Consider the following 144,179-nt stretch of genomic DNA (forward strand, 5'->3'; position numbering starts at 1 on the left):
CGGCTGTGGTAATACACAAACCCCGAAAGAGTTTGAGTATGTTTATGGGTGGGAAGCCTCTCTGGGGTCCTCCGAGCACTAGGCAAGGGCAATGAGGTTTCAGTCCCATCCCTTGCCTACAGAGGAGTCAGTGGCCGCGCCGGGGGTGGATCTGACATCTGAGCACTACGCCCGTCTGCCCGCGAGCGCTTCCCTGCAAGGACTTGTCCGCCCTCCCCGGTGCGCGCGCTCTCCGCCTCTCCCTTGAAACTCGGGCGACAAGCCCTGCCGCTCGGCGCAGCTCGGCGCTCTGATCAGCCAAGCCGTGCTAATTGGCCAGCCAATGGCAAGGCGGGCTGAGAATTTCGCGTGGCCTCGGGCGCCCCGATTGGCTGGCTGGCGCGTCTGGGGGGAGGGGGGGACGAGCGTTCCGTAGCTGGACTGCAGTGCACGCCGCCAGCCGGGCTGCATTGTGAGCTGGTGGGATGGGGCGGCTGGCCGGAGGCGGGGGGCTGGCCATCGCACCGGTGAGTAGAGGCTGCGCGCGGGGCTCGGGGGCGAGCGCGACCGGGACGGAGGGTCAAGTGCAGAGGCGCGGCGCCGGCGGAGCCTCGGACGAGGCTTTGTTGCAGACGGCGTTCCGGGCTCTGTGGGCTGCAGCAGCAACAGATGAAATGTTGGGCTAGTTGATCAGCGCTCCGGAGCGCTCGCTCGCTCGCTCCCCTGGCCACGGTCTGGGGCTCGCTCCCATAGTGTCATTGTCGGGGAATGGCCAGAGGGGTTGCCCAAAAACTGGCGAGAGCTGAAGGGCAGGGAAGGATCCTCGCTCCGCTGGGGAAGTTTGAGAGAGATGCGCAGGGAAGAGCCTCATCATACCCTGGAAGACAGATTTCTCCCCACTAGCGTTTATGTAAAGTGGGCTTAAAAACAAATCCTGCGTCGAGAGGCTGCAACACGTTTCTCAGCCTGAGGGACAATGTAGTCCATTCGAAAGGCTTCCTTGCAAATATGACGGCGAATCTTTTCAGATCGTGTCAAAATGCTTTGTTTTAGTAAAGCTCCACCTGAGCTTTAAGTCCCCCTGCCCGCTGAAATCCCCCAAGTGAAGAAACCCTGAATTTCAACGATTCTATGGAAATACTCGAATCAGTCAATTTAGCCCCACAAACTTTAGAACGGTATCTTTTTTTTCATTGCTGTACACTTAACAGAGAAAGCAATCGTCATATCCATTCCTCCCACCCTGACAGGTTTTGTTGCTAGGTTTTCAGTCATTTGCCTACAATGTGAAGTTCATTAGCTTGCCTGCTTGAAATTTTGGACTGTGTAGTATATATTTTCCTTGCTAAGTTCACATGTTGCTTCCCTCAGTCCTCTCTGAAGCTTGGTTGTGATGCTGTTCTCCCTTGAAGTACAAACATACATCCCAAATTGATGTTTATAAAGGTACAAATAATGGAAGACTTATTGTTGTGTGCAAAATGTCCAGTGGGAATTGTAAATAAATCCAATAGTAGTTGGCATTAGTGCTACAGAGTCTGATTCACAATGTTTTTTAATGTACCAGCACATTCAATCTTGTCTCAAAAGGTATCTGTGGTGCATGTCCAGTAACTTAGATTTTTGTATCTATAAATCTTCCAAGAGTACTATGGATTTCCTGCATCCATTTAAATTGAACCTTGTTGCCTAAAAATGATGGTGTGTTATCAGCTCGGAGTTTGTTTATGATTAAGAACTTGGCAAGGAGAGTGCTCAATGTATTGTTTGATTTGTCCTTTTTATAGAAGGATAAATATTTATGCAGCTTTAATGGCTTCTTTAAAATAACCATTTATGCTATCCTCTCAGCGCATAGTTGGGGAATGATCCAGGCACAGATGATAATAATGATAATGATAACAACAACATTCGATTTATATACTGCCTTTCAGGATGACTTAATACCCACTCAGAGCGGTTTACAAAGTGTGTTATTATTATCCCCACAACAAATCACCCTGTGAGGTGGGTGGGGCTCAGAGAGCTAGGAGCTGTGACTGATCCAAGGTCACCCAGCTGGCTTCAAGTGGAGGAGTGAGGAGGTTTTAGTCCTAGGTGTTAGTCCCAGCTTTCAGAGGGGGAATTAAGTATGTACTTTAGTCTCCCTCTCTGAAATCAGCAGAGTTTAAAACACTCAACTCTAGCTGGATTGGATCCATATTCTATATATGCTTCTGATAAATTACAGAGGGTTTTTTGGGAGGGGGATTCATAGTCCCATTTCTTTTATTAGGACCAACACAATGACACATAATAGTGTGCCAGCTTTCAAGTTTTCTAAAAATCTTTATCAGGCCAGATGTTACAAAACAAAAAAAGGGAGAGGGAGCAGATTTTAAAGCAAGTATTTCGGGTCCTGATGTTAAGAAGACCTCTTCATGCCAGTGTATGTTGAATTTGATGACAGGCGATGAAGAACTACCTTGAAATTTTGGATTTAATAACCACGTGGAGGAGGCTCCATTAATCAAAGGAGTCCGGAAGAAGGTTCTGTTGCAGAACCAGGTGTGAGGATGACAGTCAGCTTCGTAGTCTTTCTGGCAGCATTTTATTCTTACTTTGTTGAAGAATATAGCGATGACCTGATACAGTGTAAAATGAATGAGCTGCCAACTGGAAAGTTACCGGTTTGATTCCCGACTCTACCACTAACCAGCTTTGGCTACTGCCCTCATGTATGCATAATCAGATATTGCACTATTGTTGTGTTATAGCAGTCATTTGCAACGGGGTTTTCCTGTGTGGACAAAACCATCCAAGAGATGACTTATGCCTATAGTGCAGTATTAGCACCATATATCGCAATGTTTGGATGCTGCTTCAGTTCCCAAATGACAATATTTTGGATAGCAATACTGATCTGCCTTACATGGTATTGCAAGGATTACGACAAAGTAATGAATGTGCAGTGTTTTGAAAGCGTCAAACAAATATATTGTTATTTCTGATAGAACTGGACAGTCCTTGAGAATATGCTTCATTGGCAACATTACAGTGCTGAGGGTGGGTTGTGAAAATGTATCTTCTCTTTTTATGCTACTATTTTTAACTGTTTATTTTTGTGTTTTTAAATTGATGTGATCTGTTCTGAACCTGCTTGCAAGGCCAGAACAAATCTACAAATCTAATAATAAATAAATAGATAAATAATTAAAAAAAAAAACCTCTAAGGTTTGTGGTTCCAGTAATTTGCGTTGCAGCTCATTCATATTTGATGTGTTTATGAATGAAGTCCATATTTACAAGTTTTATTCACAGTAAAACTTGTAAATAAAATGCACAATGTATCTATAAACCTGGATATGCTCTAGGTTTTATTTCTGCACCACAAAATTTGAAATCAATAAGAATTACTCCAATAACTTCAAAAAGGGCAGGAGTGGTGTGTGCGTGCAATCTACAATTCACAGTACTTATAATGATGTAAATTGGTGGTTCTCAAACTATGGGCTGGGTCATGATTCTCTCATGAGTGGGTCACAAGACTGGAAGGGAGGGGGAGAAGGAAAAACAGAATGAGCTGGGAGAAGGGGCTCTGGGTTTGCTTTGGATAATGGTTGAAATGGCCATTAAATGCAGTCTGTTGCTTAGAAATGCTATAGATTTACAAAGAATAAACATGAAAAATAAAATAGAAATTTCTTTGACGTCAGTGGATGGAAGAGCCCTGCATTTTATGTGTCTCTGTGTGTGTGTGTGGGGTGGGGGGAACCGTAGAATTACTTTTCAAATGGGCCCTGAAAAGAACAGTGAATTTAGAAGTAGGTCCCACTTCAAAAAGCCTGTAACCCACTGGTTCAGTGGTGAGGGATTCGTCTGGAATCACTGGACAATGGGTTACACACGCAGGAGTGTGCACGCGCATGTGTGTATAATTGCACAATTAGTTTAGCTAGGCATCTTCAGTAATTAAGTTTTCAAACTGGGTAACTGTAAGGGGAAATAGCCACTTAGCACATGTAACTGATGAGTACAACTAATGTGCAGTTCTTGAAGCCTTTACATTTTTTCATTAACAGATCCATAGTAATACGCTAAATGGCCCATCGGAGAAGTTTTGCTTTCAGAAATGGGAGGGGGATGGCACTCATGCAGGCTTGAGGCTTTCAGAGTTTGAAATTTTTAAAGTAAAACACCAATTATGTATATTTCTAGAGTACTAATTATGCCTTTTCTACATGTCTTACACGATACTGGTCAATTATTAATAAAAGATTCACAACCAAGAAGCAAAAAAATAAATCTGTATTGTGTATGGGTTTTTTTTCCTTTTGTAAATATTGCTTCGGTCATAGTCCCTGCACCAGCAAATGCAACCTTCATGTGAACATAATTTTACATAGGTGAGACTGCTGAATTGAGTGTCAAAAAAAGCTGGTGTGGTGTACAGTGTTGCATTAGAGCACAGGAGATCCTGTTTCAGATCCTTGCTCAGCTGTGAAGCTCAGCAGATGACCTTGGGCCAGTCGTTTAGCTTGCTTCACAAGTTTGTTGAAGATAAAAAAGAGGAGAACCAAACGATAAACACTGCCTTGAGCTCCTTAGAGGAAGGGTATGATAAAAAATGTGATAATATAAGATGACCACATTAAAAAAATGAGCTAAATCCTTTTGGCGATATCCAACTACCCCGTTTCAGGCGCCTTGTTTTTGTGGGCATAGCTGTATCTATGCTTTGTTTTGTAGCTTTTGTGGCACTTTGAATTGGGGTGAGGATTTCAAAAACAAAAGGTTAGTTTTAATCTGTGACTTCCAGCTACCTATATTTGTTAACCAGCCTCAAGTAAGAGATATGGTGTAGTGGTTAGAGCTTCAGACTGGGTTCAGAGAGCTTCAGGTCTGCCATGAAGATAGTTTCAGATGGGTAGCAGGATGTGAGGGCGATCTGGCTGCAACATCTGTCACCCCATTGATCGCCAGGGTTGATTTGGCTGATCTGGCTGGCTAGGCGGGTGTCCCCTTCCTCCCTCACCACTTCATGTGCATCCCTCCCGAAGCTGCGTGCTCGGTGGAAGAGGACGACCATCCCAGATAGAAGGAGTGTACCATTCTTCAGTCAAGGGTATACGATAGCTGCGCTCCTCAGCTAGAACCTCCAAACAAGCTCAAGTTTCAGGTGGGTAGCTATGTCAGTCTGCAGTGGAATGCAAGATTCAAGTCCAATAGCACCTTAAAGACCAACGAGATTTTCAGGGTATGAGCTCTCGAGAGTCAGAGCTCCCTTCATCAGATACAAGTAAGAATGAAGGTCCCTGAGCTTTTATATACCAGCCAGAAGGTGGGAGGGGTGTTTTAAGGATGGATGTTAGGATGCAATAGTACAGTGCATCTTGCAGCTCTTACCAAGCTGCATTGTACCTTTACATCCTGATGCCCTTCCTTGCAACAGCCCTCCCATCTTCTTAAGGGAGAGCCATGTGGTTGCTTTGGGTCTCCATGGGGTGGAAATTGAGATATAAATTATTAAACTGAATCCTAATAACCATATCAGGGTGGCTTAAAAACTGAATTTAAAGAACTGTGCTCATTATATATGAGCAGCAAATCAAGTATGATTTCCCTTGTGGTCCCAGGTTCATTGTTTGGTAAAGCATGGGGAATTTAAAGTTAATATAAGTAAATCTTGAGGGTTGTGAGGCAACTGAGGCTTTGCCTGGTTACTTGTAATTATGGATTATTACAAGAAACAGTTCAGTAGATCACATAAAGAAAATATGTAAACTGAAGATGTGGCACACCTGTGCTCTCATTCATGCAGACTTGTCTTTTTCCTCATGTGGATTTAACTGCAGAAGCACATAATGATATGTGCAGGTCTAAATAATTTTTACGTGTTGTATATACATTATGTACCTAACTGAATAACAACTTGTGCTTTCACTTTTCCCCCAGTTGGAGCTAATGATATTATCAGATCTGCTTCCTGTTCAGGAAAGATATTCAGCTGTAGAACACATATGCTGTTTTTAAAATTTTAAAGTAGAAAATCAAGGACTTTAGAACAATTAAAAATGATTTTAAAACAAATTTGTTTCTAGTCTAGGAACACTTTAACATTTTAAATCTCTATTTTTGGGGGCGCACAAATGAATTCTGAATTTTCACACCGCGGCCGTTTTCACACTACTAACCTGATTCTGTAACGTTGCAAAACGTCGCACAAAACCTGCGGAAGATAGCATCTTCTCGCGAGAGTTTTGTTCGATGACGCGCAAAACTTTCGCGAGAAGACACTATCTTCTGCGTTTTTTGAGCAACGTTTTGCAACGTTACGGAAGCAGGTTAGTAGTGTGAAAATGGCCCACTTCTGTATTTTTAGTAGAATGGAACATACTTTCTTTTTATTAGATTTGATTAGGGATTGCAAAATGGGTAGTTAACCCTTATTTTTCTTTCTTTTTAGATTCTATAATCTTTGTTTTTCGGCCTTAGGCATGGATCACACAGCACTATCCAAGGGCGGTTCTTGCAGTTTCCAAGTGTTGACCCCCTACAAACAAACATCATCTCAGTTGGAAAGGAAGAGAAGGGAGCAATAGATATGCAGCTCTTAAAGCCTCATAGTGGAAGGGCTTTAAGCAAAATGTGAAAAATAAAACACATTGGATTCTTTTGGTGGTCCACTGATGGATAAGGAAGGATGGGTCAGTCTTGTCAGTGGCATCCAGTTGAACTTTCCCCCCATTTTCTATCCATGCCTATTTTGCTTTGGTTTACTTCTGTAAACACGATTCATTTTACTTACTGGACTTATATGGGCTTCCAAACCATGCCCCATTCAGGCACTGACAAATCTGAGTCTTGCTTATCTTTTTATACAGAATAGCATCTGGATGAAATGCATCTTCTCTTGCCTTTTACCAGAGAATTAGCATCTTGAGATTAAAACTTATGAATTCTTAATAGTTCTGTGCAATAATCGATTGGTAAATCTCCACATTTCTCCCCTTTATTGGCATTTACTTTACAAAACTAACTTAGTAGTAACACTTTTTAAATTAAGGGGTTGTAATGGGTTTGTTCATAATACTGAATAAAATCCTGATAGGTTTTGAGTGTAATTAGATGTGTGTTTAACAGTAGTAGTCAAGTTTTACTATAGCTTTAAGTTGTAATAATTTCAGATCCAGGTTTCAAGTAGGCTACTTCTTCATTATCCAGATTTTTTGGGAAGTGTTATTACAAGTTTGGGAGGTTTTCTGGGTATTATTTGGGGGTTCTGAAAATTTGGGGCAGTCATCCCCATTCCCCCCGCCCCCCGCAGCAGGAATGGGAGGGGAAGATAGGAAGCCAGTCCTCAAATTACTATGCCAGTATTGTCTCCACCGGATGCTTGTCTCTGCAGCTGGCATTGGAGGCAGCAGAGCCTGGCCTTCCAGCTAGAAAATGGTAGATGGGCTGGTGGGATCCTGGACTCCCGGGAGGCTTGGCTGTTGCAGTGGCCATTTCCTCCTGTACTATGAGGGATTTCTAAAATTTGACAATTGAATAGTGTTATTGATACAACAGTATAGCAATATGTGTATTAGGTTTCCAGCTTTCATTTTTTTAAAAGTGAGTCTCCAGTTCCTTCCATTTCAGATATATAAAGAAAAAAAGCATATCTTTGCTTCCTGGAGCCAGAGGTCAGCAAAACAAGCACCATAGTTCTGCCTTCAGTGTGAACAGTTGAGTGTGAAGGCGAATGTGTGTTATCCAGTTCGGCACCTGCAACTCAATGTATTGGGAATGCGCTCTCTTACTCTGTTAGAGACTGTGAGGCAATGTTTTCCAGAGGGGCCTTAACTCCCAGCTAGCACTTTTTCAGTGTGAAATGAATCCTCTGGAAAGCAGTATTTCCCTGAAGGCAGAGAGAGGAGGTAGGGTGGAGGCAGAGTGAAAGCCATGGATTTAAAAGGGGTTTCATTGAGGAAATCCTCTTATTTGTAGGTAAGAAACCTGGGGCGTTCATGGTAGAATAGTCATGGAAATAGAAACTGACAAATACTGCCTTGGTTTCACCAGAGACATCTACATATGGCAGGAATTGTCACATGTGGAGCAGAACTCCTTCCCCCTCAAATACCTCCTGAAATACTGCTCAACAGATTGCCCTTCATGAGGTGTTCCCCATTCAATACAGTTTTCAATTAAAGTATCCTTTCTCATTCCCATAAATCTACCATTTCTCTCTTTCTTAAGTCTGTTCTATTCTCAGCTATCAGTAAAGTGTGTTTCTTCATCTTTCCCCCTCACACCATTATCCCACTTCTGGAGCCAACATCTGTAATGATTTGCTTATTTTTGATACCACCTTGTAATGATTTGCTGTTTGTTTTAACCTTAAACCTTTTGTTAAACCTTTGGATTTGGACCTTAAATTCAACTTCTCCTTACTTTACTTAAACTTATGCCTCAGGACAGGAGCCTCAGATCACAGCTAACACACTTTTAAATTCCATTCACATAGAGCCTAGATGTTCTCTACTTTACCCAAGCGTTTACCTCGAGAACACCTTCCTTTTTGTGTTTGTGTGACGTATATATTGCTGCCTCTCCAAATGGTTTTCACCGCCACCAAAGGCTTTTGCCTTAGATCTCTTCTGCTTAACTTGTACTACAGGAAGGCTTTGTTATGTAGATGGTAGTTTGATAGAACAATCAGCACCTGAGGGCGATTGTGAGATAAAAAGGGATATTTTTTCTTTAACAAAAGTAGAATTTATTTATAGGTATACCAGTGTGTTGGTTGCAGTGTTTGGATAAGCATATTGGTTTCAGAGTGTTTCTTAATTTTGGCAGTTTCAGATATCTTCTTAAAGGTATTTTCATAGTCTCAGTCACATAAAGTAATTTTCCAAACAGGTCTTCACTAACGGAATAAACTCTTTTCACACAGATTCATTCAGGCCTTTCCACACAGTCTGCCTGACCTAGATAGAATAATTACTCTCTCTGATATACACAGGCTACCCCGGGCACACACGCAGAATTTCTCAAAACATGCAGCCAATTCAGGCTTCACACAGGTTGCCTGATTTCCCTAGAATAAATATTTTCTCTCAGAAACACACAGACATGCTCAGGCTGCACACAGGTTGCCTGTTTTGACCAGAATGAACACTTTCTCTCAGCACATTCTCTCAAAACTTCTTTCCTCAGAGGCCTACATTTAAGCTCACAGCAGTAATTTTAAAAAACCCACATTAGCAAGCTGAAATAAAATCTAAACTATTTAAATGCAAAACATTACACTATGCTATAAAGATTATTAAGGCAGAGTGCAAATGTGAAAAGGACAATATAAAGCCTTGTGAAGATCTATGCTATGGTCTCGTTTGGAATTCTCTGTACAGTTCTGGTTACTTCATACCTTAAAACATAATTGTAGAGCTGTATAAAGTGCAGAAAAGAACAACCAAAATGTTCCCAGTTGAGGAAGCACTAGAGTTTGGGGCTTTTAATGAGAGAGAGAGCAAGAACAATAAGGGAAGCGGCATGATGGAAATGTATAAAATTATGCAGGGTGTTCAGAAAGTGAACAGAGAACTTTTTCTCCTTCTCTCAAAATACTGGAATTTGGAGGCATTCCATGAAGTTGAGGGCAGTGGATTTGGGGCTGCCTTAAGGAAGTGCTTCTTCATACACAGCATAATTAACTTTTATAACTCTTTGCCGTGGAATCTAGCAATGGCCGCTACTTTAGATGGTTTTAAAAATGATTAGAGAAATTCAAAAATCCATGAATGGCAATTAGCTCTGATGGTTAAATGGGACCTCCATGTTTAGGGAAGTATCTCTCTGACTACAGATCCAGAGGAGTTAGCCGTGTTAGTCTGTAGTAGCAAAATCAAAAAGAGTCCAGTAGCACCTTTAAGACTAACCAATTTTATTTTATTGTAGCATAAGCTTTCGAGAATCAAGTTCTCTTCATCAGATGCCTGATCCGAACTGGTCAAATACAGAGGAGGAGGGGAAAGAACGGGACATATATCACAAGGGGACAGAATGCAATTAGTGTGAAGGCAATCAAAACATTCCTTTGCTTGTAAATGTAAACATCTCCTTTTGGTGTGGAGTCAGTTTGCCGCAGTGAAGGTATACAATTCCTATGTAGTATAAGCCCTCGATAACCACAGCTCTCCCTGCCAGCTGCATCTGACAAAGAGAACTGTGGTCCCCGAAAGCCCACACGCACTCAGGCTGAGATAATTGACAAACAAAGCCCACACCAGGCGTCTCTGGGCTCCCCCAGACCACGCCTCTGTAAAGGAAATCTGTTACCTGTGATAATGTGATAACCATTCATAGTCTCTATTCAGTCCCAGCTTGACAGAGTCAGATTTGCATATGAATTCCAATTCAGCAGCCTCCCGTTGGATTTTGTTTTTGAAGGGTTTCTGTTGAACCACAGCGACTTTTAAGTCTTTGGTGGAATGTCCTGGTAGATTGAAGTGTTCTCCCACTGGTTTTTGGACGTTTCCATTTCTAATGTCAGATTTGTGTCCATTTATTCTTTTGCGTAGAGGTTGGCTGGTTTGTCCAATGTACAGAGCAGAAGGACATTGTTGGCACATGAGGGCATATATCAGATTGGAGGATGAGCAGCTGTAAGAGCCAGAGACAGTGTAGTTGATGCCATTGGGTCCTGTAATTGTATTCCCTGGGTAGATATAGGGGCAGAGCTGGCATCTGGGTCTGTTGCAGGGCCTGGTACCTGTGCTGGTGACCCTGCTGGCCGATTCATGATTGTAAGTGAGAAGTCGTTTAAGATTGGGGGGCTGTCTGTAGGCAAGGAAAGGTCTTCCACCCAGGACTTCTGAGAGAGAGGTATCATTTTCCAGGATGGGTTGTAGCTCCCTGATGATACGTTGGATGGGTTTGAGCTGGGAGCTATAGGTGACTCTGACTACAGTAGCTAGGATAAAACAGCAGTATTTATTTACCTCGTTTATATCCTGCCTTTCTCCCCAGTGGGAACTCATTCAACTCTTCTCAATTTTATTCTTACAAAAACCCGGTGAGATAGGTTAGGCTAAGACAGTATGTGTGGCCTAAGGTCACCTAGCAAGCTTTCTTGAAAGAGTAGGGATTCAAACTTGGGTCTCCCAGATCTTAGTTCAACATTCTATGGCCTGCACGTGGACCTTCTAGGGGTATCTGTTTGGCCGCTGAGGGTAACAGTATGAAGGAATAGATATACTTTTTGGTCTGATCAAGTGGCGTTCTTCCTGTGGTCTTTCAAATGTAGTTTTGTGTGCCATGTGGGACATAGTTCCAGAGTATCCTCCTGTATTGAAAAGTAACTTTTCAGAGGGCTATGGTTGGAGTATGGGTCCAGTAAAGACTAAATGAGTGGGTGGCTTGAATTCTCTCGGGATCCAGAGCAATGTAGCAATTCTTTCTTTAATGGTGGTGCAAGGTTTTCTATGTAAACATTAAAAACAACAATTCCAAAACATTTCAGAAATTGGATATATTTTAAAGGGCAACTAAAAATTAATGCAAAAATAGTTCCGGGTGGTTTTCTAGCTCAGGCATGTATACTTCTTTGCATAAAAAAATAATGGTTTTGTCCATGTATTGCATTATTAATGCTCTTGGTACTTTCCAGGCAAACAGAACAGTGTGTGATATGCTTGGCAATAAGCAGTTACAAGCTTTGTCAAGGATCAGGATAAATAGCACCAGAGCAGACTTGTCAATAGACCAGATGTGATTTAAATCTCATTGAAAATTGGTGGAAATCATGAACCTGAAATTTGGTGCGCAGGCTGTAGAATGATCCAGAAGTCTGATGTGGCTTGCTGCCATGGAAGTTGAGTTTAATGTTTCAGATTTGTTTTTATATTAAAGTCTTAATATGCTGCTAAACTCATCACTGTTCCATCAGATATAATTGTGTAGCCTAACCAAAGCTTCAATTAATGGAAATTGCCCCAAAGCTTTGTGAGTTAATTAGCATCGATTTAAGTGCATTGTACTTTGTGCAGTAGTTTTCTTGTTGCAAGAAAAGCGTCGATGTTTATTGTGTTGTGTGTGTGATAGAAAAACTTTTTGTACTTGCAAATATATATGCATGGTAGTATCTGTAGGGACCTTTAAGGATGGTGGAGGGTAAGACATTTAGCATTACATCTAGAGTACTCAGATGTGAACCAAAATCGTTATGTGCAGGAAGCATTCCTGGTACTATTGTTAAAATCCTTGGCGCATGTGTGAAATAAAGCTTTGATTGTGTTTAACAAGTTTATGTACGTCATTCTCTTTCATGTGGTAAGCACTTAGAATCAGTTGAATAATGTTGCTGATGTTTTAGAGCTATCCGAATATTGGCCATTAATTTTCACTAAGTTATGATTCTACCCTGCAAATACTAAGTTTGTATGCTTAGCTGGAACATTTTGCTTAGCCCAAGTAATTCAAAAATAATTTTTAGGAGACTTCGTTATTGCCCTGCACTATCTACTCTTAAGCTACACATGCTGAGTCAAGACTTATTTTAGGACAATAATAACTACTCCTTAGGCAGTATAGGGAACCTAAGCAATTAGGTATGAAGATGGTGGGTGGCCTGTATTGCTTGAAGGGGTAAAAATAAGGAGCAAACGTAGCCATCTGTCAGCAATTGATTGTGCAACTGATCCAGTTTTCTCCTCAAGAAACTGTTTACAAACACCAGTGAGTAGGCCTGGACCACCCCTGCATTAGGCCCTGTACTCGGCTGTAAAATTTCATGGTTAATAGCATGGGCAGCTTTCATCTTCAAAGTCCAGTTCATTCCAGCGTTATCTGTAAAGTGAGTAAAGGAGATCAGTGACAAAAAAACCCCAAAAAACCCAACCCCAATATTCAAGCAACGGTGTTAGGTTTTTCTCACAGGTCAAAAATTTGGTTACTACTTAATGTGACTGCTGAGCTGATCTATTAAAAGCTTTCTGAGTCTTGACTGATGAAACAACATTCTCATTTTAGCAGGTCTTTTGACAATTTTGTTTTTATTACACAAACTGTGGCTGGCAGGCATCATCTCTGGAGATGTGTATACTTGGGTGGGTGGGTGAAGGAGTATACTTCTACAGTGCACTTGTGTTGCAGTGGCTGTCATCTAATAAAGCAGATATTCAATAGTGTAGTTTTAAATGTGCATACATTTGCATATGAATTGGCTAAAACTCGTAAGATTAAACTTCCTTTCATTGGATGATAGATGTAAATTAGCTTTCTTTTGAATTCTTGTCACAAATATTTCTTGTCACAAATAATGGTATCCTGTTATCCTGTTATCTCTCTCCTTCATGTCATATCAGTAAGAAACAACTCTTTTTGCTTTTTGATGCTGCTTCTGAGATTTCCATTTAGCCTTGTGTGCACCTCTGTGGCTTTTCTGAAACATTCCAATTATCTAAAAACAACCATTATCAAGTACATAGCATTAACTGCAAGCTACACATTTAATTAGCTGAAAATGTAAAGGGCTATATTGCTTAAATGCTAAAACAGTACAGCAACTCATCCTATCGAAGATCTTGAATAACTGAAAAATCTCTCTAATTACAAGATGCATTTTATCATCTAGAGACCTTGATAAAGATGGTTCAGATAGTCACATTCTTTAAGCAAGACTTCTAAACCTTTCAATTTGTGGCAGTGCTCTTGTGAGATAAGTATATATTTGTGTCTGAGAGGGTTACAGTACACTTTATTCTAGGTGGATTTCTTGAATGGTGTGCAACTGAGTAAGTGGCTAATACTGACCTTTTAAAAATTAACTTTTGGGGATGTGCAAAGAAATGTTGCTTGGGCCATTTTAGTTTTTTTTTTAAAACCTTGTTTACCTTCTGTTTTGTTATTTTTGTTGGTTTCCATTGTAAAACACACTTCTAACTTTTTTTGGGTTAAACACAATTTGAATTAAGTTGTCAGGCGATAACTGAATGGGTTCTGTCCTAGACTTCAGGAAAACTCCCTGCTAAATTAAAATTAGACAATTAAAATTTTGTGTTTGTAAAATGGACACGGGAAAACATGTGGTGGTGTGTGTTCTCTCTCTTCTTTCCTGAGCTGAAGCAAAGGGCACAGAACACCATTTTTAATAAAAATTGAATGTATAGGCAAGGGGAATTGAACTCCCGCCACTGCCCGCCTTACTCTGTGGTGCTCAGGCTTCAGCATTCTTCTCCCATCATGACTGATTCCTGGTTTCGGACTCTGACTGGGAGTCAAAATCTTCAGGTGCTGGAGTTAAGGGCCTAATTACAGAATACCTATTATTCTCGGGTCTGCCTTGGCGACTGTCAAGCAGATGTAAAGAGGGAACTCCCAGGTGAAATTGATTCCCAGGTGCATAGGCTCCTATTTGGATTGGCCTGCAGGTGTTTGAGAATCAAGGTTCCTCCAGAATCTCCCAGTGTGCATCTGCTTGTCAATCCCTGAAGCAGACCTGGGAGTAAAGCCAGTTTGGTGTAGTGGTTTAGAGTGTGGGACTCTAATCTGGAGAACTGGGTTTGATTCATCCTCACTCCTCCACTTGAAGCCAGCTGTGTGACCTTGGGTCATTCACAGCTTCTAGGAGGTCTCTCAGCCCCTTCCATCTCACAGGGTGTTTTGTTGTGGGGATAATAATAACATACTTTGTAAACTGGGGAAGGCAATGGCAAACCACCCCGTAAAAAGTCAGCCAAGAAAATGTCGTGATGCGACATCCCCTCATGGGTCTGTAATGACTCGGTGCTTGCACAGGGGACTACCTTTACCTTTACTTTATAATGCCTTATAATGCTCACTCTGAGTGAGCATTAAGTTGTCCTGAAGGGTGGTATATAAATCAAATATTATAATATTATTATACAATTATGCTGTGAAGCACACCAGTGAGCAAAGTTTCACTTTTCTTGACCATACCCTCCAGTTTTGTTTAATGTAGGCATTCCTCCTCCAACTTTGGTTATACACATTTTTCCCCTTACAGGATCTAATAATGGTGGGAAGGGGGATGACTGTTCATCACTTTTGCATGAAATTAATGCAGTCTTTTACCATAATTGATGAATCTTTTTCCATAATTGAGAGATTTTCTCCCACAATGAGAGATGACGTCATCAATCCTTGTCACTTAAATTCCTCTTTAACCAGTTTCTCCCTGAAACTAACAATATGTTTCTTTCCTTCTTTTTAGGAATTTAGAGTCTATTTCAAATGCTGTTTTGATCAAAGAGAAGTTCAAAAAGAGGAGGGGCAAGAAGGGTCTGCAAAATTTCAAAATTTTACTCTGTAGATGCTCAGAGGTAGACAGTGTCTTCCCAAACCTTCCTATACTCCTATAGAGCACAGCCCTGTGGTGCATAATGTACAACAACTGCAAGGGCTGAAATTACAAAAGGATAAATTGATTTAAAATAAAAGAGCAACCCTTCTTTTAAAAAAGAGAAGAGAAACCAGTGACTATATTTTTAAAAAGTGAATTGCCTTTCCCCTAGCAACACCATCAGTGAGTGGTTTTACTTTTGAGGGTGGAGAAAACTTAATCTCTGCCTCTGTCTCCTGCACTTAGCAGCCCTGCCTCCTACTAGCACAAGCAAAGAATTTCTTGCTGTTATCCCTTGCTGATGTTGCCAGTTGTCCGTGGTGGATGGGGAAGCCTGAGTCTATCTTTATTCCCCCTTCCCCAATCTTTGCCTGTCTGCCAGTGGCTACAAATAACACTGTGGTTCTGCCTCACAGGTATAGCCCCAGATGATGGAACCCTTAACACAAGTAGGATCTGTGCTCATACTGAATCAGAATGCCACTGAGTGGGTCCAAAGAATGGCAAAATGTAGAAACTAATTAGGATGTTTTAGTTGGGCAGAAACATCAGGAAGCTCTTCTGGTTGAATGATGTATTGCTGTTTATTTGCCATATATACAGGGATGTTTAGGATCACATAGTGTCAGGTGCTTATTACTCCGTGGCTTTCTCTTCCATATGTAAGATTTTATTTTATGCCGGTAATGTCTATATGGCGGAACCTCGCAAACGGTTGAAGTGTACAGGTTGTGAAACTGCAAGGAGTGGCTATTTGAGTTGTTATTGAGGTGATGCTGAATTGGGGTTGGGGGTGAAGGCAGAGGGCATCTGAGCCAAGTGTTGTGCCAAAACATAGTCTGGATTTCTCTCTGTGGCCCTCTTTAAAGGTTTAACATAATTTCTAATGCTTTAGAAGACCACTTGTAACTGTATGCGGTGTGCTCCCGTGACATATTTCCTTAAGTGGCTGTCTTGAAAGTTCACTGGCTGCTCTCCAGCATCCCATTATGTTTGTCATTATCTTCCCATGTCAAGGCCATGTACTATTACTGTTATCGCACTGCAAAAAATTACTGATACATAAAGAGAAATTTCAGGAGGAGGGGCTGTGGCCCAGTAGCAGAGCATCTGCTTTGCGTGCTGAAGGTCTCAAGCTCAACCCCTGTTTTTTCTACTGAAAAGGATCTGGTAATAATGAGATCCTAGAGAGCCAGTGTCAATCAGGGTAGACAGTGCTGACCTTGGTACTACTTGGAATAAGATCGCTTCATATGTTCTAGGCTATGAGAATGCTTAGCAAATGGAATTGGCAATGATGTGGAAGCAGTTGAGGCATCACTTGGACAGTTTTGAACAGGCATTGATCTCCAGAGCAATGCTTTGGATGAAATCCTCTACTTGGAGCAGGAAGCTTATTATGACTTGAGTTTACAGTGCTGTTGAACTTGGCATAGAAGTCACATGACATCAAAGAAATGGCATGGTAGTGGCTTCAAGCTTTATGGAAACAGAACCTCATTTACAAATAATGAATATAAAGGAGCCCTTTTGAAACTAGACAACAGGTTCATATTAATTTTTATTAGCAACGGCTAGTAGGTAGGTGGCCGTCGTATGTCCTAATTAAGTGCTGTACTTTCCATTTGTCAAGCAAGACTTTTTTTTCCTCAGGGCATTCGATTTTCCAGTATGTTTTTTTCTTACATGGTTTGATTTAAAAGTAACGTGGTTACCAATGACATAAATGGAATATATTCATTTTAGGGGCTTTGTTTAGAAAAAAGTTGACTAAGGAGGGGAGATGCCAAAAGTTTGTAAAATTGTTCCAGATTAGGAGACAGTTGCTGGTGATGATGTCTTTCCCTCCCTCTTTGTCTCAAAATTTTAGAATTTGTGGTTGCCTTTTGAAATGAATAGGTAGATAGATATAAGCTGTTAGCGTGATAGCTAAGTGAACCTCCATAGACAGAGGCAATGTATCTCTGACTATCTGGAGATGAAAGAGACAGTAAGTGGGTGGTGGGGAGAGCTTTGGCCTTTGTGGCCTTGCCTATGGGAGGCCTTGTGCATCAGTCTTGCTGCTGTGCAGAACAGGATGGTGTGCTAGCTGGGTCTTTGATGTGATCCAGCCTGGCTACTCCTAGCTGCAGCCGTCTGTGCTGGCTTCCTTTCTTTGAAGTCTTAGGCTGTATCATTCAAGCACCTTATTAGAGTATCTTAGGAAATACTGTTATCTCAGTGTTTCAGATGGGAAAATGAAAGGCACATATTTCTAAACGGGATTTAATTTGAGTTTCATTCTAGTCTGGTTAATTGCAGATAGGAGAACACCAGAGCAGATAAAAATAAATGGAGCTGGTTTCTGCTCTGCATTAAAAAGTGAAATTTCTATTTGCTTTTAGAATGCAACCCCCCCCCCATTTTTTAATTATTTTTTTCTGTATTGACTTTTCCATTCTTCTAACATGGTAACATTCGGGTTTATTACAATCTAAGGCTGACCTGTATGTTGAATGATACATTAAGCCAGCCAGTGCCTTCCAGTCACGTATAATGGCCCACCAGGGTGCTCAGAAAACTTCTTGCATTTGCTGCTTGCCTGAGACAGTAAAAACAAAGGGCCTGTCCAGGATGGAGCAGTTCACACTTCATGCCCGATCAGCTGCATTCAGAATAGTGGGTCAGATGATGTGCAGACCTGATATGTGAAATGCATATCGACCACATGCCAGAGATCTGGCATTGGGAGCATCGAGAAGGATTGTGGACTCTATTCAAAGTGGGATAAAAGGGCCACATTTCTAACTAATTTGGAGGTCCTGAAACATTTTGAACTGGCTGGTTATACAGCACAGAGAGTTGTCTTTTATAGCATGGCGTAATGGTTTGGAACAAGGATTTCCTAGCTTTGTTGTGCTTGGGAGTACTTCTGGAATACTGAGGGGGAAAAGAAGGTGCTGTCACAAAATGGCAGTCGTAGGCTGTGAGGGCAGTCACAGCCATGCTGTGGCTTCAGTTTAAAAGAAAGCAGTGGAGTGTCTTTCTGTCAGGCTGCTTGGAGAGGTTGCCAAAGCCAGAGATGTAAACAAATCTGTTCTTGTCAAGTTCAGAGTATGTGCCTGTGATGCCCCTGCACATAAGCCCAGTGCTTTACTAGTTCGCCCCCTGGTGCAGGGTGTCACAACAAAGTCCCACCTTTTTTTTTGTTTCGTACATTCAAGACTCTTTGGATTTTAACTGCAAGAAACATGAAGGTGGCATGGCATGGGAACCATGTTGAAGATTGCAGGCTTAGAGCTGTCTTCTGGTTACCAGCTAAAACTTCATTCTGCTATAAACTCTCTAGGGAACCTTATGCTAACCCCCTTTTGTTTCTTATTCCCTCTTCTAAAATATGGGGGGGGGGTGTCCCGGTTTACCTTACAAGGCTTTTGTGAGGATTACTGTGGCAATTCATGTGAATCAATTTAAACACTGAAAGCCCTATAGAAGTACTTATTAATGGAAAGAAAAGGGGAAAATGTTTCTTTCCTGGCCCTGTCATCTCCACAAGTCCTCCCCCCCTGCCAATTTTGCAGTTTTTTTTTAAATTGGGGGCACACTGAAAAGAAACTCTTATGAAATACTTTTTTGTTTTGAATGAATAAAATACTTCTAAAGGGAAGGCTTCAAAGTTAAAATGTGTAGCGTGAACAAGTGCTCTGATTTTTTTTGATTTTTTCCAATTCAATTCAAATACCTTTAATGGCATACATGATTTTTACCAATGGAAAAAAAATGAGCAACTTGGTGTATCACTGAAAAAAACCCTTCCTATAAAATGTTTTCTCTTTTTGAGTAGAAAAGCCCCTTGACCTATAGAGTATTCCACTAACTCCAAATGTACACCATGAAAAAGTCTATAATGAGTTAGCTAAAGGTAAAGGTAGTCCCCTGTGTGAGCACCGAGTCATTACTGACCCATAGGGGACGTCGCATCACGACGTTTTCTTGGCAGACTTTTTTATGGGGTGGTTTGCCATTGCCTTCCCCAGTCATTTACACTTTACCCCCAGGAAACTGGGTACTCATTTTACCAACCTTGGAAGGATGGAAGGCTGAGTCAGCATTGAGCCGGCTACCTGAACCCAGCTTCTGCCAGGATCAAACTCAGGTCATGAGCAGAGGTTGGGCTGCAGTACTGCCGCTTACCACTCTGCGCCATGGGACTCTTACCCAATGAGTTTATTAATACTACATTATTAAGAGTTCATTAATACTACATTATTTTCAGTGTAATAAAGTTTAGCTTAATGTCTAAACATATTGGCAGTACTACTTATCGTTACTCCAGGAGACAGACTATGTCCAAATGTTTCTTTCATTAACTACGTAATTTTATTTTGTACTTTCACCTTATACTGTCTCCTATCTCGAAGGTGGCAAAAATTAGAGATAAATGTGCTGTGGTAGCATAGGGTGCAGTAGTTTGCAACTCTTTCTCATGTATTGGGTAAACCTGCAATTTTTCTTATAGAAGATAAGATCTTATAAGATCTTATAAGAAGATAAGATAATTCCTTAAATATACCAAGTAGTTCAATTTTAGATGCTAATTAAGTTGTAAATAATACATTTCATAATATTAAATCGGTAAAAGGAGTTTTGGTTTGGTACGAAAGCAAGTATTGCATATATTTCAGTTTTTTAAAATAATTTCTGTTTTTTGGGGGGGGGCATTTCTCCCCCTGTGACTGCAAAAATTATAGAAATATTATCTCTCTCTTTACTGATGATAGTAATGATGCAGTTGTGAGGGTTGTTTGCAGTCAATGCTGTCGTCTGGACCCCGGACTGGTTGTTATCCTATGCCACTGCAGGCTTAAAAGAATTTTTTGAACATGGCATTTCCAACTGTTTATGCAAAAGTAGGCTCAACTGATACATACTTTAAGGAATCTTTGCATTCCAAGCAAGTGGGTTCTTGAGTGCAACTTTGGTCATGTAATTCGGAGGCATTAAAAACTACCAGACCTTTTCAGTAGATCTAAATTTGTGATAAACCTCAATGATAAGTGAATTAGTTACGACCACTTCTTGTTACGACCACTTACTTCCTTGTCAACATAAAATTTGTCCTCCTTCGTCCTAAGGAAAAAGTTAAAGGTTTAGGCAGTGGATGAAGCTCTTTTCCCTTCTCTTTGAGAAAATTCTTCAATAATAGCTTGTTTTAAAGGTAGCTAAGTTCAAAGCCTGAATTTTACAGGATTTTTAATATATAACTTGAGCCTGATTCTTTAGGCTTCTGTTCTACAATACTCCTTAAAAATAAAAGGAATACTGAAATTATTTATGATATTCTTTTTTTCCTTTCTGAAGTCACAGTCTTGATTACAATTACTAAGGACGAATCAAATGGAGCTTACTTCTGAGTAAATATCCTCCTTAAGATAACTCTGTTAGCCTTAAATGACTTAAAAAAACAAACACCTTGCAACATGTAAATTTTGATTTAGGTTATATCAATTGAATTCTTTCTTACTGTTAGCTTTCTGATGTGCTTGCTGTTTCATTTTCTTGTGCCCCCCCCATTTAATTCAAGGTACTGGAAAAGATCTGTTCTACATAGTAACCTAAAACCCACTTAGATTTTTCCAGTCATTGATTCATAGCAAACAACACTATAGCGGAAACAGTGGACATAATTTACTGTTGGAATAATTGCATTGAAACCTGCTTTCTAATTAATTTTTGAGACTTTTAGCACCGCCATCTAGCTTGGTAAGGAGTTCAAAGGGATAAGGTTTACATTGTGGGCTCTCGGTTGTAACTATATAGCCTACAGATGACACCTTTTGAAGCTGATACGTTGCTTTTGCTTAAACCAAAGGGAACTCCAGAGCAAGAGGCGAGTATGTAATTTTCTTAGTATAGGAAGAGTTATACAACTTTAATATATTTTGATTCCGATCTTCAAAGAATTATATAAAATGTGGCTCACTAGAGCCTGCAGACTTGCAGAATAAAGCTTATTTCTTGGAGAGCTATCCCCTGAAGAACTTCTTTGGATTTTTCAATAAATATTGTTTTGCATAATGTTGGATTTTTCTTCTTTCTTTCTGATCCTCTTCTCTTTTGGTGCTTCTGGTGGATTTGTAAGAGATTTGATTTATCTGTTTTCTGCAAGTATGTTTTCCTCCCGACCTTAGGATGTTGCTTTTATTATGCTTGCTATTACGGAAAGGCAGTGGTGAAAACAAAATTGTGTTCTGCCTACACAAAGTTGTATAGGACTATTGGTGAAAGCAAAATGATTCAGTCCACTTGGATCCTGGGAATGAGCCTTCATGGCATTTGAGCTGCATTGGGAGGAGGGAGGGGAGAGACTCCCGTTCTACAGGTGGAAATCTTTCTTTCCATGGAAACATTCTGTTGGATACTAGCCACTCTTTTGGTTTGAAGTAATTGTGTTGGATCCGAATAGGTTCACACCTCTAATGGATGCATGAAGCTACCTTTTATATGGAATCAAACCATTGGACTATCAAGGTTTGTATTGTCTACTTTGAGTGGCAATGGCTGTCCAGCTGTTTCAGGTTGAGGTCTTTATTTATAGTCCACCTTTCTCAGTGAAACTCAAGGCAGATTACATAGTGTAAGTCAAATCAATCGACAGGATGGGACTTCCAAAAAGTAATGTAATAGGATTATGATTGCAGAAATCTGAAACAAAGTGTGAGTAATAATAATAATAGTAATAATTGCCCTTATATACCTCTCTTCTAGACAGTTTAGTGCCCCACTCAGAGCGGTGAACAAACTTATCCCCACAATATAACTGTAGAGCTGGGACTGAGAAGAGTGGTTTACCGATGGCCACCTCATGATAGGTGAGGTGATAGTAGTGGGATTTGCTCGTGATAGTAGTGGGATTTGAACCAGCAGAGTGCTAATTTGCTGCTCAACCAAAAAATATTATGAATTGTTAAATGATCCAGAAATTACATAGTAGGATATTGCATACTGCAATAAATAGTATGTACTATATGCAGTAGTATAGTCCACAGTCCATTTCCCTTCATTAAAGCATCTTTCTGAACCATTCTGTTATTGCAGGAGTCCCCTACTGTTTTGAGCATACGGGCACTTTTGGAATTCTGATACAAGGTGGTGGCTGCAACTACAAAGGAGCTGCCCTAGGATGCAGAGCCAACCACAGAATGTCAGGGAGTTAATACATAACTAATAGCAACTCTTTGATATTTCAGGAAGAAGCTTTTTTAAATAGGATGCCTTTTAAAATTCACATTGTTTAGAAATACCTTCTTGCTCACAGCTTACTTTCAGTCATTAAGTGAAGATCCTTGTGCTGTGGTGGAAGCTGCTGCCACCAGACCAAGTTATAAAAAAATATGCAAAGCCAACCAGAAGCTCCCACCTGGCCCCACCAACGTTCTAAACATACTTGGAAGGCACCAGGAAAAATGTTGACGGGTGCCACAGCACTCATGGACACCACATTGGGGACTCCAGCACTATAGCTCTATTGTGTAAAACTTCCCTCCTGAATAATTTAGTTCTGCATATTTTGCAAAATACCAGGGGAACAGGAGCCTTCCTGACCTTCTCAGGCAGACCATCTCATAAACTGGGAGTCACAACAGAGAATGCACATGTACGGGCAATTGTTGATCTTGTTCATGTACAGGGTGGCACCTGCAGAAGGTTCTGCTCAGATGAGTGAAGCTGTTGTGGCAGACCATACAGAGAGAGGCTGTTCCCTAGATATGAAAGACCAAGGCCATTAAGGGCTTTGCATGTGATAGCCAGTGTCTTGCACTGAACCCCATAATGGATAGGTAGGCAACTGAGTGACTACAGAATGTGAGTAATATGCATGTCCACCAAGCTCCTGATAACCGAGCTGTGGCATTCTGCCCAACTGGACTCTCCAGTTGATTTTGAGGGGAGCCCTGTGTATGCTTATCTAAACTCTGCAACCATCATGCTTATTTACTTATAAATAAATTCTACTTTTATTTAAGAGGAAAAGATCCCTTTTTTTACCTCATCCCCCCTCATGCTCTGACTGTTCTATCACACTACCATCTATAACAAGCCTTCCTATGTCTTACCAGTCAAACAAAGGAGGTCTAAGGTGAAAGCCTTTGATGACAGGAAAAATCTTTTGAGGCAAGCAGCAAAATATAGATCACACACAAAGGAAAGGTGTTCTCGATGTAAAAGCCTGGGTAAAGTAGAGAACATCCAAAGCTATTTGGAGGGGGAAAAAGTGTTTTTGTTGTCATCAGAGTCCTCCTGAGGTATAAGTTTAAGGTAACATAAGACAGAGCTGAATTAAAGGTACAAAGGCAAAGGTTTATAAGGTTTAAAAAGGGTTAAAAACAAAAAGCAAAACCATTACATTTAAGAATCAGGCTGGAAAAAGAATTGGACAGCACTGGTTTGATAGATTCAGAGAGTAGTCAAGCAGTGATTGCGGGGGTGGGGGCAGCAAACATGGACTTTCTGTACCTGGGCGACATTGTTTTGTGGCCTGCACTAGGGTTGCCACCTGAGGAGCACGAAGCAAGGAACACCTTTTGACATTGTAAGAAAACAATGTCAGAACAATAACAGTACTTATGCAATCCTTGTAATGTATAAAACTTGCTTTGTGTGGTTATGGCATATCTCAGCTTTTCCACAAACTACATATTAAGAAATGTAAGGTTGCATAAAGTTAATTAGCAGTAATAATTAGCAAACAACAGTATCCTCTGGGTAAATTAAAATTAGTCTGTTACCTAAAAAGATAATTAAAGCATTAAAGTTAACAAAAGAACATGTGTTGCGGGTTCTCACATTTTGAAGTGTTTAAAGGTATTCCATGTAAAACAAATCCATACTTTTACTTGGACATTATTTTTAATGTATAAACCACATTTAGGGAGCAATCTGAAGCAGGCCTGCTGCTCAGGAGTATTCAGTGGGGCTTACTTCCAGGAAATGGTTTTTAGGATTGCACAGTTCATGTGCTTTTATTGAATTTTTTTTGCCTGCTTCCCCAATATAGGTCAGTTAAACTAGTTCTGACTATCAGATAAACTGGGAGGAGTAGCAAACACCCTTGAAGACAGGGATAGAATTTAACGAGATCTGAACACACTGGAAAAGTGGGCAGATTTGAATAAGATGTAATTTAACATGGATAAGTGCCAGGTTCTCCACCTGGGTAACAAAAATGCAAAACATGGATACTGGATGAGGTGGCAGTGTGTGTAAACATGATCTTGGGATATGGGTGGATAAGAAGTTAAATAAGAGCAGTCAGTGTGATGCAGCAGCAAAAAAGGTGAACGCAATCTTGGGGTGATCAACAAAGGCATAATATCAAATCACAGGATGTAATTGTTCATCTACGGTCTTCCTGTGCAGTCCCACATGGGACTGCGCACGCGCAGGCCTGCCGATACCGGAGATTTTAATAGCTAAACACCACCAGGGGGCGCTCCCGCCTCTCAGCGCGCATGCGCGGCCGCTTTCCCGCCGAAACGGACCTTAAGAGGCGGAGCGCCCCTCACATACCCTCAGTTTCTCTTTCGCCGCCGATCGTTGAGGTTTACAGCTTTCTTCGTTCGCGATGTCTGAGAAGGCCTTGTTTAAGCGTTGCGAGACCTGCAATCGTAAGATGACAAGGTTGGATGGCCATTCCATTTGTTTATATTGCCTTGGGGAAACTCACAACACTCAGGCGTGCAAGCATTGCCGCGCGTTTACCTCCAAGGCCAGGGCGGAACGGACGGATCGTTTGCATGCCTTTCTCTGGCAGCGTGCGATGTCGGTCGAGGACCCTCCACCGAAGTCTTCGTCTGCTCCGTCTGCGTCCTCTCGTCCTCCTGTACCTTCGGGTTCCAAGACTCCTCGTTCTCAGCCGTCTCCGAGTCGCTCGGAGTCGAGGTCCGAGAGGATCCCTTCGGGTCGGAGTTTGTCGGAACCGACCGCTTCGGTTCCGAGACATCTAGCAAGTCGACCTCCTTCGATCTCGTCGGCTGTCTCGGCTTCACCTGCTCGTGGCGCCCATAGAAGTTCGACTCCGTCGGTTCCGAGGTCGACTCCGCCAACTCAGACCACCTCTACGGTTCCGATGACTTCGGATCCTTCTGTGAGACCGAAGGCCGTTCCTGAAAAGAAAAAGAAGAAGCATAAGCATTCCAGTAAGCATGATAAGGCAGTGTTGGAAGGCTTACTCACCTCTTCCCCGTCGGTTCCGGTCGACTCCGCTCCCGTCCAAGTGGAGCAGCAAGCAGAGGCGAGTGATCGTCCGCAGTCCAAGACTCCTCCGGACCGGGTGGCTCAGGAGGACGATGTCATTCTCCTCGAGAAGCCTCTTACCCCTTCCGGTCGGGCTCGATCGGCCTCGTACGAATCGGACTCTATTCAGTCGGCTCGGAGTCGACGGAGTCGGTCTGCCCGTCGCTCTAGCTGTCGGACCCCACGGTCCTATCGGAGCCGATCCAGGGAGAGTCGACGTCGAGATGATCCTGTCCCTCGTTACTTTAGTAGGGAGAGTTCATACTACTCGGACCGGCATTATAGAGGTGCTTCGTTGTCTCCCTCATTTCGAGTCGGTTCCGATGTTGGCTATGACCCGTCCCGCCTCCCGTCGGATCGGGTCTCTCCACGACCCGGGCCCGTTACAGTGTTTCTCCTCTGTCGGAGTCACCTGAAAAGGAGATTGGGCCATCTGATGAGGCCTCGCCCACTGATGATTTTCGGGCCTACAACGAGTTGCTCCAAAGAATGGCGAAAGCCCTGGACCTTGAAGTGACTTCCACTGAATCTAAATTTACTGATAAGATATTGCAACATATCTATTCAGGTTCTACTCCCTCGATTGCCTTTCCCCTTATTGAGGGGTTTGCTGATCTATGGAAGAAGCTGCAGTCTCGACCTGCGTCTGCTACCGCCACTAATCGGAAAGTGGAGAGCTTGTACAGAACCAAGGACGATGCTCATCCGTTCCTGGCCGTTCACCCTCCTCCATCCTCACTTGTCACCGAGGAGATGCAAGCTCGGCCTCGTCAGGGCTCGCTATCGGCTCCAACTGACAAGGATAGTAGAAAGATCGATGCCTTGGGTAGGAAGTTGTATACTTCGGCTACGTTTGGCATCAAAGTGGCGAATTATGCCGCAATGATGGCGGCTTATCAGCTGTTTTTATGGAAGAAGGTGGCGTCTTTTCTTCCTAAGCTTCCCGAAGATCAGCGCACTCTGCTTCGGGTCATTCAGGAGGAGGCTGTTCGTCTATCCAGACACCAAATTAATGTTGGGAGAAGTATGGCTGACACTGCGTCTCGATCACTTCTCTCCTCGGTGGTACTGCGCAGATACGCATGGCTTCGCACGACCGCCCTGCCAGTTGAGACAAGGAACAGGGTTGAGGACCTGCCGTTCGAGGGCACCACTCTGTTTTCAGAGAAAACTGACGAGTTCCTCTCTAAGAAGAGGACTGATCGTTTGACAGCCCGCTCGTATGGGGTTCTACACCAGCCGTCGCAGCAGCCTTCTCGCCCATACTATCGCTCCTTCCAGCGTGGCAGACAACACCGCTATCAGCCCTATCAAGGGTATGCTTACCAGCAGCGCAGGAGCTACCAGAGCCCACAATCTGCCTTTCCCAGACGAAGGCAGGGCCAACGTCCCAAGCCTGGTTCCCAACAGCATCAGGCCAAGGACCAGGACCAATTGCATAAGCAATTCTGACAATCACAGGGACCTGACCCCACATTTGGGGACAGGCTTAATGCTTTTTTGGATGCCTGGTGTTCAATTTGTTCCGATGTTTGGGTTTTGTCTATTATCCAGTTTGGTTATAAAGTTGAATTTCTTGGTTTACCTTACCTACGTCTCCCTGTGTTTTCTTCTGACCCCCCTCGTTCAGAGATCCTGGGAGAGCTCTCAGCCCTATTGCAGAAAGGGGCTATAGAGGAGATTCCGGTTGCTTCAGCTGGTTTGGGGTTCTATTCCAACCTGTTTTTAGTGGAGAAGAAGGATGGTGGGCTTCGGCCTATCCTGGATCTTAGGGGTTTGAATAAATTTATACGAGTTCGTAAATTCAAAATGGTTACTTTACAGATGGTTTTGACCTTGTTGCCCCAACAGTCGTGGTTTGCAGTCCTGGATCTGAAGGATGCGTATTTTCATATTTCAATTTTCCCTGAACACAGGAAGTTTTTACGTTTTGTCTATGGGCAACGTGTCTTTCAATACAATGTTTTACCCTTTGGGTTGGCCACTGCACCTAGGGTGTTCACCAAGTGTGTGGCAGTAGTGGTGGCTCATTTACGCCTCCAGGGCTGCCAGATCTTTCCTTATCTGGATGACTGGCTCTTGGTTGGTGATTCTGCTGACTCTGTGTCCAATCAGGTGTATCTCACCTTAAATTTATGTTTACGCCTGGGTCTTTTTGTTAATCAGAAGAAGTCCAAGTTGACCCCGGTGCGCTCCATCCAATTTATTGGAGTGGTTTTGGATGGTGTTCGGGATGCAGGCTTCTTGCCTTCAGAGCGTGCTGCAAAAATTAAGAGGCTTATTTCGACCCTTCAGAGGTGTCGTTTCCAATCTGTTCGCTTTATCCAGACCCTTTTGGGTTGCATGGCTTCTACTACGGCTGTGGTTCCGCTGGCCAGGTTATTTATGCGACCCTTCCAATTGTGGTTCAATTCAGTATTCTCACCGGCCCGTGATTCTCAAAATAGGAGACTTTCCGTCCCTAGGGGGGTGCTGTCCTCCCTGGAGTGGTGGCGGGATGATGCTAATTTATTTAAAGGGATGGAGTTTGGTTTTCACCAAACTCATCTGTCAGTTACTTCCGATGCTTCCCTTTTCGGTTGGGGGGCTCACTGTGCTGGCCTTTATGCCCATGGGTTATGGTCTGAATCTGAACGTGAGGAACATATTAATGTTCTTGAGTTACGGGCAATTTTATATGCATTGATCTCCTTTACAGATGTCGTGCGGAACAAGTCCGTTCAGGTCCTGACCGACAACACGACGGCGATGTTTTACATCAACAAGCAAGGTGGCACGGCGTCTGTGGCTCTCTGCACAGAGGCGATGAGACTCTGGAAGTGGGCCATAGATCATGCTGTCTGGCTGCATGCAGTTCACATCCCGGGGGTGCAGAATTCCATGGCGGACCACCTGAGCAGGCTCCACAGGGAAAACTACGAGTGGTCCCTCCAGGACAAGTATCTCGCCCCTATCTTCTCGGAATGGGGGACTCCGGAGTTGGACCTGTTTGCGACTGTGGAGAATCGCAAGGTCCTAGCTTATTGTTCCAGAGGAGGAGTAGGCCCAGAATCAAGTGGGGACGCGTTTCAGTTAAGTTGGTCAGGTCCCCTGTGTTATGCCTTCCCTCCGTTCCCGCTTCTGGCACGGGTCCTCAGCAAGATCCAGAGGGACAGAGCGTCCGTCATCCTGGTGACCCCGTATTGGCCGAGGCAACCATGGTTTCACTCCCTTCTGAGTCTACAGACTCAATCGATCCGTCTCCCGGTGGTTCCCGATCTCCTGACCTGCGGGGGGGTTCTTCACCACGACATCAGGAGACTCAAACTCACAGCGTGGTTGATCAGGCCGGGGCTGCCTTCTCCGAGGCTGTGACTAATGTTCTCTTAAATGCTAGACGTTTGTCTACCAGGCAGTCTTATGCCCTTAAGTGGGACAAATTTTCTGTGTGGTGTAGTCGCAGGGGTTTGGATCCTTTTGAGTCCACCCTTTCTGAGATTTTGGATTTTTTGTGGGAGGTAAAGCAGGAGGGTTTGGCCAACTCCTCAGTCAAGGTTTATCTGGCAGCCATCTCTGCTTTTCACCCTCCAGTGGATAGAAAGTCTGTTTTTTCCCACTATTCTGCCAAATTATTTTTGAGGGGATTGAATAATTTGTTTCCCCCTGTGCGGGCTTTGGTCCCTCAGTGGTCGTTGCCCCTGGTTCTGACTCGTTTGATGTCTAAGCCGTTTGAACCCTTGGCTTCCTGTCCGCTTCGTTTTTGTCCATGAAAGTGGCCTTTTTGGTTGCGGCTACTTCAGCCAGGAGGGTTGGGGAGCTAGCAGCGTTATCTTGCGAGCCCCCTTATTTGAAATTTCACCCTGAGAAGGTCGTTCTTCGTACAAAGGTTGAGTTTTTACCTAAAGTAGTATCCCGTTTTCATTTATCTCAGGAATTGGTTCTGCCGGTTTTCTTTCCGACTCCGGCTTCTGAGGCAGAGGCGGCCCTTCATTCTTTGGATGTTCGCAGGGCCATTTTATTTTATTTAGATAGGGTAAAACCATTTAGGATTGACTCTAATTTGTTTATTTGTTTTGCTGGACCGAAGAAGGGTAACCGGGCTTCGGCTCAGTCTATCTCTAGATGGGTGGTCCAGGCTATACTGACCTGTTATTCTGCTGCTAACTTACCTTGTCCTTTGCAAGTGCATGCCCACTCCACCAGGTCCCAGGCGTCGTCAGCGGCTCTCTTCAGAGGTGTTCCACTCCAGGACATCTGCAGGGCGGCGACGTGGGCCTCGGCGGATACCTTTGTGAAGCATTATGCGCTGGACATCCTAGATAGAAAGGAGACAGCGGTGGGCACAGCAGTTCTGCACTCCATCTTTGAGTGATGCTTTGGCGTCACCTCCACCCAGGTATTTAGCTTTGGAATCTTCCCATGTGGGACTGCACAGGAAGACCGTAGATGAAAAACAGGTTTTACTTACCATAACTGTTGTTCATCTAGGTCTTCCGTGCAGGCACACATGCCCTCCCTCCTTCCCCGCTAACTCTCTTGGTACTTACCTTGCAGGGGGCGGCGAAAGAGGAACTGAGGGTATGTGAGGGGCGCTCCGCCTCTTAAGGTCCGTTTCGGCGGGAAAGCGGCCGCGCATGCGCGCTGAGAGGCGGGAGCGCCCCCTGGTGGTGTTTAGCTATTAAAATCTCCGGTATCGGCAGGCCTGCGCGTGCGCAGTCCCATGTGTGCCTGCACGGAAGACCTAGATGAACAACAGTTATGGTAAGTAAAACCTGTTTTTCCACTATATACCCTGTTACTCAGGTCCTGGAGAATTATGTACAATTCTAGAGGCTTCACTTCAAAAAGAATGTGGGCAAATTGGAATGGGTGCAGAGGAGAGAAACCAGGATGATCAGGGGCCTGGAGACCAAGCCCTATGAGGAAAGACTGAGGGACCTGGGAATGTTCAGTCTAGAGAAGAGGAGGTTGAGGGGAGACAGGATTACTCTCCTTAAGCATTTAAAGTCTGTCACTTAGGGGAAAGCTGGAAGCTGTTCCCGTTGGCAGCAGATGACAGGACTTTAAACAATGGATTTAAACTACAGGAGGGATGGTACCAGCTGGACGTTAGGAAAAACTTCTTGTTAAGAGTAGTTTAGCAGTGGAATCGAGTGCCTAGGGATGTGGTGGGTTCTCCCTCATTGGCAGTCTTCAGGGAGCGGCTGGACGAATATTTGTCAGGAGTTGGACTCGATGGTCTGTAAGCCCCCTTCCAACTCTATGATGCTATAACTTTTTGAAATCACATCACATAAAGTTAGTGTGGCATATATGTTTTGGTGTGTTTGCTAAACAGAATTCAAACATGCTAAATCAGGTCCTAATCACATCAGGATGTTGGAAAATATTAATTCTAAAATTTCAAGAAAAGCCATATTGCCTGGATGTAATAAGGTGATGGGGTAGGGGGAAGAGCTGGTTTACTGAGTCAGATTCTTGACATGCAAGCTACAGCTCTGCAATCCTGGGCAGTATTGGGACACGAACAGTAGCAATTCCCACAATGCCATTGAGTAGTGCTCTATTGTATTTACCTCAGCCTTGGAACACTATTAGGTAAAGAAACACTTTTTTCATTATGAGGTAAAGCACACTTTTCTCACAGCTTGGGGTGCGGGGTTGTCATCAATTCACAGCCAATTTATGGTGATCCCATAGGGTTTTCAAGGCAAGAGACCTTCAGAGACGGATTGCCATTGGCTGTCTCTGCATAGCAACCCTAGACTTCCTTTGTGGTCCCCCATCCAAGTACTAATCAGGGCTGACCCTATTTGCCTTCTGAGATCTGATGAGATTGGGCTGTCCTGAGCTATTCTAGGTAAGGTCCGCAACTGAGTAACCAAAGCCAATCTTGCATACATCTGGGGCTAGGCACATGTTGCTTAGTGGCTAATAATACAGTGTAGAGCTCTGGATTTTAAGGCCTGCTTTGGCTTCTGAAGGCAAACTTTTTTAAAAAGCTTTCACACACTTCAAGAATAAAGTGCAACAACAACAACAAAAGCCTGATCAAAGCATATTTTGGAGAACCTGGATTAAGGTTTTGTTAACTGTGTGAGGACAGCAGTGAAATTTTTGTAAAAAATAGTTTGCCTTCAGAAGCAAAGTGAATTAAAGAGCCCATGTGAAAGGACCCAGCTCTTATCTTCTTAGATGCACTTTTCAGATTAAGACTAGTAGCCAGATCGGCCATCTTCCTACATGAAGCAGCAGTTGGAGAAAAATAAATCACTGCTGGGCTGTTGTTGTAATATCATTTCCAGGGAAAACCCAGAAGTGATGCCACTTATCTAGGAATCACCAGAAACTCTCTGGTTTTACTGTAGAGTTTCCTAGAGAGGTGTAATATCTCTTCTGGGTTTTCCCCAGAAGTCACATCGCTGATGACAGCCCCCTTCACATTTTTAAAAAAATTTATTTTCTTTGGATTTCTATTCCGCCCTCCCCACGAATGGCTCAGGGCAGATATTTCCACCAGTTGCCAGGCTGTGCCAATTTATTTATTTGTTTATTTGTTTATTTATCTATTTATGTCATTGATAGACCACCTTTCTCACTGAGACTCAAGGCAGATTACACAGTGTGAGATTAGTACAGTCAATTTCAGGGACATTTCCACAAACAATGCCATAGGTTAAATAAACAGAATTTTACAAAGACATGGCATTAGTAACAATCCAGTACAGAGCTGAAGAAATGCTGACATAGAACATAAGCAATTCTAGGTCTGACATTAAACCACATGGAGCACAAGTAGCTCATAGGAGCACATATTTAAGGCATCAGATTCACAAAAGGCCTAGCAGCTCTTTTGTGAACAGCAAACAAACTGAGTGTTTTGCCGGGGCTCCCCCAACAGCAGTCTGGGACTGACTTTAAGTACATTGACTGATGGACTTAAGACACATTTCTCTCTTCCATGGAACTGTAGTTCACGAAGAGAGGAAGGCGGTAGGAATCTGTACTGAAGGGAAATGTCAACACCCTTTCCAAATTTAAATCCCCCAAAGTAATCGAGGAAGATAGTGAAATTTGGATACCCCAAGAAAGCAGGCTGTAAACCAGGAAATCTCATGCCTGCCATAAACTTGTTGGATAGCCTTTGGGAACGAGAAAGGTACTAGAAGCCTATTTTACATAGTTTACTCCTGTAATTCTTGTGGAACATTTTTAACATTGGGAATGCATGCTCTTAAGTGCTAAAGGTGATAGTAGTGGTTCATTCCAGATGTGAGGATATATTTTCAAAGCAGACTTCCTTGACTCTGCTTTTTAGAAATGTATCAACCAACTGGAGCATAATTGTCTCAGGAGATCTTCACAATATGTGTTCAGATCTCATGACTAGGGCAAAAACAAATCTTGTGATCTTTCTCATTGGTTAGCCTTCCCTACTTCTTCAAAGGCTTGTATGAATGCTAATGAATAATAACAAAATCCCTGGGGAACAGGTGAGTATTTACGATTGCCACGTAACACCTGGGATTCTGAGGAGAAGACGGTGACTTGTAGTTTCTTTCTTCACTAGACCACTAATGATTGTTAGGATTAGATCTGAGATACTGATGTCTGTTAGGTTGTCTTTTTTACCCCTATAAAGGTACTAGTTTTGCTCAGTAGTAGACTCCTTCTGGATAATGGGGTTATGTCTGTCTGGATGGAGATATACAGTTGTAGTAGCTGGAACTATAAATTATCTCTTTTCTCTGGTTTACAAATTAACAGCTTGGGTACAGAACAAAGTCAAATTAAGCTGAGTCAGTCATTGGCATTGCTGGGACCCTTTTCACTTCTCTTTGCTGCTTGTGGTGCTTCTATTTTTCAACCTGTTCTTTCCATTCTTGTTGACCTGAGTGGTATGTTTTCTTTGACTCTGGAAAGCCCTAGAGTGAGCTGTATGATTTGAATGGAAAAGAAGTCTAGGATATGGCCATTCAAAATGTTGTCAGTCAAGTGATAACTAGACAGTGGTTACATAAAAAAAGGAATTGGTCATTAATTGTTCAGAAGAATCATCTTCCAAATAAAAAGATTAGGGCTTTTTGTTCTGAATGGAAAGTAGGAGGATTTCTAAACAACGGAAATATTACTGTTACATACTTGCAGCTTCTTTAGGATGTAAAGAAAGGACACAAATGTGACATTTCCAGAAAATAGTTTTTTTTTATTTTCTAGGAAAAAATGGAAATTAGGGGAATGGATTAAATAAATATGCAATATTTATCAAGTCTAAACTTATTTTACTGTTTTAACAACATAAAATACATAATGCACAACTTACTATATGAAATCATACTCTTCAACATATTTATGAAATTTAAAATTATAAATACCTTTATTTTGTACAAGCAGCATTATGAATGTACCGAATGCCAGCGAGAGACAGCTGAAAGCTGTTGCACACATCTTAGTTTTTGACACCACAGAGGTAGGAAAAAGTAGTGTAATGTTTAGACTAAAACAATTCTGTATAGTCACTGTAGGACTAGCAGAATATTTGGACATCAAGTTAAACTTATAACATGAAACTTTTCAGTAGTGTTTTATGTCATAAACATGGCAAAATAGTCATACTATATTTGCATTTTGTGTGAATAAATACAGGGTTAATATTGTATCATATTTCAAGATTAAGTTGTGGAATTGAGGGGTTCAGTAATGGAGATATTAGCAGATTAGCTTTGATGACACAGGTTTTCATTTTGCTGGGCAAAAGCCCCACCTGGCCCCGCCCACTTCCTAAAAACACTTGGCGGGCCCCAGGGAAGGGCACCACATTGGGGTTTCCTGATAAACAGCATTAGATAATAATAATTCTTATGTATACTATAGATGTATACAATATAGGTATATTGTACACATATGCGCATTCTTTAAGAGTGAATAATTTTGGCAACTATTGATATTCTGTAATGTGTTTAATGATAACATATTACTAAAGGGTTCAGAGTTTTCAGTGTTATGAAGGTTAATTTAAAATCCAAATATGCTTATATGAGACTTTCTGCCCAAATAATACACTTTCTTTTGTTTACTCCAAAATTTATTATTAAGGCATTTATACTTTTAAATTCCATTTTCTGTTGTTAAAATAAATAGTAATAACATTGCATTTTATGTTGTTAAAATAGAAAAGTAAGTATTTTTCAGCTGCCCCTTAATTTCCTCTCAGTGCAATTTTCAATTGCCCCTCAGTTTCAAATTGTTAAAGTTTGTACCTCTTACAGTGCAAAGAGTATGCTCCCTTTCTGTGGCGTATTCAAAATGTCGAGGCATTAGCTCTAATCAGTTAAAGGAAACATCTTTCCCAACTTGACTGTGTGAATCTTTAGTTACTTGAAGAATTCAAAAACCCAGGTCCCCAAAAATCTTAATATCATAAAAATCTTTTCTGAATGTAAGGTATTTCATGTATTGTAGGCAAACATTATTGCTAAAACATTTGTTCCAGACTTTAAAGCATAAATGTAGTTAAAGTGATTTTTTATTACTACCAATAGTGACTTCACAATGTGTGGTAATGGCCTCTACGGGGCTTTTTTTCTGGGAAAAGAGGTGGTGGAACTCAGTGGGTTGCCCTCGGAGAAAATAGTCACGTGGCTGGTGGCCCCTCCCCCTGATCTCCAGACAGAGGGGAGTTTAGATTGCCCTTCGAGGGCAATCTAAACTCCCCTCTGTCTGGAGATCAGGGGGCGGGGCCACCAGCCATGTGACCATTTTCAAGAGGTTCCGGAACTCTATTCCACCATGTTCCTGCTGAAAAAAAGCCTTGGGCCTCTATGTTAACTGGGTTACCACAGACGGAGTTGCCCAGTGATCCTCTGGATGACAGCTCTTCAGTTGGGCACCCTGTGGCTCTCTCCAAAAAGTATGGCTTCTTCCCAAACAGTATGATTAAGGTGTAAGCAGCAGATCCCACAAGCCTTTAATGTTATGTCTCTTTATTACAGTGCATGTAATCACTCAACTGTGTTTGAATACATCTGTTCCATAATCATCAAGTTCTTACTGATTAACATCTATAAAGTCTAATGAAATATGAAATCTAACCATTGTGGAGATGTTGGTTTGTATGGCAAATTATACTTCGGGATTACTGTAGTCTCTTACAAGCTTTGGGAAGGGGTCATGGCTGAGTGGTAGAACATCTGTTTTGCATGCAGAAGATCCCAGGGATCCCATTTAAAAGGTTCAAGTAGTTGATAATGTGAAAGACCATAACCTGAGTTGCTGGAGCTGCTGCCAGTCAGAGTAAACAATACTGACTTTGATGGACCTATGATTGGGTCAGTATAAGTAAAGAAGCGTCATAGTTCAAAGCTTATAATTCAGTATAAGCATCCTACTACCAGAGCTTTACTTTCTGGAAAACATTTCTCTCTCTAGTGGCTAGATGGTGCATTTTGGGTCCCCCTCCCCTCCCAGTGCCATTCAACCCGATTTCTCAGTGTATGGTAGAAGTGCTGTGTTCCATTTCACCAACACAATGCACCCCTGTTCTAGTGCCATGTATTACTGAGGAAGTTCCTGACAGTATAAGGACAGCATGAAGGCATAACTCCTGGGAGGAAGATGGGGAAATTGTTAGCATTCTTCAGAGGGAGACCATCTTTATACAGGGCACAGACTTTCATGTACCTTGCAGAATATCTATATTTGGCTTGTAGTGTCCATATAGACACTCTGATCTCAATTACTGGATATCTATAAATAGCTTATGTGGTGGCATAGGCCTGATGCATATTTTTCTGAGTGATTCCTAATGTTCTTTCAAAAGCACAGAAATCAATACAAAATCATAATGGAGAATGTGGGTTATTTACAAAGTGAATGAATTGCAGGTAAATATGTGGGCTAGGCAGGGCTTTTTCTCTAGGAAAAGAGGTGGTGGAACTCACTGGGTACCATACACACACACGCACTCCCAAGATGGTGTGATGACATCACTTTCAGGAAGTGAGGTCATCACGCAGGGTACAGCCACTCCTGGGAGCGTTCCTGCAAGGGGGGGAGTTTAAATTGCCCTCTGCACTGACAATTTAAACTCCTCCCTTGCTCCAGCTGACTGCCAGTCAGCTGGAGCAAAGGGGGAGTTTAGATCGCCCTCCATACCACTTGTGAGCTGACTAGCCAGTCAGCTGGAGCAGGGGGGAATTAAAGTTTAAATCACCCTCCACACTGCTTGCAAGCAGTGGGGAGAGCGATCTAAACTCTGCCCTTGCTCTAGCTGACTTGCATCAGTCAGCTGGAACCAGGGAGGATTTTAAAGTTTAAATCGCCCTCTGAATCGCTCGCAAGCGGTACGGAGGGTGATCTAAACTCCTCCCTTGCTCTAGCTGACTGGCACCAGTCAGCTGGAACAAGAGAGGGGATTTTAAAGTTTAATGGTCACTGGCCACATGACCATTTTCTAGAAGTGCCAGAACGCCATTCCACCATGTTCCAGCTGAAAAAAGCCCTGGGGCTAGGTAATATGAAATTGCATGTATTTAAACTGTTTTGCTAGTGGCAAGTCTGTATTCTGTTTGCCCAGTTAAATGTTCTGGAAATGTGTTACTAATAGTAAATTGATGTTTCCAATTTAATGGTAATGTATTATGGACCTAACGTACTTTCTGTATATGTTGATTTGTAGTACTTTAACATCGCTTTATGATAAGATGCCATTATTATTTGACCTACTTGAATTGTTTCCAACTTTCTGTGGTGAACTAAATTGCACTTCAGGACAGAATTAAATTCAACATTTTATTTTCCTTCACTTGCCAGCATAGTGTCTTAAATGTGCCAGGTCACAGTACGTATTGCAGAAATGCTTATTGGCAAAGGGTGGATTCTGTTGGCAGACAAAAAGTTCTATAAGCCCAGATTCTTTCCTGAGACTCTGAAGTCTCATAACTAGAATTTCATCTCTTTTCTTGAGGCTATAGTAAAGATTGTTTACATTGGAAAACGTAGTAGACTGTTTACATTGGAAAATGGGAGATTAGAAAATGTTTAATGTACATTTTCTTTATTAATGATAAACTTCCACTGCCAAAACCCACAAAGAACAATCTTTTTCTTAACCCCAGCAAGTGCAATTTAGTTTACCCCAGTAACTGTTTTTAGTCTTAAACTAGTTTCAGTTTACAGTGCTTATCTTTTGGTTGAAACAGATGTGAAACGATATCTGGACCCATGTTACTCCTCTCCAGTGCTATTTATCAAGTACATTTTTAAATCTGGCCTTTTAAGGAGCTCAGGGTGCTGTACATGGTACTCTCTTTTCTCCTTTCATCCTTGCTACCAGCCCAATGAGTTAGGCCAGGCTCAGAAAATGACCAACCCAATGTCACCCAGTGACCATCATGGTAACATGGGTTTTTGGTCTGCCAAATTCTAGTCCAGTGCTGGAAGCTAGTTGTAGCTTAATGGTGGTGACTTAGATCAGGGAATCACCCTCCCCCGCCTCTTACTGCTACTCCAGTCAAACTTGGAGCCCTCCACAGTTGTCTTTTAATACAATGCTGCAAGTCTCAGTCGTGAATCTCCTTTTTTTGTCTGTTGTGTCTATAAATTTAAGATGAACTGAACTATTTCAGAGAGTTGCAGTTGGATCTAGCACTCACGATTCTTAAGCTTGTCTTCAGTGTTCTCATATTAAGTAATGTTGGTCAAAATACCTCTAGAGAAACGCCATTCTGTTGGTGGAGATAACTTTCTAGGTGCTGCAGAGGGGAGGGGTCAGTTCTGAAATGGAATTTGATTGGAGGGAGAGCGAGTCAGTTGGTGAAAGGGAGTTGGAAGTTGACAGTTGGTGACTAGAGTTGAGGGAGAGATGGCTCTGAGGGGAGATGTAGATCTAAGGTAACCCCAGGTATCAAAGGATCGTGTCTGCCCTACACAACGGCCATTTCCACACACGTTGAATAATGCACTTTCAATGCACTTTCGTAATCCTTTAGAAGTGGATTTTTTGTTCCACACATGGAAAATCAGTTTCAAATGTTCACTAAAGAGTATTGGAAGTGGATTATCCAACGTGTGTGGAAGCAGCCAACATCTAATTAGGGCATGAGTATAGAGAAGCAGAGGGAGGGAGAGTAGGGGTTTCTTTTTATGTTGTATTATTCCTTCCATTCACTGTATATTTGCCTGTGTATAGTTAGAAGTTAAATAAATGATTTTCGGAATTTATGAAGGAAGAAAGATCTTCTGTTCCACATAGTCCCCCAACCGCTTGGGCCCACTAGCAGAAGAGGGAGGTTAGGAGGCTGTCCCACCTAACCAGGACCCACTACAGGGACAGTGGTGGCAGCAACTACCCGGAGACAGGAGACAGCCCCTTCAGGTGCCTGGCCAGAGGCGAAAAAGGGAGGAGTAGGCAGAGCGGGGTCTACCAGTGGGAGGAAAGGCCCCGTTTCACCACAAGCTCCGCTCAAAAGTTAGATGGCACATTTTTGTCTTGAAGAAAAGTAACCTCTGTGGTGTGAAGACTTGAAAAAGGAGTAAAAGATAGTCTAGCATTGTATAGTAGCATCTTGAAATTTGACCCTAGAATTGAATTGGCTAGCAGAATGACTGTGATCGAAGCTGACAGCTTGTAGGCCTTGACCTGTCAGGACAGGTGACCGACCACCTGGTTTTCATTTTGTCTGCACATATGTGTGACTGTTTATATGATTTGTCTGCCAATATAATGTGCAGATTTTTAAAAGACCAATAATCATCTTCAGTTTTAGCTTTGAAAATGAGTTCCACAGCGGAATCAATATTAATATTGAGGGCTAAGAACCCTTAAGATGGATCCAGACGGTGTCTTGTGCAGTAATGTTCAGTTTAGGCGGAAAGAGACACTTGGTAGAGAAATGGGTTTTCCAAACCAGGTCACTATCATACAGCTGCAGAATGCCTCAGGTAAGAGGAGGGAGTCAAAGTTTTCAAGTAATGGGACAAAGTGGATTAACTTTTCCTGTGGCTGCTCCTTTCTCTTCTACTGCTACTGCTAGCCAGTGTTCTCAAGCCGTAACAAGAAAAAGCAGCTGGATGGTAGGAGTTTTTAGCTTCCAACAATTTCTGAGCTTATGTCTTTTCCAAGAGTCTGAATTTTTCACATTTCAGAAAAAAAGGTTGTTGCACAAGAGGTATGCCTACCTGCTGTAGTTTAGATTTAACATCGTCAAGAAAGCTATATGCAAAGTATTTGAAATTGTTGGTCAAACTAAATATGGAAATCAGTTGTAGTTTTCTGACCCATTCCCAGTATACTGTTCAGTGCAAACCATGCAGTTTATCTGTCTAGTATTGCAGGAAAGGGATGGGACATCCATTCAGGAACTAGCTTGCTTTCAAGTTACTCGTGACTATTCTCAAAGAGGTGCTATCATGTTTAATATTTCAGTGCCTTGATCTAGCTTGAAGGAATGTTGGCTTACGCTCATTTTTCCAAATTTACAGATACGATGCTAGAAGATCAGTTCAGTCCAAGCTGCCATGGCTAGCTGTGCAGGGATATTTTTTCAAAGCTTTTTAAAATAGAGGGTATGGTCTCCTCCCTCCCAACCCTTTCTCCCAGGGCTGTGTTAACAAATATAAAATATTCATTTGCTTTTGGGGAATGAAGCTTGCAAATTAACTGGTGGATTGTAGAAACAGAGTTCAGTTGAGAGCTTGATTCAGTGAAGGGGAAGGGATTTGCAGGCACAATCTTGCTCTGTATAAGGCAGTTTGCTTTTGTTAAAAAACTATGTTTCTGTGATCTCTAAGGCCAGGTGCGCACGCTAAAGCTGCTGACAGAGAGATCCATTCTGCATCCCCTTCCTTTCTGGCTGTTCCCTGGTGGTGTGGGGAAAATTGCCCCATGTTATTACAAAGAGATATGCATGAGCAGCTCACCAACTGCAAACAAGGACAGGTTTAAAGAATGTAAAGTGGCCTCCAAATTATGGCTACAACATGTGTGATTGCTCTTACACGGAGAGGGACAATGGCACTGTTCTGTGAACTCTGACAGGAAATGGTTAGGATAGGATTAAAAAGATCTTTTCTATGTCCTGAGCTGTTGCAGGGCAGTCATAAATTCAGTATGTTGTTTGACACCCCCCCCCCCCCCGTTGATATCTGCAAATTGGGAATTTTTTACTTCCTGAATTTCTGACTACCAATCAGCTCTTAAAGCCACTGACAAGAGAAAAATGGAAATGTTAAACTGTACAGTAGGAGATGGGCATGAACTGCAGGACGAACTAAAGTTTGTCACGAACTGGGCCAGTTCGTGCTTTGCAAACCAGCGGTTCGTGGAAGCCCATTTTCCACGAACTTCCACAAACTGCAGACCAGTTTGTTTGGTTTGTGTAAAAGCCCAATACCCCTTTCCGTGCCACTGAGAAGCAGCAGGGAAAGGGGCATTTAAACCCCCTGATCAGCTGCTTGTTGGGGATCTCAGGTTAATCTCCCTAAACGTGGATGGGATCCTTTCTTTTTCTCATTAGATGTTTCCCTCCCTTTGATGATTAAGCTGGTGTTTTTTGGCTGGACTGCTGCTTCCCAAGTGAGTTGCCTATCTTTCCTCCCAGTGAAACGATTTGCAGTATAAAGTCCTTCTCAGTGTCTCTTCTAGTTACAAGCTAGCACCTAAGCTCTCTTTCAGCCCCAGTCTGCTTCAGATCAACCCTTAGAGTCAGCTTGAGTGTAATTTTTTCTCTTCCTATGTGATTTCCTAAATGGTTGACAAGTAGGGTTGCCACTTCCCCTGGCACTTACCTTCTCAGTCTCCTCACACGTGCGCTCCCACACGGGGTGTGATGATGTCACTTCCAGAAGTGACATCATCACACCCATGGGGAGTGCGCCTGCTGTGCATTGACCTGGGAGATATTTTTGCCTCCTGGGCCCATTCCCTGGGGCCTTTTCTCCTGCCATCCAGGTGAGTGGTGGTGGGGGACAGAGGCAGGGGGAAGGGGATCCCTCATCCCTGCTGGGGAACTAGTAGCCCTACTGACAAGCACAGAGAGTTCTGGTTCTCCATAATTCATAATATGTAATTTATAATATGAAACACCTTTGAAGTGGCAGGAGAGGAAAGAGCCACCCTAGCTAAATCCAGGCACCCAAGTCCTGTATTTTGGCCTTCATCATACTGGGGTCGAATCCACATTCACCCATTACCCGCATGTTTATCGGATATCTTCCATTTGCCTCCAATCCACGTTTTTTTCCTCTTCGTTCACATTCCTGCTTCCAATCCATCTTTCTCGCGCATCCCTCCGGTCACACGGCCGCTCAAAAACCGCTTTTTTGGGCGGGACCTTTTTTCCCGCCCATTTTTAAAAAATTTTTGAGCGCACTTTTCCGTTATTTCGATCTTGCCTTATAAAGAAACATCATTGAAGATAATGATGCCTCTCTTTCCCCCACTAACAGCACTGATGGCTCTCTTCCGTTTCTTTTTTGGAAATTTGGAAGCATGTGGGAGGCTTTCGTGGGCATTTTCTATGCAGGACAGTTCAGTGCCTGAATTTTACTGAAGTTTCACTTCCTTGGAGTGTCATTATTTTGATATTTCATAATTTCGATATTACAGTAATATAAAATAAAAAAATAAAAAACAGGTAAAAAGGAAGTTTCGCAAGTCCGTTCTGAGGATGGATTCACCCCAAAATGATTTTTCAAACTACCAGATTTGATTCAGAAACAGCATAATTAATAAATCCAATGCTATGAAGTCAAAAACAGTCTTTTGCAGACTACGGAGCACTTGCAAGTTGAATCAGCCAACAGGAACTCTCGGAATGGCCGGAGAGACAGGAAGGGGGGTGTTTTTTTAAAAAACCACGTAAATTGCGCATTGGCCCGTTCACGGCCAGTGTGAAACTCCCATTGAAAACCTGTGACCACATATTCGGGAGAAATGCGAATGAAATGCGTCTGTTTAATGAGGTAATGTGACCGGCACTCGGGATTGCGTGGGGAATGCAGGGAACATGCGACTTAGAATGAGTAATGTGGATTCGACCTGGGTCAGAATTGTAAAAGGCTTTCTTCAGAAACCTTCCCCCCACTTTGCATTTATTTATTTAGGTTTTTATATCCTGCTTTCGTCCCCAAGCAGCTTATAACATTATTCTCCTTTCCCTTATTTTATCTTCACAACAACCACCCTGTAAAGTACGTTATACTGAGAATGTGTGCCTGGCCCAAGGTCACTCAGTAAACTTTCATGGCAGAGTGGGGATTCAAACCTGGATCATCAGGATTCTAGGTAGGGGTTGCCAACTGCTTTAAAAATTATCTCCAGACAACAGAGATCACTCTCCCAGGAGAAAATGTTTGCTTTGGTGTGTGGACTCTATGACATTATACCACACTGATGTCCCTTTGCTGGGCTCCATCTCCCAAATCTCCAGGAATTTCCCAACTCTATCCTAGTCGGATATCCTCGATATCTATGAGTCAGGCACTGAGATGTGGATCAGTTCTATTTGTGCCAACAAGTTCATAGGCAAGTTGTGCAAGGAAGGTTCAGCTTGTTCTTTTGCAATATCCATCCTGCCACTATAGTAGTTCTAAATGCAGAACTAGTTACTATGCACAGATGTTGCTGTAATCAAGTTTGTGCTTTAAATGGACCCTCTAGGCTTATTTGCATGTGTCTCTTTAGACAGCTCCTGAATCTCTATTCCTTTCTGTGCATGAATTTGGGGCAAATCATTGTATTAGTCCTTTTATCAGTTTTGGATTGGGGAATTGTGCCTTGAAGGGAGGGGCTTTTGAGAAGCCAGTCTTAGAGAATGGTGGCTTTGAGGTTTGTGCTATATTTATTTAATACATTACTTATAATTCATAAATAAAATGAAAGTTTAATTTTATATATCTAGATTACAAAGAAGTTTTGAAAATTCTCATGATCTCCCATGTAGACAGCACTGAAAAATGTAAAGAAAAGGTATGCTATGAAGGATATTAAGTAGCTTGAAAGTCCTTAATACACAAAGAATTGCACATCTGGTTATTTTTAAAAACTGGTGAGATTAGAAAGCAGTCAGAGAGAGCATATTCACATGGCACTTAAAAATGTTCTGGGGTTTTAGATCAATGCACTCGACTTGTAATTAGCAGCAAGAGGACTAGATGGTACACTTTTCAGTGTGTAATTAGTACACTAATTGTGTTTGACTGTTTGACCATGCTTACTTACTGTAATTGAGGTGGGACGGTGAACTCTTTCACCGGGTCTACTCTGGGTCTTAACTAATGACAATGTGATATAATGAAGTCTGCAGAGACATCAAAACAGCTAGAATAAATTTGACCTTTCCCAAGCCTGAGAGGGGGGCGGGTGAGGGGAATTGGAAAGAGTTTAAAAATGCATGGAGGCATCAGGGAGGGGCAGCAACCTTGAATCATAAAATAAGTGTAAGCTTTTGTTTAAAATGTCACATTGCCAGCCCTGGATTACAAAAGGATAAAGACCAACAGAGAGTTGGGAAAAGATCAACAATAAAGCAGAGATTTTATTTAGAATCTGCATCACTAGTGGACTATATAATGGACAGGATTATCTCAGTAGTGATGCTAGCATAGTTATTGTGCTAAGAATAAAATTGTACTATCATCTAAACATCTGGAAAGGCTGCCTGTTCAACTTACTATCAGCTGTGCCTTCTGCATCCTTTTCCTTGCCTTTACCTGGCAGACGGGTCTTCTTAGCTTTTATGACTTTGCCACATACTTTATCACCGTTTGTTTCTGCCCAGGTTTTTTTTTAATTTCTCTGTGCTTGTTCTTACTGCACTGAAAACACAATGAAACTTTTCCTGTTACTATTATATTTGGAAAAGTCTCAGTACAGTGAAACAGCACCATGTGACAATTGCTTTGGAGCTTTATCTTCTAGTGTTTTTCCTTTTAGTTATTGCTTATGTAACAGGGTATAATGAAAGGTGAGAGGATGAGGAATGATGAGGTAAAGAAAATGACCATAGGATTAAGAGTTCGTCAGAGATTATTATCGGTTGCCTTCCACAAAATGAAAGAGTGTACATCCTTCATGAATGTGTTTGTATTGCAATGATTCATGGAGGCTATACCACCAAATTTTGCACGGGGGTGGTGTTCATTGTCTGATTCCTAAATTGAACAAGGATGGGGCTTGAGCCTTTCAACTCTGCCCCCAAATGTGGTAGGCTTCTGTGGGGGCAGACGTGGCATGTGTTGTAAGCTGTATGACAGCAGCTTATTGAGCGGTAATTATTAAAAACAAGATTTGTGGTGGATGATGAATACTCCTGGACAGAGTTCATTTTAAGTGGCAGCGGTGTTGGTACTGTAAATGAATTGGGTTTCTGATAAATCCTTTGTTGTAAATTCTTAAGGGAAATGAAACTTGGAGGGAAACCAGCAACAACCCCATAGCATTTTGCAATGTATCTCTGGCCATCTGATAATCCAAATTCATGAAGACATCTATTACTACAGACCTCAAACTAGCCCCCAGTCCTTTCTTGCTATATCTCAGACTTTGAAACCTTATTTCAGTAGTTGCAAAAAAAAAAAGCTCTACTGCAGCAGCTAATCTTCAGATGAAATACTGCCAATACAAATTTAGACCAGCTGGTGATCTGCAGGCCAAGGTTGGTGAAGTCTGTCAATCTTTCCTTACCTCACCTACCTCTCCAAGGACTCTGACATATATGCCTGTCTGCATATCTGCCATGAATGTATTCTGTGTTCTGTATTGGTCTTCTCAGGGTTTCTCAGAGAAATTTCTTATTGATGTGAAGGGCTCCATTCTCCCTCATGGGCCAGCCAGCCTCCCCTAGTTAAGGGCAAAATTTCTCATGGGAGCTTGGACAAGTCATTCAAATGTTTCATTTCTTCCAGTCCTTTGAGGTATAAAAACTTGTTGCGACTTTTACCTTGAGTAATATTACAAGACTATTGGATCAAGAAAATACTGAGATTGTGTGGATCAGTCCTTAGTTTCCATCTTCAGCCCAAGAGAATGTCCTCCTACTTTAAAAAGCATGTGGAAGTTATATGAAAAAAATGTTTTTATTGAACTTCCACCATTTCTTCCATATATAATTTCAGCTTCAATACACTGATGTTGTATCATATGGTGAAAGCTTTATTCAAGGACCTTGCTCCTGTCTGAAAATTATGAGCTGGCTGATTTGTCACATGTATGTGCTTGAGTCCTGCCACAGTGTTTAAAAAGTGAAAAATAGCTTCAGGAGAGAGAGTATATGTTTGGAGAAGTGTATGAGGGGAGTATTATAAACTCTGTAATTCCACACTGCTCCACTTCAAGTGAAGTTTCAAATGCATGTTTGCAAATAAAATTTTAAGTCACTTCTGTTGTGAGTGTATCTTCCTTTGTCTTCTTTGGTTGATTAGATAACATTGAAACCCTTTAAAAATAAATGTAATAAAACAATCTAATTAAAACCTCATAGGAATGATACAGACTTACCAAAACACTCTTAATATGTCTCCTCGAACTAGTCCAAATAACATTTTCACTATCTTCTGAAGAAGTAAGCTGTGGCTCATGAAAGCTCATACCCTACCACAAATTTTGTTAGTCTTATAGGTGCTACTGGACTCTTGCTCTGTTTCACTATCTTGATACTGATTTTAGTTTTAAAGTAATTTTTCACTTCTAAAATCATATGCGATGTACTCTCAAGTCCAGATAGTCTGCAGGTAGTCTATAATCAGTCAGTCAGTCTTTATTACAGCCCACAAGCCATATAGAAGCAGAAAAAACAGTTGTAATAATCACCAACAATATTTCCACATACATAATTGAGTTGGTATATTTGATGATCTAAGGGTCAGTTTCTGAATAAATTATGTACAGGACATCATCTCTGCTCATATTTTTATTGCAGAGTAGAGAAACTTGGCTACATATACAGTAATTCTTTGGTCAGCCCCTACTAATAAAAATTTGAGAGTCTGCTGCTTAGAAAACAGGTTTTTTAATGATTTTTTCCTGTGTAGTCTTTGTAATGACAAAAAATACTTTCAAACAAAACATTAGATTAAAAATCTACATAGTAAATTCTCTAACTATTGCTTTCAAATCTTGTGTAAGCATTTTTGGACAGATTTGAGAGAGCTTTGTTGATGGGAACATTTACTTTGTTTTACATTGACTACATTCTTATGGTTATAGGGTTGATGGGGGAAAGATACAGGGAATTCCACAAGGATATTTCTGTATACTGAATCAAAGTAAGTTTGACAAAGGACAACAGATTCAGATTTGTTCAAGTCGATGAAACCTGCCACTGAAAACCGACCAGTTGCAAGTGGTAAATCCATTAAATAAAATATGGGCTAGTATAGTTTGGATAGTTTATCCAAAGCTAACTAACTGGGATGGCGCCAACAGAATGTCGTGAGACACTCGGTCCTGTCAATCCCACCCAACATTCTAGGGGATTAAGCGTTTCATTATTGCTGCTGTACATGGAAATATCTCTGCTACTGTTTGATTACCCCTCAGCCTTCTATTGTCTGCTGGGTTGGTGATGGCAAAGACAACATGTTGCCATCTTAATCAGATCTGACAAATGAACAATTGCATTGCTTCTTGGTGAATTTCCTAGACAACTTCAGTAGCTTTGTTTTTGGAGCAAAAGGACAGGGAGGAACATTAGTGAGGATGTGTTTCTGCTTGCCAAGAAGTGGGTAAGAAGGAGAGAATTTCTGGTTAGCCTGGAATTCATGCCAGAGTGTCAGGAATACCTCACATATATAGGCTTTACAGTCTAAATACTGTAGAGCCTTTTTGTCAAAATTTTTGAAAGCAACAGGATATTACGGTCACTTTCCATTCATGTATGCTATAGCTTACTAACTGGAGCCATTTGCATTTGCTTTCAAGTAAGTGTATTTTTTGTATTGCAGATATCACTGGTTTGGCATACTTTGTGTTGACCTGCTTTTGTTAAAGTATAGGATAATCGTCATGATAGGGAATGATCTGTTGAAATGTACATGAATATAGAGTTCAGTCTCTATATAAGATGCTAAACGACTTTTCTGTAACTTCCAATTAAATAGTGTTTTTAGAGGTTCAGTAAATATACTAGTAAGGTTACAGTTGGTCACAGTCTTTTCAATAGAAAGTGTAGTCTATTCTGTTTAATAGCTAATGTACACATTAGAGCAAAAGATGAGGTCCCTGTGTCTCCTCCATGGTTTGAAAGCATGCACTTAATACCATTCGAATTGGTGGGGCGGGACATGGGTGGGATGGATGTCTGAAGACATTAACCTTGTTCACAGGTTCCAGTGAACACATGTACAATCTACATACAGCATACACATGGTCTTTCTTTATAGGTGCATTGAGTAATTCTCATGTCTTCAACACATGTACAGCTCAACATGTGATTGAAACCCCATATTTATCCAGGTACTGTTCCCCAGTTCCATTTGTAAAGTGAATGTGTATGTTGTCTCTTTCTTACAACAAATGTATGCATAATATACATGCATTCAGTGTAACTTGCAAATGTATGCATAATATACATGCATTCAGTGTAACTTGCAAACAGGGATATACTGTATTCACATCCAGGAGCCTGGATTAATCACTACTGCTGAAGGTGCTTCTTGCAGTTTTAATTTATAAAATGCCGAAAACCTCCTGGATGCTGCATGAAAATTAAAAGCAAAACAGGCTGTGCCTACAGATTTACAGTGCAATCAAAGGTAACACAAATGGGAGGGAGGGCCAGTTATTGTGAAAAAATGTTTTAATGGTTGAATGGAATTGGAGATCAAGTGATAAAGGACTATAAAGAGATGCATACAAGCAAGGAAGAGAGCCTTTGACACATTGAACAAAGGGAGTTGGGGCCTGATAGCAAGTTGACCAAATATGTATACCGAACCAAAAACAGAACATGAAATATCGTTCTCCCTCTGAGGCGGAGGACATCTTGGGTGATTCCCACCATCCAATCGGGGAGGCAGGAAATGAAACATCTTTCATCCTCTTCCCTTGTGGGTGGGATCACCCTTGGTTTCCCAGTTCTTTTCCTGCCTCAGGGGAGAGCAGTAGGGTATAGGCTAGCTCTGCTACCCTGTCCTACTATTTACTCTTTACTCTTTATTCACCTTTTGTCTTTGCCTTTTTCCCTTCCCACTTCAGCCTTAGAGTCTTACCTTTCCTTGTTCAGTCCCTTTCACTACTCTGTGCTATCTTCCTTCTTGGTCCATACCCTTATTCTTCCTTCCCTGCGGAGAGGAGTCCCCTACTCGCAGGGAGACCAGGATGGCTTCAAGGGAGTCTTCCGACTCTGAAGACTCTTTCATGGACAAAGCTGGAGACGGCTCCCTAGGACCAGTCCTTCCAGCGGCAGGGGACGATCCGGCGGGAACCGACGCACTGCGGAGGCCTGATCGGTCCCCCGGGGAAGACTCTTCGAAGAGAGAACACCCTGCAACAAAGCGCCCTCGTCTGTCTTCACCCAAGCCAGAGAGGGCAGCGCGCCATGGAAAACGAAAGCAGACCGGCGAGATGGCGCGCGACTCGATTTCGGCGGGAACGGCGGCCAGCCGCGACTTCCCGCCAAAACGTGGCAACGTGCTTCCCAACCTCCCGGCGGGAGAACTTGGGCACGGATCGGGGCCCTCGTCGCAGGATCTCAGTGCGATGCCTCCAGGAGCTCAAGTAAGTGATCCTTCTGAGGAGCTGTCGCCCCAGATCTTGGCTGCCATCAGGAGGTCCCTTAGAGAGGAGATCTGGGCCATTAGCCGGGGGCAGACTTCAGATCCTGATCGTTCTCAGCCCATACCAGACCAGCCTATTCCGGGTCCTTCTCACCAGAGAAGCACCTGGCCCACTAAGGCGGCCCACAAACAATCTCTAGGCCCGACCACTAACAAGGTCTCGGCCTGCTATGATGAAGATCTCTCCCTCAGTGACATCTCAGAGGAGGGAGAATTTCTGTCGGAGGAGGAGCAGGAGTTAGACCCCACCACTGCCCAACCATCCAATAGGTTGTTCCAGCTGGAAGATTACCAATACCTACTCTCCAAGACCCTTTCAGCCCTGGACCTCAAGGATCCATCCGAGGGAGAGGAGGAGAGAGAGGAGCCGAAGCCCTCGGGCCTCAAGGCTAGACCCAAAGGGAACAGGGAATTCTTCCCCAGGTCAGACGAGGGTCCCAAACTGTTCCCCTTCCCTGAATATTTCGAGCGCCAACTCAAGGCCGAGTGGCCCACTCCTGCAGCCACAAAACAGGTACCCAACTATATGAGAAAGTTATATGTCTTACCTAACTTTGTGGACGAGCTCTTGCAGGTGCCTGTGATTGATGCCCCGGTGGCAGCGCTACAGTCTCAAGGTCTTCTCTCCGAGGACGGCCAAGGCAACATTCGAGACGGCCTGGATAAAAAAGGGGAAGCCGTGCTGAAGAGGGCACACGAAGCAATGGCTATTTCCATCAAAGCCTCGGCCATAGCCTCTATGGTATCCAGAGCCTCGGTGGTGTGGATCAGGAGGATGATCCAGCTGCTTCCCGAGAACAACAGGAGGCTAGCAGAAGGAGCTAATAGGATCCTCAAAGCATCCACCTTCGTGGCGGATGCCACCTTGGACACCCTGTCCCTGACATCGAGGGCCATGGCATCTACCGCGGTCTCCAGACGACTACTCTGGCTTAGAACCTGGCAGGCCGACATGCAAGCCAAGATTATCCTAGCATCTTACCCTTTCCAAGGAGGGAAGCTATTTGGAGATCAGCTGGAAAAAATATTGATAGAAACCAAGGATAAGAAGAAGGCCCTCCCAAGGTCCCTAAAGTACACCTCCAGGAGACCAAGCAATTACCAACCATTTCGCTCTCATCACACGTTGGCCAGAAACAGACAGGACCACAAGAGAGCCTGGAACCCTCCCAGGGGCCATCCCAAGCGGACCGGTTTTCACTCCAAGTTCAACAGGTCTCAGGGATTCCGCGGCAACCGACAGGAATCCGACGACAAGGGTCAGAAGCCCTGAATATCACGACGCCCCGGTGGGGGGAAGACTTCTCCTGTTCCGCAAGAACTGGGAGGAATCCGAGGCGGACACATGGTCCTTAGAGATTGTGTCCAATGGTTACTTGATCGAGTTTGCCTCCCTTCCACCGGAACGTTTTATTCCTTCCCCCCTCAAGAAGAATCAGTCCAGAAACCACATAACTCTGAAAGCGATCCAACACCTTTTAGACATACAGGCCATCGAACCAGTGCCCCCTGCAGAGCAAGGGCGGGGAGTATATTCAATTTTCTTCACGGTTCCCAAGAGGAACGGGGACTGGCGTGCCATCCTCGACCTCAAATACGTCAATCGACATATCAAACGCAGGCACTTCCGAATGGAGACTCTTTGATCCATTGCCGAGGCATTGCAGGAAGGGGAGTTCCTGACCTCGATAGACCTGACAGAGGCGTATCTGCACGTTCCCATCGCCGCACCACACCGGCGGTTCCTCAGATTCTGCGTCAAGAAGGATCACTTTCAGTTCAGAGCACTTCCCTTCGGTCTGTCCACGGCCCCACGGGTATTCACCAAGCTCCTAGTGGTTCCCATTGTCAAATTACGGGAGAAGGGCATTCACGTGCACCCGTATCTGGACGACATTCTGATAAGATCCGCCTCCGAGTCCGATTCAATCAGGGAGACAATGTTCACCATTCAATTCCTACAGAGCCACGGCTTCTTGATAAATCAACACAAGTGCTCACTGCGTCCTTCACAAAGACTCGAGCATCTGGGCCTGATGATAGACACAAAGAAGGGCAGCTTCTTCCTCCCGGAGGACAAGAGAGCCAAGACCAGGAAGCTTGCGTCACAGATAATCAGGCAACAGGCGTCTCCACTCATGGAACTCTCGAAGCTAATGGGTCTGCTCGTGGCCAGTTCAGAGGCCATCTACTGGGGCAAGTTCCACGCAAAGCCACTTCAGGCCTTCCTGCGCCCCTACCAATGGCAGATCGCCCAGAGGTCGAACATCAAACTCCAGGTACCGAGCTCCGTGAAGGAAAGTCTGGGATGGTGGACAATCGACGGCAACCTTCGCCTAGGCAAGAGTTTTCTGTCACCAAAACTCACCCAACTCTTCACGGACGCCAGCCTGAAAGGCTGGGGAGCAACACTACACGACGTTCCTGCCCAAGGGGAGTGGTCAGAAACGGAACGGAACCTTCCCATCAACATCTTGGAGATGCGAGCAGTCTTCCTGGCACTGAAACACTTCCGGAGTGCGCTCGACCGCGAGCACGTCCTGGTGCGGACGGACAACGTCGCCACCAAAACATATATAAACAAGCAGGGAGGGACCAAATCGTCCCGACTCCAAAGGGAGGCCCACAAAATTATGACCTGGGCAGAACACAATCTTTCCTCCATCAGAGCGGAGCACATCCGGGGGATCCAGAATATCCACGCGGACTGGCTGAGCAGGGAGTCGCTCCAGACAGGGGAGTGGTCACTGAAGAAGGAAGTATTTGCCTTGCTGACAGAGCACTTCGGAACCCCGGCAGTGGATCTCTTTGCCTCACACAGGAACAACCAGGTCCCACGTTTTTACACCAGATATTTCCATCCACAAGCGGAGGACACGGACGCACTCACTGCGTCCTGGCCCGACTATCTGCTGTATGCCTTCCCTCCCTTACCAGTGATTCCGAAACTGTTAAGGAAGATCAGACAACTCGGAGCAACAGTCATCGTGATTGCTCCATGGTGGCCCAGGCGACCGTGGTTCTCCACTCTCCAGCTGCTGTCAGTCTCACCACCGCTGCAACTACCGGTGCATCCGGACCTCCTACAGCAGGGCCCGATCCGGCACCCTCATCCAGAATGGTGGGCGCTGACCGGATGGAAATTGAGAGGAACTTGCTCCAACGAGAAGGCCTTTCCCCGGGAGTCATCGACACATTGTTAGCGTCCCGAAAGAGCTCCACCATCCGCATATATAACTGTGCATGGAAAGCCTTCCATAGATGGTGCAGACGTAAGAAAGTGTCACCTCTGGATCCGACTGTCCACTCCATTCTGGGGTTCCTGCAGGAGGGCCTCGACAAGGGACTTAGGCCAGCCACCCTCAGGAGACAGGCTGCAGCCATAGAATCGGTCTGGACCAAAGACGGAGGAACCTCGCTAGCGTCTCACCCGCTCGTTAGGAGATTCCTCAGGAGGGCCACGCTGTTGAGACCCCCACCGGTTCATCATTTTCCTACTTGGAGACTCAACGTAGTACTCTCCGCCCTGACCAAACCACCATTCGAGCCGGTGAGAAGCGTTTCCCTCAGATGGCTGCGGATCAAGATGATCTTTCTGGTCGCCATTACTTCGGCCCGCAGGGTATCGGAGTTGAGTGCCCTCTCGGCCCGTCCAGACCTGTGTGTCTTCCACAGGGATAAGGTGGTTTTGAGGACAGACCCTATCTTTCTACCCAAGGCGTATTCCACTTTCCATCGTTCTCAAGAGATCAACTTACCATCATTCTGCCCGAATCCCAAACACCGTAGGGAGCAAGAATGGCACACTCTGGACGTGAGGAGGTCGCTCAAGGTGTACCTGATCAGAACGGAAGATATTCGACAGACGGACGCCTTGTTCATCAATATCTCACAACCAAAAAAGGGTCAACGCATGTCCGCCTCAGCGATCGCGTACAGTATTAGATCTTGTATTACGGAAGCCTACAAAGCACAGCGGATCGAAATACCAGCCGGAATAACTGCCCACTCAACCAGAAGCGCAGCCACCAACGCAGCTCAGAGAAGGAGCGCCTCTGCGGAGGATATCTGCAAGGCGGCTACGTGGGCATCTTTAACTACGTTCATCAGACACTACCACCTCCACACCCGTGCCTCGGCGGACGTGGCCTTCTGGAGAAGAGTGCTTCAACATGTGGTGGAAGACGAAGATACACTCCCACCCAGATCGTAAGGCACTGCTTTAGGAGCACCCAAGATGTCCTCCGCCTCAGAGGGAGAACGGCCCCTTGGATACTCACCGTGAAGGGTCCTTCTCCTCTGAGGACAGGAGGACATCTTGCCCGCCCACGATCTTCGTCATATTGGCACTCCTCTCCGCATTGTCGTACTCTGCTTCTGTCTGATCGCGTAGGAGCCGAAGGGACACTCTTGCTGGCTCTCACGCTCATTCTAACAATAAGTTACCTGTTAATTCTTGCATGCTGTTCGTATTTACTTATTTGATTATATTGATGTTTTCTATCTCACTCCTGTTGGGGTCTAGTTTTTTGATTTTTCCACAGTCTGTGTGGTACTGCTGGGGGGAGTCACCCGAACTGGGAAACCAAGGGTGATCCCACCCACAAGGGAAGAGGATGAAAGATGTTTCATTTCCTGCCTCCCCGATTGGACGGTGGGAATCACCCAAGATGTCCTCCTGTCCTCAGAGGAGAAGGACCCTTCACGGTGAGTATCCAAGGGGCCGTTTTTAAGATAAATAAAGCAAAACAATAGTGTGCAATTTTTTTTTAACTTAACAGATACCCTTCTGAAGAGTTCTGGAGAAACTGAAAGCTTTCATATATCGTGTTTTGCTGTTTTTGTTGGTCTTAATAAAGATATTAAATGGCTTTTCATGTTTGGATTTTGTTAGGACCAACATGCCTATCTATATTTTTTGTATGCTGAATCTGCTAGCTACAAACTTTGATAAAATAGGTCAGTATGAAACACTGGAGAGTAGACCAGTGGAAAAACGGAGACGAGAAAAGAAGCCGTGGAAGAACTCGGTTAATATAAAGGCCAAGGACTGCTAGCATGAGCAGAAAGTAGATTCAAAAGTAGTTTTGAAGTTGGAAGAGGAGACAAATATAGGAAGACAGAGAAGCCGATAAAAGAATTAGCAAGTTAGTTAGTTACCCAAATAGGAGGCTTCCTTAATTGGTTGGGGGAATTAGCTTTAAGGAGACAAGCAAGAGGAGGTAACTGGACTGCTCCACCTACGTTTACGGGTATTATTCCCTTAGAGAATTCTCAAATAAGTCTGACAGATGTTCAACCGGAAAGGTTTTTTTATTAAAGAGAAAAAGGGCAATAACACAAATACACACAGCACACATACAAGGCTGACTAAGAAAATCTAGGAGAAAAATGGGAGAAAGCAGTTTCAGGGAGGGCAATAGTTACCAGTTTCGAAGATCAGAGGTCCACAGAGCAGCAAAACAACCAGCGTTTCAAGGAGAGAAGAGGGAAGAGAAGATCCAAAAGAATTGGGGTGTGTGTGGATGGTTCTCAGAAGACACACACATGGCTGGGGAGCCCAATTATAGGGCCATATGTTTCTTGGGGCAAGCTGATGTCTTTGCCCCCAAAATAATAATGGGTTGACCAGAAGTTGGACAATAAGTTGGGAAAGGTTTGATGGTTCCTATCTGAGGTAGACTAAAGGTGAAAAAGTGTTTGACAACCCTTTAAGCACCAGATGGGAAAAGATACCATGTTTGCTGCATAGCTTTGACTAGATGGGTGCGGGGAAATGTGACCAGGCATTGACAAGATAAGTCAGGAGTTTCCTGGGAGTCTCATTGTTCTAAGTTACGCGTCTCTCTCCAGTGCATGGAGGGACATTAGTCAATCAGCCACTGTGACTCACACTCTGGTAATTTTCCAGGTTTCCACCGTCTAGGCCAAACAAGTCCAAGTCATTGTTTGGCTCTGGGCCAAACAATGACTTGGACTTAAGATATATGAGGAAGGGGTGTTTATGATATTCCATCTATAAACTGCCCTCTTAGCATGAGAAAGGGGTCTGACTGCTAACAAACTAGACATGTTTTCTACATGATTTCAGGCACACATTCTCTTATTAAAGAAAAGGTAATGTTTTGAGATAGCAGCTTGTTATTGAAGAAAAGCTGAACTACAGTATTTCATACAAATCTGGTTCAATTTCATCATCCTCCATGAGCTCTGAGAAAATATTTCTGTAATCCTACTATTTTTATTCTATTTTTCTCTCTCATTCTTGAGGTAGCATGGCCTACCAGTAACAGAAATACCTGGGGGAGATAACCCAAAGGTATTTGGGGTGTGGGAATTGCAATGGAGCAAAGCGTATTGTTCTTTGACAGAAATATGTTGGAAGGACTGCAAAGAGAGTCTTGGGGAAGGGTTTAGGAATTACATGAAATAGGCTAGGTTCGTTGGTTAACAAACAAAGAAACATAAATCGGAAAGAATTCTGAAAGATCCACACCTCTCTGGTTGTGATGAAAGCTTCATTGGCTGAACCCTTCTTCAACACAATCTAGGATTAAAATCCATTTGGAATGGGTGACACGGAGTCATAATGGACTGTGTGGAGTGGGTGACAGCTCATTCTGAGACAGGATAGAAACCATGCCTCCATTCCTGTCTCCTCTGTCCTCCTTTTTTGTTATAGCGTTGCTTCATAGAACATCATTATCCAAGAACTAGTTTGGTATTCTTCATTGCTCTGCTTTTTGTTATCCTGGCACCAAATGGAAGAATATGCATTTTCTAGAAAGCACTCTACTGTTTTAAAAATATGTGAATCCTATGGAGTGAGGAAGCATAAGCTTTAAAGAAATCTCTCTGCCCAGTCTTGCTTTGTGTTTTTACTTATGAAAAGAATGATTACAAATATGAATTGCAAATACCATAGTTAGGCATGTAAATGAGTTTTCACGATGAGAGCAGCTGTGACTAAGACCCGGGTGACTTGTCTGTGGGAGTTGGTGGTAAATATGGATGCAGTATGTTACAACGGCTTTGCCCGAGGGCACCGGTAGTATATTCTCTGCCCTCCCTTGAGATTTGGCAGCTTGTTCATTTTTTTAAGCAGCCTTTTCTGTATTTATATATTTAGGAGTGTTCTGCAACACAGCTCTCAAGAGCTATTGTTGCTATTGTTGCTAGAAATGTTGCTGCTCCTGTTTTACTCTGAGTTACAGCAGCAGCCTCAGATCGGACCAGTGTTAGGACCTTATTGGTGTCATGTCCTGGACAGTGGGCATCTGTCCAAGAAAACGGGACAAGAAGCAGAAGCTGAATCCCAGGAGGTATACTGTGGTGAAGCACCAATTTAAAGGTGTCCCATCTTTTGCCTTTGCCATCTTGCTATTCCTCTCCCACCCCCCCACCCCCACTGCCCCACTTCCTATGCATACAAAGAAAACAGCAGAAAAAGTTACTGGCATTGCAACTCATGACCTACTTGAGAGTGTCGGCCCATGGGTTGAAAATGGCTGGTTTAGAAGAATCACTGACATTTCCCATTCATTAGATGGGTCAAATAAAAGCCAGAATGGGCATTCCCTTGAACTACCCCCTCTATAACCTGGAATAATGACACTCCAACCACTATACCATGCTGACTAATTGTCTTCTCTGTCCATTTCATTATGGCTAACAAACTGCAAGCCTGGAAGAATGAGTATTGTCTCTTTTTAGTACTCTGTCCTGAAATGCTTGAAGCAACTCCTACCTCTTCAGCTGTAATTGAGTCTGCCTAAAACAAGAATTTCACAGGCACTCAATTTGGAAAGTGCAGACCATCAAGAATCACTTGTAGTGTTAAGACAAAACCATAATTTGCTGGTGCTAACCACCCTTGTCTTCTGCAGTGTTGATCCATCAATCAAGACACACCTAGTCTTGAGTTGCCTTGTAGCTGTGATGCTGATCAGTGCCTGAATAGTTTTTCTAGTCATGAATACTGAGGCTTCAAATTTTAGTCTGTGCCATTGGTATAAATTATATGTATAATATAGACTGAAAGAGAACGTTCTGACAATCATTATTCTTTCTCTGGATATCACAAAACTATGATTTAAATCCCCCATCTATCCTTGACACTACCACCTCCTCAGGGTCTCAAGACTAAACATATTAGTATTGTGATTGTATAAATCACACTGCCGTTATAACTTCTTCCAGAGCCGTTCTCCCCTTCCCCCTGGCTATTGGAGCCCTGACTTGCCTGCAGAGAGAAATTAGTACTATTGGTTGCCCCACCCCAAATGCTGAGGAAAAAAATGACTTAACATCCAATCTTGACTTAACAGCTGGGCTACTTCTTGGTATTCTCACATTGGTGTTACAATGTGAGAATGTGGTAAACAGAGAGAGTCTAGGAGGCACTATTTATTTATTTATTTAATTTATTTATTTTATCGTATTTATATTCTGCCCTCCCCGCAAGCAGGCTCAGGGTGGAATATAAGGAGGTGAGCTTAGAAGAAAAATAGGAGATCTCTGTGGCACAGGAGTGAACTAGTAAAAATAAGAGATAGGAACTTACTGTTGCTGAGAAGGGAGGAGAAGAACATAATTGCCCTCAGCAGAATGGAAGCAGTTGGCGACTGGCTCCCTGGAACATCCAACCTCTTCCAGTAAAGACAGGGTCCAACTAGATGTGCAGGTTTTTAAAGAGTTGGGTTTGGGTTTCCCACAATCACACAGCACCTGTGAGAAATGATTATTAAAAATAAAGGAGAGCCCAAATGGCCTCAGAACACCACCACAGAGGAAGGAAGAGCTTTGCCCCACGCCCCGCCATTCCTCCATATCAAAATTGCACAGGGGAAGAGTATTTCCTTGTTTTTACTGTTCCACATGCACACAATAGACCACGTGGAGCACCCCTCTTGCTATTTTGGAAAACACCTTGATGCAGGGAGACAGGAGCCTTTCCTCCCCCCTCCCCTCCCCACCACTACGGCGTTCTGAGGCTGTTTGGACTCCTTTATTTTTTAACAGCCATTTGTCACAGCTGATGTATGGATGCAGAGAACTGCATTGGGTCTGGGGAACCCGGATCCAGCTCTTTAAAAACCTGCAGGTCTCGGTTGACCGTTACTGTTGGGCTGTCATGGCTTCGGAAGCAAACCAACCTTATCTGTACAGCAGACAACCAAGCTGCCTCAGTGGTAGATAATAAGAAATCATCCAGACTATCATCTTTTGCTTTTAGCGATTAGCAATCCGTGACACTTTTCCTAGCATTGTTGACTTTTCCAGAGAATCTTGTCTGCTCATGATTTGACCAAAGTATGATAGCCTTAGTTTTGTCATTTTAGTTTTTAGGGAGAATTCAGGCTTCATTTGATCTAGAACCCACTTATTTGGCTGTCCATGGTATCCGCAAAACTCTCCTTCAGCACCACATTTGAAATGAATCAATTTTCTTCCAGATAAAAGATTTGTATGATTCTGATCGGAGGAAAGCAGGTTTTAGGACAGAAAATTCAGAGCTGGAACAGTGTTTACTTCAAGGGGGGGGAATTGGTATCTAATGTGTATAAAATTTTGTTGAAATGGTTTACAGAAGACGAGATAGTAAAGGTTCAAATGGTAAAATGGACAATAAATTGTAATAAGGATATATTGATGGAAGCTTGGGAGAAATTGTGGAAGAGCCCCTGGGGATGGGCGGTATATAAATTGAATAAATAAATAAAATAAATAAGAATACTATAAAGATAGCAACATGTACCACGATAAGAGAAAATGTTTATAAAATGATTTATAGATGGTATCTTACACCAAAAAAGTTAGCTAAGGGAAACAGTCAGATGTCAGATAAATGTTGGAAATGTGGGAAACATGAAAGTTCTTTTTACCATATGTGGTGGACGTGTGAAAAAGCTAAACAGTTCTGGGGGGAAATAGTAGACGCTATGTCAGATATATTACAGAAAAATGTTGTTAAAAACCCAGAATTGTTATTGTTATGTATGAACCTTGAAGAATTTTTTTTAAAATGTATTTATTGTAATTATAAGGAGATACAAGAACAATCAACGTCATGTATAAGGAAACAGAGAAACTAATTAATTAACATTTGTCTAGGCAATCTAAACGGTTGCAAATACAAAATTATGACTCTGTCGTCATAAAGATTATACAGTTTGAATAAAGACACTCTTACAAACTAAGTAGAACATTAAAACAATCTTTAGGTTTAACAATTTGTTTAGTATAGTTATCTGTCGACAGAAATTCCAGAACTGGAAACCAAAATTCAATAAAATGTGATTTGTAATCTGGGTTTTCATGTTGTTTGGTGTAGTCAGTCAACTTGGCTAAAATAAAGAGATCCCAGACCTTCAGCAACCAGTTGGGGTTGGGCAGTTTTCACTCTAAACCTTCAAGAATTTGATAAAATGCACAGGATAATGGTGTTTTATATGATTATGGAAGCTAGGATACTATATGCTCAGTTGTGGAAGACAAAGGAGATACCATCAGTGGAAGATTGGATCTTGAAAACATTGAATCTGGCAGAAATGGACAAACTTATGAGGAAACTACGAGAAGAAGTTGCGGAAGAATATATAAGAAGCTGGGAGAAATTTAAGAATTATATGGAAAAAAAGTGGGACATTAAAGGGAAAGTGTGGTCTTTGGATACTTTTTAAGGGGAGGATAGTGCTCTGTTACTTTAACTGAATATAGAGAAGGAAATTTTAACATTATATTGGAAAAGGATAATATAGTTTGTGATAATATACCAGGCTATAGCGATGTATTTTGCTATAATACACTAGGTAATAATAAGACGAGATTTATAGGGTATACACCAGATTATGGTATATTGTAGGACACTATATTAAACGCCTAATTTAAGTTATAAGAGGAAAAAATGAGACAATATATCTTAAAGTAATACTGAAAATAACAATAATTTTGAACGTTATAGATATGGTATAGTAGATATATATTATTTTGGATATGGAATATTATAGGTTATACTATTATAGCGTATGTTATTATAGAGAGTGTATATGTTGAGTAATAGAATATATGATTCATTGCTAGAATATACTGGATATTATATAGTATTAAATAAATGATACATATTGTTAGAATATATTATATGTTATTGGATAACTGTTATATAGGGTTTAGGATGGTTAAGGATTATATATTAAGAAATAGTAAAGTTAATTAGATGAAGGGAATGGAAAATTGTTGGAAGTCAACAGAAAAGGGGGGAAAGGGTGGGGGATATTACTATATGGGGGAGATAAAATAATGTGTTGTATATGTGAATTGATATAATGACCCATCCAATAAAAATTCTTATTAAAAAAATTAAATTTACAAGTCAGATAGGCTGTTACTTAATTCAGACTAGTTAGAAAGTCAGCTTGTGGCCTTCATTTATATGTATTTCACCTAGCAAGTTAGGGAGAAAACTTTAGTTATTGTTTACTTTGCCAGTTCATGTCTGAGTACAGGTTTTACTTGTTCACTTATACTAATTTGCAATAGTGAATACTGCTGATGAAGCAGCTAATACATTAATACTTACTGTCAACACGAGGTAAGTTGAAGAATAAGATTTTAAGCCATTTGGCACACTGCCTAAACAGTTTGTGTCAATTATGATGTGTTTTGTAATCATTTCCAAATTACCTAATAGAGGGCAAAGTATTTTATTACACCCTTTTTGAGTTATGTCTCCCTGTTTTACGGGAGGGCCATTTACTGGCTTATAACTGAGAAGGGATTTGAACCTAGGCTGCTAGAGCCAAGGGCAAAGTACACACACACTACTTTAATTGTTTCTGTGTATTAGGGTTTGGATAATATCCCTTGTCCCACATAACATTTGGTTTCACAGGAATATATTTGAAATTATTCCCGCATGCTTTTCACAATCCAGGCAGATGCAGTTAATTAGCTAGCTATATATTTTCTGTTTCAGCTGTGCTTATTTTCATGCTTATATTCTCTTAATTTAAAAATAATAGTTAGGAATTTCTGGGTTTTGATGGGAAACTTAAGAGGACCTAACTTTAATTTGTACCATTTGGTTTTGTTGGTTTAATGTATGCAGCTTGGATTGGTGTTCTGTATTCTTGTATGCCATCTTCAACATTTTTAAAGGTGAGTTTGGTTTATAAATAGCTTAAAAATAAACCAGTGGCTAGGCAGGGATTATTATTTCTCATGCTTTAGTCATGCAGATGGTATAAGGGGTTGGAAAGAAAAAAATGCATCATCTCTACTGCAGCCTTCTCAGAACTATTGGCCTTATTGGTTTTTCACGTCCTTTATCATCCTGTTGTGTGTATAGGCAGTGGTGTTGTTCCACAAAGTTTATACTGGTTCAGTTACCTTTAATGATTTATCTTGGATTTCACTAACTTGCTCAGACCTGATAGAACTAAACAAGAAGGGAACCAGGAAGGACTAGCTGGTAGCATCTCATTTTAATTGTCCCTGCTGTTTTCCCCTTCCTTGGAAGAACCTAAAGTGTCTCCCCCTTTCCTGCTTTCTTCTTTCCTTCCCACCAGGGTGGATAAAAATCAATGATTTTTTTAAAAAAATAAAAAAAATCGGATGTTTTTTATTTAAATCGGATTTTTTTGATTTAAATCGGATTTTTTTTTAAATAAAATGCTTTTTGAGGAAAATATATTACCATCCAAAGGTTATTCCATCATGAAATAAAGATTCGTTTTTAATTATGTAGAATAAGGCTGTATATGTTTAATTTTTTTGGTAAATAAATTCCATTAATCCATTCACGTCATGCTCTTCCAGAGGTTTTTGTAAGATTATTGGGCAGTTTCTCTGCCTACAAGATATTATCACAGATGCTTGGTTTTGCAGTTCTCAAAACTGAATTTGTGTCAGCTCAGCAGAGATCATATGCCTCTTCTTCACAGCAAAAATGTTATAACATGAACAGAGTTGAGAAAAAGACCTTAATCCTATTATTCTACAAACCTATGAAGACAGAATCAACCCCTTCAGTGCTAAGTTTCAAGAAGTTCAGTGAATAGAAACAATATTTTTCTGATTGTTTGGAGCGGAATAGATCTGCACAAGAAGAGACTAAGTGTGAGGAGGGAGGGGCAAGCAGTACAAAATGAAAGTGAAACTTTTTGAGCACAATACTGCACAAGTCTTTGGATCTTTTGTGTGTATGACCTGAGGTTTATCACATTCTTTCCTTGGAGGAAAAAACCTATAATGGCAGCAGGCCGTAAAAGAGACCCAGTTTGGGAATACTTTAATGAAGTTCCTTTACCTATCGGTAAGGCAGGCATCTACTTGCATATTAAAGTTATACCAGCAAGAATTAGTCTTTATGTAGAAAACTATGATTTAAATCAAGCCAATGACTAGTGATTTAAATCGTGATTTAAATCGTGATTTAAATCAGTTTGATTTAAATCAAATCCACCCTGCTTCCCACCCACTAGCCAACTGACCTTTATCTGCCACCCTCTTTTCAGCTTGCCTTCCTTCCTTCTCCCTGGCAGCCTCTCCTTGGAAAAACTCTGTGCTGTTCTGGCCACTAGGCTGGTCCAGGCCCAGTTGTATGGTGAGGAATCCTCAAAGATTTGTGAGGAATTCCCCGTGTCCCTCTCCCCACAGTACTTCTTTTCTCCCAATAGCCCCCATATCCCTGCTTCCTTCTCTCCTTCCCATTCATTCATTTTAGTGGTACCTGATTCTCAGCTATGATGATGGAAAGTGCCGTCAAGTCATAGCTGACTTATGGCAATACCTACTGGGGTTTTTCAAGGCAAGAGATTAACAGAGGTGGTTCGCCATTGCCTGCCTCTGCAACCCTGGTATTCTGTGGAGATCTCCATCCAATTACTAACCAAGGTTGCCCCTGCTTAGCTTCCATGATCTGATGAGATCAGGCTTGCCTGGGCTATCCAATTCAGATCCTCAGCTATATTTATTATTCATTAACTTATACCCCATTGTTCTACACAATAAGCGCCCAAAGCAGCTTACATCATTCTCCTGTCCTCCATTTTAATTTAATTTAATTTAATTTATTGTATTTATATTCCGCCCTCCCTGCTTTCGCAGGCTCAGGGCGGATAACAGAATACAAATATACACATCATTTTACCCTCTTAACAATCCTTGAGGTAGGTTAGATTGAGAGTGTGTGAATGGCCCAGGTCAGCCAAATTCTAATCTGAAACCTTGGGTATTACAACACACTCATTTTTATGGGATGGTTGCTGTAGAATGGTAGCAAACAGCCAGTCATGGGCAAGTCATAGAAGTTACATGATATCAAGATGCTTGGTGGTTGCTGCTGGGACTGACCCTGATGCATCCTCCCTCAGAGGCGCAAACAGCTCTGGAAAAAGGCTTGCTCCCGTTGTCTCCAAGTTATGATTGGTTTCAATATGGACAGATTAGAGATCTTTATAATTCAGACTGTGTGAAGGGAGGGATAAGAATGGAGAATTCGGAATTAGAGGAGGTAATTTTGCAAGAGGATAAAAAGGAAATCTCTAAGATTTACAAAGTGTTGTTAAAATGGTTTACAGAAGATGAGACAGTTAAAGTTCAAATGGTGAAGTGGGCAATAAATTTTAATAAAGAGATAACAATGGAGGCGTGGGAATACCTGTGGAAAAATACGTTGAAGACCACAACATGCACCAATATTAAAGAGAATGTCTATAAAATGATTTATCGTTGGTATTTGACACCAAAGAAAATTGCGCTAGGGAATTTGAATATGTCTAATAAATGCTGGAAATGTAAAAAGCATGAAGGATCTTTGTATCATATGTGGTGGACTTGCGAGGTAGCTAAGCAGTACTGGGGGGAAATAATAGAAGCAATAAGTGAGATTTTACAATTTCAAGTTAATAAGAACCCAGAACTGCTGCTACTGAACTTGGGAATGGAAGATATTCCAGCACAATATAGGACATTGTTATTTTACATGACAACAGCGGCTAGACTTTTATATGCACAAAAATGGAAAGTACAAGAAGTGCCAACTATTGAGGATTGGATATATAAATTGCTGTACATGGCGGAAATGGACAAAATGACAAGAAAATTGAGAGATCTCGATCCAGGACAGTTTAATATGGATTGGGAGAAACTGATACAGTATCTGGGGAGAAAATGGGAGGTGGGAGGAGAACTGTGGCAGTTTGAAAATTACTGAAATACAATAAAAGAAGAGAGAAGTGACTTTACTGGGGGGAGGGAATTTAAACAAGAAGTTCTAAGCAATTATTTTATTTGATTACCATATATAGTATTAAACAATAGAGGTGTTATTATAAGAATTATAAGGGTATAAGCTAACCAAATATATTTCTGGCATATAATGGTATAATAGATAAATTATATTTTAAATAGATTGAATATAAGTAATGTGGAAAAGGGAAAGAAGTATATAGTAACATATAGAATATAAGTTAAATTGATTGATTGATTTATATTGAATGTGTATAGTGTTATAGAAGCATTTAGAAATATGTGGAGTATGGGTCAAATTGGTTGACCCATATTGACAAGAATAGGGCGATTAAGTAAGAGAATAGAAAATGGATAAAATGTTATACTATTAAAGAATATATGCTAGGAATGTAATAGTTAGCCTTACAAGGTATAGGGGGAAGGGAACAAAGGTAGCATTGTGTTACAATAAAATATATAAGCTTAGAAGAGAATGAAAGTATAGATTTTATAACATAAAGTAAGTTTGAAATGAGTAAGAAAAAAGATAGACAAGGGGTTGGAAAACTGTTGGAAGTCAACAAAAGGGGGGGAAAGGAGGGGGTTAGAATTGAAATTATTTAAAGGGGAATGATTGTATTGAATATTTACATAATTTCTAATCCAATATTTTTTTTTTAAAGAAAAAGGCTTGCTCCCTCCTCCTGCATTTCACTAATAGAAACCGAGGCTTGAAGTTTGGCAGTACTGTTGTGGTTGCCTATCAATGGCCACTGAGGGCAATCCTTTGTCAACTCCCCTGCTCCCACTCTTTTCATTATATTTAGGCAGATTTACACATGACATGCAGTAGCATGACATACATTTCTCTGTCCCCACTGATTATTGTTAGGTGTTGCTAGTGGGGGGCCATAAAATATAATGATACGGCATACATAATTTGGCCCAAACTTTATGGGTTGAGGGCAGGAAGAACATGGGTCTTCTTTTTCCCGTGGAAGCCTTGTGTCAAGCATCACATCTAGTTTTGTCCCAAATCTCATGTTAGGGTTTCCTTGGATCAAGTGACCATGAGTGACACTGACATATTACTTAGCATCTGTGCTTATGACTGTAACTGTCATAGAGTGAGTGGCGTATGTGCAAAACACTTTCTTGTAGTCCATTTTTGTTCTTGGAAAATCTTGTGGGAAAATATTTTAGATTCTTGGTGGTGCCTGGTCACGAGATTTTCCCGGAAGAGAGTCTATTCTAAACTTTTGGCATGCAAATCATTCATATGGCATTCATATGGAGAATGCAGTTCCATTTGAGGAAGCCCTGAGTCTCATTGAAGTGGGGAAACCATGATAATCTGATCCTTGTCTCTGGTACGCAGGGGCAGTAGTAAGTGATAGGACAAGGCAGCCCTTCTTGTTGAGACTTAGCTATGTTGTAAATCAGATTGTGATACAGACTGAATGTGATAACATATTAAAATAGGCTTTAGATGGGGTGTGTGAATATAATTAGGAAATGGGTATATGTTTGCTTCATACGATGTCTGCATTTAAAGTTAATATGCAAGAGATTACAGAGGAAAAAACATAAATAAAACTTTGAATTTTCCCAGGAAAGAACAGCTTTATGATATTGGAGCAACACTAAAGATGGAATAATGAATAGTTTGCTTTGAAAATTGCAGGTGAAATCTACATCTATATGACTTCATTACATTTAATACATACATAAGGAGTGTGTGATGCTGGGTTGGGGGGGCGGGAAGGGGAAGAGAAGGAATTTGTGTTAATGAATGTTCAAGGATTATAATTTCAGACCAACCACTTACTTTCATTGCCTAAATATTGTTGCTTTCTTAGGGGTAGATGGGGAGGAAAAGGAGGCCCACCATGTGCAAAGCTCTTTTGCTGTGTTGTGTCTTTTGAAGAATATATGGATTAATGCATTTCTCGTTAACAAGGAACAGCTCTTTGCAATGTACTGTTTAACAATCCAGATGTGTTGCCTACTTGTGTTTGTACTTTTTGACCACATTTTCTGTGAAAATAAATAAAGTTCTAGTATGTGCAGTTGAATAATTTCTGCAGCAGTATTTGATGTGGCTTAGGGTTTTAAATGCAACTCTGGATTACTTCTGAATGTTTCTTCCTCTTTATCTCCTGTTGCTTTCAAAGTGCAACTTGCTATGGGTGACTGGAGGGTCACTCTTGCATCCTTCAGGACAATGAATGAGGCTAGCAAGACACTGCAAAGTCCCTTCGACACTTGGGAGCAGGCAGTTTTAAATGCCATCCCTCCACAGCACAGTATCTGCCCATTATGTCCCTGGACAATCCTTGTTGGATAAGTTTTTTTAAAAAACTTGCTTTTCCAATAAGCAGACCAGGCATTAGTTGTAGTTCACCTGTGTGGACAGGGATGTACATGTGATCAATCAGCTGCCAAATACATGTACATGATGGTGTGGAAGAAACTGTATGAGATACCATGTGGGTACATGAAAAGACCCACCAATACAGTGATTTCACGTCACCAATTTTTAAACAACTTTTCTCACCTAGGGTTGATCCAATAGAAGGATGTGCACCATTTGCAAAAAAATTTGGCAGCTTCAGAAGAAGCCAATGTCTTTTGCTCTGCTGCTGATTTCATTTTCCCTGACCATTGATCAGAAATGAGGCAAACGTGTTCGCCCCTACAGAGTGATAGGTTAGTGATCAATTTGGATCATACAGAAAGCATTGCCCTTATATTCAGTTCATTTCCTCATGGCACTACATAACCAGCATCCCTCCACCTTAGGCTTGCCAAGAGTCCGATGGAGGCAGGCAGACTACCAGTGGTTTGCCTCTCTGCCCACCAATCGCTAGTGATCACTGGGAGGAAGCAGGCTGCCCAGAGATCACCCGCCATCGGGTTGACTAGCTCTGGCAAATGGCTGTTCCTGCATGTACTCCTGTGGGCCATGCAAGACAGGGGTAGGGGAAGAACATGCATACCCCATCCTCCCATCCTCCTGGTGGAACCTAGCAACTCTGCTTATAGTCTCCAATTGGCTGTGGTTACTCAAGTGATTAAACAAGAAGAGTGTGCAATAATTTCATTGGGGATGGGCGGGTTGGAATGTACAACTGTACTCTTGTACAGTTGTACATGACTTGGGCAAAGTATATTGCTTAATTGGGATTTCCAACTTCTTTGAAAGAATTGTTCTTAATTCTTAATAGCATTTCCTAGTAACCTGTGCCTAAAAGAGAGTATATATATATTCAGGGATGCAGGCATTGTATATGTGATGGTTGATATCTGGATATTTCAACATAGTGTTAGTTTGTTACTTAGTCTGCCCATCCTCCAAGGAGCTCTGAGTGGTATATGTGGGCCTCTTCCCAAAAATCTTGTACAACTATCCTATGAGGGAGGCTTCCATCAAGGCTTGAAGGCTTGCAGTACTGTTGTGTTTGCCTAGCAATGGCTATTGAGGACATTTGTTTCTTTAAAGCTACAGGTGCCATTTCTATCTTGGGGAAGGGGCTTTAAACCCTCAATGTTTTTTTAAAAAATATTTCAAATTTTCCTGCATGCCTGGGACTTTTTCGAGGTTTGTAGATAGATCTTTCTTGTCTGTTCATATCTCCAGTCTCTGGTTTTACATATCCACGGATTTGGCCATGTTGAAGATTAGATATATTGATGCACATGTTGCATTATGCAGTCATGCTTTTCAGAGAACATATGTAAGATAAAAGGAACATGCCAGAGAGCCAGTTTGGCGTAGTGGTTAAGAGTGCCAGGACTCTAATCTGGAGAACCGGTTTTAATTCCCCACTCTTCCACTTGAAGCCAGCTGGCTGACCTTGGGTCAGTCTCAGCTCTTCCAATGCTCTCTCAGCTCCACCCACCTCACAGGGTGATTGTTGTGGGGATATCAACAACATATTTCGTAAACTGCTCTGAGTGGGTGTTAAGTTGTCCTGAATGTTGCTGTTATTGTTATGAGGATGATGATACATAGAAAGAGAGCAGGAACAAGTGCACTGGTCCCACCCTTCATCTGCTTGTGGTCACCAGGATGTGAGCATGCCTCTATCCATGTGATAAGGAACTTGGCTTTTTCAAATTGGGACTGAGCCAACGCATGTACACATTGTGCAAGGTTCAGCCAACTGCATGTAGCTGGTGAAAGGGCTAATACACTTTTTCCTGCTTCCTATTCAGTGTGTGTTATCACTCAGGAGAGGTCATACACATATTGGAAACTTGCTAATGGTGACCTCTTGGTGCATGGAAATGTATCGTGCATAATCATCACATGGGTGATTTTATACATAAGCTCACAGTGAAAAACCACCTTGGATATTGGCCCTGAATTAAACCAGTATTCCATAAAGTGCAACATTTTTTCTAGGCCTGTTGGTAGTTGCCCAGGATCTTTTTATGTTTTGTTCTTTTCTAAAGAGCTTTTCCAGCTTTGCTCTCAAAGTTTCTTTAATTTAAGAGATGCTAGGGACTGAATTTTGGGATCTAATACACAGTCTAATTTTGGGATCTAATACGTAATCTAATTTTGGCTGCACCACTGTATGCCAGGCTGTTCCTTTACTGTGTTGAAGACATTTGTGTATCTTCATATCGTGATCCCTTTGACCTGGCAATCAAGTTTAGAACAAGAAGGTATGACAGAGATGCCAAATCCCTTGGGCTATAGCATAGTTACTGTTCCTCTCCACGAAACTACAGTTGAGTTTCACCTCTGCCTACACAACTCAGTCATTTGAGGTGCATACAGGTATGGTATTAGATTTAGGTACTCGATTTAACTCACCTGTCTCTCTCTTTTAACTTCTGCATTCCAGGTGCATTTTTCTTCTGGACGCAAGGAGAACTTACTCCCAAGAAATCCGCATGTTTGAGGCTCCCCCTGTGCCATGGAATCCTGGCCTCTGTTGGCCTGGATCTTCCTCCTTTGTCTGCTTGCCAACCACCTGAAAGTAATGCAAGCCAGAGATTTTACAGTGAAAGACATTGTCTACCTTCACCCTTCAAGTAAGACTCGTGGAGCAGCTTAATATAATAAGATGTTATGTCCCTGTGCAAAATCTATGAACAGAGGAGACAAGCAAACTTTCCAAAAGCAGAAGCAGTGGGTGGAACAAATAGGCTAGATTTTGCAGGAAATCCAATGGCTTTCTAAAATGGCAATAGATCAAGATAGATAACCATGTTGGTCTGTCTGTAGCAGTAGAAAAGAGTGAGAGTTCAATAGCACCTATAAGACAAACAAAATTTGTGGTAGGGTATGAGCTTTCGTGAGTCACAAACTCACTTCTTCAGATATCTGGAGGGGTATATAGGTGCTACTGGACTCTTGATCTTTTTTAAAAAATGGGAAGGTTTTGTGTTATTGGAAAACTTAATGCTGTTTCAGATCTATGGGGGCAGCCAATGCCGTCCAAGCCAGCAAGCATTCAAAGCTCTTCCCTTGGCGCTGCCCATCAACAGCTGAAGAACTTTTCGGTGACAAGCATGAGAGCTCAATGGAACCTTCAGAGATAGCATACTTCTGCTTTGTTCACCCCTAGCTTATGAGTGCTGCTTGTTGGTACTGCCCCCTTTAGATAGATGGATAAATAAAATACAAACCTCTCCCTTTAAAAATGCTTCTGGAAATGTGGCACATGTTGGCCACTAAATGGGTCATATCAATGTGTGGGGTTTTTAGACTGTTGAATGTGACTTTCATACCCCCCACAAATAAATTAGACCAGAATATCCCCAAACTTCTTGAAAGATGACAATGAGCCTTCTTTTTTCTCTGCTTATATTCCCAGTTTCACTCACCACCCCCACTGCCACCCCCAACTTCTACAGTGATTCTTTCAGCATCCTATTTGAGATTTAACATGCACATTTGAAACAGGCTTTAATCTACAAAGTATTCGGGTGTTTTTAAAATGAGATAATGGTGTATGCACGATACCAAACAAAATCACTCTTTAAAACAAGTAGTGCTGCTTTTTAAAACAAAGATTCAAAAAAGAAAACCCTTCTACATGTTTCTTGTAGTTCACTGACAAAGTGAACTACTGTTGACCAAGAGAGTTAATGGCCATATATAGTTACAGGCCATTTCTGGGCATTGGTCAACTGTTTTTATTTCCTTTAGAATTGTCCTCTAGAGGGACTGTGGCCTTGTGCCCCAGACCACAGTATATCATGACTTAACTTCTCTGATCTTGAGCCAGCTGGGTCTCTCTCCCCCCCCCCCCTCTCTCTGTCAACTGAGGCAGCAACTCTTGGAAACTATAATATTTTTTCTTAAAAAAATAGAAACAATAAAGTACACAGCCCCTCAGGTACATTGTCCATCTCCCTCAGGTCTCTTTTCTTCTTGATAGACAGAATGTGTAGTACCAGGGAGTTAAAGAACAAGGGGTTTAAGAGGCAGCATTCACACACAACTAAATGGTCACTCAATTTCCGCTCACTGGAACATCCCCTTTTGCCTGGAGTGAATGGAGTTAAATTTTGCTTACTCAAAGGGCACAAAGGGCATGGATGCATTGTAGAAAGTGGAAGAAGTGCTTCCTGGAAGGGCTTAATGTCTGTGTAAAATATATACCCCCTCATTTACCTGAACAGAACATAGAGTTTTCATGTACCATTGAGAAAAAGAGGGATCCACTTTAATTCACATACACATCACATATCACAGTAAATGAACGTTTTGTATATAACCTTGCGGGGTGGGGATTGTCTTGTATTCAGGGTTATCATCCTTTGAGGTAAACATTATCATCTATTTTGGCCATTACTAATAAATGTTGATGAAGCTGGCTTTGTTGAGGGAACTGGAACTGGGGGGATAAGCTTCACGTGAAGACTCTATGTGGCTAGAATGTAGGTCCTGGGAATAGTTGCCATTCAAGTAACTTGTTCTGAACTCAGGTAAATCGGATATGTTATGAGTGCCATAACTATCTTAAATAATGTAGCACTCTTCTGAAGAGCTCAAAGCTCTTCGCTTGCTCTTATTTCAGTAATCAACTCTGTAATATAGGCCAGTATTGCTTTGTATTGCAGATGCTGAGATTTAATGTTGTTTGCCATCCAGCAGGTTCAATGGGAATCTGAAATCTGAACCAGGAGTTCTCAGCTCATGTTGTTAGGTACAAACCAGATGATTCAGTGGAAGATCTATGATCAGATCTCTAGCACATTTCCCTTGATAAATTGGCAGTGGGGAGTTGAACAACACCCCCATGCTATAGGCTTGATTTGAATTGATTCTTTCATGGCTGCTGGTCACCAATGAAAAATGCATTAGAGATCTGACCATGGTGTTCTAACAGTCTGTTGAGTTTGACCCTTATTTATACTGTGCTATACTATACTGATTCTATAGTTGCAGGTCATTTATTTTGCGAGCTGACAAAATAGTTGTATCTAAATAGTTGATAGCCATCTTTTAAATCTAGGCCGTTTCCACACTACTTACCATCATCCGGAACGCCGCGAGAAAAACACAGAAGATAACGTTTTCTCATGCGAGTTTTGTGTGATGTCACACAAGATGCTACCGTCCACATTTTTTTCGTGACATTCCGTGGCATTCTGGATGAAAGTAAGTAGTGTGGAAACAGCCCTAGTTCAGAAACCAAAATTTAAGGTTGACCTGTGAAAAATCATGACACATGGATTTGGAAACCAGACTTTTATGAGGCTCATTTCCAACATATTTGTATGTGTTTCTGCAGTTACGGGATTCTTGGCATTCCATTGCCACATCCTGGACTGAGCTACAACAGAGAGTAACGTGGTAAGCAGATGTCAATACAGAAAACAATAACTTGCCCACGTAATCTTACTAATACCTTCAAGATTTATTTAACCATATACGACACGTATAATCACCACAGTTGTATAAATAATTGCTGAAACCTCATATATCATTTAGTAGCCCTATTCACAGTCAGAAAACCATTTTCACTGGTGCCTCACAGGCTTCTATCATAATTGATAGAAGCCTGTGAGCTTAGTGCTCAAAGTGCTTCAAATATTATTATTGCACAGAATACTGAAGTGCAAATGCAGATATAGCACCATACGAACACGAGTCCTTGTAACAACATTTAAGATCCTGAACACCGTGTGTCCAACCCATAGGGTAAGATGTGGCCGCAAAATTTCACTCCAACCGACTGTATGGATCACAGTACATCAGCAGTCCTTTGGTAAGTCTTCTTATATGATGAACAATACGATGAACAATTTTTCTGTGATAACAATTCCTCTAACGGGTGGCCTAGATCATAATCAGGCCCATTTCAAAAGTATCTTTTTCAAAGAATACAGTCATTTATTTCTTCCAAATACGTCTCTTGAGTACCCAATAATGCATTCATTCCCTATTTCATCACTGTAAACAGTGATGAAAGTTTACAGTGATGAAATAGGAAATGAATGCATTATTGGGTACTCAAGAGACATATTTGGAAGAAATAAATGACTGTATTCTTTGAAAAAGATACTTTTGAAATGGGCCTGATTATGATCTAGGCCACCCGTTAGAGGAATTGTTATCACAGAAAAATTGTTCATCGTATTGTTCATCATATAAGAAGACTTACCAAAGGACTGCTGATGTACTGTGATCCATACAGTCGGTTGGAGTGAACTTTTGCGGCCACATCTCACCTTACGGGTTGGACACACGGTGCTCAGGATCTTAAATGTTATTACAAGGACTGGTTTTCGAATGGTGCTATATCTGCATTTGCACTTCAGTATTCTGTGCAATAATAATATTTGAAGCACTTTGAGCACTAAGCACTTTATCAATTATGATAGAAGCCTGTGAGGCACCAGTGAAAATGGTTTTCTGACTGTGAATAGGGTTACTAAATGATATATGTGGTTTCAGCAATTATTTATACAACTGTGGTGATTATACGTGTCGTATATGGTTAAATAAATCTTGAAGGCATTAGTAAGATTACGCGGGCAAGTTATTGTTTTTTGTATTGACATCTTGGACTGAAGCAATGGCTTGAAATCACTGCTGCCCATCCCTTCCATAATTAATCACAAAAACATAACATCAGCAGATAGGCAGGGAATGTGTTTGGTCTAAGTACCAATAAACTGCCATTGGTTACTTGTGAAGATGTTGGGTTGGATCCCATGGAAGATTTCCACATGTACAGTACAGAACCAGTGTGGTCTAGTGGTTACAGTGTCAGACTAGTATCTGGGAGTCCCAAGTTCAAATCCTCATTCTGCCATGAAAACTAACTGGGTGACTTTGGGCCAGTCACACTCTCAACCTAAACTACCTTGTTGTGAGGATAAAATGAAGGAGAGGAGAATAATGTACGCTTCTCCCCATTGAGGAGAAAGATGGGGTATAAATGAAGTAAATAAAATAAACAGTCCGAATGGAAGTACTTGAATCATTCAGTTGTATCCGTACTGTCTTTTCTGTGTGCCTAAGATACAGCACAAGCTATTGATTCTGATACAATTTCAAAACAAAATAATGCAAACCATACATTTTGTTGCTCCGTATGCCTATGGTTATTTCGTTTTAAATTATATCGAAGTGCTTTGTTGTGCTATTGCCTGTGCCAGCATAACTGCTCATGAACACGTTTTTTCTTCCTGCACATACATAGCTGGATCCAAGGTACTGGTTTGCTGACAAACAAAAGGGAGGCAGAAGTTGTACTGGGCCATATCACTGGGAGCAAGCTGAGCCCCTGCAGTTCTGAGAGTGTCTCAGGATTTTGCCTTAGACCTCTGGGCTGGCAAATAGTCCTTGTGTGCTGAACAAAACAGTCTGGTGTGCCACAGTTCAGTCTCTGTGTGTGTGTCTACCTGCAGTGGGGCATGTAAATCATCCCCATTTACCAATGCAGAATTCACTATAGCCAAACTGTCTTGTACCTTCATGCAGAAAGAAAATGGGATGATTGAGAGAACTTAATTTTATAGAGAGACATTAGGAAATAGAAGGGCTGGAAAAATGGGTTTAAAATAACTTGGAACGAGAATCGAATTCTTTTTTTTTTATAATATTTTTTATTTTTCAATGTCTAACATACAAAACTACTACATACATACATAACCTACAAGACAGTAACTACAAAAGACTACAATAAAACAAGGGATGGGAAAGAAAGGGAAAAAAAAGAGAAAGGGAAGGAGGGGTGGAAAAAGGGGGAAGGTGACCTATAAACACTAAACACTACATTTCAATGCTTTCCCTTCATACTGCCATAGTAAAAAATAGCTTAATAAAATAGTGACGGAGTGGTTGATCATACAAATTACAAATTACAGTTCAAATTAAATCTTTTTCCCTCCCCTGGGCCTCGGGCGCAATTCCCTCTGCGCAGCTACCGCCGGAGCGCTCATTGCCTCCCCCCTCCCTTCAGGCTTCGGATCCTCTTCTTTTTGCTTGGTGTCTGGTCCAAATTCTGGATTTTTATCCACAAAATCCCTTAGCTGATCTTCCGAATTAATCTTGTAAGCTTTATCTTTATAACTAAACCCGATTCCTTCCGGGAGTAGCCATTTGTACTTTATATCCCATTCCCTCTAAAGAGCTGCCAACATCTTGTACTTAAATCTTTTCTTCCGCACTAAAAATGGAACGTCCTTCAATATCTTGACTTTATTTCCCAGAAAGTCCAATTCCGCATTGTATGAATTATATAGGATACTGTCCCGGACCCTCCTAGATGAAAACTCGATAACAATCTCGCGAGGCAGCTGCCGCTTCGTTGCATATTTTGAAGATGCCCGACGGACTCCCAAAATGGCGCTTTTCACTTCTTCTTTAGTTGCCCTCGCGGGTGTCGCTAAAAGTTCCGAGGCGAGATCCCATAAATCCTCTTTTTCCTCCTCTTTAACATTCTGGAGACGCAAAATGGTTTGTGTTCGCTCCACTTGCAGTCCGATCAGCTGGTTTTCCACCAACTTTAATTCCCTGTTCGTTGCCCTCGTAAGTGACGCACTTTCCCGGGCAGACTTCTCTGCCCCCCCCGCTGCTTCTTTAATGGCTTTCACATCGCTTTCAATTAAGCCCACCCTTTGATCTGTTTCATTCAGCTTGTCAACAAAGGGTTTTATGGCTTCCATAACCGCTCTTTTAACCAGTTCCTCAAGCGTCTCGCCCCTCTGCAAGGCCGCCGTAACTGACTTGCCAAGAGAAGGACTCTGCTTTTTCGCTGCCATTTTAGGGGGGGGGGGAAACCGCCAATCTTCCGAGACTCTATGAGGGGGGAAAAATCCGAGTCTTCTAACCTTCAGACCCTACCACTCCTCGCATGCGCTTGTAGTAACAGAAGGGATTTGCTTACTTGCAGGCTTTCGCCTAATCCTGCTCCTTGCCGTTTTCCATAGCCCGGCAGCACACTGGGTGCCGTGCTCGTCTGCCGGCCTCCATAGGGACAAACGGGTGATTTACCCCCTGCCTCGATCTGTCAGAGAGCTCTTCCCGCCGCGTCCCGGACTCAGACTCCCTGCCTGAGAGTCTGGGGGCTAACCTTTGCAGATCAGCCGCCCGGCCAGGCGGCTCGGCTGCTTCCTCTCGGACCTGCCGAGAGGAGCATCCGACATGGCTGCGAAAACGAAAACGAATCGAGAATCGAATTCTTGACATTCAAAACAAATTTGTAAGTGACTGAGAACTTAGGAATCAAAGATTATTTTCCCCAGCCTTGACAGAAGACAAAAAGGTGTCATTGCATTTTACTTTGGGAAGACACTTTACTCAATCTTATAGTGTAGATCTGAACTGTAAGTGTACCAAGGCCCAAGGCACTTGAGCAAGGGTGTGGGATGGGGAGATAGAGTTTTATATGATATATGGAGCTGATGTAGGCTGCTTGCCAATGTACAATCAATATAACAGCTTTTCATCTTTCCCAGGATGAAGGCACTAATCACTCTTATGACAGCTTCTAGGGAATATTGGTTGTCAACGTCATGCTTTAAGAGCTTTCCAAAAAAGGTGTATATTAACTAGGAGCTATATAATCTGCAGTGTTCTTGGAAAGCAGATTTTAATATTAAGAATGACATTGACTGAGATGCTGATTTGCAAAATTTGCTGCTGTCCCGGTGCACAAGAAATACTTTCCCACATACCATTCCTTACATCTCTGTTCCTGCTGCAAATATGAAATATTGCCTTGTCCTTTGAATGCTATCTGTAGTAAAGGCTTTGTTAACTGGCAGCTGGTTAACTGGACAGCTTGATTAACCAGCATGCAGCCTGAGTATCTTGGGCAAGCGCTGGGTAAAAACACTGTTAACAAACAGATTTGGTTAACTGGCAGCCCCAATTCCCCATGGAGGGCAGTTAACAAAGCTTTTAGTGTATAGGCCTTTAGATAAGTTGAAGCTAGAATTGTGCTTATCGTAGCTGGTGAAATTAATGCAGAGGGATATCACTGCAGACAGGGCCTTTCCAAGGCTAAGGTTATATCTTTAAGCATATATTGTTTTTTAGTTAAAATAAATGGTCCAAAATGGGCTGATAAAATAATTTCAGTTTGAATTTGTCTTTTTTCACCCCCACCCCCAGCCACTCCATATCCTGGTGGATTCAAATGTTTCACTTGTGAAAAAGCCATAGACAACTATGAATGCAACCAGTGGGCTCCAGATATCTACTGCCCCAAAGGTAAATGAGCTGCTTGTTGCTAACTAAGGCATCTTCAGAATGCGTGTTCCAGTCTAGGGCTGACAAAATCCTGCCTGCTCACCTGAAAGCAGTTTTCCTACCCTCTCCATCATCTGTACTGCCCAGCAGCTCTGGCTGGATTTGATTGTTTATCAGGTTGCTAACAACCCTGAAAATGAGAGCCAGCATGGTGTAGTGGTTCGATTTGGATCTGGAAGGCCCACATTTGAATCCCTGCTCTGCCAGTGGGTGACCTTGGGCTAGTCACACACATGCAGCTTAATTTACCTCACAAGGTTGTTGTGAGGAAAAAAATGGCAGAGAGAATGATGTAAGCCACTTTGGGTCCTCATTGGAGAGAAAAGCAGGTATAAATGACATAAATACTAAAGAACATGGCAGTCGAGATCTTACGACATAGCATAGTGACATCTCAGCCCCCTCCTCCCGATAGGTGATATCACCTACTGCCTGGTCCTTTTAGCTGGAGATGATGCAGATTGAACCTGGGACCTTCTGCATGCAAAACAGAGGCTCTTCCACTGCGCCACAACCCCTCTCCGATAAAACTGTTGTATGTATTATATTCTACATGGTTTTTCCCTACTGCCTGCTTGCTGGCCATGACATGGGTGGCAAGAGGTTTATTCACACTGTGTAGGATGCAGCGTTTACAGATGTCTAGCAAGGGCAGAAGATGTTAGCCAGAAAAACACCTTCTGTAACATTGGGAGAACCTGCTTTCATGAATCAGATGTATCTGCTCTGAGTCACGAACACTTATGCTGTGATTACGTTTGTTAGTCTTCAAGATGCTACTGGACTTCTTTTTAATTTTGCTGCAGCAGATTCACACAGTCACCCATGTGGTATTAATATTGGGGAGAACCTATGGCAGATTCTAGAAAATTCCTTGGTAATGTGTAGTGGTTCTGCCTCAGCCTGTTTCCAGCTCTGAATTTTAACAACTCTAGATCAACGTAGATTATGTTCTGGATCAACATAAAATTTACAGTAAGAGTGGGCATTATCAGGGTGGAATTGTTGACCACAAACTTTAATAAAGTTGTATTGACTCCAATGAGAAGTAGTGTATGAAGGACCTTCCAAAATCATTTCAGTGTAAACATTTAAGGTGAACTCCCAGCTCCCAAATATTACAAAGTGCATAGCACCCAAAAAAAAAACCCAATGACCAGCCCCAACACAGCTTTGATCACCCAGAACATAGATACTGTCAGCATTCCATTTCTGAATACAGGGAACCAGTTTGGAGGAAAGGGGGGAAAGGGCACCAGCCTAGCATTGAGGGCATATAGGAAGGCAGGTAGTATGGTATTGCTTTCTTCCAATTTAGGGGAAAGCACCACAGGGCAACCATGTGCCCTGGCAGGTGGCTTCTAGATGGAGCTGCCCAACAGAAATCAGAGTGGATGTGGTAATTGCCCATCACCACCTGGCAGGGCAGAGCAAGGAGCTGATTGGCAGTGACAAAGTAAGCTAATGCTGAAATTGAGGAGGGGGCAAGGAGATGAAAAGAGAATAGGAATAACCTGGAGGGAGATGGAGAGCAGAGCTAAAGACCTTTTTCTCTCTCCTCACCCCTGGCCAATGCCCAGCCCTCATCAGCCTTTGCCTAGGAATAATAATGTCAATCAGTTCTACTCTGGGCCCAAAATAATACTTTATAGTAGACTTCACTCTTGCTAAAAGCTGCATTACAAGGGACTGTTCAGTACAACACGGTCAGGTGAGCGTTGGAGTTGACTTGTGAAAATCATTTCTAGCTTCAAAGAGGCATGAATCTGGACATTAAAGGAGTGTGACTAATTAGGCTGCAAGATGGCTTACATCTTGAACTCCTGTTTCCATTACTCCCCCTGATTCATTAGCGCATTTTCTAGCTATCTGTTGTTGATCCAACTGAGATACATTTGCCATAGTTAGGCTTATATTAAAGCTGTTTTTGTTTTATCTACTTCAAAAGGCACCAGGAGTCTCTTACATTTGGCCGCAGCAGGATCACTGTATTTTTACAAAATACGGGATTTGGAGGCTGGAACTGACCAGGTGGAAAGTCTAATCCGTGTCTTACCTTTTCAACAAAGGCTTCAAAATCAGCTCAGACCCTGCACTGTTGCAGTGTTTTATTCACCTAGCACAGCTTCTTTAGACATAAAACTATTAAGCTGCACATGATACATTCAACAAGAGCTAGATTTCCTTCCTTTTACTTAGGAGTGGACAGAAGCGTCTTGCAATTTCTTCCCCAAAGACATCTGGAAACAATGGGACGCTATTCATGAGCAAGTGATTTGCAGAATAGAAAGCTCAGATCAGTTCAGCTTATTCAAGGAAAATGTCCAAAAAGCCCATTGGCTGTTGGATTTGAGAATAGAGTGCTTGGTGGGCTCTGTGTTCTCTGACAGTGTTGATCTTTAAAATCTAGATGCATTTGTTTTCAACTGTGTTTTCATTGAGACTAAACTTTTATAGGACAGGCTCTTTAAACAGCAGCACTGTAATAATTTTTTCCCAAAGAGAGGGGAAGGAAGAAGTGCTCTAATGTACAAGCAGGTTTTCTTTTGAAAACATCCCCTGATTCCATTTAGGTACGTGAGTACTAAAGGGGAAGTGAAGGAAAAAGCAACACCTAGGGAAAAAAAAGGATATGTGGCATATGGCTTAAGCCTGACAGAAGTGTTGCTTCCTTGTGCGGCCCCAGGCGTGGCCCATAATTCCCTATATTGCATCTGCTGTGAAGTGAAGACAGTTGAGGGGGCGGGTGGTCAGTTTTGCCTGTGCACATGTTATTTGTGATCTTTGAGAATTTAGTGGACAGAATGAATGCTTTGACAATTGTAAGGTGGCACCCTAAAACTATCCAATCTTAATTTGTTGGGTTTATCTAACCCTATATTTATTTATTTGTGCCCTGCTTTTCTTGCCCGTGGGGTTCCAAATCACTTTACAACATCAGTCTTTCCTTCTCCATTTTAGCCTCACACCAACACCATGAGGTAGGTTATGGTGAGAGTGTGTCTGGCTCAAGGTCACCCAGTGAGCTTCCATGGCCAAGTGGAGACTCAAAACTGAGTCTCTCAAACCTAGCCTGACACTTTGACTGCTACACCATACTGGCTGTTTGTAAGGCAGTGCAAGTTTTTGAGAGAATGAATAGAGATAATTGGTTCTATCACACAATACTTGAACTTGGAAGCTGCCCATTAAATTAGCTGGCATCAGTCTCCTTTCCACAGCTCGTAATTTACTCAGTCTGTTGCCACAAAATATGTTGAAGACAGATAGCTTTTAGAAATATGTTGAAGACAGATTGCTTCTGGTACGCACACTGTAGTTGTAGAACGTGAAGAACCAGAAGTCACCAGATGGTCACAATAAGTTGCATATCTGATTTTACGATGTCTCCCATGTTGTTGTGTCAGATGAATTATAACTGGATGGTTAGTCCTCACTTACTGGATTCTGTTTCTTGTTAGACACAAGATACTGTTATACAGAACACATGCTGGAAGCCGGTGGAAAGAGCATATCTGTTACAAAGCGCTGTGTGCGTCTGGAGCATTGTCTATCTACTGGATGCCTCGATTTCCCAGATGGGCTTAAGGTGAGAATCCAAATTGTGTATTTGTTGGCTTGCACACTGTTCAATATGGCCTTTCTCACACAACACATGTAACTATTGCACAGAGTTACAATGCTCCCATTTAGTCACAAGGATTCAGTTTTGTGACTTTTTAATGTTATAAGCCACTCAAAATATTGATGATTAAATGAAAGGGGAACATCATGTGAGGAAAAACTGGCACCATGTATTTAAGTAGGGGCTTCTTCTATTGACAGTGGTAAGAACAGATAAGCATTCACTAAGTGAGACCAATGAGGAAATGGAAATAAGGTAAAATTCTCTCTCGTGATATACTTGTTACCCTCATGGTTGTAGTCCATACTGTCATACTTTCTGGAAATAGTCCTCTGTGGATGCATCTGCTCTTTTCACCACTTGAATCAGTTCTAATGTTAGATCAATTTTTTTCATAGTTCTTAAATGATTCTCCACTTTTCCAAAGCACACAAAATGTTTGCATACCTTTCACAAATTGACAAGTATCTTTCTCCTACACCAATTTCTTTGGGATGTATGGCGATCCTACCACTAGCCACTTCAAACAGATGCTTTTGAAGTACCAGGATAGAAAAATACTAAGAAATTGTGAAACTTGGTTATCCAGATTGATTAGGTGACCCTTGCATGCATAATTAGGGTTGAGATCTAAAGAAGCGACTTTTAGGCATAGTAGCAATTATACAACTATGCTATATCACAACTTTCAAAAGTCCACTGTATTGCAAAAGTGGTTTACTTTGTGTAGTAGTAGTAGTAGTAGTAGTAGTAGTAGTAGTAGTAGTAGTAGTAGTAGTAGTGCCTGTGCATAGCACAGCAAACTGCCTGTGAGAGCCAGTTTGGTATAGTGGTTAAGAGAGCGGGACTCTAATCTGGAGAGCTGGGTTTGATTCCCCACTCCTCCACTTGAAGCCAACTGGGTGACCTTGGGCTAGTCATGGCTCTCTGAAGCTCTCTCAGCCCCACCCACCTCACAGGGTGTTTTGTTGTGGGGATAATAATGGCATACTTTGTAAACCGCTCTGAGAGGGCATTAAGTTGTCCTGAAAGGGTGGTATATAAATCAAATGTTATTGTTGTTGTTGTTGTTATTATATATACCACTCTTCTAGACAGATTAGTGCCCCACTCAGCATTGAACAAATAAGTGTTATTATTATCACCACAATGCCGCTCAGGAGCTGGGGCTGAGAGGAGCAGCTTACTAAAGGCCGCTTGCTGAGCTCATGGCATTAGTGGGATTCAAACCACCAGCCCAACCACTTAACCAGTATGCTACAGCAGCTTTAAGGAAGTGCTGTGTATGAAGGATAAGCCCGAAACACCACCGGACACTTAGCACTAGCTACAAGTTTCTCTGAATTCCAGCCTGCATGAAAAAGGTTTCCTTTTATTTAAAATATCTCCAGAAGCTTACAAGCTTGCATGAATTCTAATTAGGATTTCATTGGAAGCTGCAAGCAGGTTAGTATGCAGCCTATTTGGTGTGATTGAGAATAAATACAGGTAAACAGGGTAGAGTGACATTGGTATTATCGGTACCAGTGCATAATCATTCTAATTCACACTTCCGGTGGAGTTCAAAGGTTTCACAAAGGCTAGGCAGAGATGGAAGAATGGGCAGTTTGGCAGGCCAGGAGCAGTGGAAAGCAAAGCAGAAGAGAGCACATAATCATCTCCACGCACCTGAAGGTATCCCATGAGAATAGGCTTGTTGAACCAGTAAAGGAGAGGCACCTTCTGGGCTATACCACTGAAACAGAGAGACGTTTATGTGATGAGTCCCTGGCTCTAAGAACTGGAATGCCCCAGGAGTAGTGGCTGGTCTGTGGTTTTGCCCTTTGGGTTCGTGGGAAATGGGATTCCAATTAGGTTTGGGGGTTTTTTGAAAAAAAAAATCAGGGAAGAGCCTTAAACAGATACTAGTATTTTTTTTTACTTCAGTAGTGAATTTCTTCACTAAATCAAAACATGATTTCCCCTCCCCTATGTCTAAAATTCAGAAATTGCTGTAATAATTATGTTGGGAACATAAAAATATGACGGGAAACAAGTACAAGGGAGAACCTCCCTGAAGAAATAGATGGCTTGTCTTTCATCTTGTATAACTATCCATGTGGCCAGACCTTTTCATGGTATGTATTTGTTGCTTTGGGGGAGAATTTCAAAGTTGTTTGATGAAAAAGGCAGAGTGCTATTACCATAATTATAAGCAAAGTTTTTAGGTATTTGTAACTCTTACGCAGAGGATGTTAAATAAGAAGGCTAACCCTTTAGCCTATGATTTATCAGAAGGAACCATAGATAAATATAGCTTAGATTGGATATAGGAACTAAGCTGATGTAAGCAAATGCAGATAGCTGAGGGGTGATATCCTGTTTTATAATGATAAGGCACTTTGGAAAGGGCAATTTAAGTCAAGGAAACAATAGGGGAGGGGCAGTTTACCCTTTCTGTACCCTATTTGAACATCTCCAAATAGTTTCAAATGTGTTTTTAGAACCCCCATAGAAGAAACGACTGCCCGAGGTGTAAATTGAGAGTATAATAAAGGTAAGTAGGTAAAGGATTAATCCTCCCTATCCTGCCATACAGCTTCCCTGCTCTGAATTCCCTCTGCCTGTAAATGTAGGTTTATACACTGAACTTGCTATTCACTGAAGGAGTCTTCAAACATGGGGGCAGTTCTCCAATGAAATGTCCTGTTTTCTTTCAGATCTGTACTTCTTGCTGCGAAGGAAACATCTGCAACTTGCCATTGCCCAGAAATGCAAGTGATGCTGTATTTGCCACAATAACCCCTATAAATCGCACACAAAGACATCAGGAAAACACACCAGTGATTATGTCATTTCTCCTGTTGGTCTTTGTTCCATGGGTGTCCTAGGATAAGTTGCTGGTTATGCAGCAAGGATGAAAATATTTATGCATAAATATTTGATCTTAATTTATATTTCAAATCTTACTTTTTAAGTCTCATTCTAAAATTTACTTCTTGACTTTGTTTTAGCCTTGAATAGTTCAAAAGCCATACTTTCTGATCTGTGTGTTTTAAAAGTGGGGGAAGTTTGTTGTCTGTTAGTTCTTTGAATGGAGGCTGAGGGATAGGACAGCCAGCAACATCCTCTGCTGCCCAGTCCTGATTGGCTGAGCTACTCTCCTCAGCTCCCACCCATCAAGCCTTGCGCCATATTCAAATGATGTGGACTGAGCCAAACTGATCCATGGCTAAAGGCCGTGAACCTCACTTCTTTGAAGGTCATATATAGAATGATATGGTCTCTCTGATATTCTATCCAAAGGGAGTGTTTTAATGTACTTCTTTTTTGTATGAGAAAAGAAATAATATCTCTGCTAGATGGAGTCCATCACTGGTAGTTTTTGTAAGCGTTTATAATAAAAAATAATTTTCCAGAAATCTCTTGTTGATAAATGGAGGCACTTTTAAAATGGATTTTAATGAACTAATAGATTAATTTGCTAATCAACCAAGGCCTCAGGTCTGTGCCTGCTTATCCCTCCTAGGTTGGATGGAAGTTTCTGCCTGAGAAAACATACTTAGAATTAGAAATGTAATATTTTTGGAAATTCTGAAGCCAAGTGAAAAATTTCATCTGTTTTTTGGAGCTGGGGGATGGAAACGCTGAAAAATATGCAATACTTTCTTATCAAAGAACCTTATTTTACTTCTTTAACAAGAAAAATGCATCATTTATAACTTAATTAACATTTAAAATTGTAGGCATATTTATGGATTTTAATATATAGTGCTTTAGTTTTCTACAAACAAAATTACAACTATACCCACCAGTTGAGAAGGAACAGCTGCACCCCATGGGAAACAAAGGAAAAGGAAGTATATTACTTGAGGATAAGTACACTTCCTGTGTTTTCTCCTGCTTTACTGTGATCTTTTCCAAACCAGCTTTGGTACCATCTTTTGGGAAAGATCACAAAGTGCCTTTGCACATTGTGTGGACAAGAAGGTTTGCATTTTTGCAGGACTTGCCGACATCTACACCATTGTCCTTACTTTGGGCCCCCGCAACTGTCGTTTCCACCCCTCTTGCATCACCAGAGGGCTTTTTCAGGTTTTAAAAATTGGTAATTGACTTGGCACTGTTGCATTAAGCTATAAAGGTATGTCAGTTACTAATTTTGTTACTATGGTGATGGGTCAGTTACTGGTCTAAATGACCCTCAAAAGCCCTGGTGGTGTTGGCGATGAGGAAGTGATGGCTGCAAGGTGCCAGATCAAGGAAAGTGCAGGGAAAACTGCAGTGTGGACAATGTGTTGCTGCGGCAGGTTCCTCTGCATTAGCAGCAGCAGTGGAAGGAACACAGAAAATCGTTGCTGTTTGGGTGTAGCCACATTCTCATATGATCACAGGATCACAAACATATATTTGGATATAAAGATAAATTTTAACATTGAAAACACTGACCTGTTTAATAATTTATTATCACCACACAGTAGCATATTAATTGTTGCCAAAAGTAACTGAATTTAAACAAACATCCTTGGAAAATATGTTGTGTATGTCTGTGGTTTCTATAGGAATCATTATAATCTAATACTGTAGATGAAAACTTCTCTGCTACTTATTTTGAGTGAGAAAAACTTGTCTTAAAAAGTATTTCAATCATTCCAAAAGAGAATATTTCATAGGAGCTTTTTCAGTGTCGCACCCCTTCTTTTAATTCTTCTGTTAGAACAATGAAACAAAAGTGTCCACCCTCCTCCCCCAATGTGGGCCTTTATGTCTCTATGTAAGACTGTGCTGAACATGTTACAGCCATACTTATGAAGGGCAAACAGAGGCTTTCCCAATAATTCAGTATCTAGGATAGTTCTGTATGCCCATCTCCATCTGCTATGCAGAGCTTCCTCTTTTGGAGTATTTGATTACCGTGATTTTCATAGGACTATTCGGAAACAAACACAAAGAAGATTTTGATTTAATTAGAACTTTGACAGGAGACAAACTTCAGCAACAAAATGCCAAAATTATAAATTTTCTTTTACTGGCACTGGTGATACTTTGTCACACAATACGGCCTTTAAGACTAACCAACTTTATTGTAGCATAAGATTTTGAGAGCCACAGCTCTCTTCATCAGATGAAAGCTGTGGCTCTCCAAAACTTATGCTACAATAAAGTTGGTTAGTCTTAAAGGTGCTACTGGACTCTTTACTATTTTGCTACTACAGACTAACATGGCTAACTCCTCTGGATCGATGACAATATGGCCTATTTTACTTGTAGATCACAATATTTATTTTTGTATGATAAGATGGATAATGGATTGTAAAATTTTCCTTTCTTAATAGTAGCATCACCTGTAGTTGCTTTAGTCCCTATGACATGTAAAATATATTTTGTGATAAATGGCCTTCCATTTTTTAGGGTTTTTTTTAAACAGTGGTGCAAAATAAAATAAAACAAATACATCGATATGGTTAAGGTGAACTCAGAGATGTGTCACTGGCTGATTTTCACATAAAAAATTTGGTGAAACTTTATATGATGTACAGGCATGTAATCATACTTTATAATGATTTTATTAGTTGTTTTTGGCCAGCATCATGATGATTTTTATCAGTGTTTTAAGCTACCGTCATTCAGTGAGGAACTTGGCACTTTATCAAGTTACAGCATAGATTCATGTGTGTGTGTTTATGAATGTGAGTCAGAAGGAAAGGCAGACAAGAATTACATTCTAATAATGAAGAAACCATTGCTAATGCCAAATGCTTGATAATTCTCTGTCTCAAGCAAATCTTCCATCCTCTTGCTGCTTACAATCATATCCTAACACTTTTAAATCAGTCCCAGCTACTTCATATGGCATCATTGGCAGTCGCACTAATTAAAATACAAGAAGCAAAAACTTGTGGCGTTCCTTCTATGGATGAATGAATATTCCATACTTCATTTCTATTTTTGTCAAGATTTCAGTTCTCCACTTTTCTGTTTTTCTACATTCATTTGTATCCCATATGCGTGTTGTATGATTTATATACATAGTGCTGACCTGACGATGTTGAAAAATGCATACACTTTGGGGGGAGGAGTTTGGTACAAGGAAACAAACATGCAAAAATAAAGAGTCTTGGGTTCAGTTTCCACATTGTAATGCTGTACATCCAATACACAGGATATGTCAGTAGCTTGATAGAGCCCTTTCTTTCCTCCTCCTCTTGGGAAACTGGGAGAAAGGGGGAATGTTAACCGGCAACTTAAGATCCATGAACCCACTTCATTCCTCACATGTAAATGGCTAAAAACACTGCCCCCTCCTCCTGCTACAGCCTACTGAATCCCCTAAAATTCTGCTTCCGTGTCAAGGGACACAGAAACAGTGCAGGGGACAAAGTGAAGACCTGCAGCACGAGGAGGGGGAAATGGTTAGAAATCACCAACCTAGCATCTCAGCACCGTGACTGTGAAGGGTATTGAAGTCCATGTTTCACTACCATCAGTTTTTGGTCAGCTGGTGCTGTCCTGAGAATAGGGTGAAATGTGATTATCTGTGGTAATGTTACAGTGGTGTCATGAAAAATTTGTCATGGGGATGCCGATCAATTGATCCCCATGCAATGCTTGTTAATGTGTAGACCAGCCCTAAGAAAATGTCTGTTCTTTACAAAGAGGTGCATGTTGCGTTGTGAATTCTCTGTAACGCTGCTGGGTTTGTTGTCGTTTGCATGATCTGGTTGTATGTAACATCCCTGATCTCCCTCCTGTTCCAACTTCATTTAATGTTGCTTGTTTACAAGCCAGAGAGCTTGAATTGTCCTGTTTGTGGCCATTAATGCAACATGTCAGCCGGGGAAGTGGTGTAATGCTTTGCAAGAGTCGAATTGTAACAGGTTTCTAAAAGTAAGCTCCTAATTTGAAAATTTACCCTCAAAGCATGACAATGTTCTGAACATCATTTTGTCATTGTAGTTTTTTTCAAGACCATGGATACTGATTTTGTGCCCCATTTCATTCCCTAAATGGACACGCAGTAAGGTTATTGGAAACCAAATTTATGCAATTCTCTGTCTCACTGTTCTCTGTCTATGCTATGTATTTCTCTGTCAGTGTATTCCTGTGTAAATAGTGCTTCGAATTGTTAATGTTGTACATTTTGTATATTGTATAAATAAATGATGTTTTAAACGTACATGCTTAAATAATTTTGTTTATCCAGTTTACCGAGGATAGGTTGAACAATGGCTCCAGGAAACAGGGAAAAGTGTAAATGTGACCCAGCAGGGTCTGTCACACCATTGTGTATGAATCAGTATTTTGGAAGATTGCTTTTCTGCCAACTCTCCCTCTTAGTTTACTTCTCGCCCCCACTGCAGCCATCTTAATTCCATCTGGCTATGTCCTCCAGTTTTTACATCTCTCTCTTTCCCATCCTTGTACTTCTGTCCTCTCTTTCCTTGTTTTCCATATTCCTTTGGCTCTCACTTCCTCCATTTTCTTCCCTTCACTGCTCTAGAATACAAACTTTGCAGTTTGTTCTCCCCTTTCCTTCTGCTTCTACACCTTCAGTGTCTCTTCTCCAAGACCTTAACAACAACAACAACAACAACAACATTTGATTTATATACCGCCCTTCAGGACAACGTAATGCCCACTCTGAGTGGTTTACAATGTTGTTATTTCCACAACAAAACACCGTGTGAGGTGGGTGGGGCTGAGAGACCTCCAGAGAACTGTGACTAACTGAAGGTCACCCACCTGGCTTCGAGTGGAGGAGTGGGGAATCAAACCCGGCTTTCCAGATTAGAGTCCCACACTCTTAACCACTACACCAAACTGTCTCCTCCACTGTTTGCTCTTCTTCCTTGTCTCTACCCTTCACTCCCTATGTCATTGCTTGGCTTGCTACTTCATCTACTCTTTTCCTGGTCAGCATTCATTATAATGCTGCCCAGCACTTCTTGGGCAGGGGCTGTGGCTCAGTGCTAGAGAATCTACATTGCATGTAGAAGGCCCTTGATTCAATCTCTGGCAATTCCAGATAACTCCAGGAAGAGGTATTGGGGGCAATACTCTGTTTGAAACCTTGGGAAGCTGTTGTCAGAGGAGAGGATAGGAAGCTAGGTAGATCGGCTCAGCAAATGGGAAGTAATAAGGCTTCATCATCATTACACACTGACTGAATGTGCAGGAAGGGAGAGTGGGCACAAGTTCGCTGGCCCCATCCCTATGTGATTGCTGGCTCAATAGCATAATGCTTACATATGAAGGAAGTGCCCTCATGTATTCTCTTTTCCCATGATTGGCAATGCTAGGAAAACAGCTTCCACTACATTGTTGCACCATGCAAACAACCCAGCAGTTTCATGGAGGTGGATGGTAGGGCCAGCATGCCCATGTCCACTGTTCCTCCGTGCACATTCAGTCAACATGCAGATCAGTCATGGATAGACAGACAGCTGCCAAATCAAATCCTTGGTCTATCAAGCTTAGTCTTGTCTACTATGAGTCTGGATGTCCAGAATGTCAAGCAAAGTTCTTTCATATATCTGATCCTTTCAACTGAAGATCTCAAGGACTGAACCTGGGAATCTGCCACTGGCCCACCTGTAATACAATGTACTGGAGATGGGCAATTGAGCAGTTTCCTTTATAATCTTTTGCTTTGGTTACATTTCTTACAACACAGTTCTAAGCAGAGCTACTTGCTTCTAAGCCCATGGCTTTAGTGGACTTAAAAGGGTATAACTCTGGGCCAAGCTACACATGACGAATGACACTTGAACAGCAAGTGTATTTCTCCCCGTTCACTTGCCCTCCACTCAATCCACTTGCCGTTCAAGTGTCATTCGTCATGTGTAGTTTGGCCCTCTGTTAAGGATTGCATTGTTAGGACCAAATAACACATTACATTTTTTAGCAAGTTAGGTCAGGTGCCTTCAGATTTGAGTTGCTTTCCATGCCATCCACACAGTAGTTGTGGGGAACCGCTTAAAGAACTGCAGGAAACCAGTTTAGCTCTGGAACACAGTGTGGGGATGGGGTGGCTTTTACCTTCCTCTCTGCACCATTTTCCTGCACCAAAATGGCCCCGGGAGCAAATTATTTGCCCAGTTTTGGAGCTGTAGAGTTCCCTGCAGCTGCTGTGTTTTCATTAAAAAACATAACATGAAGTTTGGCTCTTAGTCACCTAGCTAAGAATGGGCCTCCCCATTCACTCCTGCCATCAAAGATCTTAATGGTACACAGTGCATAAGGCTGTGACTCTGGCTCTTAATGGCACAAAGCCAAAGAGTAATGCCTTTCCAAGTTTATTCCTTCCTGTGTATTCTTTTTTTCTCCCTAAGGAGCCATGTTAAAACTGTGGGGTTTTATTATTCAAAGAGGTGTTTCTGGGCCCCTCAAATAAAATTTTAAGTGGGAATGAGCAACTTTACATGCTAGGCTGAATTTTGAGGTTGGCGTCAGGACGATCAGAAAGATAAAATGTGGAGTCTGCTGAATGCTTCTCATCTGGGGCAAAAGGGGGGCCATCTCTGTACATGCCTTACATAAGTGAATGGAAACAATGCTGGCATCTTGATGACGTCCATTCATTTCAGTAGTGAGAAAAAGGTCCTGAGGGATTGTGCCTTGAACGATTTTGTGCCAGCTTAACTTTGCTGGCTTCTCATGTTGCAAGTGATGGAGAAATAATTTCTGAAACTGGAAATGCTCCTGCTCGAAGGAATGTTTGGTAAGCGATGTTCAGCATTCTTTGTTCCCAGAAGAGATGTATTCATTTCAGTGGGGATAAATAATGGCTGAAATGGACAAGAAAGAAAATCTCACGTTTGGAAATTTGCTCTTTTTTTGTTGTTGTTGCAGTTTTTCTAAGGCAGGTAGCATGCACCTCCTTTGCCATGAGATGACAAGGAAACTGAAAACAGCAAGCAGACATCTCTGCAAGCCCCATAGTAACTCTGGAAGCCCCCATAGCACTGTGTTGCTTTGCTGAACTGAGAATTCACTGTAAATAGAACAATATTTACAGCCAGCTCTTTCACTTCTGGGTAAAGAAGATAGCTTGTTTAGTTAAATGGGTGCTTTTTGCTTTGAAGGAACAAAATGAAAGGCTGAACAGGAAGAGTTAATGAAACCTCTTCCCATTACGGCGCTTGTCCTGTTTGAAAGTTTTAAATTAATGCCTTTATATCCCCTTCACTGTCAGTAAAAATGTCTAAAATAGCTTATGGTGGAACACTCGGCAATTTGTTTGCAATAATTGTTGATAGCTGGAAAAGATGGTTTCAGTCTAGCCATTGACCTGGCTAATTGCAAGTTAGGTCTTACAAAGCAAATGTACTCCTGCAATTATGACTTTTGGTTTGAGTCAATGGCCATTTGGGGGCTGGGCCAAAGTCTCTTTCTTTGATACAAATGGGGGTCTCCAGAGAGAAAAAAATAAGACTGCTTGCAGGTGAGTTTGCTTTTGGAAGTCATCCAGAACATATGGACAATTTCTTGCAAGATCCTCTGTGAGATGCTGCAAGACACAGCTAGTAGGTTTTGGATGAGTTCCAAAAATTGCTGGCAGATAGATCAGAAAACCTCCTCGAGCAGCTTAGAATATTCAATGCCCAAGAAACATTCCCTTGATTTCAAAGTTAGGGCACAGCACTGGGAAACCTTAAAATGCCCAAAAGCAGGCCAATGGTTGGTTAATGTTTTCCCTTGGCCACCGCTCTATTTGCTTATGTATTCTTCTATTTTATTTACATTATTTATAGTTCACCTTTCTCACTGAGACTCAAGGCAGATTATACAATGCAATCAATATTTTCTTTATAAAAATTCATCCTGGGCAATTTTGTTTCACACAGCTTGTGAATTGCCAGGAGGGTGGGAGCCTTCCTGATCTTCTCAATCAGGCCATTCTAGAGGCTAAACTAAACTTCCAAGCTAAACTAAATTGGAAAAAAAGTGATTTTGCAGGTGAATTAACTTTCTTCTCCAGCAGTCATTGTGTGTCCTGTAGGCTCTTAACAGAGTCATCATGGGTCAGTGGAATCCCATCAAAAACGGAAAGCACAGTTTCATTCAAGACCTCCAGTTTCCAGCCAGCATTACCGCCATTCTGTCAGGACTCGATGTCAACTCGTTTTTCCTTAGCCATTTAATCACATTTTTAGGCAGTGGCTCAAGACCTCAACTGCATCATCAGGGAATTTGAATAGAGAGCTGGGAGTCATTTGCATATTGGTGACATCCAATTCTAAAATTATGAATGATTTCTCCTAAAGGCTTCACATAGAGGTTGAATAAAATTGGGGATAAGATTGTGCTCTTTGAAACCCCACAGGAGAATTATATCCTGATTTTCTATCCAGTAGGGACCAAAATCAGCTTACACCATTGTTACCTCCTTCATTTTCCCACCACAACAATCCCGTGAGGTAAGTTTGGCTGAGAGTGTGACTGGATTGGCTCTAAGTCACCATGTGAGCTTCCATGACAGAGTGGAAATTTGAACCCAGACCCAATATGTTTTCTGCAGTGCAGTGGGAGAATATTAAAGGAAAAGAAGGCTCTTGAGGCTGACAACTTCATGAAATAATTGTTGTAAGCAGGGTTCTTCATAGTCTTATCCTTCCTGGAACTCTCCGAAGTTGTTTTCAACTTTTCTCATCCCCTTGTATGAGTACAAGGTTACTTTCAAGTGCTTGAGGAGCATGATTTCTATATGTGGGAAGTAAAGTCTGAGTTCTCTTTCCCCAATAGCCCTGGACAGTAGCTGGGTGAAGGTCGTGATAGGGAGCTGGCTACCTGTCTGTGCAGTCTCTGGGAAGAGGAGGGAGAGGACCCAGCGTGGATTTCGGTCAGGGCTTTCTGCCTGAAAATTAGAAGCTAGACAGGTAGTGGATTGTGGCTGCCCTTAACTACCTGGGAAGCCCCAAACCTGTTCAGGATGGTTTATGTTAGGTGACAGTGTGTAAGGGGGTCATAAAGTGCTTCTGTTGAAACATGCTGTTGTGCTAACGGCCACTAAAGGCAAAAATTATTGTAGCCTTTTCTGCTTACATTTCTGCTCTAATTATGCACCTAGAGGAACATTTTGCTTTTGAAGTTTCTCGTGTTTCTGCAGAATCAGCTATATATAAAATAAGCACATTATGTTATTTCTAGCTGATTAAAATGACTAGATGATTACCGTGTGCAGTCTGTCCACAAACTCTTTCCTCTTTCAGTTCCACTTGTTTCATACTTAAGGTTTCCACTTGTATATGTTCAATTGCAACCCTGGTTTTGTTGGCTATGTAGAATTCAGTGGGTCTATAGCTCACTAAAACCAATGGAACTTAACCACATAGGTCGAATCCACATTACTCATTCTAAGTCGCATGTTCCCCGCATTCCCCACGCAATCCCAAGTGCCGGTCACATTACCTCATTAAACAGACGCATTTCATTCGCATTTCTCCCGAATATGTGGTCACAGGTTTTCAATGGGAGTTTCACGGTGGCCGTGAACGGGCCAATGCGCAATTTATGCGGTTTTTTAAAAAACCACCCCCCTTCCTGTCTCTCCGGCCGTTCTGAGAGTTCCTATTGGCTGATTCAACTTGCGAGTGCTCCGTAGTCTGCAAAAGACTGTTTTTGACTTCATAGCATTGGATTTATTGATTATGCTGTTTCTGAATCAAATCTGGTAGTTTGAAAAATCATTTTGGGGTGAATCCATCCTCAGAACGGACTCGCGAAACTTCCTTTTTAACTGTTTTTTATTTTTTTAATTTTATATTACTGTAATATCGAAATTACGAAATATCGAAATAATGACACTCCAAGGAAGTGAAACTTCAGTAAAATTCAGGCACTGAACTGTCCTGCATAGAAAATGCCCACGAAAGCTTCCCACATGCTTCCAAATTTCCAAAAAAGAAATGGGAGAGAGCCATCAATGCTGTCAGTGGGGGAAAGAGAGGCATCATTATCTTCAATGATGTTTCTTTATAAGGCAAGATAGAAATAACGGAAAAGTGCGCTCAAAATTTTTTTAAAAAAATGGGCGGGGAAAAAAAGGTCCCGCCCAAAAAAGCGGTTTTCAAGCGGCCGTGTGACCGGAGGGACGCATGAGAAAGATGGATTGGAAGCAGGAATGTGAACAAAGAGGAAAAGATCGCGGATTGGAGGCAAACGGAAAATATCCGATAAACTTGTGGGTAATGGGTGAATGTGGATTCGACCATAGTCAATTATTTCAATATCTACAGGCACTCAACTTGTTTCCAGTTTCGCCTCTAACAGCAATGTCTGGGCAATGTTATACTTATCCCAAATACTGCAAATGTTTAGCTTCGGATGCCAGAAACTTCTCTAAAAGATAAACACACACAAGCAGCTAGAAACCTTTGCTTCAGCATGCCTTGTCGCTACCCTGGGCATTTCTGCATGGATATATATTTAGTAGTAGAAGGAGCTCCGTGGCGCAGAGTGGTAAGCTGCAGTACTGCAACCCAAGATTTGCTCACGACCTGAGTTCGATCCTGGTGGAAACCGGGTTCAGGTAGCCAACTCAAGGTTGGCTCAGCCTTCTCTCATTCCGAGGTTGGTAAAATGAGTACCCAGTACACTGGGGGTAAAGTGTAGATGACTGGGGAAGGCAATGGCAAACCACACCATAACAAAAAGTCTGCCAAGAAAACGTGATGCGACGTCTCCCCATGGGTCAGTAATGACTCGGTGCTTGCGCTGGGGGACTACCTTTACCCATCTACCTTATATATTTAGTAGAAGAGCAGAAATATCCTAGCAAATGAACTTGGTGGGATATTTAATTTAATTTATTGCATTTGTAGCCCACCCTCCCTATAAGCGGGCTCAGGGCGGGTAACAACATTAATAACATTACAATGACATAAAATACAATATAAAATCAATACAAGATAAAAAAAATTAAAACCAAACCCAACTGCAATTTCATTGCAGTTGGTGTGTGTGTAAAAAAGTTTTGTTTTGATAGTCTCTGCAGAGGCAAAAAGGGATACCAGAGGTAATAATATAAAGTTACTCCAGTCAGCAGTGAGGAATTAAAATATGTATGTTTAGCGATGGGCCAATTTCTATTAATAAGTATTGCTCTGGATTTCTTCAGAGTTAATTTTAAGCAGTAGCTGTAGTAAAAGACTATTAAAACAAGACATTAAACTGGCAGGGGCAAGTTGTAACTAGAGAAAAGTCTGTTTATGAGTAAAATGCTCATTTTATATAAACTCCTACAATATGAATTGCTTAAACTCTAATGTTTGTGGTTAAGGTATATGTGTGTCTGCTTTGGGTGTGGTGCATCATGGAAGATGTAGTTTCAGTATCTTGTGTTGGCATTGCTTCTTCTATATTGATTTAGCAATATACCTAGGTACAATCTTTTCAGTGAGCTTTATATATCCATATGCAAACATACAGTAGAAACTAAGTGAAATTTGTTCCCTCAATAGAGTAATTCCAGATATAACCAGACTTCAAAGCAATCATTCAACGGCTCAAACAATCCAAAGTGAAATAGGTGAATTACTGCTTTAAAGATTGATTGTAGCTAGATTTTTCTGTTGGTTGGACATGCTTTATTCAATCTGTGGCATGTTTGTATTTGGAAATTATATTGAAGGTAGCTGATTAGACTGTATCTATGTACATTACTGGTTCAACCTTTTGTGGGTTGGGTATTATGTTTTGAGGAGGTATCTTTATTTTGCAGGATACTTCTTGGATCATAGCTTTAGCGATTCACTATGTTTTGTTTGAGTTTGTCTTTTGAATATTTGGAAAATGGAAGTATTTCCATTTGTACTTTTAAAAGTAAATAATTCAATATAATTACTAACTCTGCCATATATGTTACTGTTGGAAAGTAAACCTTTATAAGCCAAGTACGTGGCTCCAATTTCAGTTCCAAAACATGTACCACTTCTTTCATTTATTGAATGTTTGAGAATCACTGTATGAGCAGAAGAGAACAATTTGGGCTACTAAACTATGACAGGCAATACACAATGGGAGAGGGGATAGAATCAATGAGAATTGCTCAGCTCTGATGCCTCGAGTGAGAGAGACAGAGCTCATTTATAATCACAAGCATGTTCTGTTTCTCTGGAACATCTAATCTTAAACTTTGCTGGCTCTGTTCCATGCAACTTTGAATTACTGAGCATGATGATGTCTTGGGCGACAAATCACCCTACTGTCAACACTGATGAAGACAGTCTGCATACATCAACATGCACCTCCTTTGCGGATGCATGCAAGTCCACAATTCCAAACTAAAGTTTGACGTGCTTAAAACCCTCTGCTAACAGGAACTGAAGGATAGTCAAAACAACTGTCTTAAAATCCCATTGATTTTAATGGTATCTAAGCATGACTCGGTTAGATGAGGGCTCCTATCTCTTGCAATCTGAATACACACGATGGTAATGTTTTGTCTAGAATTAACTTAGCTTGTAACCTAATTAACATTTTTCTCCTTGATTCTTTTCTGCTGCCTTTAATTAAGAAGCCAGTTAATGATTTCATTTTATGTCTAGTACTTTGATACAGATATCAGTATGTCTACCCCGATGGAGCAAATAACAGTTCCCAAAATAGCAGCCATTTCAGATCATGTTGTCTGTCCTCAGTTACCCCTGCCCTAGTTCTGATCCAAATTGGAGTCCCACATACCTCTTTTTTAAAAGGAAAAGAAATACTAGGAGCTGTGTTAATGGAACTTGCAGCATTATGTCTGTCTGAGCTCATTAATAAGTGATGAGACAGAAATCAGAGGTACAGTTTCCAGTTCTCAAAGACACCACAATGTTCTGCTTCCACATGACTGCCATGTTTTTCAGCACAGATCGGAAAAGGCACTGTGCTCCGTAAAGCCTTCATTCTTTCCCTTTTGATAGGGAAGCTAACCAGCTCCAGGCCTTCTTGGATAATTCTGGTGCTTTGGACCTTTTTCAATCTGGTTTCATGAGATGGAGATAGCTCTGGTGGCTTTAGCTGATGACATCCATCTGAATGTAGACAAAGGCCACATTTCTTTATTTGCTCTTCCTGGATCTATCTGCAGCCTTTGATCATTCATAACCATCCTGTTGAGGCATTTGGAGGCAGAAGTAGCTATCAGGGGATATGGTTTGGATTGGTTTAAAGTGTTCCTCATGGTACTAACTCAAACCAGCCGTCTTTAGTGTGAAAATTATCTTGTGGGGTTCCACAGGGCGCAATCTTACCCTCCCCACCCCCATATTATTCAACCTCTATGTAAAGCCTTTAGGAGAAATCATTCATAGCTTTGGAACTGGTATCATCATTATGTGGATGACACCCATCTCTCTATCCAAATCCCTGGTGATGCAGTAGAGGTATGGTGTCAGATGTTTGACCACAGCTGTGTTCAAATGGCTGAAAGCAAACAAATTGAAACTGAACCCAGACAAGATGAAATTGATGCTGGTTGGCTGGAACATTTGAGATCTTGAAAAACATTGTGCTCCCCACTTTCAATGGGGTTCAATTGACCCTTACTGCCTCAGTTAAGAGCCTAGAGGTTATACTGGATCCAACTCTGCTGCTAAAGAAGCAAGTTAATGCAGTTGCAAAAACTCTTTTTATCAACTCAATCTAGCCTAGAAGATAGCTCCATAAGTTGGCGTAGCAGGTCTAGTCACCTAGATCCATGCCAGGGTAACATTGAGACTAGACTACTGTAACACACACTACGCACACTTGAAATCAACTCGGAGACTCCAGTGGGCGCAGAATGCCACAGCTCAGTTATCATTGGGAACTAGATGAAGCATGCATGTTACTGTCATTCTGCATTCACTGCATTCATCAACCATTGGACTCAATTAAAGGCATTGGCTACCAAATACAAAGCCCTTCATGGGCTTGTTTTCTCCTATCTATGGGGCTGCCTCTCTCCTTATCCCCTGCCATGTCACCTTCAGCCATCTGAACATGGACTTCTGCAGATACCTCACTCAAATGGGCCAAATCAACAACTGTCCACATATGCATTTTATGGAATGGCCTTCCTGATGAGGTTAGGCAGGCCCCCACTCTCCTGGCTTTCTGCAAACTACATAAAATTGAATTATTCAGGAGAGCTTTTTTAATATAGGTAAGAGGGCTGTACTCTAAGGAAATGGTACAGGGAGATGTTTGGTGAAGGGACAGGAACTGTGGACTATACAACTGTGTACCATATATTATATACTGAGCAGTTCTGTATCATTTAATATGTTAAATTGCTGATGATTTGTTGACTTTCTGCACTATGTCATGTTAAATTGCTTATGCTTTGTTTCAGCTTTGTTTTTCAGTTCTATATCAGAGTCTGGTGATGGTGGAGAATGCCCTCAAGTCAGAGTTAACTTGTGGCGACCCCTGATGGGGTTTTCATGGCAAGAGACTGACAGAGGTGGTTTGCCATTTCCTGCCTCTGCAACCCTGGTCTTTGCTGGAGGACTCCCATCCAGTTACTAAAATCAACAACAGCCTGTACACGGGCTTTCTCTATGGTGACCCTGTCTGAGGAGGTCAGGAGAGCCCCCACTCTCCTAGCTTTCTGCAAATGATGCAAAACCAAATTATTCAAAAAGGCTATTGTATTGTAGGGACGGGCTTTCAGATGCTTCGCTAATGAGTTAAGGACCATAAACTTCACCACTAAGTTGCCTTACGTACTACCTGTTGTCTTAAATATGTGCTCCTATGAGCTACTTGTGCTTCATGTGGTCTATTGTCAGCCCTAGAATTGCTTATGTTCTGTTTCAACGTTCTTTGACTCTGTATTGGATTCCTACTAATGCTATACATTTGTAAAATTGTGTTTATTTACCCTATGGCATTGTTTATGGAAATGTCTTTAAAAATGACTGTACTAATCTCACACTCTGTGATCTGCCTTGAGTCTCAGTGACAAAGGTGGACTATAAATGACACAACTAAAATAATACTAACCAAGACCAACCCTGCTTGGCTTCTGAGATTTGACAAGATCAGGCTCACCTGGACTATCCAGGTCAGGGCATATCACAGTCTGTGTGTATTCAAATTTCTGCAGTCCATACCTTTTATAGTGTCTTTAAATGTTTGTCTGTATTGACCTACACTGTATAATCTGCTTTGAGTCTCAGTGATTATAAACAAGCAAGCAAGCAAGCAAGCAAGCAATAAGAATTTAAATCAGTTGCTTGTACCAACTGCTAGTTTTTAATGACAAACATTTAAACAGGTTTTAATAGTAGAATGAAATATTCTGGGTGGTTTATTTTTGGTGGATAAAAGATCAAAGGTTACAGGAAGGGGTTGTTTTTGTCTTAGGGTTCTGATCTGAAATAATTTAATGATGTCAGCTACGGATGTTTTTACCTGTCTGTAGGAGGAAGTGACCAGTGGTTCCTATTCGGTAGAGCGGAGGAGGAGCAGTCCTGCTGGACTGCCCTATAGGGCTACAATTTTGCACCCCTGCAGAAGTCTTTGTAATGATGACCAGATATACATTTTGCTGCTGCAACAGATTGTAGGATGTGACCATAATGCATGCATCATTCTTTGCTAATACGATGGCTTGTTGAATGTTATACACTTATTGTAATATTTTCTATGTTCCATGGAACACACACAGTTTCTTATCTTGACATTTTCCATGGCTTTCCTTCTAATAATTGTGAAATTACATTAAACAATCAACCCTAAGTGCACAGTGAAGTAACAGAGATTTTGCTTTTTTGGTTGACCGGGCTCTGCAGTTTGGAGATTACCTTTTGTACAAGGCACCTGAAATTTCACTCTTTTAATCCTGTTAGCCTCTCTCTCTAAGTATTCACAGTGCTTAGAGCCTTTGTACTCAGGAGCCTCTTCACAGGTAGAATTTTAAATCTTCCTTAAACTGAGAGGCAGTTTTTGACAGGGGATAATAATTTTCTAATGGATTCTATTTCTTTATATTAATATTGGCCTGGAAAACATGATGAGAGCTAAGGCCAAACACCAGTAGCAAAATGGAGAAGAAAACTTGTGCGTCCCCTGGTCTCTGCCACTAGTTGATACCAACTCGAAATGTAATTTTCTCTGCATTTGGTTTCTGAATTAAGGAAGAACTTTGGCCAGTATTCAGCAGCTATAAATCATCCCCGCTAAGTTATCTAAAACAGATACCATATGATGCACATGACTTGGTGTTAATAGAAATTACTTCAAGTGCCTGAAGGTACAAAATGAAAAGGGGGAATCCTCCCTGACCTCACATGAAGTATATTTCCTTCTAGTGGTCCAAACATTTGCTGAGTCCTGCAGGAAAAAGTACAGGGACTTCTACCAACCCAGGACTCTCACAAGTGAAGCGATATTGAATCGGTGGCAAATGGGCAGTTATTTGAAACAGGAAACGGGGATGACCGATGTGGAGAAAGCAAGGGTATAAGACAACGTACAGAGTGAATGAGATGAAATTAAGTTGTTTATAATTTCACACTCGATTCAAAGATGTTGTGGATGCCAGAGGAGATGCCAGCAGTCTGAGGTCTTTCCCTGGTTAACAGGAGAGGCTGCACAAAAGGATATGAACACCAATGAAATCTAAAACCTCTCAGTGCAATTACCACACTGAGGAGTTAGTTAAATTTATCTTCTGGTCACTGCATTGGATCGTATGCAACTCGTGTAAAAAGAGCCTAATAACTTTGGTAGCAATCTGATTAAATAGCCAAGCTGGGCTAATCTTAAAATGACTATATCAGTGGAACACAGAGCTCGTTATTCTTTGCCTTGCTGTTTCTGGCAGCTCCTCGGTGTGAGCTTTTCATTCAACCTTCTTCCCCGCCTTTCTTGTTTTTATATCAGGGTTTTGAATTTCTACTAGGATCAGTCTGTTATAATTGTGGTTTTGTTTGCTACAAAATGGCAAGTGCAATGAGAACGTTGTGGCTAGGCTGGAAAAGTCACCCAAGTATAAATCTGTTTTTTAAAGTCTTAATCTCATCCCTCTACAGGTGTAGAGCATACTTTAACCAGACTCACACAGGGAGTCCTGGCTGAGTCAAACTGTGCAGACGTAAAAAAGCTTTGCCACCAGAGACAAGTCTATATAACCAAATGCTTAGAAGACCACAAACTACTAGGACCATTAGAAGAAAATTACATGTACAAAAGTGCTTGCCAAATTATTCTAAACTCATGAAATCCACTTTCAATATTCTAAGAGTTCTGATTTATTTTAGGATCCTATAACTAAAGACTAATCAAACAACTATTTAAATTCAGCTGAAGTTTATTTGCTGACTGAATACCCTCTATTCATTCTCTCCCATAGTGAGCTCACTTGAAATACATTTAGGCCCATTTATGACATGTTGACTCTGCTATGGGACAGATGCAGCATTAGCGGAGGAAGTCTCAATTTAAACCATGTTCAAGCAAGCCTCCTGCAGTTGAAATCAGGCTGATAGAAACTCCACAAGTACTGCAAAGGGGGAAAAAACTGACTTGGCCAGTCCAGTTCCTTGTTATCTCAGGCATGGTGCCAAGCAGCTCAGTGGAAAAGAAATGAAGCATAGCTGGGTTTAAAGGGCTCCAAGAGAAGATCTCCAGGGAACCTAAACACATACCCCCCAAATAATAGGGATTAATCCACTAGTTTCCCAAACTGGCAGTTAGCACAAGTGAGGAAGCAAATAATTGACTGGAACAGCAGAAAGGTATGTGTGTGCACACTTAACAATAGAAGGGTGTGGGTGTGTTCTACCTCTTGGTTTAATCAAGCTATACATAAAAATGTGCATCAGTGAAAAGAATTTCTGCCAAATTCAGCAGCAATGCTTACTTCCATAAGAAGTTCTACCCTGAACTCATGAAAGTATTGGAAGATAAATCTGATTCTTGGTTTATTTTGCTCAATATTGTTTATTCTGGTGATTAGGGATCCCATTCCCCCATTCCCCCATTCCCCCTGCTCCCAGTCTCTGCCCTCCTGCCATCTCTTACCTGGCTGGCAGGAGGAAGAGGTGCGGTAAGGGTCAACATCTCTCCCCCAAGCACGCTCCTGCATGCTTCTGTGTCATGCTGGGAATGATGTCATTCCTGGCACAACACAGAAGAGCTCCAGTGCACAAGCACGTACAGCACACTCACAAAAGGTAAGTACTACCATCGTGGTCCCCCACAACCACCCATCCCCTAATTTGAGCTCCGGGGGACCTGGCAACCCCAATATTTATTATATTAGTCTTTATTTATTAAAGACTATTTATTAGTCTTTCCTACTGCCCTTGGTGACTCATGCAGCTTAAAAATCTTGACCCACAATGTAACAGACAAAATTTTAAAAAACAGGCAAGGAAAACACAGGTATAAAGCCCCCTTATGCAATTAACTGCAATGTACGCATCCAAAAAGAACAGATTTACATTTTTAAAAAATGGACAATAGGCAGCCTAAGGGCCAGTAGCACTTTCTTGGAGGGGACATTCCATAATGCTGGAGCTGCCTGTGAAAATGAACAGGGTGATGGTGTGGCCAAATACAGGGTTGCTGGGAGATGCTGGGGACACTCTGCTATTTAGGCAAAACTCTATGATTTAATACTAGAGTAGAGTGTTCTTGGTATCTTCTGGTGACAACCTGACATCTCTTACGGGTGCATGGGGAGTGATTCCAGGGTGTCAGGATGCTGCTGATTACCCCCATTTCCTGCCATTTTTTTCCTATGCTGGCCAGCTGAGTGACAGCAGGAAGCGTCCGTTGGCTGGGAGGGAATGGTAAGCTTATCTCAGGCATATGTTCATTACCTTTGCACCTTACGGTTATTGGCCAATATCTTAATTTTAGCTCTGATGACTGTTTATGTGTGACCCTTTTTTAAAGGCCTGGGCAAGAAATCCAGGATCTGGGATTTTATCTTCTTTGCAGGATGAGCTTTATATAACAAACTTTCATTTGCTTGCTGTCAGAAGCCTTTGTAAAAGGGGAAAAGGGCTACCTAAAATCCCAAATGTTCACCACCCAACTTCTGAGTGTGCCATGAGATGTATATATCACCAATATATCACCCTGTTAAGATTCATTGGCCTACATTGACAAACAGTAACTCTCCAGGGTCTCGGGAAGGAAAAAAAGTTTTTCACAAAAATCCTGTGAGTAGGTTATGGTAAAAGTGAGCACTTGGTCTGATATCACTAAGATTGGAAGTCCATAGTAGATGTCTGCTATTCAGGGTTGCCTCCCCTCACAACCTCCCGACTCCTACTACTGCTTGTTAGATCAGAGAGGGGAATGAGGAAAACAATGCTGTTGTGGCAACATGATATCATCTCTGGGCTGAACCTGGAAGTGACATCATACTGTTCTAGGATTCTGTGGAAACTCTGTGGTAATGCCTGCAAGACCTCCCTGTCCCCACTTCTACAGCCTCCCTCTGGATGCCAGCTGCCAATAGCACCCAGCAGTGCTATTAGAAAGGGAGGCAGATTTTCATTGATTCCTCCTGCTGCTGCAGGCCACTGACCCCCTCAGTCTATTCCTGGGGTCCCATTCCTCAGGAGTGACATTACGAGGGGCATTTTGAGGTGCAGTAAAAAAGGAAGAGGCGAGCAAATCCTGTTCTGTTGAGAGAAATCCCTTCAGTCAGTGTAAATCATTGGTGGATCTGCCTCCTAGTGTATTGCACTGGGATTTTGAGGGGGGGGGCTAGATGTTGTGCAATGCCAAGATGTCATTTCCAGTTGTGTAACTGGAAGTGATGTCACTGTGTTGCTCTACAATCTTCCAAATCTCTATGGCCTTACTATAGAGATTAGGAGGGTTGCTAGACATTGCAGTGACACTTGACGTCACTTCCAGTTATGTGACTAAAAGTTATGTCATGGCATCACTACTAGCCCCCCTCCCAGTTTGTTGTTGTTGTTGTTGTTGTTGTTGTTGCAACAACAGGCAGCAGCAGGAAGCTGGAGACAAGGGCTGGGAGGTCTCCCATTATCGCAGAATACCTGCTAAGGTTAGTTACTAGGGATTGGAGGGATTCGCATGTGGGTCTCCCCTGTCCTATTTTGACACTCTAAGCACTACTCCACACTGGCTCTGTGGTATTTGCATGTAGCCACTACAAGACCTGTCTTAAAGGGAAGAGAGCAAAAGGCCTCTGTTCCAAATTCTGGCTTCCTTTTTTTTTTTTTTATAAATTTTTTTATTTTTCATAACTACAAAACACTACACAGCACTACACAAGACTATCACAAGGAAAGGGGAGAGGGAAGGGACAAAGGGGGGTGGAAAAAGAAAAAGGGGGGGGAATGAACTACAAACACTAAACACTACACTTCAATGTTTCCCTTCATACTGTCAATAATACAAAAATAGCTCCATAGGATAATGATGGAGTGGTTAATCATACAGAGAATAAACATTTCAAATTCTGATTAAACTTTCCTCCCCCTTCTAGGTCCCGGACGCAATTCTCTCTGTGCAACCGCTGTGCACCAAATTCTGGCTTCCTATTGCACTACTGGAGTTTTCCCTGTTTATACACTCACCACATATTTATTCAGTAGAAAAGAGTATGCAAACTCCATGTCATATGTACACCAAAGGAATACGTTTAAGATAAACAACTGATGATTCTTAGCATTTCTGATTTGTAGACATTTCGCCCTGGGCCTTATTGAAATCAATGAACATTTTCTTCCCACTCATCTGCAGACCTGCTCTGGTGTTTACAGTGAAAGCATCTGTTTTGCCAGTAACTGTTCTGATGCCGCCTCGAGCCATACCACCTCCATGTGCAATCTTGACATATATCATAAAAGAACAAAACCAAGCTGGGCCAAGTTAGTACTTGGTGATGACATTTTCATGACAAGAAAAAGAAACAAAGATGCTCACTAAGTATGACATACTGGTGTTTAAATATTCTGATGCAGAAGCCAGATTGCTGACAAAAAATAAGTACAGACACATATTTAACAAGAGCTACTTTATACATCTGGTGCACAGTAGCAACTGCAGGGTAGGAATGAATTATGCTTTGGGAAACCACGGCATTCTTTTCTTTAGCATAACGTAGTGCAAAGAGTTTTGTAGCAGTGAAACTCGGGAGCTCATCAAAAGGAATGCAAAATATGAGGGGAATTATCCATTATTATCTTCAGGTCACTTAGAACATAAGAGGTGCCCTTCTAGATCAGACCAGTGGTCCATCTAGTCCATTATCCCTTTTCACTGTTCCCACTATTCTCTAGGCTATGGGTTAGATCCAGGGAACTACAGATGTAAGTACTGAGGATCTTACCTCCATTCCCCTCCTTCCAGCAGCCATTTCTGTTCTTGGGGAAGTTTATTCTCAGGCATGCAGTACTCAAGTACACTAATAGCAAAGCTATGTTGGTGGAAAAGGTTTAGTCTCCTTCCCTCTCCTTGCTGCAGCCTCCTGCCTGTATGCTTAATAGTCTTCGTGGATCCTGTAAGCAAAGGAATACACATCCCCAAGATCAGATTTGGAAGGATCGCTGGGTGGGGGCACAGGAAATATCTAGAGATGATCCAGTCCTATGCACACGTAGTTTCTCCTGCCTTTCTTCCTAGGACTTGTGTTCCAGACTCCTGTTGCCCTCCTTTGAATCCATTCCAGTATTTGCATCCTTCTGAAAGTCCAGTGTTCAGAACGAGACACTTGTCTCCAGATGAGGTCTGACTAGCACAAGATGGAGTGAAAATATTCGTTCTTACTGCCTTTATTAATGCGTCTGAAAACTGCATTAGCCTTTTGCAACCATATCACACAGCTCAGTCACCTGAGATCTCTTTCACATGTATTATTGCCAAGCTAAGTATTCCTCAGCTACTCATGTGTTTGATCTTTATGCCCGCATTTGTCTCTTATGTAGTTAATTTCAGATTGCCTTTCCAATTGATCATGGTCATTCTGAATTCCAACCTCCTCCCTCAGATCTGAAGTTTTAGTAGTTATCCTTCCAGGTTTTTTTTATCATCTGCATATTTGAGAAGGAGCCTCTCCACCACGGCATCCAAGTCATTGATAAATGACCAGGCCAAGGATAAGGCTCAGCATCAAGATTGCTCTTCCTTTGTCTTGAGCCTGTTAAAAAAAAGCTGGTGGAATCCAACCCATTATATGCTTAGCACATAAGCAATGAAATTAAAGAGGCAGTTTTAAAGTACTGAAATATCAGTGTCCTGAAGGTCATCGTCAAACTCTTAGCCTTGAATACAGCCTGTGTATCTATCTGTTACACTGCGGTTTCATTAGACTGACATGGCCATCTCCTGTCTGATACAAAGCTAGCTTTTTCACTGTACCCAAAGTATGTAACAGATAGTACAACCCCAAAAGTTATTTCAGTTGGCTTAGACAGGAGCTACTTTTCTTAGGATTGCACTGGGAATCACTATGTAAATAATATAAACCAAAGGGATTTCTTAGCTTCATTTGCTTGGACAACAACAACAAAACCTGTTTTTATATCATTATACCCATGTCCCCTCCCTATTTATATTATGAGAATGTGATGTGTCTAGTTTTGTCACCACAGTTAGCTTCTGAAGATATTTTTATGGGTCCAGTTTAATTTGCGTGTACAAGCAAAATTAGAGTCAAGGTTATTTTTGGTCTATGATTCAGTGAATTTATTGTATTCTCTGTGACTATTTTATTGTCTCCTTGTATCTATTATTTGAATTTCTGTTTTGTCTTTTCTTCATGGAGTTGCCATGTTCTTGGCCTTGAGACTGAGTTTTCTTTAAGATAGTTTGTCCTGGAAAAACAAATTTGCTTGGGCACAGGCTGTTCAAAGTTAAGGCCTTTCATATTCCTCTGAGAGTAGAAAGCCTGCATTTCAGTCTCTGAAATCAACAGAGCTGAAAAGTCTTTAAGGTTGATTGATTGTGCTCCCTTTCTTTCTCCATTATAATGTAGTGTAACATAACCACCTGCCAGTAAACAATAAAGCAAATTAACACATAGAAAAGCTTGTTGTATTTTGGTTATTTATGCCAACTTCTGATCGCCAGTGAGATTTCTTATAAAAGTTTTCTAGTGTTTCTTATAAATTAACTTTCTAAGGTAGTATTGTTACAGTGCAGTCCTAAGAACACTTTGCATTGAATAGACCTGAGTAGGATTCCAAGTAGACCGGACTAGGATTGGTCTCTTAAGCAACGTTAAGGTCTATGAATAGTTGGCCTTCATTAGCACTTGACTAATTAACTCAGGAATAGTAACAGTGACATTTATTCAATTGGCATGCTGGTATGATTCAGTATTTGTAAACTGACTTTACCTTGCTGGTAATCTCTGATTTCTCATGAGACAAGCCATTGAATATGGCTGTTTGAAATAGACAATACTTTGAGTAAATTTGTATCCCTGTAGTGGCAACAGACTACATAGTACCTGGCCAGGTAGCCTCTGTTGGTTTATTAGTAGGTTTGCCAACCTCCAGGAGGTGGCTGGAGACCTCCCAGAATTATAACTGACCTCTGTGGAAAAATTGGCTGCTTTGGAGGACAGAGCAGATGGCAGTACTGGATTCCTTCTTCTTCCCAGGATCCACCACCCAAGTCTCCAGGAATTTCCTAAACTGGAGCTGGCAGCCCTATTTATCAGGACTGCATATGGCGAAGGAAAATTATGGGCAACCAGATGTGATTCTTTTGTGCTTCTAGTGGGTAACATTTGGGTTGCTAACTCTGGGCACCTTTTCTTGAGTTAGTTTTTTCTTCTTCTTTTGTGTGTCTTGGGCAGATGATAGATGAAGCAAGGACAGCTGTGAGAAAGCAGTATGAGAATGAGCATATACAAAACAATTGAAAACAATTTTGAGCACCCCCTACCATTAAAAAATCATTCAAGCAGTTTTTCTGGTAGTTTGCAATCCAATTGTGATGCAAATGGAAGATGACTTACTCACGTTTTGTGAGATAATAAAATACTTGAAGAGCATCCAGTTTAGGAAAGAGAAAATGCACGTGGAAACAATTGTGTTTAGTATCAATTGCAATTATATTGGATCTAATTTATATTTATTTCAAGAAGATTACATCAGATGAAGCACACCTTGGCTTTTCTTCTTGCTGAGCTTTCCACCAGCTGGACAGTTAATAGGCCTGGTGCTACTACCCGCAGACACTGAAAACCTTGAGGATTTTATCTAATACTTATAAAGTGGGGCATAAATATCAAATTTACAGAACCTGAATAAATGTGAGATTGTTCTGTTTATGTGATGTTGGAATTTATTATTTATTTAGTTCATTTATATGTCATCTTTCTCCCCAGCAGGGACCCAAACTGGCTTCCATTGTTCTTCTACATTTGAATCTTGTGATGTAGGTTAGGCTGAGTGTGCATGACTGGCGCAAGGTCACCCAGCAAGCTTTCATGGCAGCGTGGGGATTTAAACCTGGACTTTTTTATACACCAATCTGACACTCTAACTGCTATACCACTTTAGATCCCTGAAGCTACAGTGCTGCTTGTACATTTCAAGCTATTCTTAGCAACCATGCACATTAGAAATATTGTCATACCAGCAGGGGACCAGCAAGAACTTGCAGGGGGACGTATCTCATTTTTTCCTCCTCCACTATTTCACCTTTCCCTTCCCTGAAAGCCCTCATAGCCTCTTCCCTTTTTCTTTTTCCTTCTCTTCTTCCCACCTATTAAAAATAACATTCACCTGTCCCTCAACGCTTCAGCTTTCCCTCCTCCCCACCCCCCAGCAGCCTCTACCCAGGAAAACTATGGCTCAGTTATGTGGTGCTGGCTGCCAGACTGGGCCCAGTTGCATGGTAGGAAACCCACAAGGACTTACAGGAGGTACCTTGCTTTCCCCTGTATTCCCCTTTCCCTCTTGGCGCATCCTCTCCCATTTCCCAGCCTCCTTTTCTCCTCTCGCCCATTCACTAACTTACCCCCCCCTTCAGCTACATTTATTTTATTCATTTATGCCCCACCTTTCTCAACAATGAAACGGGAAACAGCTACTGCCAGTGCTGCTACTTCTGGGGATGGTTGGATTGGGGGTTGATAAGCCTCTTTTTGAGTGGATGGACCCCAACACCCTACAAAACCAATGACCTTTCTCTTTTGATGGGCAATAACCCCACATCTCCAGCTGTGTGTCAAAATTGTTCCTGTCACCTCAAAAGACGGGCTAGTGTTTCTGTCAGGACACAACTAACAGTGGCTGCTCTATCTACCTCTGTCTACTGTTCTCTTGCCCAGAGGTGCTTGCATTTCTTTTGTACTGCTGCATACGCTACAGACAGGAGAAAGGGCCATATTTCCTTCCAGAAGTTAGTGCTCTATAGGGAGTCTCATTTACCCTCTGGAAAATTCTTTCTTAACAGAAAATGCATTTGTATCATCCTCTTTTGCCCTGTTTAGAACATCTTTTTCTGTGGACATGATAATGGTTTATTATAAGTAGGATCCAATTTTTACTAATACAAATACCAATAATGATTGTGATCCTGTTACAAATTAAGTTCCAGAGAAACCATCTTTATATGATGTTACTGGCTAGAAGATGTTAGGAGTTTTGTTTATCAGTAAACGTTAAGGTCTAACTACAGTCATCTTTTGACACTCCTATGTCTTGTTGACACCACAGGCTATGCCTGACAGAGGAAAAGCTACCTTAGTATCGGAAGAGGAGGGAACTAACTGAGAATGGACTATTAATTAAAGGGTTGAATAATACAAGAACCCTTCAAGTTACTCCTTACTTGTATATCATGTTCTTCCTGCTCTAGGGGAAAAAAATTCTGGCTGTTATATAGGACTACAGAAAAAATATCAAAAGATCAATATAAACATCTGGAAAACTATCTGCAACCCACAGCATGATGTTCTAAATTATATCACAAATGAACTCAGGCGGGAACCCAGTTACTCCAAGTTGTGCTTGTGTCAGTAGCCTCAAGGAATTTAGGATCAATGCTTAACTAAATAAAAATCATAACTAGTTGCACTGTTGGAAATGCCCAATAAGTTATTGGAGCTATACAATTCTTTTCCCTCTCGAGAGCTTTTCAAAACTAATTGGGCAAAATATCTCCTTTTATTTACCAGGATGAGCTGCTTATTAGAGACCTTATCCATCTCTAATTATATTGTCTCTCTCCTTTTCCACCAGTGATGTCTCCTTTTTTTTATAGTGAGCTCAGCATTTCATAAGCATTTAACAAAAGGCTAATATATTCAAGGCCCAGTTTCAATAGTTATAAGCAAATGTTACAAATGAATGTTACACACGAATGAGCATTCATTCAAGTGAATATTGAAAAGAATATGAAACAAGGTGGATAAATCCCCGAGGCTCCAATTTCTCATGGTTCAGAAGCCATACTAACGTAGAAAAAAAAATAACACAGCATCAACATTCGATGCCTTTTCTGGGTAGGGAAGACTTGCTAGGGAGAAAGAGGGGCTATGAAGAATGGTGATGATGAACTATATAAACAATAGGTGAAGCTCATGTGAGCAATACCTTCAGAGGCTGTCAACCTGTGGATAGGTAAGATTGGCAATGTATATACGTATTTTCTATTGTGGCTTTCATCTTGTGGATGGCCTGCCTGAGATCAGGAAGGCTTCCACATAGGGTTGCCAGCTCCAAGTTGGGAAATTCCTGGAGATCTGGGGGATGAAACCTGGATAAAGTGGGGTTTGAGGAGGGGAAGGACTTTGGTATGGCATAATTCCATAGAGTTCACCCCCCAAAGTAGCCATTTTCTCCAGGTGAACTGATCTCTGTGGCCTGGAGACCAGTTGTAATTCCGGGAGATCTCCAGCCACTGAGGCTAGCAAACCTACTTCCATACTTGTATCATTTTGCAGAATGTGCAAAATAGAAGGGCATTTTATAAAGGGATTAGAACTGTACCACAATGAAACACCTCAGGAAAACACTATAAGAGATTGGTATCAGAGTCTATTGCAATGTTTATTGTGCACAGCACCTGGATTTTACTGTATTGTCTTCTAGCTTGTAATGCTTTCTGTATTATAGAATGTCATGTCTTAGACAGCTTGTTGCTTGAATTGTTTTCTAATTCTGTAATCCTAGTCCTTGGATAGTGGACAAGAATGGGTGAAAGGAAGACAAAGGCACTTGGGGTATAATTTGTCTCCACAAAAGACTTTGAGTTTGTGAACTCAGGCATCCTAGTCCTATTGCATTGTTTACTGAATGCCTTATGCTGATTTTTTTTAATTGCAATCCACCTTGAGTCTCAGTGAGAAAGATACTCTATAAAGTAAATAAATAAATAAAATGCACAGGCAAATTGGTATGATACAGTATTTATAACAAAATGGAAGAACTCATCATAGACATCATAGAATTTGTAATTTTAAAAAAATGCAATAAAGTCATCATGTAACGACAGTGAAGCTAAGGGGCCATGGATATGATCAATGTCAGGATGTGAGACCACTGGGATTTCCATCTAAACTTGCTGAGGGAAGATGGGGGTAAACTAGTAGAAATACTCTGCATTTCTATCAAACAATCAGCAGTGGGACTATGACAGGATGATGCATGTCGCACTGGCCATATAGTCCTTTAGGTGCAGACTAGGTCAACTAGATTAGATTCAACTAGATCGGACGCTGGCGACTGAATCTTCAGATCTCGTCTTTAAGTGTAGCTGCAGGAAGATCCAATAGGGACTAAGGCTGTGGCAGGTTAACTTCCCTGTCAGTACCATATCTTTAAGACATATCCTTGCCTGAGCTTCTAATAGCCTTGGTAGGATAAGGTCAGGTTGCCAAACATGGAGGTCACAGTCTTGTCTAGTACTGTCTTCAACTAAGAGTGACTTGAGAGAGATTTTGAGTATGAATTTGATCTTACCTCCCCCTTTCACTGCTGGCTCCTATGTTTCCCTTCGAGCAACTTTTCCTCCAACAGAGAAAGACTTCATCCAACAAAGAAACTTCATCAGAAAAAGTAACTCTTTATTACAGGAAGTCTCTCTCTATTGAAGAAAGACTTAGTGGAAGAAAGTCATAGGACCAGCTTAGTTGAAGTGAGTCATGGATGGTTCCAACCCTATAACCTGACTATACAATGAGCAGAAAATAACCCAAACAGGCCTCTTACACATCTGTAAGCCCGCAGTTCCAGATCAGAGTTCTACAACCAAAGATGAAGAAAATTGAAAAGTATCATCGAACTGAACTACCATTAGAGACATATTTCAAGCTGGTCCATACATTATCAAGGTGATGTAGTTTCCACTGCAAAGCTGAAGTGCATGGAAATTCAGTTGCACTGTTAGCTGTTTGCATGGCAAGCTGTCCATGTGGCTTAGGGTGATTATATCATGAAGTTCTCCCCCATAAACTGCAGTTGTAGTTGGCTTGAAGCAAATGGGAAACCTTCATACAAAAAGTGTAGCTGAGTAGCTATGCACATCAGCTTCCTAGTGGCTATGCCGGTGAGAAAACGCATGAACCAGATTAAGAGGAAACAGCATCCACATGCTTTAACCACTAGCTAGAACCACTCTCACTCTTTGGTTTTGCCTTACAGAAGACTTGTGAAATCAGCCAGGGCTTACTACAACCTTTCAAAGAAAGTCCTGCCATGGCCTTTTTGTTCCAGATTTATCTTTAACAAGCAATCCTAATGCCTGAACAAAAGCCTAACTAGAACAAAAAAAAGAAAATTCTGAGGATGTGCTCCAGTTCTGTCTGACATACACATGAAGCTTATTTATACTGAATCAGACCATTGAACCAGGTCAGTATTGTCTATTCAGACTGGCACCAGCTCTCTTGGGTCTCAGGTGGAGGTCTTTCACATCACCTACTGCCTTGTCCTTTTAACTGGAGATGCTGGTGATTGAACCTGGGACCTTCTACACAGGGCCGGATCTACGGGGGGGGGCAGGGGGGTAGTCTACCCCCAGTGCCCCCAGGGAGGGGGCACCGGGAGCAGCTCCCAGCTGCCAGAGCGCGCAGGCGGCAGTGTGGGCAGCCTCGCAACCCCCGCGCTGCCTTTTGCCTGCCCTGCAGGGCAGGGGATGCGCAGCAAGCCGGCCGCCCCGTCCTGCGGGGAGGTGAATGCCGCGGGCAGCCACGCAGACCCCGTGCTGCTTTCACCTGCGCCGCAGTACAGGGGGCAGCCGGCTTGCCGTGCACCCCCTGCCCTCCAGGGCAGGCAAAAGGCAGCACGGGAGGCTGCGAGGCCGCCCGCGCCATTTGCCTGCGGGGAGGTGAATGGCACGGGCAGCCTCGCAGCCCCCCGCGCTGTTTTCACCTGCCCTGGAGGGCAGGAGGTACGCGGCAAGCTGGCTGCCCCCTGTACTGCGGCGCAGGCAAAAGCAGTGCGGGGAGCCGCGCTGCCTCTTGCCTGCCTTGGAGGGCAGGGGCATATAAAGCAGACTCTTCCACTGAGCCACAGCCCCCTTCCCTTAAAACTCAAATCTGCAGATTAAGAGCAACACTATAACTTCTTTCTTAGAATCATCTATTTTTCTCTTTTAAAATTTTTCTTGGCACATCCAGCTTGAGGAAGTGTTCTATTCTATGCATGTTTGGCTAGGCCAAATGAACACAATATTTTACTGACCCTGTATATATCCAGCATGAGTTTTCACAGCATCAGGGTAAGACTTGCTCATTTATTTACCAGCTATTCAATTTGATTGTGAATTGTAGCAATTAATTTTGGCTCCCTGTTCAGAAGATTCTGAACAATGGCAGTAATTAGAATCAACATTGGCTGCTCTTGTCTTGGATCGCAGTCTAAAATTACTCATTTTGCCGGTTCAAAATTTATTAACTGCAATATCAGTTGTTGATTGATTCTTCAATTACTTGCAGAGATGCTTGAAGTAATGGTAGTCAAAGACCAGAACCTTTCCCCCCCTTGAATGTGCATATTTGACATTTTCAGGTGTCTTATCTATGGCAATAATAGTAAACAGACAATATAATTTTCTATCAGGACACTTTACACTCTTTTGAATCAGACCAGTTTCAACTATTTAGATAATTTCTTTTGTGTTCTCTTGAATTACACAAGGGGAAAGCATGAGCTTGACTGACAACATTGTGCATGCTGTGAAAACTTGCTGAGTGCAATGGTGGCTCTTAGTAAAAAGAAGCTTCAAGCATGAGAACATAGGAAGCAAGTTGTCAAGTACATCCACTTCAAAAGCTTTACTGTAATGTTAATTTTGTTTCACCTAGCAGGAGCTGTTTGATTTCAGTTCTGAAGAATTTATGGTACAAGAAAGCTAAAAATCATTAAAACGATTCACTCTTTTATGCCCAATTTATTATGGAGCCATGAGGGTGATTTGTAGACGTATAAGAACGTAAAGCTACTCATATTAGGGGATCAATTTGGTAGTTATTTCCGTTGGGAAACCCTTCAAGGTATAACTCCCTCTCCAAAGTTAGAGGAAATTCTCAAGAATCACACTAAATGTCTGGTCTGCCTCACAACTTTTGGGGCAAGTAGGAGTAAGCAGCCCTTTTCTGGGAAGTTTTTCTCTTTTGGAGTAAAACCAAGGAGACATCAATTTACATTGAAGTGAGCTGTTCCTTCTCTTTTTCAAGCTGGCTTCATTTTTCAAAAACAAATGGAAACTTAAACCCTACCCTATGTCCCCTCATTCTGCTCCATTTCGTTCCTCATTGTTAACTCAGTCAAGCTGAGTCGACTTCTTCTGGCATCATAACCTGCCCAAGTGAAAACAGTTTTAAGGATTGGCTTAGATGAGGTAGGGCAGGATTTACCTCCCTTGCCCTCTGTGGTTGGATTTTAAAAGGACTCTTATTTTCTTTACAAATAAATGAGAAGTGTAACCTCTCTCTCTCCCTTACTGCTAAAGGGACATAGCTTGTATATCTGTCTCTATTCTCCATATCCACAGCTCTGCCTTAGTGTGTAAGCAAAGTGCATTCCCCAGACCTAAAAGGGAACATAAACTGCCTATGCTGGAGGAAGAGGAAGAATGGCCTGTGCTTTTATTCCCACCCCCCACCCCAAAACCAACTTTTCTGCCAACCTAGTTGCCTGTGTTTGCAAGTGAAGTGCTACTCTCCATTCTCTGCAAGACAGGCAAGGTGTTTGTGGCCAGGTGATTCTCTGCCTCTACTCCTCCATCTCTACAACCCTGCAGTTTGCGTAAGCGAAACCTGTCCCTCTCTGCCCTGCGGAGGACCATGCTGATCAGCAGGCTCTGTTCTGCTGGACAGCATTCCTGTGATGCACATATCTGGTGATGCTGAGTAATCCTCTCTGCTTGCTGTACTAGTCCCTTCTGCTGCCTGGGAGACTGAAGCCAGACACTGAGGCACCAGCATAACTGCCAGATCAGCAGATTGCTGCTCCTTCCCAAATGTTGGGAATAATTTTGGTTGGAATTGTGAGCCTCATATAGGGACTGGCTAGATGAGGATGAAGCAGGTTACTGAGAAAAACAGTGTTGCACTTACCTGTAACTGTTGTTCGTTGAGTATCTTCTGTGCAGCCCCACATTGGGACTGTGCATGCCTGAGCAGTCGCAATGTGGGGCTGCACAGAAGGACAACGATGCATCTCTGGTTACTGGGGAGATGTGTGCGTGACTGTGAGGCGTAATGACAGCCGGGAAGTTGATTGAAAGACATTGCAAGTGAGAACAACCCCCCTGAATGTGGTGGAAAGGGTCAGAAAAGCCACCAAGCACATCCCTACACCTTGGGTGGGAGGGCTACACTGCCAAGAATGTATGAGCTGAGTAACATACAGTGAGTGTAAAGCTATGGAGAAGTTGAAGGACTGAGCCAGGAGGAGGCTATTTGGACAGGGCTCATAAATCATGTCTGAGCTCTTAATGAGGAAACAGTAGCAGGCAGAAGAGTTTAAAAGTTCCAGAAGAACTGACTTAAAGTGAAGGAGTTTTAAGAATGATCAAATGGATGCTCCTTGTGTATGAGAGACTCAAAGAAGAACTATTATTCTTGTCTTTACAGTTATATAGAACTGGTAAGTACTTGGTATTTGTTTATCCAGTCCTTTATTCATTTTAATACCCTTACATGAAAAAAACTGGCCTTTATTCAGGAATCTACAATGCACATAGAGAGCATCTGAACTCCCACCTACAAAAGCAGAGAAACTTTGAGACTTAAGAAAAACATTACAGAACATTCACAGCATTTATGAATGGGGCATGGTTCTGTTCATATTTCCATTAGTAACTTTCTCACAGCACTTCCCATGGGTGGGTGGGAAGGCTGAGAGGAGGTGCTTTGCCCAAGGTCCGGTAGAGAGTTCATGGCTGAAGCACAATTGGAACAGTGGGACTTCCAAGCTTGGAGCTCACAGCTCCAAGTCTAGGCCAACTTTTTAAAAACACTGCAGATTTTTAAATTTGTTAATGCTAATACATTAGGTATCTTAAGTATCTTAACTTAAAAAGCAGCAGAGCAGGTGAAGGCTTAGATGAAAGATTTTGGATTCAAAAAAAGGATCTAAGATTGTCCCTGAAAAAGACAACTGGTAGCTCCTGACTACTTTGTGATCTTTTTGTCGATCCAAATAAAGGTGTTTATTAGCCACTCTTACCTTTGCCACATCACTTTCCTGTTCAGACATGCATTCATTAATGTGTGCTATTTTTCATCCAGACTGAACAGCAAAGCTCATTAGCAACATATACAATAAACCTGAACATCAAGTCAAACATACATAACTGTAACATGGTGTCTTTGAAACAAATAACTCATCAAGCAGTTCCCCCAGTTTGGTTGCAAAATCATAAGATAATGCTTTTGGGAAAAAGGTGATTTATTTACATATTAATAGGAAATAACCACATACCTACTCAGAAATAAACAACAGTAACAAATAACTTAGTTTTAAATCATTCCCCTTGAGTTCAGTACAAAGAAGCTGACAACAAAATAGTTTACCCTTAATACAAAATGGATACTGCTAAGTGTAGCTACATTACTTCTGTGTTTGTATAGGTTTGAATCCATGGCTCTTGGAAAGGATAAACTAAGCAGGCTGTTCTCTCCTAGAAGATTTCAAGTGTAGTCATTCTCAGTATTGCTACCACACAACTCACAGATAGAATGTTAACACTTGCAACAAACATTGACATGTGGAGCAATTGGTTAGTTTAACAGTAAGGGTACATCCAGCATATTTTAAATTGTGGCTAAAGTTACTGTGTCTAAAACAATCTGCCTCGAGCCTAAATTTCATTTTCCTGTAAAGGCTCACTACAGTACAATTATGATACCTGCAAAAAAAAAACCCCAACATAAAACCCCCCAAAATCTTTAGTATGCTGCTCATAATAGAAACATTTCACTTTGAACTGTCTAACAAATAAATTGTAGAGCACAGGATTTATTTTGTGCTCTTTTCCAGCCTTTAAGCTTGACCAGCAGCTGTTGTTGGCGTGGCGTCTTGAGCACTCAGTATTTCCCCATGCATTGTACACACTGGTTACAAAAAGAGGCTGGGCGCAGGTACTGGAAGAGTGAGCCAGAATCTCAACTGAGCAGCCCCACCCCACTTAGCACTCATAGGGCACAGTAACCGTGCTCGCGATACAGAGCTGCTTCTGTGGATAGGGAGGTGTGCAAGCTTCTTGTTCTACAGCAGGTAAAATGCCAATGTAGGAATCAGGTAGGCATTTTAAAAGGAAATATTTTGAAGAGGATTTTAATGATCAAGAAGCCTGAACCCTGGTCTGTAGATGGAGCAGAATGAGATGACAGGGCAGACTCTACCACTTCAGGAAGGAATGCATTTTTTTAAAAAAATGGTCCCCATATAAAAAAATTCCACACCAGTAAAAAAGCTAGCGCTCCAGAAATAAAGAGAGTAGCACCGCGTGCTCCCTTCTTAGTTCTGTAAATACAGATATATTTTTTTTCCATATAGGATCATTCAAATTTGCAATACCTCCCCCCTGGAGAAGTATATCAAACACCTCATTCTGCTCCACATATAAAGCAGACTGCAAATTATCTAAGCACATCATGTAGCACCTTTAAACCACTGTAAACAAGATTACACTAGGAAAAATAATACATTATTAAACAAAAAATATCCTACCAGAAACATACACATAGACAGACTTCCAAGTCACTTAAGCATGGTAAACATTATTTGCATAGAAATCTACTAGATATCAGCGTATCTCTTTAATCAACAACTTTGGCACAACAGGAGGAAGCCAATAACTGATAACCAGAGAAATCCTTTATGTTAGGGATATCTAACATCATCTGAAGCAATGGTCTTTAGATAATTAACCTTTTAGCACTCCACAGAGAACCAAGGTAAAATGCACATGACTCACCATGATTCCACAGCAGCCAATACCACTCAGACAAAATCCATTGATGGAATTCAATGTATACCTGTATTCAAAATTTGGGCAAACTGCTATCATGAGACAAGAAAACCCCAGGTATCTTGCTTGTAAATATGAGAAAAATGTCACATTGTTCTATGGCTTACCGACAGCAGCAATGAGATCTTAAGAATTTTCAGTTAACCAACACCCTACCCCCCGAAAAAGGATTCTATACATTTATACTGGTGTAATCCATCGACAATTCCCTAAATTCATCTGTTATGTGCATTAATGGGTGCTGCAGTTATGCAAGTATTTCTATGGTTAAGCTTATCAGAATGTTAGAAACATATTTCAAGCCAGTGAGTTTGATCCAGTGAAGTCATCAGTAGAAGCAACTGCCTGTTATAGTTTCCACCTCCAAGCCCTGGGAAAGTTGATTCTTGGGGTTGTGGGACCTACGTGGATTTTTCCCTTCCTCACTATACTCCCTCCACATTCAGGGCACACAGATCCCACCACCCTAGGAATCAACTTTTCTGGGGTCAGAAAGAACTGCTGGGGTAATGGGAACATGACAAAAATCCATGTTTCCTGGTACCTTCCACTTACAGGTCTCTGGATCCAACCCACTAGTTCACCATACTAACTGAAAGCAAAGTTGAGCAAAGCCTTTAAAATAGGTAAAATGTAACGTGTGGAATACAGATCGTGCTTTTTAATCATCATGAAGGAGGACTCTGCTTTCAAATTTATATAGCACATGTCGACTTGAAATAAATTGTGCACTCCAAATAAATACAGAAAATAGAAACAAAACAATATGGGACCTGGCACAAATAAAGGATTAATTTTCTTTAATAACAGCCAATTGTACAACTGTGAATGTTCTTATCTCAAAACTGTTTTCCTTCGAAATTAAGAAAATCTCCCAATTAATTTGTAATCTGTATTAAAACTGGTGTATCTGCCATTTATAATATATTTTGCAATTTTATTTAAATTCCAGATTTGGTCAGGGACTGATGAAAATGACATTAGAATGTCAAAGATTTGTGTTTCAAAGTAGGATTATTCATCTCATTGATAACAGGAGAAAAATACTTTAGTATTACATATATACACCTTTCAAATAAAAAGGTGAATTACCATTATAGATTGTGTGTAGACTACACACACTGCGCAATAACTAAAATAAATAATAGTTTAAAACTTCCAAGCAGTGTAATTTAACACTTGATTTCCCCCAGCGGTGTTTATTGACCAATGCTTGAGTAACAGAACTGTCCAATGTCACGCAATTAATTTCCACTCAATTTCTTCATGATAGGGCTGTCAGGTGCAGCGTTGGTGAAAATGCTTCCTACCACCACATGTGTTCCCCAGAGATTATGACGAATAACTTTACAGCAGCCAAGGTCTTCAATGGAAAATCCTAAATAGCGATAACGTTCATCAGTTTCAAAAAGGGTGTTGTTTGTGTAAGGGCCAAAAAACTGAAAGAAAAAAAAACATGGCTCATTGTTATAAATAACATTGCTAAATGTATTAGATTTATTTGGTTTAAAATCCAAGATTCACAGTGCAGCCTTAAGGAGAGGACCATCTGTCTAAATCCACTGAAGTTAGTGGGCTTAGAAGGCTGTAACTCTACTGCACTGTATCTATTTTTAATATTCTGCTTTACTATTCCTTCATTTGAGGCCCATGCACCCATCCCCTTGATATGCAATAGGAATAACAAATCTCTAAATTCCTTGTATATTCATCCACCAAGAAAAATAAATGTTATGAGTGACTAGCCAAGCACATAGGCCAGCCTGTGATCAGCACACTGCAAAGCGTCCATGTATTACATATTACCCAGTGTCAGAGTCACACACATTTTTTCCCCTTTTCATTTTATCCTCACCTGAGCCCTGTGAATTAAGTTAGGCTAAGAGTGTGTGACTGGCATAAGGTGGAGCAAAACCCAGTCTTGTCTTCTTTTGTTTAGCTGCTCCTTAAGGGTCCAACTACCTTGACGGTTTTGCAATGTCACAGGGAAACAAAAAGCATCTTAGAAAGTAATTCAGACCAATGGTTTAAAGTGAAGGCAAAAAGTTTTGCAGTCTATTGCTGGTTGATAGTGTTCGACAGCCCTTTTTTAACATACTTTTATGGAATTACTTACTGCCAATCCTGAAGTTGGGTCAATGAAATCTGCCCAATAACCTTCAGCAGACAAAGCATAACAAATTTCCTTGGCACCATTGATAAACTAAGTAGAGAGGAAACAAAGATGTTGACTGTGAGATTCTCATATGCTGAATATACTTTTAAGCCTAGTACATATTAATTTCTTCTGCACCATATTACTGTACTCAGAAGATTAAACTTAATAACCTATTTTGGGATTCTATGTTTTAGTCAGAAAGAGATTAATATAGTTTTGTATAACTAGGAGAATGTAATTGCTTTGATTGAGCATGTGGATAAGAGCGTAATACCAGTTAACTTTTCTCTTTAGAAAGAAAAAGAATAAACAAATATAGGACTTTTGTTCACTGTTACCATTTCTGGATTGTCCATTTCAAACATTAATCTCCCAGTTCTGAGTATTTTAACAGTACAGCAGAAATTAAATACAGTTTACAATTATAATAAAAATTCTTTCCAAATTTTCTTGCTAAGTAAATTATTTTGCAAAACAGCCGCACAACAGATTATAATAACTGCTAAATATAGGATGCTATTTTACAAAGGTGCTAGAGTCTAAAGGGAGACTCTTAAGCATGGGAGAAAACTGTAGTCAGCTTGAACATTCTTTAAAATTCCAACACAGCTGCCACTGTCAAAGGAGCAAGCTGCATTTTTTAAATTTAGCAGTGGCTCACCTCTTCAATAAAAACAGTTGCCGAAGAGGTAACATCAAAGAAAGCATTTACATCTATAAATGCTTTGGACCGTGCTTAAAGAAGTTATATTTCAATAAGATGCTTGCTTAAGGGAATATAAACTTTTGGAAAAGTTGACTCTGATACTGATGGTTGAGCTTATCAGAGAAATGTGACCAGAATGCCCATTTATGCTGACCATAAGTCACTTGTACATCATATTGTACCAGTTTTAAATAAAGCCAGATTTATTTAATATATGTTATGCTGAATATACTTTTAAGCGTAGTGCATTTTCCCTGCACCAAATTACTGTAAAAGTGAACATATATTTAAGAAGCAATACAAAAGTCTCCTGTACAGATAGTGGGATTAATCGAAATCAATTCCAGTATATGGTCACATTTCTGCCTTAATGCAGCAACCCAAAGGCTCAGTTCAAATATCACACAAAACTATGATTTACTTTAATTTTGTGGTAACTAGGATTCAGCTCACAGGTGAAAACTCAGATTTTGTTCTGCCTTAACAAATGCTGGTTTTACTGCATTCCTTTGATAGCCTGGAAGGCATTGCTGGGGAACAAATCAGGATTAAGCTGGGGTGGCTGCATTCATGCATCATATACAGTTATTGTTATAAAACTATGGTAACAAAACCAATGCAGATCCTGGTTTGATAGACCCTAAGTAACCATAGTTAGTGGAGTAGCCTACGTTTATGTAATCTCACTCACCAATAATAAGTTTAATTAAACCATAGTTTTGTATGATGTCTGAACTGAACCAAAGATATGTAATTCGACCAATACTACATAAATATTATACAATTTTCATTTTCTGCTAACTGCCTCAATCTATTCTAATGTAAGCAAAATTCTTATTAAACTTCCAATCTATTAATTTACTTATTTTCACCATAAAATTGCATGGTCCTTCAACTGATTTGGAGAAAAAACCCTGACCCTATCCTTGAAGCATAGAATCCAGACATAGTTTCCTCTCAAGACCAGTGTATGAATAACCTAAACAAAGGACAAGCTTACTCAGCGTGAAACAATGTTAACAAATACTGTGTTCTAAAACGGCAAGCTCTAATTATCTGTTGATTTCAAATTTATATTAAACCACTGGTGCACCAGTAATAATTTAGACAACATTGGTGATGGGCATGGACTCTTTTGATCCTGGTTTGTTACCATCTTACAACAGTCACTCAAAGTTGATGTCAATTAAAACAGCTTGAGGCTTCAGTGCTGCAACACCAACCTTTGCCTGCAACTAACTGTCATTACTTTAGCCAAAGTCTCTCATGTTAAGTTAGTTCTCCTGAACTTATTTCTGAATGGTCACAGTGTAAACAAATAGACCATTCTGTTGTGAATATGCAGTTAGGAACCTTCAGGCCAGAAGGTTACATCTTCCATTCCAGCACCTTTACAGTAATTATATTGGAATTGACAGGAAGGTAGACAGGGAAGATGGAGGACAATTAAGATGTAATTAGACCAGATTACAACGGCCAAGACCAACAGACCGTAACTAACACAGAGACAGTGACCCACTCAAATGGAGATTTCCTCTCTATACAATGTTAATGGTAATGCTGGAATACTACACTCTTTTCTCCCAATCAGATAACCTTAAAAGGCCATATCAAGGCTGCATGAAATTGCAAAAATTTTCAAAAGGAGTTAGTGGAAATGTCTTACAGATGGCCTGCCAACAAGCTGCCGTTAGATATATTTTTTGAAAAATTCTTCATGCTGAAAGGAATCATAGCAGATCTATATAAGGTCATTTTTAAAGACGAAAGTGTTACACTTTTGGAAATAACAGAAACTGTTGTATGCAGAATACTTAACAGCAGTAACGTCTGCCAGGATATAACTACTAATACTTTTTTTTAAAAAAACAAACAAATCACTGCTATAAGAAAGGGTGACCTCTAGTGGCAATTCTGCAAACAATCACTCGGGCAAAGTGAAAGGTAAGATCTATGTTTAGCGAATTCAAACCGGATTGGGGATAAAAGAATTAATTTTGTAAGATTCAAGTAAAACAATCTACATACACTAAACCAAGCTGAAAACACCATGGAAAAAGTCATGTAGCGCCAAGAAACAAATACCCAAAGTATATTTATAGTGACTGCTTTGCCCTGCACGGTTGTGACAGTTACAAAATGCTAACCACACTAAATGTTCCCAATGCTCCCCACATATACTCTGTTCAAAAAGAGTATCTTAGTTCTGATTTGGAGCAAGATCTAAACTCCAGTCTCAGAATCAACAACACAAATATGTTTTGCCACCTATGGAGTGTGATAACTAATACGTAAACATTCACAAAATCTTGCCAGCAATCACTAACCCAATGACTTACATTTTCGACGAGAGTTTCTCGCTCACTTTCAACTTCTTCACTCCAGGCAGTCATATCATTCGCAGTTTTTTGAGTTACTGTTAATATGGTTAAGTTGTTGGAAGTCACTTCTGGAAACATTGACTCAAAATCTACAAAGAAGGAAAACAATGAAACAAAGCAAAGAGCTTCAAATACTATTATACTTCTCTCCTCTTACCTTATTTTAAGTATCAGAATGAAGACATACATTTATTCCCGACTCAACTTTCATATTGCTGGGCTAAATGTCTTGCTAATGTAGAAAGTTATTTTTTCTTAATAAAATACCAAAGGAAATTAATTCAAATACTGTTAATAAAAAGTCCCTAGTACTCTCTGTATGCAATGTCAGTTCATAAAAGCTATAAACCTATGCATGCTTACTGAAGAGTAAGTTTCAATGGGAACAATGAGGCTTACTTCTCAGTGTACTGATGCAGTGCGTCTATAGTTGTGCTGAAAGTCTATAGATAATTAGATGGTAAAAAAAAATGTAAGAACAAATTCTGTACCTTTGCGTAATAGTTCTGGGCATGTTTGTATTGCACATTCTACCTTGGCAGCTTCAAAGTACGCTTTCGCATTATTAATTTGCTTATGAGGAGCATCGGCATTCTGAAGAAATAAAAAGAGATAATTTTCAGACTCAAGCAAAATACAGTAAGAAGTATTTTAGTAGATTTTTCTACAATTTGACGGTTCACCAAAATGATGGACAGCTTCCAGGCAGCTGAAGGGCAATTCTATTCCTGATGAACTGCAGGACACTGCCTAGGAGACACCGTGATTACCCATCTGCATGAGCACAGGAAGCCATTTCAAATGTGAGGGTGGGAGGGGGGATGGAGAGAGACAACCAATTATACAATAAGGTTCACAGGCCTGCTTTCAGATACATTCAAGAGCACTGGTTGTGATTTGTTTTATATCTCATAATAACCAGTGATGTTATCAACACAGGACACATGGGCACTAGTTTTCACTCTCTCTTCCTGCTCATCTTCTCTTGCAATAGGCTGATGCAGGTGAACAGTCAGGGTCTTCTAGAAAACATTATCAAATCATGTGAAGGCCAAGTTTAGGTTAATGCCCCATTTGATTTGTCTGGATACCCCGGAAAGTTTGAATCCTCCACAAAGTGCAGAGGTTCCTCACTGGATGAATAAATGGAGGGGAAAGGGTCCTTTAAGGTCAAGTCTTAAAAGCAACTGGCTGACAACAGTTCAGAACCAGAAGCCTGGCTACAGACATGCACTCCAAATAAATAATCGCCTGGGGTTGAAGCAAGGGGGAAATGGTACATTCTCCTGTTCCCCTTAAACGGAACCCCTGAATACAATGCTTTGTGATATTAGTGCATCACACATTAGTAACCAGCCTTGGCAATATGCTGGTCTAAGTGGGTAAGACTTAAAAGAAGTGGCACAAATTCCTTTGTTTACTCTTGAAATGTATTTTGACTAAGGTGTGATGGACAGGACTGGCTCCAGCTCCATCTCTCTTGAGAGCCAGCCAATGGGAGTGCACAGAATGTCGGGCCAATAAGAATTAGTGTCCATTGGAGGGAAAGAAGGCTCTTAGGAGCTGCTGTGAGAGAAGAGTTTTGACTCTGCTGAGGAGAGGCGGCAGAGATATTGCTGGCTAATTCCAAATCTCTTTTGTTACACTGAAACATGCTCAGTTTAACTCCAGTTTATTAGTTTAAAATCCGTTCACTCCTATGTCCCATCTTGTTAATAGTGTTTTTGTTTTGCTTAACTCTGGCTGGCTTGAAATCTTGGCTGAGGGAAAAGAAATACCACACACAAAAGCTCTGGTCACATTAAATGGGCCTAGTTTAAATGGTGGCAGCGCATATATACAGGAAATAATATCCACGTTCCCTTTCCCCCAAAGCCTTGAGTTGTAGCTGGGTGAAGGGAGGTACATACAGAAAACAGGCTGTCCATCTGGTGGAGCCTCTGGAAGAGGAGAGAAGGGACCCTGTGAGGATTTGAATCAGGTCTCTCTGCCTGCTATATTGGAGGCTAGACAGGTGGCATGTGGTGGATTCCCAGCCTTTACCTGCCTGGGTGGCAAGGACTATGAAAGGTGTGTGAGGGGTCTCTGTCACCATATAAGGTCTTTTCCAAGGACTAGTTATAAAATCCTAACAGAGTTAAGGAGGACTCTGTTGGAAGGCTTAAGGTATCCAGTAAGCCTCAAGCTATTAGAAAACAGGAAGGAGACAGAATACTTAGTAACTGAAGTATGTTCTGGTAGAACTTTGCAATTTACATTGGACCCCTCCTAAGACAAGAATCAGATAATGCAATTGCCACTCTTCTGATTTTAAAGCTCTCTTGAACACTGGGAGCCAAACTATTCCAAAGGCATGACCAATTCTACTGAATAGTGGATTATTCATTGAGGTTGTTCCATGTTATTCTTGTGTTTCTGTCTCCTTGTTCATAAATCAGTGTGAATGCTGAGTTAATTTTTAACAGATAAGCTGTCTCAACTTGAAAAATGTAAAATCCTATGTACCTAATATGAAATTCCCCATAAACCATAGAAAAGATGTAATGTGCCACTTCACCAAGCACTTTCATCTTAAAAGATTTAACATTATTTACATTTTAAGAGTTCAAAAAAAGGATCAAGATGACTTCTGGACATTCCTCTCATTTGTTGGTTAAACAAAATCTTGCTGTCAGGCACTCTGGGGCTTCAGTCTAGAGCCTTGTGGCTGAAACCCAGAACTCTGCCTACTGAACCACCTAGACCTAGTTAGCTGAGATCTCAGGAACTGTTTCCAACAGAAGGAAAAGGAATGTGCAACATGGACTCTTGGCAGGGAGTATGAGGCTTGGCCTGATCAGGTATAAATATTCTAAAAGTGTAGCTTCATGTCCTTGCCTAGGGTATATTGATCAAAGATTCCTGACTCCAGAAGCATTCCAAAATCCATGTCTGGTTCTGTTCATTTACTGCACTGGCTCTAGAGCTGGAGAATGCATTTTCCAGATCTTCTATCTAGGTATGAGTACCCATGGCTGACTCTGTCATTTTTATCCTTACCTGAAACTCATTGATGTATTGAGCCATCACAAACTCATGCCTTTCAGTTGCCAAAGGCTCTACTAAAATATCAGGCAATTTTTTGTGGGCTTGAGTTGTTGTCTTCTGAGATGCTGTACCATTTAGATGACAGTCAAAGCCTATATTACCCGGTAGCTGGAATCTCTGATCCTGAGGACCAAAAGGTCCCATTACTTCATCTGGCCACACAGTTCTTGGACCTGTCGAAAGAGTTATGTTTATATGAATATCTCATTTTAAAAACTGCAATCATTATTTTCAGTAGCAAACAATAGACATTTCTGCACATACTGCTGCAAGAAAAAAGTAACAGTAAGGTTCAAGTAGAAAACCCACGGCTGTAATTCTAAGCATACTGACTGGGATGTCAGCCTCATTGAATTCAGTGGGGCTCAATTCTGAAGACATGCTTAGGATCAGGCCATAAGCTCCACAAGGTAAGTATGTATTAAAACAGGCATTTGGCCCCAGGTAGTTGATTTCAGACGTTAATGAATGTGAAATAAATTCTTGGAATTGTCCTTACATATATCAGGAGGTGCCGCAGCAACAGAAGGCTCATCTGAGCCAGATGATCCTGCTGTGGAAAAAGCCTTGGGAGTTACAACCCTTCTAACCAAAGAATAAAATCCTGGCAGGTACGTCACCAGTCTAGCTCTGTTACAAAGTACCTAAAGAGGACACAAAGAGAACTGAATGTAGCACAGGTTGCAAATTACAATGACGACTTAGTACACATAGCCTCATTCTATGAAAAGGTATCTGTTTGCTGCAATGCGTAACCTAGTTCTCTGTGTTTCTAGTTTAATTATTTTCTTTGAATGGGGCTAAAAATTAACATTTCCGTCTAAAAAAATTTTGTGCATTGGAATTTTGCACATGATTTTCCATATGGAGAAGTGTCCAAATAACATTTGTCATATAGAGAAAAAGCAAAACGCATTAAAAGAGCAAGTAGATGTGTATCAATTCTTTCTACTGGCAAAGTTTGTTAAGCAAAGTTAGTTCTACTAGTTTATCTCGAGACATCACATCTACCGCTGCAAAGCTGACAATTCAGTTAGGGATAGCTGGCTGCAATACTCGGCCACTGAGCTAGTGGCAGAAAATTCAGCCCCAGCCTCATGCAACTAAGCTATCCTCATGCCTTAACTTAAAAATCTTATGACAACAAAACCAGAAAGGAAGTCTTAACCCAGACGAACCGAGCATAAAATGGCTTCAATTTTTCTTCCTGAATTGGAAAGCAGCCTGAATCAGTAGTGGCTCAGACGTGTGGTACCATCTCCTTGTGGCTTTATTCTGAAGCCTAATGACAACAAATGCCAGCACAATAAGTAATGTACTACAAAATGTTTTGGCCGACACCCTTCAAGTGTTTATTTTACAGTCCCAGACCCCCGGGTTTACACAAGCTTTCGATTCTCTTCAAAACAATTACAAAATTGTTTTAAGCTCACAATTTAACCACCTTCACTTTTAGGTTTGTTCAGTGCAGCACTCATTTGTCAATGCAGTTGTAGCAAATGTGTATATTATTTAAAAGACACATATGGCGAGAACATTTTATTGCTGTAAGAATGATATATATGCAAACTGCCTTGTAGAAGAATAAAAACTCTAGGTTGCCAGAGAGATAATGAGAAGGCACTGGTTTCAAAGAAGGAATTTTTTTTTTTAAAAAAGATTACCTTTAAAGTAATTCACCTTGGGAACCCTATTTGGTTATAAAGGTACATAGAAATGATTTAAATAAAAATTTAAAGAATGAAAAGTTATCAAGTTTCAAGAATCTGATTTTGGGAAAAAAAAAAACTTTTACGCTTGTCATAAAATTTTCTTCCCTAAAACAAATATGATTTAAAAACTTCATTTAATAATGTCTGTTCATAATATATCTATGTCTACTTCTATCTCTGTATCAAGAAGCCACTACTGTACACTAGATAGCAGACGACACTGATGTGTTTTATTCAGCAACTATTAGGAAACTAATAAGATAGTTATTATCTTATTATTCAACTGAATGCAACATGCTGTGGTGCGAATTTAATAAAAATGGTTCGTTACATGCAGTCAACATGAAGTGTAATCTGAAACAACAATAAATATGCTTATTTTAAAAATAAGTAACATGTACATGAACTACTGTTTTCCTGAACACTGAGAGCCCAACTAGATGATACATTTTCTTTAAAAAAGTTGAACCTTTCTTTCCCTGAAGACTTGCTGCAGCTGTTTAAAAGTATATGAAAGCCTTACTTAATCACAGCTGCTCACATTGCATTAGAGTTTGACAAGAAGTTGGATCAGCAGTAGGAGTGGGGAAGGGGAGAAATCACAACCAGAAAAGGGCACCTGAAGTCTGCAGCAAATGTGGGACCTCCATGCATGGGGACCGTAATCGTACAAGGGGAGGACTCACTCATTCTCCCCCCCCCCGCACTATTTCCTCTTTCCCTTTCCTGTAAGTCCCTGTAGCATCTCCTCCCCTTTTCCTGTACCATTTTCTTCTTACCACCCACCCAACCTTTTTCTGTCCCCCTTACCCATCTTAAGCTTTTCCCAGGAAGACTGGTTGAGTGGTGTGGTACCAGCCGCTGGGCCAGGCTGGGCCCAGTTGTGCTGTGCCAACTGGCTGGGCCCAGTTGCAGAATGTGGTACTTGCAAGGACTTGCAGAGGGCACCTCACTTACCCCTGTATTCTCATTCCCACTATTTGCTCTACTCCCTCCTGGCAACTCCCATACCCTCACCCTTCCCTGATTGCTTCTCTCCTTCCAACCCAGCAACAGATCTACCTTTTATCTCACCCCATATACAGATACATTTATTATTCACTTCATTTATACCCCATCTTTCTCCACAAGGGGGGCCCAAAGCAGCTTACATCATTCACCTGTCCCCCATTTTTCTCACAATAACCTTGTGAGGTAGATTAGATTGTGTAACTGATCCAAGGTTATTCAATGAATTTCCACTACACAGTGAGAATCTGAACTCTGGTTTCTCACATCCTAATCTGAAACTCTAATTAGGACACCACACTGGCTTTCACGGGATGGCTGCAGTCAAACAGCAGAAAGCGGCTGAGCCTGGGTGACTCCTGCAAGTTGTATGACAGCAAGTCATCTAATGGCTGCTGCCAGGCATGGCCCCAATGAGTCCTCCTTTGAAGGCCAAAATAGCCCTGAAAAGTACCTTGTCCTCTCTGCCCTGTCTTTTATTGACAGAAACTAAGCTTGAAGGCTGGCAATATGGTTAGCAACAGCTACTGATAGCATTCGTTTCTTAAAACTACAGGCACTGCATTATCACTTTGGACTAGTGTAATACCCAAATATCACCGTGTTAAGCTGAATTTCAAAATATTTATATTACCTCAACATATAATTTATACAATTACATTAGTACACAATTTCTCAGCCAAATAATACAACTTTCCACAGACAAATACAGAGGCAGTTGGAGTCTCTAACTGGTGTCTGTTTTTCTTCCAGTTCCTTGATGAGAACTTCCAACTCCCCGGTGACAAACAGGCCACCAGTAAGTGCTCATTTTCATGTGCTTCCTAAGGTTGCTTATCTTATGAGAATATATTTTTGAACCAAAGCCTTTGAATATTGTTTCCTGACAGCAATTTGCTCTTCATAGGAATATTTCTCAAAAAAATAAAGGCAACTATCTGTTTCCTTCTGCACTGGCCAAAGCTTCTTATCATTTTGGACACCTGAACATACACACCCCTCCATTTTTTTTTTTTTTTTTTTAAGAAAAAACAGATTTTTCTGCAAATTTGGGCTTTTCTCAGGTTTGTAGAAAGATCTGTCTTTTTGTTTTTGACTCCAGTCTCCAGATTTAAGTATCTACAGGCTGGGCCATGTTGAGAATTAGATATATTGATGATTAGACTGTCAGTGCAATCCTAAGCAGAATTACTCCAGTCTAAGCCTATTGATTTCAATGGGCTTAGACTGGTGTAACTCTCCTTAGGATTGCACGGTGTATGTCACTAACAGTACAATCCTAAACAGAATTATATCTTAGTAAACGCACTGATTTCAATGTAATTAGAAGAGTACAACTCTGCTAAGGATTACATTGTGCGTCAAAAACATAGTTATACAGTCATTCAATAGGTTTTATATGTGACAATTCACACAGTTGAAAAATGTTAAATTCCAATATACTATTACATCCAAATCTAACTTTTAAAGAAAAACCGTATGACATGCAGTATAAATTATTTAGTTTTGATTATTACTACTATTATTTAATGTTTATATTGATATCAGAGAAGAGTTTTAGGGATAGATGGCTAAAAAGACAAATGGGTTCTAGATATAATGAACCCTGAATTCTCCGTAGAAGCTAAAATGACGAAACTGAGGCTATCATAATTTGGTCACACCACGAGAAAACAAGACTCACTGGAAAAGAGAATAATGCCAGGAAAGGTGGAAAGCAGCAGGATAAGAGGAAGACCCAAAATGAGATGGCTTAAGCCAATCAATAAATAAACAGCCTCCAGTTTGTAAGACCTGATCAAGGCTGTTAATGGTAATGTTTAGGAGGCTGTTAATTTATAGCAACTTGATGGCACATAATAAACATTAATTATGTACTTTGGGCTGGATCCTACCATTTTCCTGCCACCACAAGAAGGAGGTGGTGATTGTATCCAGCACCATCCCATAATGCAGCCACGCGTGTCAGGTGGCAGGTTACCCACGAGGCTCTCCTGGCACCCAGAGTTGTCTTTTAAGAAGTTCCATGGGTCTCCTGCAGGAAGGTGAGGAAAGATCTGCCTCTGCGAGCAGAACGCTTATAGAATCCAACCCTTTACGTCTCATTACATTTGTTGGGTATTGCAACCAACAACCAGCAAGTGAGAAAAAATGCTTTTAAAAAAATAACAGAATCAGTGCACACTAGATGCTATCCATGACACAGCTACAAATTCCACTAAAAACAATGGCTTAGAAACTATTTAGGATTGTAGACTGAAAGCCTGATCCAATGCATATGTTATCTCCGCTGACAAAAGTAACTTTTGAGTAAACGTATATAATATCAGGTCGTAAATGGCAATCCTACAGTCACTAACTTAGCCATGTCCCCCCAGCTCAATGGGACTTGCTTCTCAATAAGCACACATAGGATGTGCAAGACTGCTGCTGTTATAATGTACATCTTCTGCAATGTCCTCTTTCAGCCTTAAAAGGATTATACATACAGATAAGCACTACGAAGCAGGAATATTTTAGATATTTATAGAACTCTGCAAACATCTGTTTATTATTTTGTTTTAGTGAACAACCATCTTCAGACATCCCTCAAAAGTGAAGCGAATCATTTTATGCTATACTTTATATATAATAAAGCAAAAGTCTATTGGCATCTTAGAGACTAACAAAATTTATTCCAAAATAAGCTTTTGGGAATCATACCTCCTTCTATTCATGGATTCAGTTCACCTGAGAAGTCCATTGTGGCTCATGAAGCATTAAGTACTCCCGTTTGGTCATTTCCATTTCTGTGTTCTCAAATTTTTCACAAAAAGTACTGAAGGAGGTAACTTTCATATACGATATAAATTACTCAAGCCACAGGACAAAAGTAGAAATTCAAATGCTAATTTAAAGTCAGTTTTTCAAGATAATACAATGGCTATATTACTTACACTGGCCATTTCCATGGGCCTCTTTGTTCCAAGGACAATTCTCACTCTGAAACAGAGACAATCATACCAATGTGACTTGTTATATAACACTTCTGTTTCTTTTGTAAATTGCTATGGGTTCAAGGTATGCTGAAGTGTCACATGTTAGTGTGCATCAAAACATGCCCAACTCTTCTCTGCCTGAAGCAATTACTTGAATCTGTTTGACAAAAACCAGAACAATGATTTCCACTTTACTACAATTTTTATATTGACTATGACACACATGAAGAGAAATGATGAAAGGTGATCCAAAAAGGTGCCTACACTACTCAGTGCCTACACTGAGCCTAACCTTAACCCTGATCTTATAAATGATTATATGCATACAGCTTCATTATATTTTTCTCCCTAAAACTCACACGAATCAGTCTGCATTTAGTTAAACAAGTTCCTAATCTGTGGTTATGGAAAAAGCTTATAAAACTCCAACACAAATAAATGAGAACAAGAAAACCACTTTTCTTTAATAATGTGCTTATTAAAGACCTATACTTGGCTTTCCAGGCTATATAGAATCAGAGTTGGAAAGGGTCTTACAGACCATCTAGTCCAATCCCCGGCCCAATGCAGGAACAGCCTAAAGCATTAATGATTTACCTTGGCTAAATTGATACCTTTTGGAATTTTAAATTCTATTTAAATTTGTAACACTAGAGTCAAATAGGAACTTGTGGCTCTGAGATTCTAATATGGTCCATTTTCAAAATGTTTTCTAGAAACTTCTCTTTCACCTTTTCCTATAATACTGGCATATTTAAAATTTTCAGGATTCACCAGTTTTCAGAAAATCTTAGAAGTTGTCAGAGATTTGACAACCCCTATGATGATGAAAATGATTAGTAGAAAAGGGGAATATAGGGATAGCTTAGACAGGAAAAATGGGAAAGCTATACAGAATGAAAGCAGTAAGTGCCCTTTATCTCATTTCCCATTTTCTTCAAATTTTCTATTCTATCTAGCAACCTACTCTTTGTTTCCCTTTTCTTCAACTTTTAATAAGACCCCTGTTTCATTTTTAAAAGGCAACATTAAGGTAAACAAATATTTATTTATTTTCTTCATTGTAGCATGAGACTCAAGGCAGATTACAAGATATAAAAACAACTAGATCAGACAGCATAAGACATCCAGTAGAACTAGGATTACAGAATTGGAAAACAATGCAAACAAACAAAAAACCTGTCAAAGGCATGATATAAAATAATATGGAAAGAGGGTAAGATCACATAATAGCAGTTATGGTTTTTCCATAAGTATCCTTAGCTAGGAGTGAGGTGGAGAATTCTTACCTGCATTAGGATTTCAAAAGACAATCACTCTCCAAAGTTAACTAAAACCTGGTGCAAAGTCCTAGTTTGACTGGAAGCTGCTGCAGAGAGTGCACTCATACTTTTTATGGTACCATGATGCAACCAGTGGTATATATGGGAATCCCCATATCATCACAGTTACAGGTGCTCTGTACTCTAAGAGCCTTCTTAAACCTGCAATCCTATGCACACTTCGGTGGGAAATCCCACTGCACAAAATGTAATGTATTTCTCAGCAAGTATGCATCATAGGTAAGGCTGCCAATTCTGGGTTGTGAAATTCCTAGATATGCAGATGGAGCCTGGTGAGAGCATGGTTTGGGGAAGTGAAGGACCTCAGCAGTGTAGGGTCACCCTCTAAAGCTGCCATTTTCTTTAGGGGAACTGATCCCTATGGCCTTGATATCAGTTTTAATTCCCAGAGATCTCCAGGCCCCACTTGGAGTTTGGCAACCCAAGGGATAGGCTGCATAAGGTAACTTGGGTACACTGTTTCAGAGCTATGAAAGCCAATTTAAAGTTTAATATTACATCATACAACTAAAGCCCTCAGTTCCTGAGACCAAAGAAGACAAGTTTTGAAACTTGAACAAAGGATTTCTGAAATAAAACTAGATCTAGGAGTTAGCCGTGTTAGTCTGCAGTAGCAAAATAGCAAAGAGTCCAGTAGCACCTTTAAGACTAACCAACTTTATTGTAGCATAAGCTTTCGAGAGCCACATCTCTCTTCGTCAGATGCATGTCAGAGGCATGATGCATCTGATGAAGAGAGCTGTAGTTCTCAAAAGCTTATGCTACAATAAAGTTGGTTAGTCTTAAAGGTGCTACCAGACTCTTTGCTATTTTGACATAAAACTGAGGCAGTGAGCTGGGGGAAGGGGCAATGATGCTGATATTCTTTGGTAAAGAATGAACTCAAATTCTGAGAGCCAGTGTGGTTTGTAAATTAGGAGGGATACCTGGATGCAAATCCTCACCATCCTATGAATCTGACAGCATGATCTCACACCAGACTCTCAGAGCTTAGCTTACCTCACTCAGCTGTTTTGAAAATGAAATGTGATTAAAGCTCCTGTATACCACCTGAACCTTCTTGATGCAGCAAAAATGTCAATAAATCTCAGAGGGGTAACTATCTTAGACAACTTCACCCAAAATAACAAGACTTGTAATTCCAGAGAGGAATATATATTACTCTGTTGCAGCAAAAATAAACAGCAGTCTTATGCATTCTTAACCAAATTTTATCCCAGCCAAACTTTAGTGGACTAGGGCCCACTGCTCCAGATGCTATGAGTGGATCATTTTATGTAGCAGGTTTAAAAGAAATAGACATTTAAACCAGCAGGCTATAAAATGTAGAAAGTACACAAAGAAATATCATTATGTAAAAATACATTACAATATAATGACGGTTCATATCTTGTATGTCGACCCCTTGACTCTACTCTTCGTTTATTTTTTTTTCTTCCTGCGCCTCCTACATAAAAACGCCTACCTGAGAACTGCCTCTAAAGAAGTGGCCTCTCGTCCACGAAAGTTTAGACTGAAATAAAATGCGGTTTAAGTCTTTAAGCTCTCACAAAACGCCTGTTTACGTTAAAAGGGTCTTCTTGTGGCACGTTCTTTGACGACTCACAAATAACAACATCGAAGAGGCGAGTCCTAGTCTCCAGGAACGGCACAGTTCGTTCTTTCTGGCCACCCTCCCATTGTGGGCAACCGCCAAAAGCGCTTATGAGGACAAACCACAGGGCGACCAGTCTGTTATCTGTCAATTACCATCCAGGAGATGACGCCACTTTAGGGCATCACGGGAAAGGGCCGACAAGGGGCTGCTGCCGGCCAAACTCGTACCTCTGTCTCTGCTTCGGCGTTCTCTTCCTTCCTGTAAAATGGCAAATCAGGAAAACCAATCAATCCTGCCCTTCTTGGATCGGAAACCATTCCCTTGCCTCGCCCCCACACATACGAAAAGCCCAAGCCAATCAATCCTGACGGCGACGCACCACTTCTGTGACGGAATCTGACGAAGGGATCTCCCCGGAAGGCCTAACTAATCGACCTCTATCATCATCGATTGAAATAAGGTTCCGGGGAATAAGAGAAGCTCAGGTGGTGGCAATCGATCCCCGCTTCATCGATAACCCTGCCTGGTTTTTACGTCGGGGCGGCGGTGGGTTTGTTGCGCTCAAATGAGTGGAGGGAATCTTCATTCACTAAGTGCGAGGAGGGGTTTGCTGCAATAGGAGGTATGTTTTAACTTGGGCAGTCTTCTGCTGAGCTGTCTTTAGAGCGAGTGCGGTGAACTGAGACACATGGGCGTGGTCAGCCAAAGAAGTGTGAAATGTCTGGGAAGAAAGTCAAACCTGGAGCCGCACGGATCCTACAGTTTTTTGAATAGGACATCCACAAATGTAACATCAAATCACATATTACAGCCAGACTTAAAGATAAAAAACAGGAATCCAAAAATATGTGGTCCTAGATGGTGCAAAAACATAAATCCAATGCATGGATCTTTATGAATTCCTATGATTTTTACTTTGAAATAAAATTAAAACACCGTCATATTGTAGACCATTTCTTACATTATAGGGGGCACCAAAACAATCATACATCTCCTATTTCATGGTGCTGCCGTGTTGCAAAAATGTTGTTTGAAAGCATGGATCAGCTGGGTTTTTACATCAGCTCACCCAAAACTGCCCATACAGACCCATATCCTGTCCATTGCCACAGATAGCACCCAAAAAATCATGCATCCACTGGTTTGTGGCACTGCCACAGTGCTGAAACATGCTTCAAAAGGATGGATCCTCATGGATCTTTTGGATTTTTACATGAGGCCACAGAAAACTTACCATTCAGTCCCATATCATGTCCATTGCAACAGATTGCACCGAAAGAACCATACAATGGATATGATATGGGACTATGGTGAGTTTTTGGTGGCCCCATGTAAAAATCTGAAGGATCCGTGAAGATCTGTGTTTTTGAAGCACGTTTTTGTGCTGTGGTGGTGCCACGAAGTGGTGGATGCATGAGTTTTGGGTGCAATCTGTGTCAATGGTCATGATATGGAACGGTATGGTGAGTTTTGGGTGATCTCATGTAAAAATCCAGAGGATCCATGAGGATCCTTGCTTTTGAAGCACGTTTCTGCACCATGGCAGTGCCATGGAGTGGTAGGTGCATGATTGTTTTGGTGCTATCTGTAGAGTAGGACATGATATATGACAACCTTTTCATTTTGTTTCAATATAAAAATCCTATGAATTCATGAGGATCTGTTTAAAATCACCTGGATCTGACTTTTATCTGGGATGTACTAAAAGAAATGACAGGATTACCCATTGGAAATAATGGGAGAGGCTTGAAGGCCCATTGGAAATAATGAGAACCAGGAATGCCCACTTACTTGCATGGGCTCCATTGAACCACATTACAGCAAAAAAAGAGCTGCAAAGAAAATGTGGAATGGATTTTGAAGGAAGGTCTCTGGGCCCAGATAGACTATTCATGAACTGAAATGACTGGTCCCTGAGTGGAATGACAGCCCTGGGTGTAGCAGAAGGGCTCTGGAATTGGAATGACAGACCCCTGTGTGGAATTATGGCCCCTGGGTGTGACAGAATTGCTCTGGGACTGGAATGACAGGCCCTTGAGTGGAATGATGGACCCTGGGTGTGAAAAAATGGGATCTAGGACAGGAATGACAGCCCATGGGTCTGACAGAAGTGCTATGGGACTGGAATGACAGTCTTCTTCATGGAATAACAGGCCCTGGGTATATTAGAAGGGCTCTGGGATGGGAATGACAGGCCCCTGAGTGGAATGACGGACCCTGGGTGTGACAGAAGGGCTCTGGGACGGGAATGACATGACCCAGAGTGGAATAACACCCCTGGATCTAGCAGAAGCATTCTGTGACTAAAATGTCATGCTCCCGAGTGGAATGACAGCCTCTGGGTGTAGCAGAAGCCTTCTGGGACGGGAATGAAACCCCCTGGGTGTAGAAGAAAGGCTCTGTTGCCTGAATTCCAGCCCCCTGAGTGAAACGACAGCCCCTAGGAGCAGAAAGTCATTTGCAACAAGAGTCTCAAACAATAGACAAGAAAAAATACTTTACATTTTAGTTGATATTTTGGGACGATGTGTAGGTATCACCAAATCAGTTCCATCTGTATATTTATCCTTCCTGTCGACTCTTCAGTTTACTTTTACTTTCTTGAGGTTAATATCAGCCACTTCCTCTATTTTTAAGCATAAATCCTCCCCTTGTGCCCCTTCATGTTCCCCTCTCCCATTCAGCAGCCTTCCAAGCTTCCATGTTTCCCTAATGTGTCACACCCTGCCTAAGTTCCTTGCTCATTTTTGCACACTCTGATGACCACTGACCCAGCACCCCTCCATAGTCTCTCTTTGAAAAATCCCATCTCATACTCTGCTTGACAGTTAACAAACTGTTAAGAATCACGTTTGTGAGGAAGATACTTGCCAATGCTGACGTAGTGAAGATACTTATTGAAGCAGATGTAAGTAATGTAATGTTGTATAGGACATTTTTGTATTATGTATGGAGTGGATGCTTTGGTGTTACATTAATTTTGTATTGTAGGCGTTAAATGATGGCTTGATAAAGTGGAACAACGTGAAACGGGCTGTTACAACTGCTGGCTCTCCCGTTGCCAACCGCCCAGGAGACCTATTTTCCATCTTGGCTCCCGTGGGGATTTCTTTGTTGTCCTCCATTGACGGCTTTTGCCTACAGGAGAAGAAACAACAGATTTCATATTGGACATTGTATCACATGAACTCAGTACTCATCGGAGCAGACTCTTGTTGCCTGTCATCATATAGGAATTGGAACTGTAATATTACCCGTTCTGAGCCTGCTTGCAGGGAGAGCGGAGTATAAATCCAACCAAATAAACAAATAAATATTTCAAAGGTCCTCAATCTTTTGAGACTTCAGGTCCCTTTATAATTCTGACACACCATGGTTAGTTCAGACCCAAAATGACTGCTGCAGCAGGTGAGCAACCCAGGAAAGAATGTCCTCAGTGTACCTTCATTCACACATTGAAGATTTGTGTAATGTGGTGGCTGCTTCTGCCAATGATTTTAAAAATCTGAACAGCCAATCATATCTCAAACGTACAATCAGAAGAACTGCTGAAATGCAAAAGTACTAGGCTAAAGTCTATTCATTTACTTGGCCCCTTCTGGGCTAAACCTATTAGGGAAAGTGAAACTGAAAGTAAACTGATAGAAAGCTCCCTCTGAGTCCTGGCTAGAAGGTTTTTGGTCATCTATTTTATAGTATCTCACAGTAAAGATTGGTGCTCTGAGGTTGCTGTACTTCTGTCCTACCGAAATGGCTACTCAGACACGCATGGATGTGCACGTGGAATGCAAGCCATACATTACTCGTCAGAGGACCCAGCTTACTATGGATGAAGTGCTTCTGATTTTGAGAAAAGATGATCTTGATGAAAACAGGATATGCACATTGCCACCTGTGCTACCAAAGAGAGGTGAGATTTATGTATATTGTCCCAGTTCCCCTGAATTGAAACACCAGCTTGATTTCCGCTTTGATCAGTACAGATGGATATCAAAAGGGTCGAACTTCCATCGTGGACGTAAACACCCACCTTGTCTACTTAAAAGGTATTATTACCTGAAAGACCCAAATGGGTTAAGGAAAGACTCATTGGCTGATTTTAAGAAGCATGTGTATTGCTTGAGAGAGCGAAAAGATTCTAGGCCACAGTATGTTATCCCTTACCTAGGTGATGAAAGCTTGTACCAGCCTTCATGGCATGGAAATTGGAAATCTTCCAACAAGGCTTTTGTGGGTACCGTGAAACAGGTGTCTGCAGAGGTGGAGAGTATGATGGACCTACACAAAGAGCCAATTAAGGTAATCAAACATTTCCAAAGCATGAAATCTCAGGATTCTTCCATCAAATATATGCCTGTTGATCGTCCAGTAAATCTCAAGCAGGTATGGATTGGAAGGAAATGCCTGCAGATTGCTTGCTGCTGGCAATGTTTTATATGCAAACTTTTTTTCTTTATGAGTTCGAACGGGTATATTGTGGTCTTGGAAATTATTCACTCAAGGAACAGTTTTCCCACTTGCCAAAGACAACAGGAGAGTCACAATTTCCAACTTTCTATGATCTGGAAGCAATTGTTGGCAAGATAAAATCAAGTAACACCCCCCCCCTCTCCAAAGACAGGTGTGGAGAAGGCTGAGGGTTACAGAAAAAGTCAAACTTCTCTGGCCCGACTTTGTATAGACTCTAGAGGAGTTGCCCTCTGCTCACTGAGTGCTACCTTTACTGTAAGAGAAGTTAACAGCTGAAAAGTGCTGGCTGTGAAACTCCTTCCAGAACCTGCTGTATGTTCCTGTGCCAGTACTAGTTGCTTTTACCATATGATTGCAGCTGAAATGTCAATAGACTATCTGGAGAAAGCTGACAGACAAACTTGTTCTCCGTCCATGCTTCTGAAAAAAAGGAAGGGCAGATCTCAAAAATCTGGAAGAAAAAAGGCAAGAGTGGGGACTATGATTATAGCATTGTACAGCAGCTGATTCAGTTCTGGGTTCATCACAAGATAAAATTGCTGAGTTTGGCAGTGCTGAGAATAATGAGAATATATTGGATATTTCAGAAATTGAGAAAACACAGACTCTAGGTTCTTCCTTACAAGATGCATTGGCAACACATTCCACTCCAAAAGCAAAAGGGAATTTGGAGCAAGGCGAGAAGCTGGAGGATCCTTGGAATAAAACAGCCACAGAAATGGACAGAAAATTATTTAACAGCATGTCTTCCAATGTCAGAGAATCACTGAAGTCTGGAGCATGGCTCTGTGATGAGGCAATAGAGGAAGCCATTACCAATTTCATCTGCCAAAGAAATCTGAATGAAAAGATTTTACTCTGTCCAACCTATATATACAGTTGTATGGCTCTGGGCAAACCCCATGTTTTATATCCATTTCTAAATCACACAATTGCTTTCAACAAGGACATTTTACTCCTTCCTTTCAATACTGATTGATACTCCACCGGACATCATTGGGTATTGGCCATAATGATCTTCAGGACAAGAGAAATAATCATCGATTCAGCAAAAGAGCGGGATCAATCACAGCAGCACGGAAACATTTTGATGTCAACTACTGCAGCGTGTTATCAAATAGCAGGTGTTCCTTTTACGCATGCAGAGAGGAAAATAATGTTATGTGCAGACACAGTTCAATGGAACAATACTTATGTCTGTGGAGTATACACAACATTGAATGCCTATAGCATTATTTCAGAAGAGTATGGTACCTTTCAAAGTGAGAATGCTAGATACTGGATAGGAGTAAACATTAGTTTGCCCATGAATTGCAAGTGCAGGAGAAACACAGAACAAAAACAGTTTCCAGGTTCCTACCAGAAATTACACCATCAACTTCTTCCCATGGCTACCGAAGTATGTATACAGGAACAACCTTTGCTACAGTATCTTCTGTCATTAGTCGCTAAAGATACCAGCAGATGGTCAGCTTGCCCAGAAGAGTCATGCCAGGGCAACTTCACGCCAGAAGACTGCATGGCGTTCTGCTGCAGCTGCAGAGGATGGTATCATGCAGCTTGCCTGCCTCCAGCTGCAATCCAACTGCCAACATACTTCATTTGCAAGCAGTGTGTACTCTACAGATAACAGTTCTTGTTCAACAGTTACTATGGTATGCACAAATTTTCATTTCTGATTCCTTCTTGTAATTGTCATAGTAAACAGAGGGCAAGAGTGTTGAGAGGTGGGTGTTGGGGTGTCAAAAGGAAGGTGGGAAGCAAAGAACTGTTTGATTGTTCCTGAAATCTTAGCAAGTCTTTGGCAGTCAGAGCGCTTGTCTATTTAACCCCAATGAGGTGATTGGTTTAGCTCAGTGTAAGGAAGCCAGGCAGCTCACAGGATACTTCACTTCATGAGTAAAAGTTCTTTATTGATAAGATGCTAGAATCATACACTTACACTGTCCTTGCTAGGACTGGTGGCTACAGACAAGTATCAAGCAGATATAGATTCCCCAAGGCTACTGTAATTTACCCCTCTTCCTCCAACAGTCCTCTAACTCTGCAGTCAGGAAAACAGGCTGTGTGAGTCATGGACTTCTCAAAGTCAAGCAGGCCCCCAGACTCAGGAGAGATTACAGCAGGAGCAAACACCTCCCATTCTCAGTTTCCAACCCCGGGTTTAATTGACAGAATCACCCCATCAGCATGAGCTTCAGCTGTAAGGAGTATGGAATCTGAGAGGTGATCCTGAGCACCTGACACCTGGTAGGGTGGAGTCAGTAGCTAGAGCCAGGCAGCTGTGGAAGAAGCTGGTTGCTGGGGAGCTGAATAATAATTAATATGCTCTTATCACCTTGAATAAGGTAATCAAATGTTGTATGTGAACAATTGTGTTTGGTTGGTGTTACTGGGATTGTATTATTTTTGTAGGGCTGTAATTCCTCAAGAAGAGGACAGAAGCCTGGGCAGCAGTTGCTTCGAATTGGAAGGATCGTGAAAAAGGACTTTCAAAGACATTGGTTTAAAGTTTCTGCATGGTTGCACTTACAAGTTTAGTTAAAGAAAAAAATAGTTGTATTGTATTAACTGTTAAAAGGTTTTATAAAATGTTCTTCTTAACTTAGGTTTGTGTGAAAATTTGCTTCCTAAGCCCCATAGTCACATCTAGATGGGTAAATGGCATGACGTGCTAAAAAGAGGTGAGATATTATGTCTTCAGACATGAAAGAACACATCATCTAAAGCAGGGATCCCCAACACGGGTGTTTTCCACACAGCCATTTTACAGTGTTTCAGAATCTATTCTGTTTCCCATGTTCTCCAGAGTTCCGCACATGCAAGGGAGTCATGGGAAGCAGAAACATTTTTTGTCTGTCTTTCCCCTGTTTCTTCCTCTGTGTATATTCTGTGGGTTTTTTTAAAGAATCCATTTCCCAATCACTGCTGGCACGTATTATGTCCATGAAGAATCAAAAACTTCCCTTCTGCTTCTCATGCCTCCCTTCTCCTTTCCCTAGGAGCTGATGGGTCTGTCTGCCGGTAACCACGCCCACCCTCCTCAGCTCTCTGAACTCCTTTTACACCATTTTTATCAGTAAAGCAAGGTAAGGACTCGTTTCTGGCTTTTTCAAAGCCGGGAATGAGTCCTAATGTCACTGCTCATTCCTATTGGCTTTAAAAGCCAGGAAAGGTTGAAATTACTGCTTGTTTTTCCCCTTCCCCCTCCCTCCCATCCTGATGCACAGCCCTTTGCAAAACAAACCGGCAGGGAACTCCTGGGAGGGAATGAAGCACCAGCATTTTAACCCTTTCCTACTTTGGCTCTAACAAAATAAGTGAAAGTAGAACAAAAAGTACGTTTTCCCCCAGAATGCTGCTACAAATTGCCCTCTCCAGTGGCCACAGGCCAGCCCAATCAGCAAATACAGTAGGGGGAAGGGCTCCAACACTGCAACGTTACCACACCTGTGAAAATTTTCTTTGAAAAACTGATGTCAGCTCCAGCCCCCACAAAATACAGCTCCAAACAGGCACATCTCAACACGACAGCAGACAAAATCATCTTGAAGTTGTGCAGTGCAGAATGATAGGTCCCCAAGCCATTTCAGCACCAATTGATGGGAATGCTCAGCGTAGCTAGCTTAAAGTGTACCATGCAGACTAGACCATGGTTTTCCTGGTGCCCACCAAGTGTTTTAAGAAAGAGGGGTGCCAGATGTGACACCTGCCCAGCAAGGCTACTGCTGTGCTGTGCAGATTTTAAAAAATACTCCTTTGGCAGCAGCTGAAACCTCATTACAAGGATCTTCACCATGCAACAGAAGGAATGCTGTGGGCGGCCAGTGTTTCCTAGCTGGCTCACCTGCTGCAGCAGTCAGTTTGTGTCTGCACCCACCATGGTGTGTCAGAATTACAAACGTGCCTGCAGGCTCCAAAAGGTTCAAGTTTGGGGACCCCTGAACTATTTATTTGTTTCTTTTATTGGATTTATAGTCCATTATCCCTGCAACCAGGCTAAAAGTGGATAACAACAAACTAAGTAAATAAAGAGATAAAGCAGTAATAGCATAAAAAAAAGATAAAACCATTAGTTAGTTAACTGTTTGTTACTGTTTGTTAACTAGAGTATGAGATGGGATTTTTCACAGAGAGACTATGGAGGAGTGCACTGTGTCAGTGTCAACAGAGTGAGCAAAAGAGAGCAAGGAACTCATGCAGGATGTGACACTTAAGGGGAACATGGAGGTCTGGAAGGCTGTGGAATAGGCCGGGGAACAGGAAGGGAGACAACAGAAGAATTTATGCTTGAAAATAGAGGAGGTTGCTGATATAAACCTCAAGAAAGTGTAATGAAACTGAGCAGGTGACCGGAAGGATAAATATACAAGTGGATCTGATATGGTGATAGCGACACATCTCCCAAAATGTCAATTATAATGTAAAGAATTC

General features: G+C 41.4%; 2 protein-coding genes across 6 annotated transcripts; one reads left to right on the forward strand and one right to left on the reverse strand.

The window, feature by feature from the left end:
- The first annotated feature begins 430 nt into the window (after positions 1–430).
- On the forward strand, positions 431–88,012 carry LYPD6 (LY6/PLAUR domain containing 6). Its single transcript, XM_054971722.1, has 5 exons — positions 431–506; positions 69,424–69,613; positions 77,160–77,258; positions 80,759–80,886; positions 83,622–88,012. Exons 2-5 carry the CDS (start codon positions 69,496–69,498, stop codon positions 83,790–83,792), a joined length of 516 nt encoding a protein of 171 aa, XP_054827697.1. The 5' UTR covers positions 431–506; positions 69,424–69,495; the 3' UTR covers positions 83,793–88,012.
- Positions 88,013–119,088: 31,076 nt separating this feature from the next.
- Positions 119,089–135,559, reverse strand: MMADHC (metabolism of cobalamin associated D). 5 transcript variants are annotated; one of them, XM_054972247.1, is made up of 8 exons: positions 135,503–135,559; positions 132,294–132,339; positions 127,137–127,281; positions 126,590–126,810; positions 124,042–124,144; positions 123,509–123,639; positions 120,422–120,508; positions 119,089–119,744 (listed from the first exon to the last, which is right to left on the reverse strand). In XM_054972247.1, the coding sequence occupies exons 2-8, from the start codon at positions 132,306–132,308 to the stop codon at positions 119,550–119,552; spliced, it is 897 nt and encodes a 298-aa protein (XP_054828222.1). In that variant the 5' UTR covers positions 132,309–132,339; positions 135,503–135,559; the 3' UTR covers positions 119,089–119,549. The 5 variants fall into 5 exon arrangements, with proteins under 5 accessions (XP_054828222.1, XP_054828221.1, XP_054828219.1 ...); XM_054972246.1 differs by lacking the exon at positions 135,503–135,559 and adding an exon at positions 135,285–135,421; XM_054972244.1 differs by lacking the exon at positions 135,503–135,559 and adding an exon at positions 135,244–135,421.
- Positions 135,560–144,179: the final 8,620 nt, after the last annotated feature.

Source organism: Eublepharis macularius, chromosome 2 (genome assembly GCF_028583425.1).
Source record: "Eublepharis macularius isolate TG4126 chromosome 2, MPM_Emac_v1.0, whole genome shotgun sequence".
NCBI classification, from domain to species: Eukaryota; Metazoa; Chordata; class Lepidosauria; order Squamata; family Eublepharidae; genus Eublepharis; species Eublepharis macularius.

Excerpts from the sequence above, each read along its gene's own strand:
- LYPD6 (XM_054971722.1), top strand. The coding sequence starts at position 69,496 with ATGGAATCCTGGCCTCTGTTGGCCTGGATCTTCCTCCTTTGTCTGCTT. Across the intron at positions 69,614-77,159 it reads TGTCTACCTTCACCCTTCAA|CCACTCCATATCCTGGTGGA; the intron begins GTAAGACTCGTG and ends CCCCACCCCCAG. Across the intron at positions 80,887-83,621 it reads ATTTCCCAGATGGGCTTAAG|ATCTGTACTTCTTGCTGCGA; the intron begins GTGAGAATCCAA and ends GTTTTCTTTCAG.
- MMADHC (XM_054972244.1), bottom strand. The coding sequence starts at position 135,296 with ATGTTGTTATTTGTGAGTCGTCAAAGAACGTGCCACAAGAAGACCCTT. Across the intron at positions 127,282-132,293 it reads GGCCCATGGAAATGGCCAGT|GTACTTTGTAACAGAGCTAG; the intron begins GTAAGTAATATA and ends TGTCCTCTTTAG. Across the intron at positions 124,145-126,589 it reads AATACATCAATGAGTTTCAG|AATGCCGATGCTCCTCATAA; the intron begins GTAAGGATAAAA and ends TTATTTCTTCAG.